Source organism: Onychostoma macrolepis, chromosome 22 (genome assembly GCF_012432095.1).
Source record: "Onychostoma macrolepis isolate SWU-2019 chromosome 22, ASM1243209v1, whole genome shotgun sequence".
Taxonomy (NCBI): Eukaryota; Metazoa; Chordata; class Actinopteri; order Cypriniformes; family Cyprinidae; genus Onychostoma; species Onychostoma macrolepis.
This window is the reverse complement of record NC_081176.1, coordinates 9,185,138-9,329,316: the sequence shown is the minus strand read 5'-3', so window position 1 is coordinate 9,329,316 and position 144,179 is coordinate 9,185,138. Positions and strand designations below refer to the sequence as shown.

The following is a 144,179-nucleotide window of genomic DNA, read 5'->3' as shown; positions in this document are numbered from 1 at the left end:
AAACGATGAGCTTCTCACATACAATCACACACATGCATGTAAACGTGTCCATACAGATGTACAGTATCTGTTGAGTCTTACCACTTTCTGTTAAAAGACTGACTGAAACATAGATTGATCGTCCAACCAGCTGGTTAATGATTGGAAAGGTCTTAGCGATCATCTGATTGGTCAGTTCTGCAGTACCCTCTCCTTTCATGATCTATTCACAAATGAGAAAGACAGCAAGATGCAGTAAAAAGCTATTTATTTAAATGGTCCTCTATGGTGAGGAGAAATTATATTGATTCCAACTTGTATGATGTTTTAATGTCTCTCACCTGAACTTTTGCAGAGATGTAGGAATACTTGTTTTCTTCTCACCATCCATCACACCAAACACCACAAACGCATTTCCATCCACCTTCTGTCCAAACACATACCTATAAAAGCACATCCAATTTCTGCTGTAAAAACTGAACGGCTGTCACTGATCCACATCCACTTCATTACATAAATGTATTCTTTTGTGTTGATAAAGTCATACAGGTTTTTAACAATACGAGGGCAGGTCATTATTTTTTTGTACTCTGATGCTGTTTGAGAAGTGTTTGTGCAGATCTACATGGGAAGCGACTGACACAACTGAAATAAAGATCATATGGACAGAAAAACAGAGAATAACCACAACTAAAAAATATGCCTTTTGAGGCTAAGATAAATATCTTTGTTCATTTGAAAATGACAAGTTGCGGTTGCTCATAATACATTTTGTAGTTTACTTACAACTCTATTTTAAACTACTGTGCTCACACATTAAAGATTGATTTTGAATACAATTCAAATATTTCATCTTACTTAGCTTCAATGTCGACTGTCAGACTCTGATCATCCACATAGAAGAATGACTTACTGGACTTTAATTTCACTTCAATTGTTGGAGGCACTAAAACCAAACCAGACACACAAACAAATAAACAAATACATTCTTTGACTTATCATATTCTTACACAACAAGAGTTTGTAGACAGAGTTCTCACCATATTCTTTGACCTCAAAGTCTGCTGTAAACTTCTTCTGAGGGGTGTTTTTGAATCGTGTGACCACCTTCCAGATCCCAGAGCTGGGCAACATTCATAATTAAGCATTTTACAAAAAACTAAATCAACCTTATCACACAGATCACATTTACAAGTATCTGCTGCGTTGTTTGTAGATCGATTCAAGAGTTATTATACTGAGGTAGACATCATAGATCACTGAAAATGAAATCCAGTCAGTTCACTCAGGATCAGTCTTCATAGTGTTTCACACACAAACACACCTGGCAATCTCAGGAATGGCGTATCCTCCAGACTTCATGCCTTTCATTGGAAACATCTTCTCTGATGAAACTGTGATGCCTTGTGGATTCTTCAGAAACACAGAAATCAGAATGAACACTGTGAGTGCTGAGATCCTCAGAGCAATGATGCTCATTATGTCATAAATGAGTGTGTGTGTGTGTGTGTATGAGAGAGAGAGAGAGAGAGCTGCAAAAACAAACTAACATGACTAACAACAGTCAGCATCAGGACACCGAAACATTTACAAAGTTCGGCCCAACCAAATGATAAAAGCACAAAAAGAAAATTATCTAACTTATTGGACTGAAACAACAGAAAAACAAAGTAAACTTGAATGATATTTGGCCCTAAATAGAGATTACAAAACTGCAGAATATCTGAGTGAAAGACTGTAAATTAAGACAAATGACGAGTTACAGACTGAGCAACCATACTCTGACTATAGAGACGGGAAGATATCGCCAGCACTGGATGCCCAACCTGCCCATCCTCAAAAGCTGCCCTAACTATGAAGAAATTAGAAATAAATTTTATCCAAATTTTGAAATATTTTGCCCTGACTTCATAATGTTAAACAATAAAACACAACTTCAGTATTTATTAGGGGAAAAAAGATATTGCATCTTACTAGCAGCAAGATACATTGATGCCTGTCACAAAAAAAGGGAGGAGTCAACAAATCAGTGATGCCCCCCACACACACACACACCACGTTGAATTTTAAATTGTTCATAGAATTCTAAAATGTTGATTTGTTCTACTTGTTAAATGTGCACATGCATGTATTATTATTTTTGAATATATATCTATTCTAGATTCTATGTAAACACTATGTCTGGCAATACATTGTAACAATTGTCATACCAATAAAGCACATATTGAATTGAATTGTGAGAGAGAGAGAGAAATTACAGTGTTTACCATGATTTCCACTGTGATCCCAGAATCACTGTGTGATTTCATGTTGGGCGTCAAAGAGAAAATCCTGTAATCAACTGCAAAAGAGGTCAAAGCAAAAACTGAAATATGAGTTCTCATGGTTTTATTTTCTGCAGATACAAACCCCGATAAAAGCATCAGTCCGTTTAATAATACACAGAATGATTTCATGCTGATGTTTTAAAGTTTAAAGTTCATTAATGCACTCTAGTCGTGTTTTTATCACTTAATCATACCTGTGCTAGCAGGTGTGTAGATGGGCTTGTCTGTTTGTACAAATATATATCCAGACTGGAATGAGAGCATGATCACTTTCTCCAGAGTGACAGATGGAAACTGAGCTTGTAGATACACATACTGCTTCTCCAGAGGATCATCAGTGAAGAACATCTGATCATCAGGGATCTAAATGACAGACAATCTGTCAGCCTGGGTTATATCTGCTAATGAAATAATGAGAATGAGACCTCGATGCACTGTAATCATAGAGATCTCACCTTGATATCTGTAAGGATCTGGAAATTGTTGTCTGCAGTCAGAGTCACTGGTTTAGACAGTATCTCCATGTCTTTCTTTGGGAATGTCTTTACAATGATCTTCCCTTCAATAGCTGCTCCAGAGTAATCCTGAGCCTCCACAAACACGTTCTCTGAGGAACCCACCCTCAGCAAATTAGGAGCTGACAGAACAAATCTGAGGAGATCAAATCAGAGCGTTTGAGAACAGATCTGTTAGTGAATCAATGAACAAACAGTGTGTTTGATACTCACAGCGGGTCACATAGTGTGAGGAGCGGTGAGGAGAGAAGAACCACAGTCAGAAACATCAGCTTCTCGGCCATCCTGTGTCTCTTTCTGTGAGCGTCTGTGAACCTGCAGCAGCTCAGATTTATACCCGCCTCCACGACCCTCAGAGTCCAAACCGCTCGCTCTCTCTCAGTCTGTTTGTTTGCATTTGTTTTATTAATAAACTGACACTTCAGTTCACCAATCTACAGTCTAACAGTATAGCTAGTAATATTTATGTTTGAAGCAACGGTTTTCTATTTTGATTTATTTTTATAAATCAAATGTAAATCAAATCTTTTGAATTAATGTAACAAAGAATCAAAGCCTCAAAGTTCAGTGTTTAATGAAGAAACAGAGCTGCTGTCGATAAAACTGAGTTCAGTTTTGTGTTTCAAACAGGACATTTATAGAGTGCAAAAGGATGTGAAGAGTTCATGGCAGTCCAATTCAGATTTCCCGTAAATGACCTGCAAAAACCTGTTCTGTAAATTCAACCTTTGGTAAATTGGCAGCTGCTCTGTTGATCTTTTAAGGGTCAAAAGAATAAACAAACAGCATATACAGGTGCATCTCAGTAAATTAGAATGTCGTGGAAAAGTTCATTTATTTCAGTAATTCAACTCAAATTGTGAAACTCGTGTATTAAATAAATTCAATGTACACAGACTGAAGTAATTTAAGTCTTTGGTTCTTTTAATTGTGGTGATTTTGGCTCACATTTAACAGAAAACCCACCAATTCACCATCTCAACAAATTAGAATATGGTGACATGCCAATCAGCTAATCAACTCCAAACACCTGCAAATGTTTCCTGAGCCTTTAAAATGGTCTCTCAGTTTGGTTCACTAGGCTACAAAATCATGGGGAAGACTGCTGATCTGACAGTTGTCCAGAAGACAATCATTGACACCCTTCACAAGGAGGGTAAGCCACAAACATTCATTGCCAAAGAAGCTGTCTGTTCACAGAGTGCTGTATCCAAGCATGTTAACAGAAAGTTGAATGGAAGGAAAAAGTGTGGAAGAAAAAGATGCACAACCAACCGAGAGGACCGCAGCCTTATGAGGATTGTCAAGCAAAATCAATTCAAGAATTTGGGTGAACTTCACAAGGACTGGACTGAGGCTGGGGTCAAGGCATCAAGAGCCACCACACACAGACATGTCGAGGAATTTGGCTACAGTTGTCCTCTCCTGAACCACAGACAACGTCAGAGGCGTCTTACCTGGGCTAAGGAGAAGAACTGGACTGTTGCCCAGTGGTCCAAAGTCCTCTTTTCAGATGAGAGCAAGTTTTGTATTTCATTTGGAAACCAAGGTCCTAGAGTCTGGAGGAAGGGTGGAGAAGCTCATAGCTTCAAGTTGCTTGAAGTCCAGTGTTAAGTTTCCACAGTCTGTGATGATTTGGGGTGCAATGTTATCTGCTGGTGTTGGTCCATTGTGTTTTTTGAAAACCGAAGTCACTGCACCCATTTACCAAGAAATTTTGGAGCACTTCATGCTTCCTTCTGCTGACCAGCTTTTTAAAGATGCTGATTTCATTTTCCAGCAGGATTTGGCACCTACCCACACTGCCAAAAGCACCAAAAGTTGGTTAAATGACCATGGTGTTGGTGTGCTTGACTGGCCAGCAAACTCACCAGACCTGAACCCCAGAGAGAATCTATGGGGTATTGTCAAGAGGAAAATGAGAAACAAGAGACCAAAAAATGCAGATAAGCTGAAGGCCACTGTCAAAGAAACCTGGCTTCCATACCACCTCAGCAGTGCCACAAACTGATCACCTCCATGCCACGCCGAATTGAGGCAGTAATTAAAGCAAAAGGAGCCCCTATAGTATTGAGTACATACAGTGGGGCAAAAAAGTATTTAGTCAGCCACCAATTGTGCAAGTTCTCCCACTTAAAAAGATGAGAGAGGCCTGTAATTTTCATCATAGGTATACCTCAACTATGAGAGACAAAATGAGGGGAAAAAATACAGAAAATCACATTGTAGGATTTTTAAAGAATTTATTTGCAAATTATGGTGGAAAATAAGTATTTGGTCAATAACAAAATTTCATCTCAATACTTTGTTATATACCCTTTGTTGGCAATGACAGAGGTCAAACGTTTCCTGTAAGTCTTCACAAGGCTTTCACACACTGTTGCTGGTATTTTGGCCCATTCCTCCATGCAGATCTCCTCTAGAGCAGTAATGTTTTGGGGCTGTCGCTGGGCAACACGAACTCCAAAGATTTTCGATGGGGTTGAGATCTGGAGACTGGCTAGGCCACACCAGGACCTTGAAATGCTGATGGAAGGAGGTTTTCATTCAATCTCACGATACATGGCCCCATTCATTCTTTCATTTACACGGATCAGTCGTCCTGGTCCCTTTGCAGAAAAACAGCCCCAAAGCATGATGTTTCCACCCCCATGCTTCACTGTAGGTATGGTGTTCTTTGGATGCAAATCCGCATTCTTTCTCCTCCAAACGCGACAAGTTGAGTTTTTACCAAATGTTATATTTTGAGTTCATCTGACCATATGACATTCTCCCAATGCTCTCTAGCAAACTTCAGACGGGCCGGACATGTACTGGCTTAAGCAGGGGGACACGTCTGGCACTGCAGGATTTGAGTCCCTGGCGGCGCAGTGTGTTACTGATGGCAGCCTTTGTTACTTTGGTCCCAGCTCTCTGCAGGTCATTCACTAGGTCCCCCCGTGTGGTTCTGGGATTTTTGCTCACAGTTCTTGTGATCATTTTGACCCCACGGGGTGAAATCTTGCGTGGAGCCCCAGATTGAGGGAGATTTATCAGTGGTCTTGTATGTCTTCCATTTTCTAATAATTGCTCCCACAGTTGATTTCTTCACACCAAGCTGCTTACCTATTGCAGATTCAGTCTTCCCAGCCTGGTGCAGGTCTACAATTTTGTTTCTGGTGTCCTTTGACAGCTCTTTGGTCTTGGCCATGGTGGAGTTTGGAGTTGGACTGTTTGAGGTTGTGGACGGGTGTCTTTTATACTGATAACGAGTTCAAACCGATGCCATTAATACAGGTAACGAGTGGAGGACAGAGGAGCCTCTTAAAGAAGTTACAGGTCTGTGAGAGCCAGAAATCTTGCTTGTTTGTAGGTGACCAAATACTTATTTTACCGAGGAATTTACCAATTAATTCTTTAAAAATCCTACAATGTGATTTTCTGAATTGTTTTTCTCATTTTGTCTCTCATAGTTGAGGTATACCTATGATGAAAATTACAGGCTTAACTTGCACAATTGGTGGCTGACTAAATACTTTTTTGCCCCACTGTATAAAGTAAATGAACATACTTTCGAGAAGGCCAACAATTTATTAAAAATGTTTTTTTTTTATTTTGTATTGGTCTTATGAAGTATTCTAATTTGTTGAGCCAAAATCATCACAATTAAAAAAAACCAAAGACTTGAACTACTTCAGTCTGTGTGCATTGGATTTATTTAACACGCGAGTTTCACAATTTGAGATAAATGAACTTTTCCACGACATTCTAATTTATTGAGATGCACCTGTAGATATGTCACAGATGTTTCAGCTCAACACATGCGGTTTTGTGTAAAGGAAGCTCCAATGAGTTCTCCATTAAAATGACAATGTAAGGACAATCAATTTAAGAAACATCTGAATAACCCAGCCAATATTTGTATCTGTGTATTTTATATTATATTGGTTTTGTATGTCAGGTTTTAATCCATAAAATGGAAGTATTTTATCTTTAATAACTTCATTAGTACTGTGTAAATAGAGACAGAACACACAGAATAGAGATTTTTGTGTGTAACTCCCTGCTGGAAAAACCAGCATAGACCAGCGTAATTCCCATGCTGGTTTGGTGCTGGTATATGCTGGTTTGGTGCTGGTTTAGCTGGTGGACCAGCAAGACCATGCTGGTCTACCAGCCTGGTCTTGCTGGTGATGCTGGTCTACCAGCCTGGTCTTGCTGGTGATGCTGGTCTACCAGCCTGGTCTTGCTGGTGATGCTGGTCAACCAGCCTGGTCTTGCTGGTGATGCTGGTCTACCAGCCTGGTCTTGCTGGTGATGCTGGTCACCAGCATCTCAGCATCGGAATCAGGCCGAATGCGGCTGAGTGTCGGCTCACTTGGCAGCGGCTTGCCAGAATTGAGCCAGGTCCGGCCTGGCACAGTAATGGTTGCCAGATTTGGCTAGGTTTTGGATCTGTGGATCTGGCCCGATTCTGGTTGAGAAAGGCACATTTAGTCACATTCAGCCCGACTGTGGGCCAGAAGTCTCAGTCCTAAAATGTCAAAAATTCAGGTTTTACTCCTTATTTGCTCCTTATCTGAATATTTGGTCCCCACAATTAAAAATAAAAAAAAATAAAACTGTACACACACAATCAATCAATTAGGCTGTATTATAAAATTACAAAAATATATATTTTTAAACAAAATACTTTAAAGTTGTAAACCTTTTGCCTGTCAAAGTTATTTATTCAATTTTATTATTATTTTAATATTTCTATTAATTTTTAGGCTGACCTCAAATGGACTTTGCTTATAATTTAAAAATGTTCCCTTAATCTAAATTGACACTTTCTGACTGTGTGTGATTGCAAAAACTGATACCTCAGTAAGAAGTGGTAAACTTTTACAAAATATGATTTCAGATGTTATAATAGTGATTTTATTATGTCCAAATAAAAGTACCACAGCAAATCTTCTGAAATCAGTGAGTGAAACTTTATTATTAATAACTGTAACTATATATATATATATATATATATAATGTGTGTGTGTGTATGCGCCTTTGTTCTGCAGTGAAGGGCTACTGCATTTTTGTGACAAATCAGGACATAGATGTGTATAATGACAAGGGTATGACAGGTATTACAAGGAGAAGGTGACTTTTCAGGACATTCCCCCATGTCCCCACTTTTCAAAACGCTTATAAATCACACAGAGTGGAGTGTATTGAAAATCTGAAATGGCAGAAAGTCTCCTGTAAGGGGTAGGTTTAGGTGTAGGGTTGGTGTAGGACAATAGCACATACAGTTTGTACAGTATAAAAACCATTACGCCTATGGGATGTCCCCACTTTTCACAAAAACAAACGTGTGTTTGTGTGTGTAATTTATTTCATTTTATTTAATTTTTTTTTTTTTTTTTTTTTAATAATCTAAGATGTAGGCTACAATCATTACCTCATGTTATATTTTTCCTGGCAAAAAAAAAAAAAAAAAAAAATCAATCAATACATATAAATGTAACTTTAACTATTTGACACCTCACGTGCAAAGCCCGCGAAAGAACCGGAGGTTATATAAGCTGCGGTCGTCACGTGACGCTCACAGCTGGACTCTGAGTGGACGTCGCCTGACGGGAGAGCTTTCACGAGGTAAAGTATTTTTTGTGCACACAAGTATAAAACCGACGGCCTGTCATTTAAATGTACCATAAGCCTACTGTTCACTGTTCAAACGAGCCGTTCCGTCTTTATTTTGTACGGCCCACTCTTCAGCTCCGTTAATTACCGTTAATGCCGTTCTGTGTGACGTCATTTGCGCAGATCTGCTAGAATTGAGAAAACCTCCTTTCGTTTCACATTCATGTCGGTCAAGGTAACGTTAGTTTAAAAAAAAATGTAGCCATTTACAATTAATATTTTCACATTTAAGCAGTGTTGTCCCACAGATTTGTCTGAGTGAGAGCGCGCGACACTGACGCACACTGAACGCTCTCTCTCTCTCTCTCTCTCTCAGCGTGTGTGGTAGAGCGAGCGAGAGACAGAAGACTCACACAAGCCAATGTAGCCTATCCTTATGAGATAATAATAGTAAAAATAATATTTCTGCTTTTTAATATCAAATAATTACTATAAAAGTAAAACATGTATGCATGTGTATACACCAGGGAAGAAATAAGTCATATTCAAGTAAAGTTATAATTATTTTCAAAAATGAAAATATTTATTCTTTTTTTCTTTCTTTTTTCAGATTGTCATCCGATTGTTGTAAGTGATCAGTCAAGCAGTCATCCTGCATCTTGGATTTGCCATGTTCAGTTTGTACAAACATTATCTGATATTGAGTGAGGCTTTTTCTTTTGCTCCCCTTTGTTTGTGTGTCAGTAGCTGCTCCACAGCACAGCACAGCTCAGCACAGGCTTTGGCTTTGTAAGTATATATATTTTTAAGCTGACTGTCAAACATTTTCTCAATTTTTTTTTATTTAGGTTCTAGGCTTGGGCGGTAATACGGTAACATGGTATACCGCGGGATCTAAAAATAGCAACGGTATCAGTTTCAATACCGTTATACCATCATAAAAAACAATGCACTTATATAGGAGACGAGGATATATATTAAATATAATTTATTTAATGCCTAAAAATGCGTATGCTTGGTTGTCATCACGTGACAGCGTGGAGGAGAAAGAGAGAGGGGAAAGATGGCGAGTCGCGCACCAAGTGACCTGGTCTCGAAAAAGAACACAACTTCTGCAGTTTGGCAGTATTTCGGGTTTCGACCGAACGAGAAGGGAGAGGCGGTAAATACGGATGAGGCAATTTGCAAATTGTGCAACAAAAGGTGACCACGAGAGATGGAAATACCTCGAACCTAAGGTCGCATATCTGAAACCACCATCCACTCACACTGCTGCGAGGATGGACCCGAGTTCACTCAGTGCAACCAACATGATCTCACAGAATTCCGTGTAATGTTCACGGACTTAATTAACCTCCGAATCTGTGGTGGCATCACGGAATCGCTGAAAATTCCGTGATGGGCTCACAGAAAAATTCCGTGATGGACTCACAGAAGTGATACCAATGTAAGTCAGTGACAGGCATCAGCCGTGCTCCACGCACGGAAACCCTTAGCATCAACATGCCGACGCGATACTGTGAAATTTATCGTCATCATTATTGTTCAGAACTGGGTAGGTTTAGAGTAGGGGTGGGTCAGGTACTCCAGTGAAAGTATAACTGCATCGGAGTTACTCTTTTTACGTGGTCCGATGCAGCGCTGGTGTTGAACTAGTGAATCCGTGCATGGACCACGGCTGGTGTCTTCTGTGAGCCCATCACGGAATTTTCGGCGATTCCGTGATGCCACCACAGATTCGGGGTTAATTAAGTCCGTGAACATTACACGGAATTCTGTGAGATCAGGTTGGTGCAACAGTTTCAACGCCTCCCGATGCAGGACCAACCACATCTAGGTCCACCGACAGCCGCTTTGCAATACTTTTTATAATATGGATGTTTATGTTAATTTAATTCTGTTTGACTGTTGTATTTGCACTTTTTTCTAAACTGCTATTTGTTGCTAATAAAAGTTGTTAATATTGTTGTGCATGTTATTGTTTCAGTATTAGTGTTTGGTATTCAGTTTCTGAACGGTTTAGGCACAAGCCAACAGTTTGGTGACACTGTCTGAGCCTTATGTCATAATTTTTTTATTATTCACGGTAATACCGTATACCGAGGTAAAATAGGGAGGAGGTTTGACGGTATCAAAATTTGGAAACCGCCCAAGCCTATTAGGTTCATTAAATATATGTCATGCAGCAGTTATTTATTTATTTATTTAACAGGCTTGCATTATCTGATCTGTTTTAAAAGTTATGTATTTTGTAGTTTGTTAGTGAATTTTAATTTAATTACACAACATATTATGTGAATATTGTAATAATGTTCCTGCTACATTTCTTCTAATTTTTTTGTGATTACTTTTTCTTCCTACCTGGTCTTTATGCTAAGTTAGGAAAACCAGCTTCATGTTTAAATAGGCAAACTTGTGCCACATATACCAGACTGACACACACACACACACACATATATACCAGGACAGCCAGGCACAAGAACAGTTTCTTCCCCAGATTTTCAAATAGTTAAATGTAAAATGATCTAAAAAAAAATACCCTTATGACTGGTTTTGTGGTCCAGGGTCACATATTAAGTCCTGTTTTCCTTGAAATTGAACAAAATGAAGTTTTTTCCCTTTGAATTAATGAGATTTTTCTGAGCCCATTGGCAGATATTTGTTCGTTTTGATCGTGAAATCACTTTATTTTGATCAGTTTCTCAGAAAACAAGACTTTGTATAAAGTGCACTGCAAAACAAGACAGAAATACTGAGTAAGAGCATCGGTTTATTGAAGTGTGATCAGAAGGTTCAGTAAATGTTATTTAGTTACACACTTTGTTAAAAGAATGAAAAAGTAATGGAGATCTGTTGAAAGTTGTATTTTCAAACTTTGAAGTGTTAATAATTTGCATTTAGAGACCATATTGACATGCTGCATTCAGTTTATCCCTTAAATCTTACATTTTTCTTTACCTTCATAAAATCTGCATAAACCCTGTACCTGCTAATATGCATCACTCAAATATGATTAAATACATATTTATTTTTCTTTCAATAGTGCCAAGTTATAATCACTCCAATCCAAGTCATTGTGAATGAATGATCGACAGGGTCATGTATGAATGTGCCAGAATGAAGGAGTTTGTCTTCACATCAAAAAACAAAACATAATAATAATAAATAAATAAAATACATTTAAAAAATACAATAAATTACTTAAAAAAAACATTAACTTCTACTAAACACTAAAACTATATAGATATATAAAAAAAATAAAATAAAATGACTAAAACGCACAACAAATTGTAACTAAACATTTAACAAAATTAAGCTCAAAATTAAGTTTGTTAAAGTGCTATAATAACAACTTAAGCTTAATGAAAAAAAAAATATATATATATATATATATATATATATATATATATAAACGCACAACAAAATTACTAAAACTTTAACTGGAATTTTAAAATAAATATTGAAATAAAATATTATTAACTGTTAAGGTCTTTGCACACAGAGTCTGAAATTTCGGACGAAGTACACAACTCCATTACTTGAGTGAAAGTACAGATACTGCTGGTCAAATATTACTCCATTACAAGTGAAAGTTGTAAAGACAGAATTTTACTTTAGTAAAAGCACAGAGGTACTTGCTTTTAAAAGTACTTAAGTACCAAAAATAAATCTACAGAACAGTTAAATGCCTTTTTATTCTCATCTTATTTTTATTGTCAGTGTGCCGTTGTTGTCTCTGTGAACTGGAAGCTTTTGACACTAAAAGAAATTGTTTGTATGTGCAAGCATACTTGGCAATAAAAGCTCTTTCTGATTCTGATGTATATTTTTTATAAATATATATTTATTTATTTTTCTGCAAATACTGCAGTGTGCTGGATGGAGAAACTGAGAAGTTTATAAACAGAAGGCATGGAAGAAGAGAGCAGGTTCTAAAACAAAGAAATTCTTCTTAAGGTATGCTCCAAATTTACCATTGAGGTCACTGAGATCTGACTAACTGTGTCTATATGTGTCCCCTCTTTATCTCTCTCTCCTTTCTCTGTCCTCTTTTAGGATAAACCTGAGGTCCTGGGAGTTCTTAGAGGTTCTAAAGTGTTTTTTATGCATTTGTTGATGTCAAATTTTCAATAATAAATTCAAATAAATTCTCATAGTTTTTACATTTATATGGTGTCATTCTATGGTGTGTGTAATATTTGTGGAAACATTGTTAAAAAAAATACTGGCTTTAATAATACATTTTTTGTAGTTTTTAGAGAACCAATTAATTACATGAACAGTTTTTTTTTTTTCCATGTAGGCTATATATATAATATTGTTTTGTTAAATTTTGTTGTTGTTGTTAATAATTAAATTAATATTGGTTTGTATTTCATATACATTTCCATTTGGTATCCAGACTAATTGTATAATCTATGCTGGTGTGATTGTGGCCTGATGCCGGCAGTGTCGGCTCAGTTTCGGCAACCGGACTCGGACCAGCGTACTCGGGCCGATTCTAGTGCGTCATTCACTCCCGTAATTCACAAGAGTCCGGCAACCGCATCCGCATCCCATGCTGGTCACCAGCGTACCACCAGCACCAAAACACAACATATGCTGGTCTTGCTGGTATGACCAGCTTGCTGGTCTATGCTGGTTTTTCCAGCAGGGCTGTGCAGTAGTTTTGTCACGTGTGCTCTGTGTCTGTCCTTGCACTTTTATTTTGAAGTGTTTCTCTGCCGTGGTGTTTCTGTCTTCACTTCCTGAGTTTAGTTCCTGTTTCCTTAATCTGCTTACCCCCAGGGCATTCAAGATGTGGGTGACTTTGTTTCTTCAGTAGTTTCTTCTTTCGTTGCAGTCTGTCAGTCATATAATGTCAGTCAATGGGACTCAAAAAACAAACACAGACAAAACCAAATTAAACCCCTGCGGCTCGTGGCGATACATTTATGTGTAAAGACACGAAATGATCGGTCTGTGCAAGAAACTGAGCAATATGTATATTTTTTGTTTTATCTCTAATTCACCACAATGTCCAACTGTCCTGAGCGCGTTCACATCAGCCGGCGCGTGACGCTTCTTGTTGCTTTATGGCGGATCGCAGACTTTTAAGTTTGTTTTTGTTTTGTTTTATCTCAAAGCTGTGAGTCCCATTGACTGACATTATGACTGACAGACTGCAACGGTTTGAGTTAAAAATCTTCGACTGAAGAAACCGTCACCTACATCCAGGGGTGTGAAGTAACGAATTACAAATACTTACGTTGTGTTTTGTCCATCATTAGATGTAAGAGATCATATGTGTTTTGAGTGTGAAAAGACTTATTACAGCTAAAGATAGTTGTGGAACTCCAGTAAGGCAGGATGTCAAGGTTATTTTATTCATTTAAACATCAGATGAAGTGATTATTTTCTCTAATACAGATGATGCCAATGTATTTTTTGATGAGTCCACTGTTAGCAATAAAAACATTACCTGCTTGATGGATGTCTACAACGGACACAACCGCTGTCGCGGTACAACAACAACAGCTTGAAGTTGTCTAATTTGGCACGGTCTCCCTGCTGCACTAATAGTAGTAAGGCTTTCCTCTGTGTATACATCCTTACAAGTACAATTTTAGCTGTATTATTTGCGTCCCCTTCAAAAAATGCTCTTGAGAAATGTTATGTTCATTGTCCCTGAAATTTACGCCTCTGGTTGATTTTCAACCCTACACCAATGCATTCTGACTTTTAATAAGATTTTCCCAAGAAAGAGGTACGAACGAACGCGGCGTCCTCCATGATTCTCGATCGTGACAAACTCATAAATATAACTTCAGAAGTAGGAAGCAGGACATTTTTAATCCATCTAATGACCCAGTAAGAAAAGTTTTTACACAAACAACTGTTGCAAGAAAAATACATTTTCAAAAAAAAAAAGTTTACAAAAGCTAAAATAAAAAGTTAAAATCTAAAAGTCCAATTAGAGGGTTGCTAATCTCATGAACTTCGTTTCAAATTAATGTAAAATAAATCAGTTCATATTATAATAACTTTACTGACTACAACAAGAAAAAAGGAAAACTGATTTATACATTGTTATGTATTCATTTACCCAATTAACAGCTCTTATGTCTTTTTTTTTTTTTTTTTAACAGCAACCATTAAATATCCTGGAATGCTTGAAGATTTATAACTTATTGTTCTTCAGTCTCATTGATGAAGGATCAAGAATAAACACCAACCTGTTTGTTCTTCAGTGTGTTTCATTCTGCAGGGTTCTGGATCTCTCATGTTCTCTCTGTCCTTCAATAAACTCTGTCTCTGCAGATTTCACTTCTTCCTGATGCTCTGATGCTCGTCTTCACTTGTAGACTGATGGGAATATTCCAGCATTTATTGCTGAACTGCAGTGGGAGGAGCTTCACTGAAGGTGTGATTGTTGTGGGAGGAGCTTCAGTGAAGGTGTGATTGTTGTGGGAGGAGCTTCAGTGAATGAGGAGCAGGGACCTGTACCATGATGGTAACTGAACAAATTCAGAGCTACAGGATTAGTTTCGAGTTGACAAAGCCAAACCACTCCAGTTCGGCTTTGCTGGTACCATGATGCTGATCATCAACTTTCTTTGTCAACTCAAGGCTTTGATCCTAAGTTTGTGGAGCGGGTGCACATGAATGTGTGACATCAGTGGTGAACAGCCAATCACATGCCTTGCAACATAAAGCAAGTTTAATTTACTTCTCTTTATTTTTAAAATAGTGTTATCTATTGATTCTACAGCTCATTTATATTACATATGATCTGTATATATTAATATTAATTTAAAATGAATGATTTATAATAACTGTTAAACTAAAATTGCTTGTGTGTAATGGAATAATAATAATATAAATCATATATTAATTATATAAATCATATTAAATAACTCTAAGTAATTATCATGAAAGCCAGACAATTTTATTTATTATTATTTTATTTATTTTTTTAGAACTAGTGACCTTTAATTTGGTCAAAAAAAAAAAAGTGACTTTTTGTGTCAGACATGTGTCACTTTGCTCACATTTGATTGGTCCAATTTCAGTTTGAGATCTCTTATGACTCATTTCCACGCTCAACGCTCATGTATCTGCCTCGAGCAGCCTTAGCTCGGCTGGTCCTCCCGACATCTGCCGCTGGCTCTGATGTGTCTGTAGTGATTAAACATGAGATACAATTCGTTTTGGGTAGGCTATATTTAACAGGCATTCGTGGTCTCATGAATCTATGATTTGTTCCTGGTCATATAATTTTGGCTGAACACAAAATTATGTTTAACTTTATATTTATTTAGAACCATTTATTTACCATAGTATAACGTTACAGTGCTGGCTTTGTAGCATATGTTTGACTGAATTGTTTGCGTTTGTCTTTATTTCCTCTTATATAAGCCTCTTATACTTTTTTTAGTGGCTGATAAACATGGTTTATCACAGATTCATGAAATAAATGCTGTTATAATTACAAATAAACTCATATAATAAATGCTGTTATACATGCAAATAAATGCTGTTATAATTGTTGTGGCAAATTAAAAATATATCACTGAATAAGGAGCCCGGGGCCTGTACCATGATGGTGGCTGAACAAACTCAGTGTTACAGGTTTAGTTTTGAGTTGACAAAACCAAACCAGTCCAATCTGGCTTTGTTGGTATGAAGCTGATCATCAACTTTCTCTGTCAACTCAGGCTTGATCCTGAAGTGCGACGTCAGTAATGAGCAGCCAATCACATGCCTTAAAACTATGATTCACTTTTTATGAGAGAATCAGTGCGAAGATGAAAAGATTGAACAATATGAAGAATTTAAACACATTTACACAGCACGATCATGAAACGATCTATCCATGAAAGAGGAAAACTTAAAGAAAACATCTTACCATATAAGTGCAAGTAAAAGTTGTAAAGTTAGTTTATAGAGTTGATAATATTTATAGGTATAAAAACTCTTAAAAATCTAAGCTCATATGTAGTCATGCTTAAAGCTATTGATTCTAAAACATATTTATATTGCATATTATCTATATGTTTACATTGATTTTAAATAAAAGCTTAATAATTACTATTAAACTAAGCTGGCTTGTGTAATGGATTAAGGGTATAATAATTATATAAATAATATAAAATAATTATAAAAAACAATCATCTCTAAAAATCAGATGATTTTATCTTTAAAAATGTTTTACTATGTAGCGTCCTTTAATTTGGAGTAAGAGAAACTGGAGGAGTGGCTTTATTGCGTCACGTTGCTTGAAGCTGATTGGTCAAATTTCGGTTTGAGATCTCTAAACCAGAGCATAACCTGCCCCGGAGCAGATTAGCTGTGGAGCGTAAGTTACTATGGCGATGAACACTGCTAAAAGCCAAAACACTTTCATGGTACCTAAAACCCAGAGTTGGCGCAAACTAAACTGAAACTTACCTGGCTAGCCAGCTAAACCGGCTTCATGGTACAGGCCCCCGGTCTCATGAAAATACGTATAAATATTACGCCAAAAAAAAAAAAAAACTTGTGGTATTGATATGCAAAAATGGACTTTGGTGTTTACATGCTACACATGTTTTTGGCGTGCATATAATACACAGTTTTCGTGAGAATATGATACGAAATTTGTTAGGGTGCAAATGATACGCAGTTTTCGCGTACATATGATATGCATCTACACCACAACCCTAATCCTACCCATCGCATAGCATAGACATGCCAAAGTCCATTTTTGTGTATCAATACCACAAGTTTTCATTTTTATTTGACGTACTAACATGTCCATCTGTCTTTAAAGATGGTTTATTTTCTTGCAAGAAAATGTCAAACAGTCTTACAGTCTCCTTACAGTCTAGATGTCTTTTATAGTCTCATCTCTCAGAATGTTATCTCTCTCGGCCAGTGATGGTCATTTCAGTGTCATGTTACCACATTCTCAGACTTGCTCATCATACTCTATCCTTGGATGAAGGCCCTCCTGTCACACAAACACCCTTTTATTCTCATAATTTGTTTACCTAAAATGTATTAAAGAATTAACAGTATTAAAGAATTACATTACATGACAGTTACATCTTGTTATGTCACAATAGCTGATCGTGTCGTTTGCTGAAGTCTGTTAACACCAATAAAATGAGCTTAATGTGGCAATTAACAGATCTGAAGTCTTCAGCATAATGAATGAGGTGAAAACAGGATCTATTGACATGAAATAAAGAGGATTTTCAGCAGCTGATAATATTGATGAACCTCAGACTATAAACACTCATTAAACAAGCCATTCAGGATCAGCAGCAGATCATCTCACTTTATTCTGAGTGTTTGCTGATAGAAACTGATTGTTTGAGTCACAATATTTACTGAAAGCCTACTAAAGTGCTCTACTGAAAAATAATTTCTCAAGTGATACAGAAAAAAAAAAAAAAACACTAATATAAAGACATGGACAACTATCTTCAGCTATCTTTATCGGATGTTGTGATTTGTCCACATGAATCTAAATGTACTTCATTTTTCTAATAACAACATTCATAACAACAAAATAGTTTCCGCTTGTTGTTTTGTATGTGAAGAGAAACAAGAAAAAAAACTTCTTTAGATAGGTATAAATGTTAGCAGGCACACAAATAGCACTGAGACCAATAAAAACTATTCAGAAATAACGCTGTAAAAATGTTGATTAAACAAAATAAGAAAGGTGTATTTTACAATTAGGCCTCCGTGAAACAGTGTGAACCGCTCACCTCAGAACTTCACACTGAAGCCAATGATGATCAAAAACACACCAAATTCTGTTTAAAACTACAAAATACCATAAAACAACATATCAAACAAAAATAATGTTAAAACAGCTACTGACGTAGACAGACAGACAGTCTGTAACTAGAATTATGAAATTATTCATTCGTGACGCAAGAAAAATCAGCAGACAACAAAAGTGGACAACAAAAGTGTAATACTTGAAGCAAATATTAAGTAAATCTTTATTGAATAACAAGATAGCAAAGCATCTCAGGTGAATAGAAGTGAAGATGGATTGTTACCCGCCTCGAGTCTGGGAAACCTGAGTGGGTAAGTTGTATGTACAACACTTGCCAGCACTGTAGAATAATAAGAAGAGATGGTGTGAGACAACGAGTCCTGGCTGCAGTCTTTGTCAATGTTTAATTGATTCTGACTCGCCCTTTGCAATACCTTGAATCAATAGCGCTAAGCGCCGTCTACAGGCGGCAAACATACTCCTTTTCCTCATAAAAAAAAAAGAATGATGAATTGATGAATGAAAATTCAGCAGATAATGATTTTAAACCTCAGAAAAATGTATGTTACACATATACCATATAACCTTTTAAGGGGTGTCTTTTGTTTAGATACACCAATGCATTTTAAACACATCAATTTATTTATTTAATTTTTTTTACCCACTACAGGATCAGATGCAAACCTACATGACAGAATATCTTACACCTGCACATTTTGTAAAATACACCCTAAGAGGAAGAATAACTAATTGTTTTAAAAAACAGCAGTGAAGATGAAATTAAAAATAGATCAGCCTCTTTTTCAGCTTAATGAACAAGAACATTTTGAACCTGTAAAAACCTTTTACAAATATGCATTAGAAGAACATTTTGAACATAAAATGAAACTCGTAATAAAGCATAATAAAATAATTTATATCATAAAGCAAAGTTGTATGCAAGAATAAAACTTTAGATATTGCTCTTAAGGGAGGAACTCTCTGTTTGAGTTGATCTGAATCTCACAGATGAAACTGCTGGTCTTGAAGATGAACTTTATTCACTGTGACTAATTTAGATGATGTTTCTTATGACAGATTGGAAGAGATGTGGTGTAACACTTGAAATCGCTGGACCTGAAGATAAACTAATACATTTACATTTTGTGACTTTGTGACTTCTCTATCTTAAAACCCATGCACATCTGTGGACAACAAGCTTACATACACATAATTTGAAAACCAGTCTTAAGTGTCAATTTTTCAAAATTGAGATTTATACAGCATCTGAAAGCTGAGTAAATAATCTGGAAAATCTGGAATCTGAGGGTGCAAAAAAATCAAAATATTGAGAAAAATCGCCTTTAAAGTTGTCCAAATGAATTCTTAGCAATGCATATTACTAATCAAAAACGACTTTTTGATATATTTACAGTAGTAAATTTACAAAATATCTTCATGGAATATGATCTTTACTTAATATAGTATTACAAAATGTATTACAAAATGCAATGGCACCACAGCGGCAGGAAAAGAGATGGCAATAGAAAGAGCGAGGAAGAGAGAGAGAGAGGGAATTAAGATAAATACAAAGAAGCTAAACCAATGGAATGAGAGTAAAATGAAGGGAGCTATTGGTGATATTGTGTTTGGCATGCATAAAGTATGGTGAATATAGGCTTTTTTTTAGGCCTAATACATATGTCCCAGATTACAAAGTGACCTGTCCCAGATTATCAAATTCAGGCATAATTTTTTTGGGGGGCACAAAACACTTAATAGGTGTGGCATGTCTCCTCTGGGCATAATATCTACATTATTTCTTCTGGTGTGGTTAGAAAACATCTTAGGGATTTCAGAAAAATCTAATGTGTTGATCTAATGTGTTAGATAGACATCTAAATAAATCGCAGAAGTCAAAATTGCAAAAAATGTCCCAGATTAACCCGAATTCACCATATTTATTTCTGGCGACCTGCCACGATATCAAAACTGACCAATTTTTCAAAAGACTTTGTTGAATAAACACGTACTGCACGTTTAAAAATCAAAACAAGGCGCTGGTGTTTTTATATCACTGTGTTTCTGAAGGAAGACTTACGCAGCAAAAATATTTTGCTTGTTATCAAAAATAATCTACTCAAGAGGGACTCAAGCTGTACCGGAAGTTAAATTAGGGCCACAAAAGCGCGCATGCGCAGTAACGTTTGTTTATGTTGTTGCCGTTGAAACCGTCTATACTAATGATTTTTTGGCATAAAAAGAAAAATCTTTAATTTTGACCTATACAGGGTGTTTTTGGCTATTGCTACAAATATACCCCGGCGACGTAAGACTGGTTTTGTGGTCCAGGGTCACATTTGTCCCTTTTGCTTTCCGTACATCCAGTTGTTTTAGTGTATGCATGCTGCAGTGTTGCCAAATCCACAGTCTTTTTCCCGCGGAATTGGGCTACTTTGGGCCAGTGTTTGATGAACAATTTGGTCGGGTTTATTACGCAGACCTGGCAACCCGCTAAGCAGACACGCTTGGTCGTGGGGGAACAGGAATTCCAGAGGGGACCGGAATCGACTGCTACACCGGCGTTTTCAAGGTCGAAAACGGAGACGTTTGGAATCGCTTCAGACCCAGTTTTAGTTCGAAAGCTCCGAGGGTGCGGTTCAGTGTAAACGGTCCAAAACGGAGACTTTTGAAAACGATGGCGTTGCTGCCTACATTCTCACTGCGTATCCTTGACGACCGTGTAAACAATAACATCATGCTCGTTATTGTTCGCATAGATATGTATGGATAGATCCCCATTCGACCGCTCCAAGCACGCAGACGCGTCCGCCATCTAAATAAATCATCCGCGGCTGTGCGGCACTTGTTTGCATATGAGATATATGAGCTAAAGTGTTTTTAGGAGTCTGACTTGCAGACGCCAGACCACTGATTCGTGAAACGTGCTTTCCTGCAGTCTGCGTTCTTCTGACTATTTTGTAGTAAGTAGCGAATATGATTCGGGGAAATGTATCGTAGTAAAAGTATTCATTTTAATTAGAAAATGTAGTGGAGTAAAAGTTGGTTGAAATGTAAAATACTTGCATTACACTAATATTAGAGCACTTTCAGGCTTTCAGCATATATTGTGACTCAAACAATCAGTTTCTATCAGCAAACACTCAGTGTGAAGTGAAATGATCAGTTTATCCTGAATGGCTTGTTTAATGAGTGTTTATTGTCTGAGGCTCATCAATATTATCAGCTGCTGAAAATCCTCTTTATTTCATGTCAATAGATCCTGTTTTCACCTCATTTATTATGCTGATGACTTCAGGTCTGTTAATTGCCACATTAAGCTCATTTTATTGGTGGAATCACGATCAGCAATTGTGACATTATAGGTAAGTATCATAAGAATATGTTTTAAATAATCTGTAATAAACCATGCTTTATGCACAAAACACAATAAATAAATACAAGTTGTTAAGTTAAACTCCGCTGGTGGGTTATTTGTTTCTTGCAATTGTGTAAATTTATTTTCCTAAGTTTGTTTATTTTCATTTTTCCCTTACATTGTTTATATTTGGTATATTTTAAATGCTGTAGTCCTTAGGTTTTACTATATTTTGTTGACTATGTAAATGAGAGGTAAGATAAATTGTAGGAATAAAATATGTGGAGGAAATATTTTAGAAATAAAGAGAATTTGTGGATTATTCTAAAACACTTTGCAAATAATTTACTTAAAAGATATTGAATTTGAATTTAATTTTGAATTTATTGCCATTTGCACAGGTACATTGGAATTTGTGTGTGTTTCGCAGAGTCAGCTTTATAGGCAAAATAATAATAATAACAATAATAATAACAACAAATATATTAAATACATATACCGTATTGTCCCGAATATAAGACGACCCCCCTTTTTCCAGATGTACCTTTTGGAAAAAGGCTTTTTGAAAACCAAATCTTGTTTGTTTTTTGTTTGTTTTTTCTCTCTGTGTAAAACATTTTTTCTTAAATTATTTTTATTGTTTTGTTAGATGTTAGTTTTTTCAGATGTATTTCCAAGAAAAAAAAAACATTGTCTTATATTCGGGTCAATACGGTAATAATAATATATAATATAAAATTTTATATTAAATTGTGTGAACTGATGCAAAAAATAAACTCAGTAACTGATTTATCTTTAATTTGGGCAGATCTGCTCCTCCTTCAGTGAAGCTCCTCCCACAACAATCACACCTTCAGTGAAGCTCCTCCCACTGCAGTTCAGCAATAAATGCTGGAATATTCCCATCAGTCTACAAGTGAAGACGAGCATCAGAGCATCAGGAAGAAGTGAAATCTGCAGAGACAGAGTTTATTGAAGGACAGAGAGAACATGAGAGATCCAGAACCCTGCAGAATGAAACACACTGAAGAACAAACAGGTTGGTGTTTATTCTTGATCCTTCATCAATGAAGCTGAAGAACATTTAAAGTTATCAGCAGTTCATCAGATTTAGTGTTTATAGTTGAAAAAAATACCTCAAGAGTTGTAAAAAATAAACAAAAAAAGTTAAAAGTTAAACCAACAAATAATATAGGCGATACTTTCTATCTCAGGGTACAAAATAGGGACTGAAACGCAAATGTTCAAATTATATCGCTTCCTGGGTGTTGAGTGAAAAATATTGGTCAGTTAATTCGTTTAAAATAGTTATTAATTATCTAATCTCCCGGTTTCACAGACAAGGTATAAGCTAGTCCCAGACTAAAATGCATGTTTGAGCTGTCTTAACTGAAAATATCTTGCTCTGACATATCTTAAAATATGTCAGTGTCATTGTTTTGTGTCAAGATGCACACCTTAATGTTTTCTTCTAAGGCATTTTTGTAAAAGTTGCTTAAATATCTTAATTTGACTAAGGCCTAGTCCTGGTTTAAGGTAAGCCCTGTTTGTGAAACCGGGCCAATAAGTTTTTAGTATAGTATATTAGTGTTATAGTTAGTATATTGTATGTATTTATAATATAATATTATATTTGTGTAGTTGATCAAACATCGAATAGTTGTCACTACAGAAGCACTGGATCTGTGACTGCATTTTTTAAATTTTATATATATATATAGATCATTGAATCATTTTGTAAAAATGTGTGAAAATGATTATAATTTCTAGCTGTCGTCAGCTTTTGCATCACATTTCTCTGACTTTTTTATTATTTATTTATATTGTAACTTTTTTAACTCTAATTTTAGATCTGAAAGAGAAGAAACATGTCAAAACTGGAGGAAAAACTCGCTCTCAGACTGAAAGTGTTTCTTTACTGAAAAGAAGAGAAAAGAATTGGTTCACCTGCACTCAGTGTGGAAAGCGTTTCACACACAAACAGAGTCTTGAGGTTCACATGAGGATCCACAATGAGGAGAAACCGTTCACATGTGATCAGTGCGGGAAGAGTTTCAGACAACAAGGACACCTTCAGAGACACATGAACATCCACACTCGAGAGAAACTGCGTCAATGTGATCAATGCGGAAAAACATTTTTGAGGAATTCAGACCTGAAGGATCATCTGAACGTTCATACCAAGGAGAAACCACATTCATGTTCTTTCTGTGGAAAGAGTTTTACACATCCGCAGGGTTTAAAAGTTCATCAGAAGATACACACTGGTGTGAGAGATTATATGTGCTTTGAGTGTGAAAAGACTTTTATTACAGCTAAAGATTTGATACGGCACCAGAGGATCCACACTGGAGAGAAACCTTACAAGTGTTCACACTGTGACAAGAGATTCAATCGGTCAGAACATCTGAAATCACATGAGAGGATCCACACTGGAGAGAAACCTTACAAGTGTTCACACTGCGACGAGAGATTCAGTCGGTCAGAAATCTTGAAAACACATGAGAGGACCCACACTGGAGAGAAACCTTACAAGTGTTCACACTGCGACAAGAGATTCGGTCGGTCAGAAATCTTGAAATCACATGAGAGGATCCACACTGGAGAGAAACCTTACAAGTGTTCTCACTGCGACAAGAGATTCAGTCGGTCAGCACATCTGAAATCACATGAGAGGATTCACACTGGAGAGAAACCGTATCACTGCACTGCATGCGGGAAGAGTTTCACTCATTCGTTTTCTCTACGAAGTCATAAAATAAACAATCACATTAAGTAGTTCATCTTCAGGTCCACTGCTTTATACTGCAACATTGGATCTCTTCCATATTAATCTGTCATAAGAAACATCATCTAAATTTATCACAGAAGTTCATCTTCAAGACCAGTAGTTTCATCTGTGAGATTCAGATCAACTCAAAAGCCCTATTCGTACAGTAATTGTTTCTCATGGGGACGTTGTCAGTCCTCTGTCGTGTGTGTCATGTGTTCCCGCCTCTTGTCTCCATATTTGGTCATGTTCCTGTCCTTGTTAGTGTGATTATTAGTTAAGTGTTGTCCAGCTGTGTTTTAGTAATTATCAGTAATTGTCTTGTGTATTTAGTTCCTGCCTGTTTAGTTAGTTTTCGTTTGGTCTACTCGTTATTCCCCGGTGTTCCTGTCTGTGTTAACCTTGCCTTGTCTTGCCCTGATGTTGTAATTAAAGACTATTCTTTTGAAGTTTATCCTCGTCTCCATGTTCCTCGTTCCTCCCTGCTGTGTGCACTGTGACAGACGTAAGGTATTTTCACCATTTACAGGGGGTAATCCGAATCCAGGATGTCGATGTTTGTCTCACCACACCTGTAAAAATCCCTGGTCGAATTTCCTACTGTTTTTTTGACCAACACCAAGGTTGTGTGATCATTTAATTGCTGTCCGAATTCACATCTCTGAGTTTACAAGAAGAAATCAATTCAAAATTCAATGTTTAATACCTTTTTGACAACAGCCGAACACCGTACAGTAACTGTTGCATTTAACTGTAATTTGCATGCATATTATTTCTGAAAGGCTGGAAAGTATTTGAAAGAGCAATACTTCATAACTGCTCCACCACAGCGAGTGAGAGCAGAAAGAGAAGAAAAGCACGTAAACATTCAAAATGGGTCTTTATTATGGCAGCAGCAGGTATACAATACAATACAATTTTGAACAGGAGCAACTGTTTATCTTAACATCAGCTCACACACTCAATCGACATTCCTTTGGGGGGCGCTGTAGCTCTCTTATTTAACCGTTTTTTAATACACTACAAATATATGTGGGATTATTCGCAGAAATCATACCATGTGTCATACTCGTGGGGACAGTATGCTTGGAAATAATATTTTGTGTCTTCCATTGCATTCGTTATTTGTGGTGCGCCAGCCACCCAATAGCAATAGCTTAAGCTTTGTGCTTTTAATATAAAACAAAGTCTCAGCTTTCAAAATCAGTTTTATAATGAAACACAAATTATGCATCTTACAATAATGTGATTTTCAAGATTTTTAATGTGGCGTGACAGATTGCTGTATTTATGTGAATCAATTCATTAAATTATTGTGAAAATTCCACCTACTCCGCAAAAACATCTGTGGCGTCCAAACTTTCATTCCTCACATAGCCTGTTTAATTAAACAGCAATAAAATGTTCTAAAGGTTGAAGTGGACTCAAATTTGTTAACATACGTTATATTGTTGTCTTTTACAATATTTAACGTGTTCCATTCATTATTTTTTGCGCGCCAGCCAACCAGTAATCGCAACGATTTTGTGCTTTGTTGCTTTTACACACAGCTCAGCTTTCAAATTCTGCCAGTTTTATAACGAAATACAAATTATAAATGTGTTTTTGCTCTTTATTTCAACATCATAAGGCGTGAAAAAAACAACAGTTTAGCCTAATTTATAATGAAAATAATGTCTCGTCGTTCGTTATTGTAATCGGAAAGATGATTGACTCACTATCTCAAAATATTATAACTATAATCTTTATTCTCTAAACATTTCGACTTTATTCTCGTAATATTTTGACTTTATTCTCGTGATTTCGACTTTATTCTCATAGTGTTTCGACTTTATTCTCGTAATATTTCGACTTTATTCTCGTAATTTCGACTTTATTCTCGAAATATTTCGACTTTGTTCTCGTAGTGTTTCGACTTTATTCTTGTAATATTTCGACTTTATTCTCGTAATTTCGACTTTATTCTTGAAATATTATGATTTCAATCTCGTAATTTTAGATTTTTAAAAAAAATTTAAACAGGAGATTTAAATAATCAAATATTAAATAGGATTATATACTATAAAATAACAGACGTCCCAATGAGAAACAATTACTGTCCGAATAGGGCTAAAGATGGAGTTTCTCCCCTAAGAACAATATCTAAAGTTTTATTCTTGTACACAATTTTGCTTCATGATATAAAATAAATTATATAATTATGCTTTATTACATGTTTAATTTTATGTTCAAAATTATCTTCTAATGCATAGTTTGTAAAAGGGTTTTACAGGTTCAAAATGTTCTTCAAAATGTTCAACAGTGTTGCCAGTAAGTTACTGTAAAAACCCTTTGAAATGTCTAACAGTGTGAATGTAGTTATTAGTAGTGATCAGTGGTGGAAAGAGTACTGAAAATTTGTACTTAAGTGCATGTACTGTTACATTGCTGAAATAATAGAGAATGTGAAGCTGACGTCATGCGGCATTGAGTTCTGGGAAACTGCTTTGTTTATCCGCCATACTGGGAGGATCGCGCTGCCTCTCCGCTATTGAGTTCAAGGCAGTATTTTGAAGGAAAGGAAGCAGGTCGCGGAGATAGAAGACGCCGGATAGTAAATCTATTAATAATGTCACTTTCTAAATCTTAAGAGAAAAAAATCGAATTATCATGCAAAGTGATTAAATAGCTTCTCTTCCCTGCAAACGATCCAATGAAGAATGTGAATTTTTAACTTAAAGGCAAAAACAAAACAAAAGATAAGTAGGTATCCATATTCATTTCAGCATATGTAGCAGAGGGTGATCCTCTCAAAATGGCGGCGGTGCCCCAGCTTGCAATGTGGCGTGACGTAGCTTCACATTCTCTATACTTCATTGTCTATTCTGTATTATTCCACTCTTGATATTACATATTCTACTTGCTATTATTCATCTATTGTTATTCATTTATTTATTATGGTATTATACATGTAATTTGTGCTATTATAAATCGAATACATCACTTATGTTATTGTACTTGTACCCAGGTAGCAAAAATTGTGCGGGCCGAGAGCGGCCCGATTAAGGCTAAAACACTCGGCCGATCCTCGGCATGAATCTAGGTCCGATTGCTCTGCGAGCGCTCGGTTTTAACGCGGCCCGATTGCGGAACTCCGAGTGAGAGGACGTAAAGCCCCCACCAATTCAGTTCCTTGTTTGGGCTTATTTAAACTTTATTTATTTCCATTTGTGTCAGGTTAATACTTAAATTGCTGAGCAGCCGTTCTTTATGCAAGATAAATGGAAAATAAACAGCACAAGACAGTTTTCATGTTTAATGCATTTTTTTATTGGAGCACACTTCACTCTCCCAATCTGGTAACTTAACTCATTTTTCAAATGCGGCTCAACAGGGCTCCTGATTTAGACAAAAAAAAAAAAAACACTTTAACACACACACCATTTTTAATAACATATTGAAATATCACAGCATATGGCAAGCCGTTTTAACTTTTATTCATTCTCAGGATATGACTTCTTGATATCAACAATTACATTTTCACTAGTTAAAATGTTAATTCTTGATATCAGGAATTAGATTTCCACTAGTAACAATGGTTATTTTTGATATCAGCAATTACATTTTCACTAGTAACAATGTTAATTCTTGATATCAACAATTAGATTTTCACTAGTTAAAATGCTAATTGTTGATATCAAGAATTAAATTGTTGATATCTGTAATTGTATTTTCACTAGTTAAATGTCACCATAGGCTGCCATTCAAAAACAATTGTTGATATCAAGAATTAATATCTTACTAGTAACAATTTAATTCTTGATATCAGAAATACAATTCTTACTAGTAAAAATGTCTATTCTTGATATCAACAATTTAATTGTTGATATCAACAATTCAATTCTTGATATCAACAATTCAATTCTTGATATCAACAATTTAATTCTTGATATCAACAATTTAATTTCTGATATCAAGAATTGAATTGTTGATATCAAGAATTGGGAGGGTAATTTTTGATATCAACAATTTAATTCTTGATATCAACAATTTAATTCTTGATATCAACAATTAAATTCTTGATATCAAGAATAGACATTTTTACTAGTAAGAATTGTATTTCTGATATCAAGAATGAAATTGTTACTAGTAAGAAATTAATTCTTGATATCAACAATTGATTTTGAATGGCAGCCTATGGTGACATTTAACTAGTGAAAATACAATTACAGATATCAACAATTTAATTCTTGATATCAACAATTTAATTCTTGATATCAACAATTAGCATTTTAACTAGTGAAAATGTAATTGTTGATATCAAGAATTAACATTGTCACTAGTGGAAATGCAATTGCTGATATCAAAAATAGCCATTGTTACTAGTGGAAATCTAATTCCTGATATCAAGAATGAACATTTTAACTAGTGAAAATTGAATTGTTGATATCAAGAAGTCATATCCTGAGAATGAATAAAAGTTAAAACGGCTTGCCATAACAGCATTAATGTAAAATCAACAAGGAGTTCAAATACTATTTTATAATATCAATATTTTTTTAACTTTGAAACATTTAATTCTGGCACACTGCATTTCTGAGTTTTGTCTATGTGGTCTGCCTGTTTGCCCTCTGGCTCCGGCCACCATCCCTATCAGAGGCTAGCTGCAGCCACCTGGTGATGAGGAGCTCTATTTCTTTTTCTGTTGAATCTTTGGTCAGGGCATTCCGGCGGACCGCATCTGAGAAAAACACAAGACAGAATACGGTAGCATAACCATGTGATGTTACTCAGCAACCACCAAAACACCAACAACCATGAGCTAACAGCCCAGCTAGTCAATGTTAGCTAGCTTCGTTCGCGCCATAATGAAGCTGGAGCCACTTTCATATTAAGTTACCCCCAACTTGCACTACTTTACTCAGACATGATAAAAAAAATGTTCTGTTGTCCTAATTCATAATTCTTAATTTAATTCTCAGTTCTGAATTCTTTCTTTTAGTTTCATCTGGAGGGAAGCAAATGTCGAAGGAACTAACTTACACGAACAAAGTTTAAACGGATCTATATCAACATTTAATCAGCAACAGTTCGAAATATGTAGAGTTAATATAGGATGTTAAGGAAACTCGATTGAAACCATGCTTGAAGTGAAATGTTGATGCTTTTTAAGGAAATGGAACACAAGACTTACCTCAAGATCACCGTAATGGCGCGGGATCGAAAAGGGATGATTCTAAGTCAGGCGTTGAGTTTTATCTCGCCCAAAGTTGTGCACACGTCACTCCAGTGATGAGCTGATCTGCGTGATGCTTGCTGCATTAACCGTTGAAATCGGCTTCATACTGGTAAAAAGGGTCTGAGCCGAGTGCCCAGAGTTTAACAGCCCTGTCAATGCTGGTAAAAATTTGCACTGTATCAGTGCATATTAGTTTACCACTGTAACTGTAATCAGGGAAGTTCTCCGTCGCCACGACGGATTTTCTGCCGGCACACCAAAAATCATCCCCTCTATGTCTGCAGCTTCTCACTGACAACATGGTAACGCCGCTCGCATCATTCACAGTCGGGTTATTAGCAGAGAACACAGAGCAGAACTTGATTTCGGCTATTTTTAATAATTCTACTCATTCCCGCAGGTTCCGACAGAATGTATCACATCTGCACGTGCTTTTGAGTCTTGAGAACTCGCTCACGCGCTCTCATTTTCTGTGCGCCCATATCGCGATAAGGAGAGTGACAGCTTTTAATGATTATTAAAAGAGTTTGCAAATGTGATATTGATTTAATACAACAGATCAATAAACAAGTACTGCATGATTTTGCTCTATATCAACGAAAATAGTTCCAAATAAAGTAACAGCTGAGCCGCTGCGCATCTCTAAAAGCAAACACAGCGGTGTTTCATTCATGAATGAAAGTGCGTTTTTGAACGAATCTAGTGAGTCGGTGATTCATGATTACTCATTCATAAAGACAGTCACTTGCTTCATCCCTGAATGAATCAGCCGTTCAAACGAATCAATTGAATAAATGATTCAGTGCTAAAATCAGTGACATACCGCCACCTGCTGGCGGTTTCAGTTTCATTTTTAGCATATAATTTCAGTTATTTAAATCATTTAATATTTCTGTATTCAAAATGTTATATTTAAAACATTAATGTCCACATTAATCTATGAATTTAATTGCACTCATGCCACCTCTGAGCCTCATATGATTGGTAATTTATTTGTCTTATTCTACTTCTTATTATATTGTTTTAAATAGAAATTTTAAAAAGCTTATAACCATACTTTTTGAATTTGACAAAGATGAAAATGATGCCATTGCAAAGGTAAAAAGAAAATACCCCTGTAAGTCACTTTAAGGAGTCAAATGTCTCGTATTAGGAATGCTAATTTTTGATCAGAATTTGATTATTGATCAGAAGGTGCTCCTAATTTTTTTGAAATTAGGAGGACAAGCCTCCTAAAAAGAAAAGTAAGCACAGAGCCATGTGTAACATAATAGATCCATGCATGAGGTCTTAAAGAGACAGCAGCCTAAATAAACCTGCTGCTGTTGTCACGGTTCATGAATTCACTGTTTCCTTCGGGTCTCGTGGCTCTGTTGTTTACATGTCTGTGAGTGTGTGTAGGGCGTGACCGAGGTATCATCACTAATTAGCGCTCAGCTGATCACACTCACTGACACCAGCTGCAGCTCATTCTCACTCCCATAAATACTCACTGTTTTGTCCTTTCCTTTGTCAGAGCGTTGTTTGGTGTTTGTTGTGAGTATCTCCGGTTCCCTGTGATGTCCCATACAAGTTTGTTCCTGTCTTCGAGTTCCTGATCGTCTTGTCTTCACTTTGTATGGATTACGTCACCTCACTGGATCTCACCGAGCACTTCACCGAGCCCTTCACGACCATCGAAGTCCCTGTGTCACCCGTGTCGTGTCATCATCTTCATCATCAGCATCATCTTCGTCTACCGGCTTTATGACTGTTTCTGACTACATATATATTAAATTCTGAGTTTCACTTGCATCTCTGCTTCATCCTTATTACCCCTGATCCTTCACGGCAGTTCGTGGTGGAGGTCGACGCGTCAGAGGTGGGGGTAGGCGCAGTGTTATCACAACGTTCTCCCACAGGCGACAGAATGCATCCGTCTTGGCGTTTTTGTCCCATCGTTTATCTCCTGCTGAGCGTAATTATGACATTGGTAACCGAGAATTGTTGGCAGTCAAATTAGCATTGGAGGAATGGCGTCATTGGTTAGAAGGGTCGGGGGTACCTTTTATAGTCTGGACCGATCATAAGAACCTTGAATACATTAGAACTGCCAAAAGATTGAACTCCAGGCAGGCTCGGTGGGCACTTTTTTTCGGTCGTTTTGACTTTTCTCTCTCGTACCGCCCGGGTTCCAAAAACATCAAACCCGACTCTTTATCGCGTATTTTGATCGCTCCGTCGTCCGTCTACTCCGAGTGCATTTTACCCGAGACCCTATTTGTCTCTACACTCACATGGGAGCTCGAATCGAAGGTCAAGACGGCCTTAGAAGGGGTAACGCCTCCGACTCGGTGTCCACCTAACCGCTTATTTGTACCGGAGGGACTACGGTCAGACGTTATTCGATGGGGACATTGCTCCAATGTGGCTTGTCATCCGGGAGTCAGTCGTACCAAGTTTTTGGTCAAGCAACGATTCTGGTGGCCACTTATGGCTCGTGGCGTTCACAGTTTTGTTTTGGCTTGTTCAGTTTGTGCCACTGGTAAGACTTCCAATCGACCTCCTGCTGGGTTACTTCAGCCACTGCCAGTTCCTTCGAGACCCTGGTCCCATATCGCTCTAGATTTTGTTACCGCCCTCCCGCCCTCCCAGGGCAACACGGTAGTTTTAACCGTGGTGGACCGGTTCTCGAAGTCAGCTCATTTCATTCCCTTGCCCAAATTACCCTCAGCCAAGGAGACAGCGCTGGCTGTCGTTAACCACGTCTTTCGGTTACATGGCCTCCCGATAGACGTGGTTTCCGACAGAGGACCCCAGTTTATATCCAGATTTTGGAAAGAGTTTTGTAAATTACTGGGGGCGACTGTCAGTCTATCTTCTGGGTTTCACCCCCAGAGCAATGGCCAAACTGAAAGAGCCAACCAAGATCTGGAAAGAACGCTGCGATGTTTAGTCTCCAAGAATCCTTCCTCTTGGAGTCAACAACTCTCTATGGTGGAGTACGCCCACAACACGTTACCAGTGTCATCCACGGGCCTATCTCCGTTTGAGTGTAGTGTAGGGTACCAGCCACCAATTTTTCCCAGTCTGGAGTCAGTCGCGGTCCCCTCCGCTCACGCATTTGTCCAGAGGTGTCACCGCACTTGGACTAGAGCCCGTGAGACTCTACTCCAGGTGGGCGGACCGCATCTGAGAAAAACACAAGACAGAATACGGTAGCATAACCATGTGATGTTACTCAGCAACCACCAAAACACCAACAACCATGAGCTAACAGCCCAGCTAGTCAATGTTAGCTAGCTTCGTTCGCGCCATAATGAAGCTGGAGCCACTTTCATATTAAGTTACCCCCAACTTGCACTACTTTACTCAGACATGATAAAAAAAATGTTCTGTTGTCCTAATTCATAATTCTTAATTTAATTCTCAGTTCTGAATTCTTTCTTTTAGTTTCATCTGGAGGGAAGCAAATGTCGAAGGAACTAACTTACACGAACAAAGTTTAAACGGATCTATATCAACATTTAATCAGCAACAGTTCGAAATATGTAGAGTTAATATAGGATGTTAAGGAAACTCGATTGAAACCATGCTTGAAGTGAAATGTTGATGCTTTTTAAGGAAATGGAACACAAGACTTACCTCAAGATCACCGTGATGGCGCGGGATCGAAAAGGGATGATTCTAAGTCAGGCGTTGAGTTTTATCTCGCCCAAAGTTGTGCACACGTCACTCCAGTGATGAGCTGATCTGCGTGATGCTTGCTGCATTAACCGTTGAAATCGGCTTCATACTGGTAAAAAGGGTCTGAGCCGAGTGCCCAGAGTTTAACAGCCCTGTCAATGCTGGTAAAATTTGCACTGTATCAGTGCATATTAGTTTACCACTGTAACTGTAATCAGGGAAGTTCTCCGTCGCCACGACGGATTTTCTGCCGGCACACCAAAAATCATCCCCTCTATGTCTGCAGCTTCTCACTGACAACATGGTAACGCCGCTCGCATCATTCACAGTCGGGTTATTAGCAGAGAACACAGAACTTGATTTCGGCTATTTTTAATAATTCTACTCATTCCCGCAGGTTCCGACAGAATGTATCACATCTGCACGTGCTTTTGAGTCTTGAGAACTCGCTCGCGCTCTCATTTTCTGTGCGCCCATATCGCGATAAGGAGAGTGACAGCTTTTAATGATTATTAAAAGAGTTTGCAAATGTGATATTGATTTAATACAACAGATCAATAAACAAGTACTGCATGATTTTGCTCTATATCAACGAAAATAGTTCCAAATAAAGTAACAGCTGAGCCGCTGCGCATCTCTAAAAGCAAACACAGCGGTGTTTCATTCATGAATGAAAGTGCGTTTTTGAACGAATCTAGTGAGTCGGTGATTCATGATTACTCATTCATAAAGACAGTCACTTGCTTCATCCCTGAATGAATCAGCCGTTCAAACGAATCAATTGAATAAATGATTCAGTGCTAAAATCAGTGACATACCGCCACCTGCTGGCGGTTTCAGTTTCATTTTTAGCATATAATTTCAGTTATTTAAATCATTTAATATTTCTGTATTCAAAATGTTATATTTAAAACATTAATGTCCACATTAATCTATGAATTTAATTGCACTCATGCCACCTCTGAGCCTCATATGATTGGTAATTTATTTGTCTTATTCTACTTCTTATTATATTGTTTTAAATAGAAATTTTAAAAAGCTTATAACCATACTTTTTGAATTTGACAAAGATGAAAATGATGCCATTGCAAAGGTAAAAAGAAAATACCCCTGTAAGTCACTTTAAGGAGTCAAATGTCTCGTATTAGGAATGCTAATTTTTGATCAGAATTTGATTATTGATCAGAAGGTGCTCCTAATTTTTGAAATTAGGAGGACAAGCCTCCTAAAAGAAAAGTAAGCACAGAGCCATGTGTAACATAATAGATCCATGCATGAGGTCTTAAAGAGACAGCAGCCTAAATAAACCTGCTGCTGTCTTTCATTATACAGTGAAGACTATCCAATGTTATTTTACAGTTGAATAGATTATAGTTAGACCTAACTGAAAAAAATTAAGTACTGATCATTTTAATTTGTATCTTGTTGTTTTTGTTTTTGCTATTGATTGTAATTCATTTATTTGTTCTTACTTTATTTACTATTTACTTGTCTTTTTTAGTTAATATAAATTTGATTCTGAGTGAAGGTGATTATTGGGTGGGGAGGGGGCGTGGTCCATGGGAAATAGTCCTGCCACCACAGCTGGAATAAATCCTAGAGGAAACACTGCATAAGTTTAATAAAATTAGAAAAATGCATTTTACAAAGGTAAAAAGAAAATGCCCCTGTAAATCACTTTGCAAGAGACTGTACAACATTCACGTTACATGCTTTGACTGATTTTTACATAGAGAGGGTGACAGCGCACCGCATTAACCTTTTCAGTGGTGAGTTTAAAATATTCCAGCGGTCCCCCCAGAGTGAGTTTTTTTTAGGCGACCGTTATTTTAGAACGTTTCCCCTTAATGTTTCCATGGCGACGCGTCATGATTTTCACGTGACATACCGCGGCCACAATAACACTGTATGACAGATGGATCGCTTTTATTTCGTTTTTCCTTTTTTATTCAAAATATTCATCAACTTGCTTACCATATAATCAACTATCTGATATTCCGATTCACAAATATGTGCAAATGAGTGTGTTTTATCGTTTAAAAACAGTTCTAAATGATCTTGATCGTGATCTGTAATTTGAGATGGGCGCCGCCATGTTTGTTCGCGCTGCAGTTCAGAGTCCTGTCAGTCAGATTTACATCACGTAAATTCATGCAAGTAAGTGGCGGGTGAGATGGGAGAAGAATAGAGTGAACTTTATAGTTACTTACACTACGTGTATTTGATATTAATAAAACACGACTGAAATTTATATTTGAATGGATTGTTGCTGCTTCCATAAATATCTGAGTGTATTTTACGAACTCTAAATGTATTGTTTTACTAGTACTTATGTGTATTTAAATGTCTAAAGCATAAAATAAACATTATGTGGTTAAAAACACTGCATAGATGCGATTATATGACAAGTGCAGCTGCATCTCAGCGTCAGTCAGCAGCAACGCAGTTTGAATTTGGCAGTTATGCAACGTCACCGAACGTTCTAAATCCCATATGTGGGACCGTACCGCTCAAAAGGTTAAAAGAAATGATCATTCATGTTTTCATAACCGCTGGCCAAACTCAAAAACAAAAATAAAATTAAAACATCTTTGAGAGCAAGGGCCCCCTGGTGTTTCGGGGGCCCTACGCAGCTTGCGTATTCTGCGTATAGGGAGGATCGGCTCTGGACAGGTATGGCTGTGGAATGGGGTTTGGCCAAGGAAAAATTTTCAGTCAAAAGATTTTTTTTTGCTTTAATCCTTGTGTAATTCTTACTCAAACCATAAAGGATTAGTTACATTTGTTATTGTTTGTTGTGGAGTTTATATCTGAATAGAGTGCTATCAATATAAAAAGCAGACTACCAGTGTGTCACTTTTTGTATTTGCTGGTTTTATTCAATTTTCTCAATGATGGTAAATTATTAGTGCTTAAAGATGTATTGGTTCAATTTTCCCCCAGTATTTCAAAGGGAACGAGCTGTGTTCTGACCTGAGGCACGAGAAAAGCTAAAATGTTGGGGTTAAAGACCAGCAATGAAACAACTTAATTTAATTTAATATACATTAAAATTACATTATATACAGGTGCTGGTCATATAATTAGAATATCATCAAAAAGTTGATTTAATTCACTAATTCCATTCAAAAAGTGAAACTTGTATATTATATTCATTCATTACACACAGACTGATATATTTCAAATGTTTATTTCTTTTAATTTTGATGATTAGAGCTTACAGCTCATGAAAGTCAAAAATCAGTATCTCAAAATATTAGAATATTACTTAAGACCAGTACAAAGAAAGGATTTTTAGAAATCTTGGCCAACTGAAAAGTATGAAAATGAAAAGTATGAGCATGTACAGCACTCAATACTTAGTTGGCGCTCCTTTTGCCTGAATTACTGCAGCAATGCGGCGTGGCATGGAGTCGATCAGTCTGTGGCACTGCTCAGGTGTTATGAGAGCCCAGGTTGCTCTGATAGTGGCCTTCAGCTCATCTGCATTGTTGGGTCTGGTGTCTCTCATCTTCCTCTTGACAATACCCCACAGATTCTCTATGGGGTTCAGGTCAGGCGAGTTTGCTAGCCAATCAAGCACAGTAACACTATGGTCATTAAACCAGCTTTTGGTACCTTTGGCAGTGTGGGCAGGTGCCAAGTCCTGCTGGAAAATGAAATCAGCATCTCCATAAAGCTTGTCAACAGAAGTAAGCATGAAGTGCTCTAAAATTTCCTGGTAGATGGCTGCGTTGACTGTGGACATCAGAAAACACAGTGGACCAACACCAGCAGATGACATGGCAACCCAAATCATCACTGACTGTGGAAACTTCACACTGGACTTCAAGCAACATGGATTATGTGCCTCTCCACTCTTCCTTCAGACTCTGGGACCTTGATTTCCAAATGAAATGTAAAATTTACTTTCATCTGAAAAGAGGACTTTGGACCACTGAGCAACAGTCCAGTTCTTTTTCTCCACAGCCCAGGTAAGATGCTTCTGACTTTTGTCTCTGGTTCAGAAGTGGCTTGGTAGCCCTTTTCCTGAAGACGTCTGAGCGTGGTGACTCTTGATGCACTGACTCCAGCTTCAGTTCTCTCCTTGTGAAGCTCTCCCAAGTGTTTGAATCAGCTTTGCTTGACTGTATTCTCAAGCTTGCGGTCATCCTTGTTGCTTGTGCACCTTTTCCTACCCAAATTCTTCCTTCCAGTCAACTTTGCATTTAATATGCTTTGATACAGCACTCTGTAAACAGCCACACCTTTCAGTAATGACCTTCTGTGACTTACCCTCTTTGTGGAGGGTGTCAATGTTCGTCTTCTGGATCATTGCCAAGTCAGCAGTCTTCCCCATTATTGTGGTTTCAAAGAACAAGAGATACCCAGCATTTATACTGTAGGGATGGTCATTTATTCAAACTCAAATGTAAATATTCTAATATTTTGAAATACTGATTTTTGACTTTCATGAGCTGTAAGCTCTAATCATCAAAATTAAAAGAAATAAACATTTGAAATATATCAGTCTGTGTGTAATGAATGAATATAATATACAAGTTTCACTTTTTGAATGGAATTAGTGAAATAAATCAACTTTTTGATGATATTTTAATTATATGACCAGCACCTGTATATATATATATATATGTCACAGTTATACTACATTAGAATTGTTAACCGAAAAAAAATCAACCAAATCAACACGAGTATAAGTGTGAGCTTTCACAATTTATTATGAAAATTAATAATTTTCCAAGCCTAACTAAATAACTGGAGAGAGAGTTATTTTTAGCTCCATGTAGATCACAAACCACTGAAATCGGCTGATAAATGTAAGCGTTATCGTGGTTTTATCCAGAAAAAAACGCAGCTTCCCCATTTACCTCAGTTTGTTTTTAAGGCAGTCTTGCCCGGACCAATATGGCGGACGCGTTGACGTATCGTAGCAACGGCTCAAAGCGGCCAATGAGGCGTCTAGGTTACGGTTGGTCTAGCCTCACGGTGGTGACGTCATCACTCGCGCGCTTCAGTGTGGCGGTTTCTGAGGTGAGTGGCTCGCTGTTGTACGCAGTTGTAAAATACACTTTACACCGTTTGTTTGAGCAACATTTTTACAGAATCATATCTGAATTATTTTCATTAGGTTCGGTGCTATGTGTGTGTCTGCTAACACTTATATTTAAAGAGTTTTATTATTTCAATTGATTGTCAGTAACAATTGACAATTGTCTGTTTCTCTGTACATAGAAAACGGTCCGATGTAGGGAAATACAGGTGCATCTCAATAAATTAGAATGTCGTGGAAAAGTTCATTTATTTCAGTAATTCAACTCAAATTGTGAAACTCGTGTATTAAATAAATTCAATGCACACAGACTGAAGTAGTTTAAGTCTTTGGTTCTTTTAATTGTGATGATTTTGGCTCACATTTAACAAAAACCCACCAATTCACTATCTCAACAAATTAGAATATGGAGACATGCCAATCAGCTAATCGACTCAAAACACCTGCAAAGGTTTCCCGAGCCTTCAAAATGGTCTCTCAGTTTGGTTCACTAGCCTACACAATCATGGGGAAGACTGCTGATCTGACAGTTGTCCAAAAGACAATCATTGACACCCTTCACAAGGAGGGTAAGCCACAAACATTCATTGCCAAAGAAGCTGGCTGTTCACAGAGTGCTGTATCCAAGCATGTTAACAGAAAGTTGAGTGGAAGGAAAAAGTATGGAAGAAAAAGATGCACAACCAACCGAGAGAACCGCAGCCTTATGAGGATTGTCAAGCAAAATTGATTCAAGAATTTGGGTGAACTTCACAAGGACAGGACTGAGGCTGGGGTCAAGACATCAAGAGCCACCACACACAGACGTGTCAAGGAATTTGGCTACAGTTGTCATATTCCTCTTGTTAAGCCACTCCTGAACCACAGACAACGTCAGAGGCGTCTTACCTGGGCTAAGGAGAAGAAGAACTGGACTGTTGCCCAGTGGCCCAAAGTCCTCTTTTCAGATGAGAGCAAGTTTTGTATTTCATTTGGAAACCAAGGTCCTAGAGTCTGGAGGAAGGGTGAAGAAGCTCATAGCCCAAGTTGCTTGAAGTCCAGTGTTAAGTTTCCACAGTCTGTGATGATTTGGGGTGCAATGTCATCTGCTGGTGTTGGTCCATTGTGTTTTTTGAAAACCAAAGTCACTGCACCCGTTTGCCTAGAAATTTTGGAGCACTTCATTCTTCCTTCTGCTGACCAGCTTTTTAAAGATGCTGATTTCATTTTCCAGCAGGATTTGGCACCTGCCCACACTGCCAAAAGCACCAAAAGTTGGTTAAATGACCATGGTGTTGGTGTGCTTGACTGGCCAGCAAACTCACCAGACCTGACCCCCATAGAGAATCTATGAGGTATTGTCAAGAGGAAAATGAGAAACAAGAGACCAAAAAATGCTGATGAGCTGAAGGCCACTGTCAAAGAAACCTGGGCTTCCATACCACCTCAGCAGTGCCACAAACTGATCACCTCCATGCCACGCCAAATTGAGGCAATAATTAAAGCAAAAGGAGCCCCTACCAAGTACTGAGTACATATACAGTAAATGAACATACTTTCCAGAAGGCCAACAATTCACTAAAAATGTTTTTTTTATTGGTCTTATGAAGTATTCTAATTTGTTGAGATAGTGAATTGGTGGGTTTTTGTTAAATGTGAGCCAAAATCATCACAATTAAAAGAACGAAAGAATTAAACTACTTCAGTCTGTGTGCATTGAATTTATTTAACACACGAGTTTCACAATTTGAGTTGAATTACTGAAATAAATTAACTTTTCCACGACATTCTAACTTATTGAGATGCACCTGTATATTGAAAAAAAGGTGATCCAAATTGTTGTACATGCTTTACATTGAAGGCACAATAAGAAATTAAGAATTTAAAAGAGTATGGGATGTTTTATCTCATAGACGGAGACGTTGCTGGATATGAAGAGAAACCCCAGGAACCCAGAACATGATATTATAAGAGATATGGTGCTTAAAGAAGATGTGCTGAAACCAAAAAAAAGGGAAACATTTGGATTAAAGAGTTCATGAATGTTATTGGGACAATGAAGGAAACTCAGAGGCCATATATACAGAGCAGCCAGGTTAGTGCTTCATTATCAGTTTCGGGCCAATGTAAGTGATATGCATAGAAAGTTATTGTGGCTGCCGGTGAAGGTTAAATTACATTTACGATTGTTGGTATATTTTTATAAGGTATTCAAGTATCATACTCCTTGTTTTTTCTTTGAAAAGCTTGTTTATGTGGGACTTAGACATGATTATAAAACATGTCAAGTGAGTAGAGATCAACATTTTTTACCGTGTCCACAAACAAATTTGATGAAAAAAACCTGTATCGAGGTTCTGTTGCTTGGACTATGGTTCCCATAAATATAAGAAAGAGTAACTGTGCATATGTATTTCGAAGAAAATGTGAAGACATGCTTACAAAAATGTAGATGTATATTTTTAAGTGCTGCTTCTGCTGAGATGTATAGTTTGTGATGTGATAAGTCAATTTGTTTTTGTTTTGTTTTGTTTTTTTGTTTGTTTATCTATTTGTACGATTGTCTGTTTTGGATTGAGTTGAGGACCCCAGGAAGACTAGCAACTACTCTGTGGAAGCTAATGGGGATCCAAATAAACAATAAACATTGAATTAATGAAGTTCAACAAAAAGACCAAAACCTTTGAAGGCTATATGCAAATGAAAATGAGACAGTGATAAAAGTGTTAGATTGAACAGGAAATAGCAAGAAGGGTGTGTTTTGGATATGAATAATAATATTGCTATTTACCCGTTTCAGTGTTATTTGCTTGTTTTAATGTTAATGTCATATACAGTGAGGAAAATAAGTATTTGAACACCCTGCTGTTTTGCAAGTTCTCCCACTTAGAAATCATGGAGGGGTCTGAAATTGTCATCGTAGGTGCATGTCCACTGTGAGAGACATAATCTAAAAAAAAATCCAGAAATCACAATGTATGATTTTTAACTATTTATTTGTATGATACAGCTGCAAATAAGTATTTGAACACCTGAGAAAATCAATGTTAATATTTGGTACAGTAGCCTTTGTTTGCAATTACAGAGGTCAAACGTTTCCTGTAGTTTTTCACCAGGTTTGCACACACTGCAGGAGGATTTTGGCCCACTCCTCCACACAGATCTTCTCTAGATCAGTCAGGTTTCTGGCCTGTCGCTGAGAAACACGGAGTTTGAGCTCCCTCCAAAGATTCTCTATTGGGTTTAGGTCTGGAGACTGGCTAGGCCACGCCAGAACCTTGATATGCTTCTTACAGAGCCACTCCTTGGTTATCCTGGCTGTGTGCTTGGTCATTGTCATGTTGGAAGACCCAGCCTCGACCCATCTTCAATGCTCTAACTGAGGGAAGGAGGTTGTTCCCAAAATCTCGCAATACATGGCCCCGGTCATCCTCTCCTTAATACAGTGCAGTCGCCCTGTCCCATGTGCAGAAAAACACCCCAAAGCATGATGCTACCACCCCCATGCTTCACAGTAGGGATGGTGTTCTTGGGATGGTACTCATCATTCTTCTTCCTCCAAACACGTTTAGTGGAATTATGACCAAAACGTTCTATTTTGGTCTCATCTGACCACATGACTTTCTCCCATGACTCCTCTGGATCATCCAAATGGTCATTGGCAAACTTAAGTCGGGCTGGACATGTGCTGGTTTAAGCAGGGGAACCTTCCGTGCCATGCATGATTTCAAACCATGACGTCTTAGTGTATTACCAACAGTAACCTTGGAAACGGTGGTCCCAGCTCTTTTCAGGTCATTGACCAGCTCCTCCCGTGTAGTTCTGGGCTGATTTCTCACCTTTCTTAGGATCATTGAGACCCCACGAGGTGAGATCTTGCATGGAGCCCCAGTCCAAGGGAGATTGACAGTCATGTTTAGCTTCTTCCATTTTCTAATGATTGCTCCAACAGTGGACCTTGTTTCACCAAGCTGTTTGGCAATTTCCCCGTAGCCCTTTCCAGCCTTGTGAAGGTGTACAATTTTGTCTCTAGTGTCTTTGGACAGCTCTTTGGTCTTGGCCATGTTAGTAGTTGGATTCTTACTGATTGTATGGGGTGGACAGGTGTCTTTATGCAGCTAACGACCTCAAACAGGTGCATCTAATTTAGGATAATAAATGGAGTGGAGGTGGACATTTTAAAGGCAGACTAACAGGTCTTTGAGGGTCAGAATTCTAGCTGATAGACAGGTGTTCAAATACTTATTTGCAGCTGTATCATACAAATAAATAGTTAAAAAATTATACATTGTGATTTCTGGATTTTTTTTTTAGATTATGTCTCTCACAGTGGACATGCACCTACGATGACAATTTCAGACCCCTCCATGATTTCTAAGTGGGAGAACTTGCAAAATAGCATGGTGTTCAAATACTTATTTTCCTCACTGTATGCTTTGATATAAAAATGTTTGCACTTGCAGTACTTGTTTGTTAGGATGAATAAGCAATAACTGTGAAAGTTAGATATCTGATTTTGACGATGGAGAAGAGAACATGTTGAAACATCAAGCGGAGGTGATCCAGACGAAGATTACGATGAATAAGAGGAAGACTACTAGACACAGACAGAACATAAGCAAGCGAGGAAGGACAACCGTCATGAGTCACAGACATTGATGTGTAATTGACATTACCCAAAAAGAAGTATAAAAGATCTGAGTAAAGCACTCTTCAGATGCTGCCTGCATTAAGAGTGAATGACACCTGACACCCTAACGAGGGCACTTAACCATCTCCAGTACTGCTGCTTAGAGTCTGATTATACAACTTGTAACTTAGCAGATTTTTTGTTTTATTTTGCATTAACTGCTTTGTATCCAATAAAATAAAATTTTATTGTTCCTATTGCCTCCCGTGAGACTTTACTTTTAACTACAAACTGAGCCTCAAACAAGAACAACCACAAGAGAGTCTTCTACATCATTCCTGAAGGACTTCAGTCTGCGAGCGGTGAGTGTTTTATGGTTTAGTCTAGATTTGACTATCCTTACCCTACCTGAATAATTACAGGGTTAAAGGTGTAAGACTAAAGGACACACCGAGTGACACCATGTCAAAGGAATTACATTTTTCTCTTAACAAATATAGACTTTCTTCATCTGCTTCATTTGGAGAGATCTGACATGCGATATGGTTCATTTCTTTTAATAATGTTTCATATTGTAATCCTTTTGATTTGGAAAGGTCTTTACTAAAGACAATTTATGACTCATATTTAAACAGATCTCAATTTAAAGTATGAAAAATATTAGTATATGTTTTAAAATAATCATTTTTTTAATACCCAAACAATAATGAGTATTTTGTTATAGAGATGCATTTAATTTCCAATAATCTGGCTTCCTTAAGGGACTTTAATATCTGAAATAACTCAATACTTGCATGGTCATACAGTGTAAATATTACAAGATTTGATTAGAATATTCTCAAGACATTTCACAGTCATGAGTTACTCCAGGCGGAGCGTATTTGAACTTGGTATTCGATTCATCTGCGTGCTAGCATTGGCAAACAGCGGGTGTTTGGTTTGTTATTGGGAAATATGTGCAAGAGTTTTAAATTAAATTACAATTAGTCGGCTGTGTCGGTTGATAAGCCAACGTGATTTTGACATTGAATCGATGTTTTATTTTTGACGTAATAACGTTCTGATGTACCGACCAAATAATGAACGTTGATTCAACATCGAAATTTGATTGATGACCGATATTGACCGTTACAACCAAAAATCGACGTTGAATCAACGTCTGCTTGCTATCTGGGTACTGTGTGGCTCAGGCAGGATTTTTGTTAGCCTAGTATGTTCGCTCTATTAGTACCCAGTCAGAAAGTAATTTGACAGCGAACTTTGTATTTTGTCGCACAATTGTAGTGTTCCCCAGTAGGTATAGCAACGCGCTGCATTTATCTTTTTTATTTTAGTTTATTGTTTTTGTGCTAAAGCTGAGTTGAGGGCGCTGCCGTTATTGTCCATCTCACTGGTTTGTCCGTGAGATTAGACAATTGACGGTATTTGAGCGCTTAAAAAGACTCGACTCTTGGTGGAGGCACGAAGACTAGGGTGAGTTATTGTAGGGGGGAGGAAAAAAAGAGTAGGGGGAACAATCACTGATTGTGTTTGAAAATTGTCAGATAACAAGTTCTGTGGCAAAATGGCTACCGAGTTAGACTTATTTTATAAGTCTCCTAGTAAAGAACTGTTTGACAACTTAACAAAAGATCAGTTGTTGGAGGTGTCATAAGTATGAGATTCCTTTAACTACTAAAGACAAACAGTTAAAAAGGACTGTTGCAGTAATTGTAAAAGCAGCTCTGGTGAATTTAGATGTCTTAAGTGTGGGAACGTCTGCTGCTGTTGACAATGATAGAGCTGATCAAACTGCTGCTAATGTTTCATCATTGTCTTTTGAGCAGCAAAGGGATCTAATGCTTATAGAGATAGAAAGGGCAAAACTAAATTGTGAAGTTGAGATTCGTAGGTTGGAGGTAGAGGCTATGCGCTTTCAGTTAATTGGTGAGGGTAAGCTGGGAGATAGTTTTGTTGGTTTAAATGTTTTGGGTAAAAAAGGGTTGTATGTGGCAAATAACGTTAAGTTGTTACCCAAATTTAGTGAAATTGATGTTGACACATCTTTTAGTTTGTTTGAGCGTTTGGCAGATGTTATGAAATGGCCAGACAATGAACAGACTTTGTTGTTACGGTGTGTGTTAACCGGTAAGGCGCAAAAAGCTTATTCTTCATTAAGTGTTCACGATAGCCAAAATTATTCTAAGGTTAAAGAGGCTGTACTGAAGGCTTATGAGCTGGTACCAGAGGCTTATCGGCAAAAGTTTAGGAACATGAGAAAACCTGCAGAACAGACATATTGTGAATTTGCGAGAGATCTAAAGATACGTTGGTGTGCTGCTTCAGGTGCAAATAGTCGTGAAGATCTTCACGAGTTGTTCTTATTAGAACAGTTTAAAAGTACTTTTCCTGAGCATGTTTCTACCTTTTTGACTGATCGAAATGTTACATCTACTGAGGATGCTGCCATTCTTACTGATGAGTATGTACTTACTCAAATGTGAAGTCAAGAAAGGTAGGTTTAAGTTCAGTGATGTTCCATCAGAGGGTGTAACTGTACCCCGTCGAGTCTTGTCTGAACATAATAATAGAGGTGAGAGGAGCTACACTCTGAGCTCAGGGCTGGAATTGTCTTTCTAAATATTCCCTCAACATTCAAATACTTCACACCACACTTCAAAGCTTCAAATCTGAATATTATCCTATTTAAATTCTTCAAAGATTGTCCTCATTTGTAAAACAAAGTAAAAATGTAGGAAAACAAACACTTGATGACAAACAAAAAAAAATCTAAAAAGACATTAAATTACCATCATAGCCAGCAGAATAGTGACCAGCAATCACCATTATAACATTTACAAATAGATTTCTGTCATTTTTGTACTTATGTAGGAAAAGTCACAAAGTCTCATGAAAAACAAACTTTTCTTCAAATTGTGAATAAAATGACACAAACAGCAAGTAAAAGGCACAGCATTTATAAACACTGAAGCTGTCAGTCAGTTCAGAACAAACTCACTGTGTGTGAAAACTCCCGTTTTAATCAATTCATGTCAAAAGTGCACAATCCATCTTTTATTTACATTGTGTTTCCGCTTTGTTTGTTGTAATGAGAGGATTTGTGATTGTTAGCATTGTTAGACACATAGCTAACTTTATATACAATTAAACAGAATAACAATGTGGATAAAATGTAAGAGAGATCATGGAAATGTTGAAAGTAACATGGAAATTTCACATTGAAGATTTGCTTTATATCTTTTGATACATTTAAGTGCTGCACTTGACAATCACATTTAAACATTTGAATCATTATAGATGAGTTTAATACAAATATTATTAAACTGAAGAGCCAGACAGACTCATCTGAGCTTCTTCCTCTGAATTCTATGAGGAACTCTTGACAATGAATCTTCATCTACACTGTAAGGTGGAACAGAAGAGAGAGAGAGAGAGAGAGAGAGAGAGAAAAAAATCAGTGTTCAGAACAAATTGCAAATCGGTTACTTTTTCAATTGCAGTTTCAATTGAGTTAAAAAGTTACATTTACATGATCTTGCATAGATATTTCTAAAACAATTTTTGTGTTTTAAATACATTTGAACATCAATTCCATTCATATGTTTGTTGGTTTGTGTTTGTGTGACTCCCATTGAGTCACTATAAAGAGAAACACATGCTAATGAATGTATGCCATATTATAATAAACGACAAGGAACAAATAAAAATGTGATTTTGCCTTAAAACAAAAACCTTTCAGTTAAATGTTCCACTAGTTAAAGCTGTTTGTCCTCTAGTTTAAACATGTTTGTATTGGTCAGTAAATAACTGAAATCATTGCACAGCTCCCTGGAATACTGGATTCTGATTGGTCAGTCGTGACAGTCTGAGGTGTGTTATTCATTAGGTGTGTTATCATTAGCGATGCAGAATAACACACAGTCATACAGTATTTGAGTCCGGCGTTTCTTTCACTTCTCTCGTATCACACCGCCACGCTCTCACTCGTTTCATTCAAACACAACTGCTATTAGCTTGTGCCTCAGCTACTGACTGTATTTACCCTCAAAACAAACCGGAGGAGATTCCTGTTAATAGTAGGCTTGCAGAGACATTGTTAAAAGTGTGTCTTGTTGTTAAAGTTGTTGCTAACTGAGGAGAAGTGTTTAGCTGAATCTAAATTCACCCCCCTATACCCTCATTCACTATTCCCTACATTAGTCCACTAATACAGTTCAGTTGAAGGAGTGAATGAAAACCAGTGAATTTGGACACTGAGTGCACTGGAAGAACTGCTGCTTTTATATAGTTTGTGCTGCTGTTTAATAATCATTTAAAACTGACAAACTAGCAGCTCCAGTATGAAATGAATTATTTTGAACTCTGTCATGGAAATTATGTATAAACCAATTAAACAATTTAATAAATCAATTTACAATAAATTTATATCTGTATTGTATTATGCTGTAAAATGAATGGCTGGCTGATTCAGCTGCGGGCGCCATCTTCTAGCGAGACGCAGAAATTAATTCGGTGTGCGACTCTCACAGTGCATTATGGGTATTCTCTAGCCATTGGGCATACATCAGTTGTAAACTCGTTACTGCTGTGCATTGTGGGATTGAATGAGTGCACTCGATAATGTCCACTAAAGTTTTGGACACCACCGAAAATGACTGTCCACTCAAAAAATGCCCTATTTAAGTGTATGGGGGTGATTTCTGACACGGTGTTTGTCATTTTAAAAGGCTTTCTTCTCAAATAACATTGCATGTCCTCATCTTTATTTATGTGGTGAAAAGATGTGTAATTAATGATACAACCCCAGATAGCACACACACATCTGCAAGATTTCTGTTAAAGATGGCTTCATCTGAAAGCATCTGCTGTGTACAAACAGTTTATATACATTCATACAGAGACTGAACATTATGTCTTAAATGTCCATCTTGTCTGAACTTCCAGGTTCACAGTTTGTTAGGAACTGTTTTTCTTTGCAGAAGCTTTGCGTTTAAAGTGCTAAAAAATATTTAAATTCAAATTTTAAGTCTAATTATTAGGGCTGTTGCAATTCGCCGATTTTAGTCGACTATTTGATTTTTAAAAATCAGCGACTTCATTTTGCTCGCGTCGACTAACCGGCCAAATACTGGAAGTGGTGCATTTCACGGACGAGAATCCATAAAACACATTATTAGACTATTTTCCAAGGCTGCATGATATATTAAACCCATTTAAAAATAATTAAGCATAATTGTGAATTCACAAACGCTATGATTTAATTAAATAATTATATGTGATGCAGTTCTAATACAGTATATGCGATTTAATTACTTACATGCGTGTATGTTAAGTACGTGCGTCACACAGCGGCTCCGTTCACAGTAGTTCCACAGAAACTGTTATCATTTACATGTGTGGAGCGTCTCAAACTCCATCTCTGCATGTTGTTGTGAGTTTGGGTTTATTATAACGTTCATCTGGGAATGCAACGTGCGCCATTTCATCAGATTTGTATGGTAAATCATTTATAAATCTACGCAAACACAGGAGAATGCATCGCGGTTTCAAAATAAAAGCTCAAACCCTCACTCTGAGTTTACACATTTTGATGTCCACATATTCATTTAATTACAGCGGCTATAGCATTTCTGTCCTAAAGAAATGGCCAAATATTAAAGATTAAGTGGACATTTGAATTAAATGGTGCTTGGTCAATATTAAACAAGGATTAGATCGCTCAGTAATGTGTAAAAACAACCGTCAGGCCGTTGGCGCCCCCTGCAGGCCTTTATTGTAATGCATAATCTACATTTGCTCTATTGTTTATAATGCATTATATATTTGAACAGTTTTGTTCAATAAAACCATATGATTTCTTGCTTTTGATACTTTATTTGAACTAATTATTGCATCATTGCTATTATACATGTATTTTAAGTAATTTTAAAAGCTATTGTTCACTTGCATCTATTTTTATTACCACAAAAAAAATGTATAATTATAGGGTCCTATGGCCCGTTTTATTTCCAAATTCATTTTTTTCCATTTTCATTTTCCTATACTCGGTTTTAAATGGTTAAAATAAACTGTATTCATCAAAAATTTTCTTCTTTACCAAATTCTGTTTTCCATTATTTTCTGGATTCCATTTTAATGGTTCCATTAAATTTTAATTGAATCAAAAGCATCTTCAATTAATATATTATACGTGGATATGTTGTCATTCTTACACTATAATACTGAACTTTGATTTCAGTGATTTGGACTGAGATGGACACTTGCTTCTTGCACTCTATGTTGCACTTTACTTTTGCTTTAAAAAAAGGTTTTCATAGAAATTTGGATTTCATTTGGTTTGATAAAATATAGTTTAATAAAATATACTTAAGTAATTTTGATTTTTTTTGTGGGAAATTAATTATTTAGATTAATCGAAATAAAAATAAAAATAGTCGTTAGTGGCAGCCCTACTAATTATTTACTTGTGGCAAGAAAGCATATAATAAGTGTGATAATGCACATCCAGCTGGATGTTATCACAGAATAAGCCCCTTCAGGAGATACAAGTCCTGATCACCCTGTCGGGTTTATTCTGTGATAACAAGCGGCTGGATGTACATTATCTCTTACATAAAGTAAGTGTAAAGTAATGTGACGTGTTGCTTGTCAAAGTAAAAACACACAAGAGACAGAGACATTGATCATGTGATGCTGGACGACTGTGAGCTGAAGCTGGAATCTGCTCTGATTTTGAGCGTTTTCCTACAATCTGACCAAATCTATTTCAAACTGTAATGATTCACTATTACTGATGTAATTAATAAAGCAGCTGTTGCTGTATAAAGCGCTGACAGTGTGCTTTTGTTTTCTTTCCTCCTTTGTGTTAAACATTCTTATCAACTTTACATTTCATTCTGACAAACCTTTTGGTGCAATTAAGCTTGATTTGTATTTATTTATTTGTTTGTTTGTTTACATATCAGAGGTAAATGAGTCTCTTTAATATCACAAAGTGATGTTTACTTTACTCACCTCAGGTAACAGTTTGAGTCTTGTAGCACATCAATGAGCTGCTGCTTTGAGTCTCTAATCATATTGTGTCTCAGATCAAGCTCTTTTAGAAACTGCAGTACTTTTGTGTTTGTCAAAGACTGAGTTAAAGAAGAAACATCTGTAATGCCACAGTCATAAAGACTAGAAAGAGACAAACAGAGGAAGAGAGATCATCTTACAGACAAATCATTAAGGTGAAGAATTTTACACAAATATATTGTGAACTCAGACTCATCGTGCATTGAGTATAAAGTGTTTTGGTTTAAACAAAGTGATTTTAATCATTGTGATTCTTGTATGTGAATGTTACTGACCTCAATCTCTCCAGTTTACAGTGTGAATCCTTCAGTACGTCACATAAGTGATTCACTCCTGTGTTTTTTATTTGATTCCTGCTCAGGTTCAGTTCTCTCAGGTGTGATGGGTTTGATTTCAGAGCTGAAGTCAGGATGAGACACTGTTCCTCTGTAATACTGCATACACGCAGACTGAAGACAGAAAGAAAAAAGACAATGAATCAGACAAGTGTCAAGTTCATGTGTGAGTAATTAATCATGTGTTAACACCATGCAGTGCAATGGTTAAGGGTGCTTTCACACCTGCCTCATTTAGTTTGGTTGAATCGCACTAGAGTTCTTTGTCCCTCTTGGTGCGGTTTCATTTGGGCAGGTGTGAATGCAGCAATCACACTCGTATGCACACCAAAAGCAGACCAAACAAGCGTACCGAGACCTCCTTAAAGAGATATATATATATATATATAAAAATAAATAAAGCAAACGGATTATATATTAAATATAATTATATATAGATAGATATATTAGAGCGGGAGTGTCAGTCAGATATATGTAATGCATGCACTCTTATTTCAATGTTGTTGTTAATATTGAGGTTACTCAGCGGTTACTGAGAGCGAGAGTAACCGCTACATTCGTAGCTATAAAGCCACAATAACCCTGCAGCGCGAACTTGTCAATCCATCTTGAGGAATGACGCAGAGGAACGTAAACAGGTGAACTCTGACCAATAAGAGGACAGCTTTACTCACATGTGATCTGCATAAACACAGTTTGGTACACTTTGCAATGTTGCCTTGTGAACACGAACCAAACCAAGAAAGAAATGCAACATTGTAATAAATTAAGTCCCTGTTTCAGAACAAAGCAAACGATCTACAGGTCTGAAAACACCCTAAAAAAATTGCCAGAAAAACGTTTTATATGACCATAAACAAAAACATAAGAAAGAAAAAGATTAACAAAGTAGATTAAGATGTAGGATCATCTATAGAACTACTTAAAAATAACATTAAAAATGTAAATATTGAGTTTAAATTCAATTTACCTAAACACATTTTAAGAATATTTTATCAAACATTTTTTTGCAATTGTCATTCTTTTTTGTACAGCATGTCTGATTGAATGCGGAAAAAAAGGGCAAGATTTAATTTGGTCCATTAACAATTATTTGGATTGCTGTCATTTGTTATTACTGTGATCTCCAGTGATTGGCAGATTTCCCTGCTCCATCATCAGACGAGAAAAGAGATGATGTTGTGAGGGAAAAGGAAAGTCATTTACAACCCGAATTCCAGAAATGTTGGAACGTTTTTTTAAATTTGAATAAAATGAAAACTAAAAGATTTTCAAAATCACGAGCCCATATTTTATTCACAATAGAACAGAGAACATAACCAGTGTTTAAACTGACAAATTTTACACTTTCATCCACTAAATGAGCCCATTTCAAATTTGATGCCTGCTACACATCTCAAAAAAGTTGGCATGGGGGCAACAAAGGGCTGAAAAAGCAAGTCATTTTGAAAAGATTCAGCTGGGAGAACATCTAGCAAGTAATTATGTTAATTGACATCAGGTCTGTACCATGATTAGCTATAAAAAGGAGGCAATCTGTAAAAGAGTGCGTAAAAAGATTGTGGAATACTTTGCAATTTGATGTTGAGGAACGTTGTTTTTAAAGGCTTTGCAAATCTCAGCATCTACAGTGCATAAAATCATCAAAAGATTCAGAGTAACTGGAGAAATCTCTGTGCATAAGGGACTAGGTCGAAGACCTTTGTTGGATGCCCATGGTCTTTGGGCCCTCAGACGAAACTGCATCACTCATCTGCATGATTCTGTCATTGACATTACTAAATGGGCCCAGGAATACTTCCAGAAAGCACTGTCGGTAAACACAATCTGATGTGCCATCTGCAGATGCCAACTAAAGCTCTATCATGCAAAAAGGAAGCCATGTGTGAACATGGTCCAGAAGCGCCGTCGTGTCCTGTGGGCCAAGGCTTATTTAAAATGGAAAAGTGTTCTATGGTCAGACGAGTCCAAATTTGACATTTTTGCTGGAAATCACGGATGCCGTGTCCTCCGGGCTAAAGAGGAGGGAGACCTTCCAGCGTGTTATCAGCGTTCAGTTCAAAAGCCAGCATCTCTGATGGTATGGGGGTGCATAAGTGCATACGGTATGAGCAGCTTGCATGGTTTGGAAGGCACTATGAATGCTGAAAGGTATATAGAGGTTTTAGAGCAACATATGCTCCCCTCCAGACGACGTCTATTTCAGGAAAGGCCTTGTGTATTTCAGTAGGACAATGCAAAACCACATACTGCAGCTATTACAACTCCATGGCTTCGTAGGAGAAGAGTCCGGGTGCTGAATTGGCCTGCCTGCAGTCCAGATCTTTCACCTATAGAGAACATTTGGCACATTATTAAACAAAAAATATGTCAAAGATGACCACAAACCCTTCAGCAGCTGCAAACATATATCAGGCAAGAATGGGACCAAATTCCAACACCAAAACTCCAGAAACTCATAACCTCGATGCCCAGACATCTTCAAACTGTTTTGAAAAGAAGAGGAGATGCTACACCATGGTAAACTGTTTTGAAAAGAAGAGGAGATGCTACACCATGGTAAACATGACCCCGTCCCAACTATTTTGAGACCTGTAGTAGGCGTCAAATTTGAAATGAGCTCATTTTGTGCATAAAATTGTAAAGTTTATACATTTGTTATGCTACCTATGTTCTATTGTGAATACAATATTGGCTCATGTGATTTGACATTTTTTAGTTTTCATTTTATTCCAAAAAAAAAAAAAAAAAAGGCTCAATTTCCGCAATTCAGGTTGTAGATGAAAGATCAGGAGGGCACGTAAATTAGAAATACATTATGTGCACAGACAAATAATTTAAACTACAATATTCATGAAAAAATAATAACTGTCAACTTTAATTTCATGGTGATTTAATGACATGACGTGTCATGACATGTGGCCAAGTATGGTTACCCATACTCGGAATTTGTGCTCTGCATTTAACCCATCCTAAGTGCACACACACAGCAGCGAACCTCAGTCTGTACATTCACTCCCCCCACCTACAATTCCTGCCAGACCTGAGACTCGAACTCGCAACCTTTGGGTTACGAGTCTGACTCTCTAACCATTAGGCCACGACTTCCCCACATGACAGTAAACTGTATACTTTAAATCACACTGTAACTGCTGTAGAGTATAATGATACTAACTCTAGTTTCTCCAGCTTGCATTGTGTGTTCATCAGTAGATCACTAAGGTTTTTCACTCCAGAGTCTCCTAATTTATTCCAGCTCAGGTTCAGTTCTCTCAGGTGTGATGGGTTTGATTTCAGAGCTGAAGTCACAGCAGAACAACCTTCATCTGTCATTTCACAGTAACCTAACCTGCATTGAGAGAAATGAGAAAAGTCACACTTCATTCCGTTTCCTTTAAACAAAACGCTTTTTTATTCTTATATGTGAATGTTACTGACCTCAATCTCTCCAGTTTACAGTGTGAATCCTTCAGTACGTCACATAAGTGATTCACTCCTGTGTTTTTTATTTGATTCCCATTCAGGTTCAGCTCTCTCAGGTGTGATGGGTTTGATTTCAGAGCTGAAGTCAGGATGAGACACTGTTTCTCTGTAATACTGCATACACGCAGACTGAAGACAGAAAGAGAAAATACAATGAATCAGATAAGTTATGTTCAAGTGTGAGTTAAATGAATCACGAGTAAACACCATACAGTGCAATAAATAAAATGTTCCTAAAACCTGAAAACAAAATGAGTAAATAAATAATCATACAACCATGCAGACTAAAACCAAAACAAAACTAGGATTTGAGGATACTAGTTACATTTCAAGTCTGGAGAATCTTTAGTCAGACTCCAAAAAAAAAAAAAAAAGGTTTGTGACTTGTAATGTAATTAAGATACAGCATCAACTATTGAACCACTTTAAAATAACATAAAAAATTGTACAATTTTAAAAGGAGTTTAAAATGTAACAAATCAAGAAAATTGTTCATGAATCAAAATTTACATTTTAAGATACATGTATGAATGTATGTATGCATATTTATATCTTCAGTAGATTTCAGAAGATGCATTTGCTAAACTAACACAATAAAACAAGACAAAGCTGTTAGCTAACAAGGCATTAAAACTAGGGGTGGCTCGATACCACTTTTTCAGAACCCATCCGATAACAAAAATTGAGTATCTGCCGACACTGACATCGATCCGATACCAGCGCAGTTTTTTTTTTGTTTTAAATCAGTGTAGAATTTCTATACCTCAATGTGTGTTGACCTGATCATCACTCTTTTGTGTTTTACACACAATCTACTAAATATAGACAACTTTATTGTAAAGAAAAACAGATGAATGAATATGTAATTATAATCTATGAAAAAAATACTATTATAAACTATGTTAGTGGATAATTCAGTAGCAATTACTCTAGAAAAATCATGAGTTCACAATAATTGTATAAAAACTAAAATTAGTAAAAAAAAAAAAACCATTTAGTGGGGAAGTTTAGGACTAAATCTGGTAAATTTATACATTGCTCTTTGTATTGTTGTAAAATATGTTTCTATGTTTATATATGATATGTTTATATATCAAAAAACAAGTAATATATTTATATATATATATACACTGTACAATTAAAAGACATTTCTTTTAAACGTATAGCACAGTAATGAGGCAGCACCATATGACAGATGAGATGAACAAGAGAAGCTATTTATAATCTTCCATTGCACAAAAATAATATAATACGAAAGGCTCCAATACAGAGCGGCACAAATCGCTTATGTGCATCCCGTGCGCAGAATGATGCGCTTGAAGCAACAGTCACAGCACATAGGCACAGCGCTCCGCATAGAAAAGTTCAAAGCACACAGGAAAGAGATATTAATGCGTAGTGTATTAAATCTGTGCGACAGTTTATTGAGCCTTTTCTTTTAACAGTTTTAAATTTCAGTTACTGTGCTTGTGAAGAACAATTCATAGTGCTCTCTACAAAAGTGTTGTGATCTTACAGTCACCTGGTAGAAAGTAACACGATTTAGAAACAGCATGAAACTCTTGCAAGATAAAATCCTTTTATGCAAAACCACTGAACTTTATTTAAAGAACAAGTATAACAGGAACAGTGGAGAGAGTTTCGTCGTCTTGACTGTCATAACTGAACGCAGTTTGAATGTTGAATGGAGGATGACAGACAGCCGCAGAGGCGTGTTTATGTGAACTTCACTTAAATATTCATCTTTACCTCACATTAAAATATGGAACGGCTTCGGGACACTTGAAATATAGTGCACAAAAATTTTATTGTGCTTTATAATGTTTTTGTGCCGTTCGTGGGGCTTACCAATAACACAGAATAGTATACGCAGAACATCGAATTTGGATCAGGCTCATCTGACTGATACCCCGATCCGGCAGAAAATGCCAGTATCAGAGCAATGATACTGAATAGCGGATCGGTGCACCCCTAATTAAAACAATACTTTAGTTTAAAAACCTGGCTGTAATATTGATTATTACATATTAAAACCACAAGCCAACACATTCTTATCTGTGAAAGCAGACTGTCTTTCATTCAATGGCTGGATGTCTAAGTGGTGCCCACAGAATAAAATTGGTTTTATAGTGGTCTTAGAGTATCGGTCTTAAGAGTTCGTATTTGACTAACTGGAGCCCAGGTCAGGAAGCAGACAGACTGGCTAAACCGATCGTCTGCTAGCCGCCTCACATCACAGAAGTCAGTTAATTCTCAGCACATAGAGACTCTTTCACCTAGATATCACACTATAGAGACTGTGTCTGTTCCCCGAACTAGAAAATACAGAAAATGTCCAAACCAAAGTAAGAGTAACAATTTAATTGATAATCAACATAAAAAAAACTATATAATACAGATAAACAAATGATAAAGCTTGGCTTATTAAATATTAGATGCCTTTCTACAAAATCACTTTTTGTAAATGATATGATCACTGACCATAAACTAGATGTGCTTTGTTTGACAGAAACCTGGCTAAAGCCAAATGATTACATAACTTTAAATGAGTCTACACCCCAAGATTACTGTTACAAACATGAATCGCATCCAAAAGGTAAAGGTGGAGGTGTTGCTACAATTTATAGCAATATTTTAGTATTTCTTTTTTAGTAAAGTATTTCCCAGAGGTCAGGTTTCAAGTATAATTTGTTCGAAGTAATGGTGCTTCATATAACGTTATCCAAAGAAACAAGTGTTAATGATAAATCCCCTATTATGTTTGTACTGGATACTGTATACAGGCCACCATACAGACTTTATAAAATAATTTCTATCGGAGTTAGTACTGACTGCAGATAAAGTCCTAATTGTTGGTGATTTTAATATCCATTTTGATAATGAAAAAGATTTGTGGGATCAGCATTTATAGACATTCTAAACTCTATTGGTGTTAAATGACACGTGTCAGGACCTACTCATTGTCGAAATCATATTCTAGTTTTAATACGGTCACATGGAATTGATGTCAGTGGCGTTGAAATTTTGCAGCAGAGCGGTGATATCTCAGATCATTATCTAGTTTTGTGTATATTCCATATAGCTAAAGCTGTAAAGCCAACTCCTTGTTACAAATATGGTAGAACCATCACTTCTACCACAAAAGACTGCTTTATAAATAATCTTCCTGACTTATCTCAGTTCCTCAGCATATCCAATAGCTCAGAACAACCTGATGTAACAGAAACTATGGACTCTCACTTGTCTAGCACTAGATACGGTTGCTCCTTTACACTTAAGGAAGATTAAGGACAAGAGTCCAAAACTGTGGTATAATGAGCACACTCGGGCCCTAGAGAGAGCAGCTCGGAAAATGGAGCGCAGCTGGAGAAAAACAAAATTAGAGGTATTTCATATTGCTTGCCGGGAAAATACTCTCTCCTACAGAAAAGCCTTAAAAACTGCTAGATCTGCTTACTTTGCCTCTTTTAGAAGAAAACAAACACAACCCCAAGTATTTATTCAATACAGTGGCTAAATTAACCAAATATATATCATCAGCAGGTGCAGACATTACCCAGCAGCACAGTAGTAATGACTTTATGAACTACTTTACTTCCAAGATCGAAACTATTAGAGATAAAATTGTAACCATGCAGCTGTCGGCCACAGTATTGCATCAGATAGTACGCTATAGATCCCCTGAGGAAAAATTCCACTCATTTTCTTCTATTGGAAATTAAGAATTGTATAAACTTGTTAAATCATCTAAACCAACAACCTGTATGTTAGACCCTGTTCCACCCAAGCTCCTAAAAGAGGTGCTTCCAGAAGTAATGGATCCTCTTTTGACTATTATTAACTTGTCAATTATCATTGTCATTAGGATATGCCCCAAAAACCTTCAAACTGGCTGTTATTAAGCCTCTCATTAAAAAAAAACACAACTTGACCCCAAAGAATTATTTAAATTACAGACCGATCTCAAATCTCCCTTTTCTGTCAACGATATTAGAAAAGGTAGTATCATCACAACTATGTTCCTTCTTAGAGAAAAATGCTATATGTGAGAATTTCCAGTCAGGTTTTAGACTATATCATAATACAGAGACTGCTCTCATTAGAGTTACAAACGACCTGCTCTTATCATCTGATCGTGGTTGTATCTTGATGTCCAAGATGGCGCCGCACACGGCAGCCATGGTGCTTCGCTATCCAGTTGTTTTAGGTGTTTTTGTTAGTTTTTCCTGTTTTTTGTTTCTCAAATACGATCAGTTTTACCAGAGAAGAACTGCTGTGGCGCTGATCAAACGCAGGACGCGCAGAATTGCGTGGCGGCGGGACATGCTTTTACATCAACGAGAGGTGGTGTACAGATATAACTGTGAACTATTTAAAGAAGATGTGCTGTTCAGATCTAGAAGCGCTCTTCATTGACTGCAAGCCTTTCTACTCACCGCGGGAGTTTTGCTCGTTCATTCTCGTGAGTGTTTACATTCCTCCACAAGTGCACGTGAGCTCAGCTTTACAGAAACTCGCTGATAAGATCACAGAGACAGAACAACAACACCCAGACTCTGTTTTAATCATTCTTGGGGACTTTAAATCAAGCAAATCTCTCCCGTGAACTGCCAAAATACAGACAGCATGTTACATGCCCCACCAGAGAAAATAATATACTGGACCATTGTTACACCACAATAAAGAATGCATACCACTCTGTTCCACGGGCAGCTTTGGGGCTCTCTGATCACTGCCTGGTTCATCTTATACCAACCTACAGGCAAGAACTTAAATCTGCTAGCCTGTAGTAAAGACTGTAAAGAGATGGACCAACGAGACAGAGCGGGTTTTACAAGCCTGTCTCGACCTTACTGATTGGAGTGTTTTTGAAGCTGCTGCCACCAATCTGAACGAGCTCACAGAGACTGTAACTTCATATATCAGTTACTGTGAGTATTTATGCATTCCCACCAGGACTTATGTAACATTCAACAATGATAAGCCATGGTTTACAGCAAAACTCAGACACCTTCGTCAGGCCAAAGAGGACGCCTACAGAAATGGGGACAGAGTAGGGATGGGCGATATCTTATCGTTTGCGATATACCGTTGAAAATTCTCCTCACGATAAAAATGTGTCTCCTCGCGATAATAACGATAAGTCTAGTTGATGACGTAGTTTTGCGAGCGACCGATTCACTGTTCACGTGCGGAGTGAAAACAAGCATGGCGGAAGGCTGACATGAGGCTGAGGAGGAGCTTGTTGTTAAGCAAGGTGCTACCTCCACAATTTGGAACTGGTTTAGAAAATCAGATGCGGAGTAGAGGCTGACATTTTTTCGGGAATCCCGCGGGATGGGAAACAAAATCGCTACGAATCACGTGATTGGGACGGGACAGGAAAAAATGTCATCGGGAGTGGGCAGGACCGGGAATAGTAATGATACCCAACTTTATACACAAATATACCTTTTATATAAATAAACTATAAACTGTATATTTTAAATCGGAACTAGTTGCCCTGTCTCGCTCTCCTCCTGTTTGCTTGGGTGTGGCTGGTTAAGTGAACGACGCAGTCCGTGACGGACAGATCGTTAACGGCTGGTCTGTGTGATAATACACACTATCATTCATCGACCTCAAATATGGCTTTTCATCTGAAAGATGTATGTAGTAGCAACTTTACATGGCCACTCAATATGATGTTAATATAGAGAAATGTGCGCTACTGAAGTGTTTGTGTGAAGAGTGGAAGCTGAATAGCGCGCTAGCTGCAGGACAGGCGCCGGTGCGCTCACTTGCTCTTAAAATATCCGTAATTTTTGGTCATACAGATAAAAGTAGCCTAATATACATCTTTCGAATCTGTAAAGACTCTACGTTTATTTGTGTACACTCAGAATAACAACGAAACGTTGCGCTTTAAAGCAAACAGGGTGCGCTTTAGGTCTCTGAGCGAGAAACTTCCGTCTTTGAAAAATATATCTATAGAGAGTGAAATGTGTACTTTCAAATGAAAGAACAAAATTCAAATAGAAAACGTGTGTGTTAGCATGGATGATTTACATAAAATTTAATGTGTGCAACGTAGCCTACACTTTGCATAAACTGGCTTTCAGTTCAATATAATAACAAAAAACTACATTTTGGGTTTTTATTCAACTAAGGTGGGCACGCTGTGACTGTAACTGACAGATTTCGGCCAAAAATAAATTAATTTTAAAAAAAAATAATAATAAAAAAAAAAAAAAGGAGTTGGAGGGAATGGGAGTAATTCTTCCGGGAGTGGAACGGGACCGGATTTTCCCCCAGTTAGTGTATATATATATATATATATATATATATATATATATATATATATATTATCGTCATTGGTATCGTTATCGCAATAAATACCTGAATTTATCGTGATACATTTTTTAGGCCATATCGCCCATCCCTAGGACAGAGTCTTGTACAATCAGGCCAGGAACACACTGAATAAGGAGATTAGAGTGGCTAAAAGGACCTACGCTAAAAAGCTGGAAGATCAGTTCACTTCTAATTACTCCGCTTCAGTGTGGAAAGGCCTGAAAGCCATCACCAAGTACAGGACACCATCCCCCAGCACTGAGGTGAATCAACAACTTGCTGAAGACCTGAATGAGTTTTATTGTAGATTTGAAACCCCCCACACCCGTCCTGACCATCTCTCTACATAACTGTTAACACCTCCAGCAACCCCCCTCTCCCCCACTCCTGTACTTCAGATCAGTGTAGATGATGTGCGCCAGGTCTTCAGGAAGAACAAGAGAAGGAAGGCACCAGGCTCAGACGGTGTGACACCAGCCTGTCTGAAAACCTGTGCTGACCAGCTGGCCCCCATCTTCACACAGATCTTCAATAGTTCTCTGGAGTTGTGTGCAGTCCCTGCCTGCTTCAAACACTCCACCATCATCCCTGTTCCAAAGAAACCCAAGATAACAGGACTTAATGACTACAGACACGTGGCTCTAACATCTGTCTTCATGAAGTCATTTGAAAAACTGGTTCCGGCTTATCTGAAGGACATCACTTGACACTTACTAGACCCCCTGCAGTTTGCTTCAGAGCAAACAGGTCCGTGGATGATGCAGTCAACATGGGACCGCATTACATCCTGCAACACCTGGACAAATCAGGGACTTATGTGAGGATCCTGTTTGTGGACTTTAGTTTGGCCTTCAACACCATCATCCCTACACTCCTCCAGACCAAACTAACCCAGCTCTCTGTCCCTAGCTTTATCTGTCAGTGGATCACCAGCTTTCTGACAGATAGGTAGCAGCTAGTGAAACTGGGGAAATTCATGTTAAACAGCCACTCCACCAACACTGGTGCCTACAGACAGGAGGTTATAGAGCTGGCTGTCTGGTGCAGTCTAAACAACATGGAGCTCAACACGCTCAAAACAGTGGAGATGATCGTGGACTTCAGGAGAAACCCCCTGCACTCTCGCCTCTCACCATCATAGACAGCACTGTGACTGTAGTGGAGACTAGAGGTCGACCGATAGTGGATTTTACCGATACCGATAGCTAGGTTGGATCACACTGGCCGATACAGATTAATCAACCGATAGTTTTCAAAATGGATACTGAAAGAAAGCTAGTGCTTTACGATTAAAAAAAAAACCCAGCAGTAACAGTACTGAACCATACATTGTAAATGAATACAAATATTAATATTATTTACTATATTGATCATTAAAGTTATTTCATAGTTTACTAATGTTCAAGAAGAAACTTAAAAATTTTAGCCTATTAGTTGCTAATAGTGAATGTTGAAATGAACACACTCTAACAAGGAACAATACTTCTACAGTTTTCATTAATGCTACGAATGGACTCTTATTGTTAAGTATTACCATTTAATTTCAACAATCATGCTTAAAGATGGCCATCTTTAAATATCTACACAAGGCCATAGCATTAAAATTACATACATATGGATATCGTATGTGCACTCACACACTTTATATGAATCTATTTTTTAACACTTGATAATTATCTAATAAATAAAATAAAAAATGTTAGTCACAAAAGCAAAAGCGCAGCGCTGCGTCTAGGAGAACTCTAAGAGGTATCTCTCACACACACACACACACACACACCATTGCGTTCAATTCAAGTGGCTTTCTAAAACAATTTATTTAATCCCCAAACGGACATAAGAATGAACGCTTTGCAACCTGGATTACTTTGAGGACTATATCGACACGCATTACAACAGACTCTACAGCACCATGAACAAGGACAAACCAGACAACAAAAAAAGTAAAGGCAATCTCACTGCAAACTCCAAAAGACCCCGTCCAGATTCACTAAACAGCACAGGTACAACACCATCCACATCACCTAAACCGCCGTGCTGCACAGAGGTAAGCGACATTCTACTCTCCATTGAAAATAAACTTTCCGGACCTGAGGCAAGGATTGCGCTAATAGAAGTAATACACAAGGACTTTCAAGAACTGCGGCACAGCTTACACCGTGTCCTAACTACACGCGACGCCGCGACACGCGATAAAAGATATCTTTTCCATGTTAATCAGAGTTTTTGTCCTAACTAGCCGCGACGGCGACATGCAAAATTTCTCATTTAGAAACGGTTTCTATTTCTGCGACGTCGCGGCTGGAACAACAACATACAAACTATATGACAGTAGATAATCTCAGGTGATTATATGCTTTATTCAAAGTTAAATGTGTCTAATATGAGTTTAAATATCATATTGCGTGACCCTATAGCCATACTGAAAGCAACAACAGATAGTTTACCTCAGATCTTGAAAAATAAATTAAATCAAAGATGACCTTTAAAACTGTGAACTCACTACGAACCAACGAGTGTATTCCATAACAAAGATGTTATCAGTCACTCAGTATGTATATTTAATGATGTTAAAAAGCTTTAAAATTTATGAATTAGATTATAAACGTATCCATTTCGTTGCAAGAGCAGTGCGCTTCCAGAGAGAGCCTGCCCACACACGCTTCTGATTGGCTGTGATATTTGATTAATTCTGTCATGTCGCGGTGTCGCGTCATGTCTGGTGTGGACACCCAAATTGCTTGTCGCTGGAATCTTGTCACGTCGCGTGTAGTTAGGACATGGTGTTAGAATTCAGCCAAGAACAGACAGACACTCTCACCAAAAGAAAATAATTTTTTAAATGGACTCCGTTCACTCTCTTACCGCTCAACTCGCCTCCGTTGTCACACAAAACAAAACCATGAAAGAGAACATTATGGACTTACAATCGCGAAGCATGAGGGACAATTAAGTTAAGTATTCACAGGCATTCCGGAACAAACCCCAGACGACCCCGAAAAATACCCCGATAAAACAAATTACCAGATGAAAATGTACAGGATATCACTTTTCACCGCATGCATCGGATCAGATCCCAAAACAACAACAACAACAATCCAATCCAATCCTCGCAAAATTCGAACATTATAAACAAAAGAACTGGTTCAGAGGCAAGGCAGACAACTCAAAGGCACAAACTTCGGACTCAATGATCAATATACAAAGGACATTCTCGAGCGTCGAAAACATCTCTTCCCAATCCGAAAACAAATGATGAATGAAGGAAAAAAGGCAGCCATCACTGTAGACAAACTTTACATAAATGCACAGTTATACCGTGATAAAGACATTACCCCCTGGCTCTTCTGAACTCTTCACTCTCATTTCCTAATAAGTAACTGTTGTTCATGAATTTAAAAATAGAGAGGATCTGGGGAGCGAGGTAAGGGTGATCTCTCTCTCCCTTTACCATATTTTAAGTCATGAAATTAGCTCTCATGTTGCACCTTGCCGCTGCCAAATCGATAATAGCCCAGTTACAACTGGTAATCTATACGGCCCAAACACAGAGGAAAAGAAGTTTTGAAAAAAAAGATGGGTCATCTATTTCAAATCTTTCTAATTGTCCAGTCATAATAGCAGGTGATTTTAATACAGTTGTCAACCCAGCAATAGATAGATCTAGTTTAAGTAATAAACACATTTGGCAATCTGCAGAAACCATAAAACAGTTCATGAGTGATTTTGGTCTTGGCGATAGCTGGCGATTACAACACCCAAATGCTAAAGAATACTTGTTTTTCTCACCGGTCCATCACTCATATTCCCGCATTGATTTCTTTCTCACCAGTAATTCTATCATATCAAACATTTCCGAATCAAAGATTCATCAAATTGTCATTAGTGACCATGCTCCAGTAACATTAAAATGGAACAGAAGTGAACCTCATAAACCTATTGTCAGATGGCGTTTTAATATCTCTCTCCTGAAAGACCCAGATTTTGACATTATTTTAAAAGAGAGTGGGCATTCTTTCTACAAACGAATAACACCCCTGGATTGTCTCCCTCTCTTCTGTGGGAAACAGGAAAAGCAGTACTACGAGGAAAAATAATCTCATATTCAGTTTACAAAAAAAAAAAAAAAAAAAAAAAAAAGAAAGAAGGAAAAAGAACAAGAAACAGAATTGGAACAGAAAATTAAACAACTTCAAGACATCAATATAAATAACCCAACAGAAGAAACATAAAATAAATTAAGAGAATATAAATTAAAATTAAATGCAATAATCAGTAAACATACTCAATTCCTGATTCATAGGCTCAGACAAGAAGAATTTCATCATAGTAATAAATCTGGTAAATATTTGGCAAATCAAACGAAACAAGGAAAAAGCAACAATTTCAGTTATTACAGACCCAACAGGAAAATCCACCAACTCACCGGAAGAAATTAACAAAATTTTTCAATTTTTACAGCAAATTATACTCATCAGAAAAAGACCCAAATCAAAATGACATCAACTCATTTCTCAACAGTATCAATCTGCCACAACTGAATGAACACCAAAGAAACGGCCTAGAATCACCCATCACACAACCTGAACTTCTTACAGCACTACAACACATGCCTAATAATAAACCATTAGATGGATGGTCCAGATGGATTCCCCGCTGAGTTTACAAACACTTTTGGTCCACTTTATCACCACTCTTCATCAGAATGTTAAGTGAGTCACAATTTCACTTCTTCTCAAACCCAATAAAGATCCAAAATTACCATCAAGCTACCATCCCATTTCTCTGATCAATGCTGACATTAAAATCATCGCCAAAGTACTGTCCCATAGAATAAAAAAGGTCACACCATGTATAATACACCCAGATCAAACCGGTTTCATTAAAGGTAGACTAGCATCCACCAATACACGCAGACTATTCAACTTAATGCATTATTCTTCAATTCAAAAAGCAAAAGCCATCATAGTCACTCTGGACGCAGAAAAATCCTTTGACAGGGTCAACTGGAAATTCCTGTTTTCCACATTAGAGAGGTTTGGTTTTGGGGAGTCATTCAAATTCTATATACATCACCTTCAGCCACTGTCATCACTAATGGACTAACATCACGTAGTTTTACACTGCACTGGGGGACTAGACAAGGATGCCCACTCTCTCCCTCATTATTCACCATTTTTAAATCGAACCATTAGCAGTAGCCATCCGCCAAAACAGCTACATTAAAGGAGTTCAAACATTAAACATACAGCACAAATTCATTCTTTATGCAGATGACATATTACTATATTTACAAGATCCCTCATCTTTATTACAAGAAACAATTAAACTTATTGATTCATTTTCTCACATTTCTGAACATTCAGTCAACTGGAGTAAATCTTCTATTCTTTCATTAAATCACAATAGCTTGGATGTGACATCCCAGACATCACCTATCCCTCTATGTACCAATCACAACACATATTTAGGCATTAATATTTCCCCCAGACTGTCAGAGCTGGTTAGTCTTAATTTCACCCCATTACTCAAAACATTAAATGATGATCTTCAACGCTGGATGAATTTACCACTATCCATTATGGGCAGAATATCAGTAATTATGATGACTATACTCCCTAAACTTAACTAAACTAATTATTCTCAATGATCCCAACACAACCCACCCTCGCCTGGTTTAAATCTTTAGACTATTATCAAATTTTACTGGAAAAATAAGACCCTAAAAATTAAACTATCTACTCTTCCGAAACCAAAAACGCAAGGAGGATTGGAAGCACCACATTTCTACCACTACTCTCTGGCTAATCAGCTTCAACAGATATACAAATGGATTCACCCAAACCCATCAGAAAACCTATGGCTAGATATCGAGCAAACAATTTGTAAGGATATTCGAATTTCAGATTTACCATTCTATAGTCAGACAATCAAAAAAACACTCCTGTTTTAAAGGGGTCATATGATGCAATTTCAAGTTTTCCTTTCTCTTTGGAGTGTTACAAGTTGATTGTGCATAGATAAGATCCCTGAAGTTGCAAAGACTAAAGTCTCAAAACCAATGAGCTATTCTTTATCAAAGTTAAGACTCTGCCACGCCCCCCCTAAAACGGGTCATTCAAACACGCTCCCACGTCTACATCAAGATGTGGAAATATTTACATAATGCAGTCCAAATGTTCACGCAAAGAAAGGCGCCGTGGTTTCAGTAACCACAGTAGTGTTGATGCAGCCATGTCAGGGAGACGCTGTGTGTTTCTAGGCGAAAGCAAAAGCACTATATTTGGCCTTCCGAAAGTAGATGCATTTAGGAATCATTAAGATTACTTACAACAGAACAGCAAGGCATTTTATGGACGACCATTTTGTGAACCTAAGAGAGGAGGCAATTCTGACTTTGCTCTGACAATCTGGTGCTTCTGAATCAGCGACTGTATGTTTTGTTATTAGTTTAAGTCAGTACCGTTTCTAGGCATAGGCAGGCTAGGCGGTCGCCTAGAGCGCCACCAGCTGGAGGGGACGCCAATGGGCGCACGTACTGGTTGAAAGAGCCATTTAAGTATTTGTTTATTTATATAGATGCAAAATAAGTTATTGCTTGGATTAAGTAACTGTTAAATAATTGCATTTAAATAATTTAATATGTTTCATATAAAGATTGAAAATGATGCTGATGTCATTTCCGGCAAGGACCGTTAGAATTTGTTCATGCAAGAATGGAGCGCTACAGTTTTTTGACCGTGTAACATTTCCAGTTAATTTTTGTTATTAAACTTGCAGAAAAGGAAATTACTGGACTTTTTGGATGTTATTCGAGTTCAATACACGCTCACAGACGTAGGAGAAGCAACAGAAGTCACAAATTGGATGGATTGCTATCGCACTGGTACTACATTTTAACAGGGTTGTGATCAAGAGTGGCACGGACATCCTGAAATATGATTGCCGCCCCCACTGGATCCCCCAACATCACTGAGCTAGAGTATTGTCATTCTGACGATGCCTGTATGCCATTGGATCAGAGCGCTGTCAATTGCTGCCTCTGATCGTGGCATGCAAAGTTTGCGTTTGGATTTGGAGCACTCAACAATGCCATTAGATCAATGGGTTCTGTCCGTGTTTTGGCAAGGTGAGGCTTTCTTTGCCATGCAAGTTCAAAGGCCAATTTAAAATATTGGTACATAAAGTGCACAAAATCAGTATTTTGTTTAGGCAGTATTTGTGGCAGTCGAGAAATCATGTTTCATGTGAAACTGGTCTAAAAGGTGTGCGTTTTTGCGCCAATGCATCCTTAAATGTTCAGTGTGTCATGTAATATTCCCATATAAAACTTTTACAGCCAATTAAAATCAATACAATTAAGATCAATACATATTTAAACCACTTTGTTAAATTTAATGCATCCTTACGGAAGTGTCGAAATGCTGAATCAATTAATTCGCTTCCAAAAAAAAAAAAAAAAAAAGTATCCGCTTCCAACAGCACTTAAAGAGAGTAGCGACGTACATATAGAGGGCAGAGTGTCACGTTATTTAAAAAGGGGAAGTTCACGCGTCAATGAGTAATAAAAGAACAAGCTCTAATCATCAAAATTAAAACCAAAAAAACTTTTGAAATGTTTTACTTTACATGTAATGAATCTAAAATATATGAAAGTTTCACTTTTTGAAATGTTACAAGAAAAAAAATTCACGACATTCTAATTTATTGAGATGCACCTGCATGTGTATATATATATATATATATATATATATATATATATATGTGTGTGTGTGTGTGTGTGTGTGTGCGTTTTTGTGAAAAGTCAGGTATTACAAGGTGAAAGTGACATCTCAGGACATTGACCCATGTCCTCACTTTTCAAAACGCTTATAAATCACACAGAGTGAGGTTTTTTTGGGGAAAGTTGACATGCACAGTCTCATGTAAGGGGTAGGTTTAGGTGTAGGGCAATATCACATACAGTAAGTATGGTATAAAAACCATTACGCCTATGGGATGTCCCCACTTTTCACAAAAACGAACTTGTGTGTGTGTATATAACGTGTTAATGCATGCGTTTAATCAAAAAATTTACGTGTTAATATTTCTTTAACGCAAATTAATTGCTTGATAAGGTTTGACACCAACTTCTTCCCGTCATCGCAGCGCAGAAGTTTAGCTATCATTGTGTGATGAGGGTACAGCGAACCGGTGTTGCCAGGGTAACGACACAAGTGGGCTATTTTGAAAATACAGTCGCGGGAAAAATTGCAGAGCCGTGGTTTGCGGTTTTTTGGGCTACTTTTATAATGTACGGCGGCCGCCCAAAGTGTATATAGACAAATAATAATTAAAATCGATCCTTTTACTAATATGTATTATACTTGGAATGTATCCCTGGCAACTTAAGAACGGAGAGGCGGTTGTAACGTCACAAACAACGTGAGTTATATATGTGTGTGTGTGTGTGTGTGCGCATTTTTTTCCCCTCTCTCTCTCTTTCTTTCTCCTCTTCTTCTTCTTCTTCATCTTTTTTGTTTGGCCTCCGGTCCCCAGTAAGCTGTGACATCCAGGTCTGTATCTGGTGTGGAGGAGTTGTAATACAGGTGGTTGGATATAGGGTGGGGCTTGTGTCTCCCTGAGCTATCGCTTCCAATGCCACCTGCCCTGGCTGGTTCTGACTTGCATGCCTCACTTTTTTTAATGCATCACATTAGGGCTGTCACGATTATTAAATAACCGTATGATCGCAATTATTTGACATAACCGCGGTCGTTGTACCCAACCGCAATTATTGCGCACTTTTATTAGCCACAAGGGGGAACTGTAGTACCTGCAGCACCCTACTTCCAACATGCTTGCTCTGCACGCATTACGCTAAGCAAATACACGTGTTAAGTTCAAATGACACTGTTCTGCGGAGTTTTGCATCACTGAGCCATATCAGTGCAATTATACAGCAAAGATGGATTCAATATTGAAGCTGAAAACGACGGCGCCTGTCTGGACTCATTTTGGTTTTAAACCTGATGAAAAAGGACGCCCGAAAGACACTGACACAGCAGTGTGTCGAATATGTAAAAGAGAAATACCAGCGAAAGGCCCCAACACCACAAATCTTAGAAACCATCTAAAGACACAGCATCCCACTGAATTTGCCGAAATTTGCAAGGCATCCACAACCGCACATACATCCCGTCAGCTGCCAATAGCGGAGGCTTTCGAACAGGTAATGAAATATAAACGTGACAGCATCAAATGGCGCACACTGACAGACAGTGTTACCAGGTACATTGCGAAGGAGATGCAGCCGTTTAATATGGTGGAAAAACCAGCATTTAAAGAAATGCTACAGAACTTCGACAACAAGTATGAATTGCCAGGAAAAACATACATTTCCAAAACGGCAATATCGAATTTGTACAATCAAGTGAAGGTACAACCAAGATATTGGTCAAAGATCTGAAACAAATTCCTTTTTATTCCACTACTACAGACATGTGGTCCAGCTCAAACATGACTCCGTACATGAGCTTTACAGTTAATTACATCACAGCTGACTGGACTCTAGAGTCAAAATGTCTAGAGACAAGGTACACCCCAGAAAACCACACAGCTGATAATCTAGCAGAAACTTTTAAGTGTATTTTATCGAACTGGGAATTAGATGGGGGAAAAAAAATGTCCTGCATTACCACAGATAACGGAGCTATTATTGTGGCTGCAGTGGGCAAACTTGGTTGGCCATGGCTAAATTGCTTTGGCCATAATCTCCATTTGGCTGTCACAAATGCTGTAGCAAGTGAGAAAGAGCGCACAGCTCGTGCCCTAGGACTGTGTAGAAATCTGGTAACCACCTTCAGTATGAGCTGGATAAAGAAAAGAGACTGAAAAAGGCACAGATGGAGATCAACATCCCCCAACATAGTTTAATTCTGGTGAGCGAATTATTTTATTACTATCTATCTATCTAATAAAAATGACTTTACAGTTTCAGATACAAATATGAGAATTTAAGAGAAATAAGGATTAAATGTTTATATCATTTTACACTACATTAATTATTATTATTCATATATACATATATATATATATATACATACAGTGAGGAAAATAAGTATTTGAACACCCTGCTATTTTGCAAGTTCTCCCACTTAGAAATCATGGAGGGTCTGAAATTGTCATCGTAGGTGCATGTCCACTGTGAGAGACATAATCTAAAAAAAAAAAATCCAGAAATCACAACGTATGATTTTTTAACTATTTATTTGTATGATACAGCTGCAAATAAGTATTTGAACAGCTGAGAAAATCAATGTTAATATTTTGTACAGTAGCCTTTGTTTGCAATTACAGAGGTCAAACGTTTCCTGTAGTTTTTCACCAGGTTTGCACACACTGCAGGAGGGATTTTGGCCCACCTCCACACAGATCTTCTCTAGATCAGTCAGGTTTCTGGCCTGTCGCTGAGAAACACGGAGTTTGAGCTCCTCCAAAGATTCTCTATTGGGTTTAGGTCTGGAGACTGGCTAGGCCACGCCAGAACCTTGATATGCTTCTTACAGAGCCACTCCTTGGTTATCCTGGCTGTGTGCTTGGTCATCGTCATGTTGGAAGACCCAGCCTCGACCCATCTTCAATGCTCTAACTGAGGGAAGGAGGTTGTTCCCCAAAATCTCGCAATACATGGCCCCGGTCATCCTCTCCTTAATACAGTGCAGTCGCCCTGTCCCATGTGCAGAAAAACACCCCAAAGCATGATGCTACCACCCCATGCTTCACAGTAGGGATGGTGTTCTTGGGATGGAACTCATCATTCTTCTTCCTCCAAACACGTTTAGTGGAATTATGACCAAAACGTTCTATTTTGGTCTCATCTGACCACATGACTTTCTCCCATGACTCCTCTGGATCATCCAAATGGTCATTGGCAAACTTAAGTCGGGCTGGACATGTGCTGGTTTAAGCAGGGGAACCTTCCGTGCCATGCATGATTTCAAACCATGACGTCTTAGTGTATTACCAACAGTAACCTTGGAAGCGGTGGTCCCAGCTCTTTTCAGGTCATTGACCAGCTCCTCCTGTGTAGTTCTGGGCTGATTTCTCACCTTTCTTAGGATCATTGAGACCCCACGAGGTGAGATCTTGCATGGAGCCCCAGTCCGAGGGAGATTGACAGTCATGTTTAGCTTCTTCCATTTTCTAATGATTGCTCCAACAGTGGACCTTTTTAACCAAGCTGTTTGGCAATTTCCCGTAGCCCTTTCCAGCCTTGTGGAGGTGTACAATTTTGTCTCTAGTGTCTTTGGACAGCTCTTTGGTCTTGGCCATGTTAGTAGTTGGATTCTTACTGATTGTATGGGGTGGACAGGTGTCTTTATGCAGCCAACGACCTCAAACAGGTGCATCTAATTTAGGATAATAAATGGAGTGGAGGTGGACATTTTAAAGGCAGACTAACAGGTCTTTGAGGGTCAGAATTCTAGCTGATAGACAGGTGTTCAAATACTTATTTGCAGCTGTATCATACAAATAAATAGTTAAAAAATCATACATTGTGATTTCTGGATTTTTTTTTTTTTAGATTATGTCTCTCACAGTGGACATGCACAATTATATATACACATATATATAATTGTATGCATGTATGTATGTCTAAAAATTAAGGTAAGGTAATACAAATATGAATCCTTATTTCAAATTGAAATGATCACAAATTTGTATCTGAAACTATTTTTGTAATGTAAATGTAGTTATTAACAAAATTATAAAACTATACCAAATGTGGCATTTTTTCTCCAGGATGTCTCTACCCGATGGGGTATGAAGCAAAAAATGATTGACAGAGTTCTGGAACAGCTACCTGCAATCAGACGTGTCCTGATTGATGACAGAAAACATGGGCACCTGAACCCGACTTGGCAGGATGTATCTGTCCTTGAGTCCATTAACGCAGAACTGAAACCTCTGGCTGATTTCACTGATGTTTTTTCAGGAGAAAAGTATGTGACAGTGTCTTCAGTGAAGCCTGTCCTGGACCTTTTAAAAGGGGAACTCTTATCCCATGACCCCAAGGACACAATTCTAACAGAAAATATTAAGACAAAAATGTGTGCTGTTCTTGATCAGAAATATAGCCCAGCTAAACTTCAAGAGCTCCTGAGAAAGGCCACCCTTCTTGACCCAAGGTACAGGGGTTACTTTGGAGAAGAAGCAATCATAAGTGACACTAAAGATGAGCTTTTAAAAGAGATGATGGAGATGAGAGAAGAAGGACAGGAGGAAGGTGGGAAATGCACTATAAAAATATTTGAATGTTATGTGAATATATATTTTAAGATATATACTTTAAGATAACCGCTGCCCTTCACTCTTTACAGTGTCTAACAAAGCAGTGGCAGAAGATGATGTGGATACAACACCTCCTGCACCAAAAAAGATGAGGCTGTGTGATCTACTGCAGCACAGAAGAGCTCAACAGTCTACCCGTGTGTTGCCAAAAAGAGTGCAAGCTGATGCTGAACTGACACGGTACCTACAGGAAGAGGTACTAGATACCTCAGCAGATCCTCTGTTGTGGTGGCGAGATAATGAATCCAGGTTTCCTTTAATGTCCAAATTGGCAAAAAAGTACATGTGCATTTGTGCAACAAGTACTGCTTCAGAGAGAATGTTCAGTACAGCTGGCAATATTGTGACCCCAGTGAGATGTTGTCTGAAGCCATAGAAAAGTTTCTTTTCCGTAATCTACCAATCCATTAAGGAGCAGGGTCAGCCTTGTTCGGAAATGTGACGTTTATGGCCTGTTCTGTTATGGTCAGTTTATTGTGATTATTTTTTTTTTTTTTTTTTTTTTTTATGTATAAAATTTTCAAATATGTGAATAAGGTTTTATTTGGAATCTACAGTCTTTTCTTATGGTCACTGTATTGTGATGGTTTCTGTTATTTACAGAATTTCCATATTTCTGAAAGATACAGTATATATTATTCACTGACTAAATAACTTTATTAAATTTATTTAAATGTGCAAAGTGTGTTAATTGTATACTGCAAACAATTAATCGTCAAAGCCCTAAAACAGGCAATTAATCGCAATTATTTATTTGACAATTAATCGTCGCCCAAATTTCATAATCGTGACAGCCCTACATCACATATTAGCTGAAATACATGCACACCTGTTATGAACCTGTGTATGTAAACGTATATATATACTCTTTGGACCCTGTTGCCCAACAGCATCTTTCCCTGGCACCCCCGTGGAACACACACTCACAGACATATGAATGCAAATACAGGATCTAATCAGAACGGACTTGTAATATTGGCTATCAGTATGTATGTATGTATGTATGTATATATATATATATATATATATATATATACATATACATGTGTGTGTGTGTGTGTGTTCTCCCGTCCTTTGGGGGGAGCTGTGCGTTGTTTCTCATTAGGGGAGTGAGCCCTCCTTTTCACCCACAGTTCTATTTCCTTTGTGAAAGGTAAGGAGGGTTATCATGTTGCTCCACTATATCCATTAAATTTATCCAATTATACAACCAAACAACTTGCTGAGAGCGGAAACTACGGTAATGCAGGACTGTCAGTCATCAGCCGTGGGCGGGGCCTAAACAATGTGACATCACACTGCTCAGAGAATCAAAACAGCAGATCTAAGTGACGACAGACGACAGATTTTGGTTTAATGGAGATTAAAAAATAAGGAGTAGGTGGATTTTTATTATTGTAGGGTGATTGTGCTCACACACTGGCAAAACATTTATGTCAAAAACACCATGTAAAAGTGGATTTTGCATAATTTTGCATAACATTTTACATTTTATGAAATACTAACATTAAATTAAAAGCAGTTGTGAACAGTTCTGCTGTCACAAACAAAAAAAAAAATAGTTACATACCATTAATTAGATTAGATTCAACTTTGCCATTGAGCAGAGTAATCACAGAGCCAATGAAATTCAGTTAGCATCGAACCAGAAGTGCAAATGGCACTACATGTGAAAATAAATATAAATATGCATATGTGTATATATTTTTTTATGGAATGCGAAGTTGTAGTGTTTTGGTACTGGTACAATGGTGGCTGTTTTGAAGTAGGTGGGGACAATGGCCTGGAGCGAGTAGAGCTTGAAAGTGTGTGTGAAGACATCAGCCAGCTGTTTTGTGCAGACCCTGAGCACTCGGTCAGGAAGACCATCAGGGCCAGACACTTTATGTGCGTTCACCCTGCTCAGGTAGAAGCACACCTCACTGGTTAAACAAGTGAGTGTCAGGTCGTCAGGTGGGGGCTCAGTTTTGATGGGTGCTTCTGTGTTTTCATGATCAAAGCAAGCATTAAAGGGTTTCAGTTCATCTGTGAGGGCATACGTTGGTGGTCAATGTTTTTAAATTTGTCTTCAATCCTCAGTTTGTAGTCAGTAAACATGATCACATTCAGCAGTCACAGCAGAAGTTAGAGACAAAATTTAACTGAAGTCTGTTTAAAAGTTGTATGAATCTATTCTAAGAAGGTTGAAAGCTGTATTAAAGGCAAACGATGGTAAATACATTAATAAAATACTGGCTATTTCTAGTGTGTTCACATTATTTTCTCCAACCCCAGTGCACTTAAAGGGATAGTTCACCCAAAAATGAAAATTACCCCATGATTTACCCACTGTTACGTGTATCTGTGTGACTTATATTCTAAGCCCATATGTGGCATTGTGGCGGATTCCTATTCCGTGAGAGTCGCGTGACGTCATCAAGGATTCCGGATAAAAAGGCTGCGAGGCAACAATGGCGGTCTCTCTCTCGATTGCTCCGCTTCCCATTGTTCTCGCAAGCGTCTCTCTCGCCTCTTTTGAGGCTATATTTGTGTTTTCTTTACACTTCGGTTTAACTTGTAAATTTGTGTTTTGATATGTGATATTTTTTTTTTTTTTTACTTAGTAGCGGGTAGTGTATTTATTTATTAGTTCACATTTTGTTTATTAACTAAGAACTGAGCGAGGGAAGCAGGTGTCCGGAAGACTCACCCGTTCTTATTTTTATCTCGGGAGTCAGGTAAGAACTTTGTTCCGAGAGCAGGTGTAGTTAGGAGTCTATTTTCTTAGCTTTCCTACTCGTGAGCTGATCATTCTTTTTTCTATCTATTAGATTATGTTCATAAATATTCTTTGTGAATTGTTGCGTATTATTTTCTGAATGTTTGAATTTAACTGTCAATGAATTAAATGGAGGTGTCCTGAAATTCACATCAGGTGTTGTGATTCTTTTAATATGTTCGGCCTGTGTCCTTTATTTAATTGTTTGAATTAACAAGCCTTAAAATGGTTATGGGCTGTAACACCCACCCTCAAGTCATATAGATGTGTGTGAATTTCTTCTTTCAGACAAATATAATCAGTGTTATATTAAAAAATGTCCTGGCTCTTCCAAGCTTTATAACATGGGGTCGGACTTAAAAGAGAATTAAAAGACACTACTGCAACATTACTAGTCATGTAACGTGAAATGATGCAAGATACTCACATCAGTGTGTTGAGTTGACAGTGTTTATCCTGCAGTAGAGCAGTCATCTGATTCACTCGTGTGTCTCCTAGATCATGTAAACTCAGATTCAGCTCTCTCAGAAGTAACGGGTTTTTACCCACAATTCCAGTCACATACTGACAGGCTTCATCTGCAGCAGGACCCAAAAACCTGCAGAAGAGAAGATGAAGCAGGGTTCAATTCAATGTGCATTGCATCACAAAACATTTAAAGATTATCAAACACTGTTTGTAACCAAAAGCTCTAGTTCAAGTTAACAGTTGAACATTTAAATATAAAAAATTTAAAAAATTAAGACAAAAGTAACTTAAAAGAAACTCAGGAGCAAAAGCTCACTAGATCATGATTCTCAAAAATCTCAAGATCTTTCTGGCCTTTAAGCAGGAGAAGAGGAAAGTTAGCAAAGAGATAACTAGCTTGTGACAACTAAGCATTCACAGCGATATATTTTGTTGATCTTTTGATGCTGGCTCTTCCTATTATTACGTAGCAGAATTCACCAAACACTTGATTGCTGATCCACTAACAGGGAACATGATCTGGGTTTAGACCATCTCTGGATAGTTTTATTTAACTGATGTCTGTGTTGATGCAACAGTAATTCTGCTCATTATGAGAGAAACTGCAGGTTCAGACGTGTGTGTGTGTGCTGAATTATCACCAATCCTCTCCTGACACACATCACATGTTTGTAGCCTGTTATAGGTCTGCTGTAGTAGATCTACAGTGTTGTGAATCTGAGCTTGATGGAATTTATGCATTCAGTAACATTTAAACAATCAGGATAATAAATCACTGAATATTTTTCATCAGAAATGTCAACAATAACACAATCATAAAACCAGTCTTAAGTCGCTGGGGTATATTTGTAGCAATAGCCAAAAATACATTGTATGGTTCAAAATTATCCATTTTTCTTTTATGCCAAAAATAATTAGGATATTAAGTAAAGAAGATGAAGATATTTTCTAAATTTCCTACCATAAATATCAAAATTTAATTTTTTATTAGTAATATGCATTACTAAGGACTTCATTTGGACAATTTTAAAAGGCAAATTTCTCAGTATTTTGACTTTTTTGCACCCTTAGATTCCAGATTTTCAAAAAGTTGTATCTCAGCCAAATATTGTCCTATGCTAACAAATTCAGCATTCAGATGATGTATATATCTATATTTCGAAAAATTGACCCTTATGACTGGTTTTGTGATCCAGGGTCACACGTTAATTTAGGCACCACACTACTGAATACCAGCACATCTAATGACCCAAAATGTAAGATAAACCTGTAACTTTTAACACAACTAAACTGCATTGACGTTTATCATCAAAACAACAGCAGCTGCAGCATCATCATTTTGAATATTTTTGATGCAACAAATTGTGTACATTACTGAATTAGTGAAATAATATATAATATAATAATATTTATATATAATAATTCACATGCGTATAACTTATTTGGCATTATTTCATCACGTCTCACCTCAGTGTCTTCAGTTGACAGTTTGGATCCTGCAGTAAATCATTGAGCTGCTTCACTCCTGATTGTCCAGGATCATTTCCCGTGAGATCCAGCTCTATCAGGTGTGAAGGGTTTGATCTCAGAGCTGAAGACAGAGCTTTATAACCTTCTTCAGTGATACTACAGTCTGAAAGTCTACAAAAAAAAAAAAAAAAAGGTTATCATTATATTCAAAGTTCTATAATTAATATTACTACAAAAAGGTTTAATATCTTTCTTCTTCTGATTGGAGAAGAAAAAAAAAAAAACATTTCCCCATCTGACAGGAGCAAGTCTTTCCTTTTTTAGATTACTACAGTAATATTTTCATTTTGATCCAAAGAGAATGTTATTATTAAAACCAAACAATGGTTCATTACATTCACCTGAGTTTCTCCAATGTGCATTTTGTATTTTCTAATCCGTTCTGGAGTTTCTTCACTCCTGAATCCTGCAGATTATTGTTCCTCATGTCAAGCTCTTTCAGACTGGAGTTTGATCTCAGGACTGTAGCGAGAGCTGAACAGCTTTCCTCTGTTAGACCACAATCACGCAGCCTGAAATGAAGAACATGATAGAGAGAATTTACAAATACAAAGTATGGTAACACTTAACAATATGGTTCAATTAGTTAATGTTAGTTAATGTATTAACAAGGAGCAATAAACAATATATTTATTACAGTGTTTATTAATCTTTGACAATGTTAGTTAATGAAAATAGAGCTGTCCACTGTTAAGTAATGTTAACAATCACAACATTTGATTTTAATGCATTAGTAAAAGGGTGAAATTAACTAAGATGAATAAATGCTGTAGAAGTATTGTTCATTCTTAATTCATTTTAACTAAAGTAGTTAATTAATGTTAACTAATGAACCTTATTGTAAAGTGTTTGCTGTGTTAACCCCGCATTGCAGTGCTAAGTTTGTTCAGTGTGAAACGGAGCGGTGTTTGCTTGTTGCTGCTGGACACTTGGCAACAGACAGCCAATAAGAAATTGAGCAGTGAGGCTCATGTCACGTCAGTAACAAGAAATGCACGTCGTGTAAACAGCAGCCGGTGAGAGAAAAGTAAGAAATGTCTTTTGACTTTACTCAGTGGGTTTCTGGTCCAACACATATCCATGGTCACACCCTTGATTTGATTTTAACCCATGGTTTTTCTATTTCAAACACTGAAATCAGTAGTGCATCTTTTTTTGATCACAGGCCGGTTCTTTGTACGGTCCCTCTTACAGCCAAATCCTCAGAAATCCATTGTTGGCACGTTTGACTTGCTCTCTTACTCAACATTCTAGGAATTTTTGAACGTTTTTTTTTGTTGAGAAGATTACAACATTAAGATCCCAGCTTTGTAATTCAGTATACATTTTGCATGATGTTACATTATGTTCTTCTACCTGGTCTGAGTTTGAACCTATTGATTTGACCTCATGTAATGATATTGTTGGTCACCTAAAACTGTCCTCAGGATATTATTCCATCACTTTTCATTAGACAAATCATGGACACTGTTGGTTCTGGTCTGTTATTGGTTATTAACAAATGTTTGTCTACTGGTTCCTTCCCTAACAGACTTAAAGTTGCAATAGGTGATTGTCTTCAGAAATTTTTTTTGTTTTGCTGGTTGAAAGTCTCTTCACATCCCAATAGCAATCATTAAGTTAAGTGGTCTAAATGTATTTATCTGTATTAATATATTCTGTGGAAGGGGTAGGACCAAGAAATGTTCGTCCAATCAAAACACTCAGTCCGAACATTTTAATTGGCTTTCCTACCTGCCTGTCAACGTATGTATTTGCATATCTCTGCGCACCCTGTTCGCGCAGACATGATGCGTCATCAGTGTTCACTAGGGTTGGGTACCGAAACTCGGTACCAATATGGCACCGGTACGTATGTAACCGGTATGTACTAGAACCAAATCAGAATGCAGATTTCGGTGCCATGCCTGTAGCCTGACTACGATAGACTTCGTAGACTTCACAATTATGCCCTTCCAGACTCTGTCTACGAAGCAAAGCGAAGTAGCAGAGTTTGGTATTACCAGGCTACCATGCCTGAGCGATCGACTGAAATATTTGTCCTTTGTTTCTCCAAAACGAACTTAAGAAGTATCATCACCGGCACCTCATGTGAAAAATAATTTCCAGACTGAGAAAATGCACGTGAACTCAAGTCGGAAAGCTCTAATAATACAAGTCCAACAAATCTTTGTAGTAACGCGAGCGTGCTGTTTTCACATTCCGACTTAAAAGCACAACTCGGGAAATGAGAGCATCCGAGGAACACGTGAATGCAGAAATTACACTTGCTCTGACGGCAGCAGGTAGCCCTCCACTAACTAGCTAAGCTAAACATTCTTAAATTAAAATGCCTAAAGCTAAAATTATCTTGTATTCACGCTTTTAAACCTGTTGTCCAACAAAAGAGAACATTATAACCTTTTTAGTCCACAACACCAGTTAAATGCTTCCTTTTGTGATCTGATGTAGTTTCTTGTCACAGAATGAGGCAGAAAATATGTTCCATAGGCTACTAATACATCGATTGGCAATGGATTATAAATATGCTTAATTATTATGAAAATACCAGAGATGGCTTGAATAACACAGATAAACTATATATTTTCGTAGTCGAGTGTTTATTGTATTTGTTTTATCATTCAAAACGTTTATATCTTGTTTACTCAGTTACAGCGATAGCAATGCCATTGTCCATATTGGGTATTTCCTGGAGCTTCATGAGTTCGCTACTTCTGTGACTGGATGTGTGTATTTTTTGTGTGAGGGCGCCCTCTGGCATCCAGTATGACGTAAAGACATCATGAGTTTAGTGCTAGTGGCCAATCCAATTATTTATTGGTAATTTTTTATTTATTTTTTATTATTTTTAAGTACTGGTTCAGGCACCGGTACCATTTTAAAAGTATCGATTTGGCACCGGTATCGGAAAAAAACCAAACGATACCCAACCCTAGTGTTCACGCGCACTGTGCAGACAGAGCGAGAATGGCAAACTAACATCAACAACCCGATCTTCCTTCATGGTATTGTAGTACTTTTACTAACTGTACTATAAAGTTTTCTCACCGGTGAATGACACATGATGTAGCCCAGCGGTTCCCAATTCCAATTATTTTGCATGTCTCGCTTAGTTAACACCTGATTCAGATAACCAGCTCTTTAGAAGAGAGCTATGTGCATGAACTGTGTTCCGATTGACATGCTCCCTACACAGTGTTCATTGCTCCCTACTCCCTGAGCAGGGAAAATCTGTTGAAGTTTACTTCACTTCAGAACATTCATTCACAGATTTGCGCTGCGCAGCGTCTTCACACACAGACGAAACTTACTAGAGACGTGTGAAGTGTGACATAATATACCTCTGTAAATAAATACTATTTAAATTCATGTCTCGCACACTTTAATGCCCTTTGTATGGAACATATATGCTCGCTTTAAACTGGAATCATGGCAGAATATCTGGTGATGTCCACTTCGCAGGGCACTTATGACTTACGGTTGAATGGAACAAACGTCAGATGTGATAAGATATACATATGAAATGTGCAGAACAGGGAGGGCGCGAGGACTGTAATTGGGAACCGTTGATGTAGCCTATTGTAGTAATTTAATGTTGTCTCTGGTATTCTGCTGTTTGAGCGTGTGCGCGTTCAGGGGGCATGGCTTTGGACGGCGATTGCAGGGAGGGTGGGACGTTCGCTTTCAGTGCTATCAGGCTAAAGTTAGCATTTTCCGAGATCTCCTACTGCACCTTTAAATGTGCTGTGGTGACGCCATATTTTAAAAAACAGACCTGGATCCTTCTTCTCTTTCCAATTTTCGTCCCATTTCTAATCTACCCTTTGTCTCAAAGATCCTTGAGAAAGTTGTACTGACTCGATTACAATCTTATTTGGCCGTTAGTTATGTTCATGGGATGTTTTAATCTGGCTTCAAATCGTTACACAGTACTGAATCTGCCCTTTTAAGAGTCTCAAGTGATGTTTTTGTGGCACAGTCTTACAGTGGTTGTTCACCCTGTACGTTACCTTTGGCTTTCATTTTTTACAAATATAAAGTATCTTTTCATCTATATGTTGATGATACTCAGATTGATTTTCTTTTAAAGAATAATGATGAAAATGGCTTACAGTTATTGTTGGCTTGTTTAGAAGAACTTAAGCATTGGCTCTCAAGTATTTTTTTTTTTTAATTCAAACTAAAATAAAACCAAAATAATTATTTTTGGCAAAAAGGAAAATTGTGTGTTAGATATTGACTGTGGCTACAAAAGAAAAGAAAAAATTGGTTATTTGTTAATAAAGCCATCAATAATTTGGCCCCTCAGTACCTGACTGACCTGCTCCATCTGTACACCTCTTCTAGAACATTGAGATCCAGTGATCTCGGTCTACTCATCGTGACTAGATCTAGACTTAAAAAAAACGAGGTAATCGAGCTTTTGCAACTGCAGGTAAGAAACTCTGGAACAGTCTACCTCTTCATATTAGATTAGCCCCCTCTATTTCTGCTCTAAAGACAACTCTATTCTCTCTAGCTTTCAATAATCCTTGATAATTGGTTTAATTGTTGTTTTGTTATTGTTGTGTTTTAAATTCGATAGTCTTGTTTTATTCATCTTACTGTACTTCTGAATTTTTATTCTATTCTGTAAAGCACTTTGGTCAATTTCGGGTGTTTTTAAATATGCTTTACAAATAAATATTGTATTGTATTGTATTGTATTGTATTAATATGCAAAACTGTTAGCCAATCATAGCAGTGGGTGTTCACTTCAGCATTTTGAACATACAAGAAACAACCTCAAAATGGTTGAAAAACAAGAAAAAAAAGTTTGTTTTTTCTTTTTTTTTTTTAAATGGCCTAACATAAGTCCACTCTTAAACTGCATTGAAATGCTGTGGTAGGACTTGGAATGTAGACTTCATGCTGGAATTAAAGCCTATAAATTTCACTGAGCTGAAGCAGTTCTGTCCTCAATTCTGTGGCAAATTATCTAGGTCCATGTTAACAGATGGATCTGAATTCTAACCAAACACTATGGATTGTCACAAAATTTACCTCAGTATCTCTAATTTGCAATTTATATTTGTCAGTCCAGTGCAGAGCAGCTTCACTCCGGAATCCTGCAGATTATTATTGTTCATGTTCAGCTCTTTCAGACTGGTATCTGATCCGAGAACTGTAGCCAAAGCTGAACAGCTTTTGTTTGTTAAGTCACAATCATTTAGCCTACAAAAGAAATAATTCAAATCACAGAGTTAGACACATGTAATATATTACAAAAACTTAATTTATACCAATTATTTTTACATGAACAGTAACTATACTGCATATATATTAGAATTTTATTGATTCAAATTTCCTAGATAAAACAAACTAGCATACTTGAATAAAACTTACTAAAATATGTAAATTAATAATAGGCTTATATCATTAATGTCAATGAGTTATACATTTGAAAGTGCTGCTGTATTCTCTTGATGAGTGTCTTGAGGTGGAGAATCTGGAGGTTAATAATTTATGCATTGAGGTTATGCAAGAGTATATCTCCTTTATAGCAAACATTTAAGAAGTTGAACTGCATATTGGAGTAGAAATAACTATGGAACAATGTGTTATATAACATGATGTGCTTCTTCCGCAGCCAACTAAACAGCTTGTTTTGCTGAAAAGAGAAATTTCTACATAAAACCATGTAAATCTAATAAAACAGCATTGCACTTTCATTCCAAAAGGACTCAAATTTTAAAGAAAAAAAAAAAAAAAAAAAAAGGAAAAAGTTCAACAAAATCCGTTATGATTTAAACCAAAAAAATGGTATATGGCATATGGTTAATAATCACAAAAGATCTTTTGTCAGGCAGTACTCCATTTCATTGTCCGCGATGGACTCATAATAAAGTAAACACTCTGGGAGATATCTATGATGATAGTGGTTTAATAGGCAGTCATGGCCTGGTTAGAGAGTCGGACTTGTAACCCGAAGATTGTGGGTTCGAGTCTCAGGTCCGGCAGGGATTGAAGGTGGAGGAAGTGAATGTCCAGCACTCTCTCCACCCTTATTACCACGACTGAGGTGAGACCCTTGAGCAAGGCACCGAACCCCCAACTGCTCCCCAGGCGCCGCAGCATTGGCTGCCCACTGCTCCGGGTGTGTATTCACGGTGTGTGTGTGTTCACTACTGTGTGTGTGCACTTGGATGGGTTAAATGCGGAGCACATATTCCAAGTATGGGACACCATACTTGGCCACACGTCACGCCCTTTCCTTTCCTTTAAAATCCTTCCAGAATCTCAAAACTCAATATAATCTGCCAGGCACCTCCTTTTTTATGTATTTGCACATTAGATCGGACCTACGGGCATATGGGGTGCCTTGGAACTCTCAACTGCCTGGTCATACTTTGCGCAAACTAATCCCTTTCTTCTGAGGAATCTTCCTCCTCTGCTTCAGTCATCTATCTCTTTCTTCTTGAGCATTCATACAAACCTTTATCTATTACAACTGTTTGGGCTAAGGATCTTAATGAGGATGTGGATCTTTAGGCACATTTTTGCATTTTTTGGGGAAAGCCCTTCTCTCTCACCTTTTTGGACTCAGCTCTCACAGGACCTTTCATATTTGTTGGGTACTGAGATATGTTTGACTCCATGCCATTTTTTTCATGAATGACTTTTGGGACTTCACCTTGTCCATCCAACAAAGATGTTTACTGTTAGCTGCTCTCACAGCAGCAAAAAAAAATTGCTAGTCAACCTCTTCACATAATGGACAGACAAACCTGAACTGTGTATTTGTTGGACATTATCTCGATGGAACTCTCAACTTCTCGTATACATGGATCTAATGTAAAAACTGTAAATTTATGGCATTCAGCTTTTAATGTTGTGTTATCTTTGTAAAAATTATTAATGTATCTATTAATATTAATGAATGAATTAATTTATTAATTTATTTATTTTTTTATTTTTTTAAGTCTACCAGGGGGTGGGATGGGTTCTAAATTTGCACAGCTGCTTTTTGTTTTATACTACTGTTCCCAGAAGAATATTCAATAAACAGTTGTTAACCAAAAAAAAATAAAAAATCAGATCAGGGGTCTCCAAATAAATGCAATTTTGAGATAAGAACAAAACATGACAACATATATTAAATAACTTACAGAGCTATTTTAGAGGTTTTGATGACTGCTGATAATCTAATGAGACACTCGTCTGATTTCTTGAATTTCTGAAGCTCAAACTCCTCCAGCTCCTCCTCTGATGTTAACAACACAAAGGCCAAAGCAGACCACTGGGCAGGTGAAAGATCAGCAGATGAGAGACTTCCTTTGCTAAGGTGGGTCTGAATCTCTTTCACCAGAGTTTGGTCGTTCAATTCATTCAGACAGTAGAACAGATTGATGGATCTCTCTGGAGACAGATCAGCTTCAATTTTCTGCTTGATATAATGAACTATTTCCTTGTTGCTCTGGTCATTTCCATTTTGCTGAGTCAACAGACCCTGTAAGAGTCTCTGATTGGACTGGAGGGACAAACCAAGGAGGAATCGAAGAAAAAGATCCAGGTGTCCATTATGACTCTCTAGTGCCTTGTCCACTGCAGTCTTGAGCAAATCAAACATGGTTTCACTTTTGTTTTCCTGTTCTGTAGAGTCTTGATCAAACACATATTTCTTGTTGATGTCTAGAAACATATGTGCATAAAGGGCTGCAATAAATTCTTGAATGCTCAAGTGAACGAAGCAGTACATGGTACCAAGAACAATCCCCGTTTCCTCCTTAAAGATCTGGGTACACATGCCTGAGTACACTGATGCCTTATAGACGTCAATACCACAGGCTTCCAGATCTGTGTCATAGAAGATCACATTGTTTCTTTCCAGCTGATCAAATGCCAGTTTCCCCAGTGAAAAGATGGCATCTTTATCCCAGGAAACATCTGGTGTATATTCTCCATCATACTTTCGTCTGCTCTGCTGGATCTGAAATCTGAGAAAGTGTGTGTACATTTGTGTCAGAGTCTTAGGAGTGTCTTCAGTTTTCAACTCCTGCAGTGTTTTGGAGGCATCTTCAGCCTGATTATTTTTCACATCTTTATGTATTTTCTCCTCTAAAATGTTCTGGAGAACAGTGGCTGAAATCCAGCAGAAGACTGGGATGTGGCACATGATAAAAAGACTCTTTGATTGTTTAACATGATAAATGATTTCTTTGGCCTGATTCTCATCCGTGAATCTTTTTCTAAAGTACTCCTCCTTTTGTGCATCATTGAATCCTCGTATCTCTGTCAGCCGGTCGATACAGTCAGGAGGAATCTTACTGGCAGCTGCTGGTCTGGTGGTGATCCAGATGAGAACAGAAGGAAGCAGATTTCTCTTGATGAGGTTCGTTAGGAGAACATCCAGAGAGGCTGGTGATGATACATCAGACCACGTCTCATTATCCTTAAAGTTTACAGGAAGTCGACATTCATCCAATCCATCAAGAATGAACAAGACATTGAACTGATTTCTTCTTGTAAGCTTCAGTCCTTTTGTCTCTGGGAAAAACTGAGTAATAAGGTCCATCAAACTTAGTTTTTCTTTCTCCTTTAAGTTCATCTCTCTGAATGGAAGAGGAAATATGAAGCTGATATCTTGATTTTCTTTTCCATCGGCCCAATCCAGAACAAACTTCTGCACAGAGACTGATTTTCCGATGCCAGCAACTCCTTTTGTCAGTACAGTTCTGATCTGCTTGTCTTGTTCAGGTGCTTCAAACAAATTCTTGCATTCAACCTGTATCTCCTGTGATTCATGATGTCTGGAAGCAACTTCAATCTGTCTTACCTCATGTTCAGTATTGACCTGTTCACTACAACCCTGAGTGATATAGAGATCTGTATAGATGTTATTCAGAAGTGTGGAGTCACCTTGCTTTGCAGTTCCTTCAAACACACATTGATACTTCTTCTTTAGGCTACATTTTAGCTGATGAATGAAGATCAGCTCATCTAAACAGAAACAAAAATACAGATATTTTTTAATCTTATTTTCTCTCCTACATTTATAAGTGACAGTCTGACAGATGATCATGAGTCTCTTACCTTCTAGAGTATCAGCAGCTTCACCTTGCTTCATCTCTCTCAGGAAGTAGAGCGTGAGATCAAGAGCTGCTTCTTTGTTACTGCATCTATTATCATTAAAATCCTTCACAAAGTATTGCATGTCCTCTTTTTGTAATATTTTCTTAAACTTTTCCAGTTCTTTCTTTAGAAATGTTATTATTTTGCTCTCAAGGTCCTATAAAGGAAGAAAAAAAATGATTGAAAAAAAAAAAATCTTCATCCATATTTGGTCAAAACTATTTATTCAATAATTATAAATATTTGTAAAAATAAATCAATTGGAGACTAACTGTAATTAGCTTTCAGTATTATTAATAATACATTTTCATATTTTATGGGTTCTTAAAAATAAAAAATGGTCAAGACGACTTAGAAATCAAATTTCTCTCACACTCTTATTCAATAACATTTGTTTGTCATAATTATTCATTATTTATGAAAATGTGTTTTATTACCTGGAAGATCTGCAGGAAACAGTCTGTAAAGTCCTTGTGGTTCCTGTTAGTCTGGAAATCTGGATCTAAGGTTTCATTCTGAAGCCTGCTACTGAATAAGATAAATACAAATGCGGCATTTTTATGGAAAATATGACTGAAATCTCTTGAAAACATTTTAGCAAAGAGAAAAACAATACTTTGATAAATTTATGAACTATAAAGTTTTAAGATAATTATTCACTGATACACTTTTCTGACACAGTCTATGTGTAAACAAAAATAAGAAACGCATCAAATACCGTTTGGTTTGTGATGTTGTTTCTTCACTGAAGTCTGGTACTCCACCCATTGACCGGTCACTCTTCACAGACACAGAGCTGGACACATGCGAGTCTGAACATTTTCTCTTTTGACTAAAACAAAAGAAATGTCAGTGCTACACAGTTCTGTTAGTAATAGGCCTGTCCCCGACTAAGGATTGTCATAGTCGAATCGGAATTTTCAAATCTTGCCGATAGTCGACTGATAGTCGAATCATATGTTTGGGGGCGGGGGGCAAAATACATTACCAAGAGTCAAGTCAGACATTCGACAGTAATTACTGATGTTAACACATGGAAAATGTGTAACGAATGCCTCGCAGATACAAACGGAGTAAATAATATTTTATGTTTTGATTAAAAGATAGTTAACATTAAACATCAGCGAAACCCTAAGAATTCACAAAAGTTTTACACTAGTTATTATGTATATGACAGTAGTTATTAATGTTCTGCATTTCTGTTTTGAGCTGCGCTGGCTGAAGATGACCAGTAGAATGAAGCATATGATAGCAGGTTTTTAAATCAATGGGATTTAACTCATTTATCTCATATAGAATACACTTAGTTATTAATTCAACATAACGTTAATATTACGATTTATAGGCAGGGCCGGATTAACAATAGGGCTTGGTGGGGCTGAAGCCCCGGGGCCCGAGCAAGGAGGGGGCCCGTGATTGGCTGTGGAGTAGATTGACTGGATCGCCGATCACCAAAGCCAGATTATTAACTTGATGGATGTATTTTGCTTTTTGGTGTTTAAACATATTCGCTTAAGGGTTGGGAGATAACCCGGTAGAAATATCAATCGTTTTGCGCGTCATGGTGTAAGCTTATTAGTTAAACACGTTTTAAGCATTGCGGTTTAAAAACAAATAGTTTTAAACTGTTCATGGACATTAAGCAGCGGGGCAGAATTAATTCTGGTAAATGTTTCACTATGTAAATGTTCACCGTTTCAGCCCGATATGCGCGGTGAGCACCTGCTGGTACAGTATAGCTCGCCTGACTAAACTGGAGTCCTTTTTCGTGCCCGTTCAAATACACATAGTTATGTGTTAAAATGCCCGTCTTTGCGGGTATCCTCGTAAACACAGTTATTTGTGTCTTACTTGAATGTTAATAGTTAAAGACAAAGCATGTGTAGGGTATGTGAGATACTGGCATTGATGAGAACTTAAAGGGATAATTCACCCAAAAATGAAAATACTGTCATCATTTACTCACCTTCAAGTTGTTCTAAACCTGTATGAATTTCTTTGTTCTCCTCACCATAACAGAAGATATTTTGAATAATGTTCATAGCCAGAATTTTTCTGGTCCCCATTGACTCCAATAGTGTTTTTTTTTTTGTTTTTTTTGGTTACCAGTATTGTTCCAAACATATTATTTTGCGTTCGACAGCAGAAGGAAACCCATACAGGTTTAGAACAACAGAATTTTCATTTTTGGGTGAACTATTCCTCTAAAGCAGCCTAATATAGTTTGTGTCAATAATGTAAATCAAACATCAGAAGGAAAATCACTCATTGTCTTTACTGAATCACTGAGATCATCATTATTGTGATGGGGGCAGTGTTGGGTAAGTTACTTTCAAAAAGTAATTAATTACAGTTACTAATTACATCATCAATATTGTATTTAAATTACTTTACCAATTACTCTGTCTGAAAAGTAACTTAGTTACTCAGTAAGTAACTTAATTATTCAAATCGCTAATTTTAAAATCCCTATAAAAAAAGTTTATTCTTTCAATTTGAGTCAAACATAGAATAGTTTAGCCTTTTAGCTTTAACACAACTGTAATACTTAAACATTTTTACAAAATATAAATTACTGAAAAACAAAAAAGCTTAAAAGTTAAACAATACATTTCAGTTTGGCAAGATGTTCAGGAAAAGCCCAACTAGTAAAATCCATACAGGTTTATGTAAAAATAACACGTTAACTAATGAAGGTAAGAATAAATTACAGAAATGATCTTCTCTGCTGAATAAAGCCATGTCAGATCGCGTTGTTCTTATGAGGTAAATTCCTCAATATGGGCTGCTTTTGGTTCTTGACACCTTTTTATTGGTCATTTTGTGTATCAAGAATAAGGTTAAGAATTATGCTATTAGTTGCTTAAATATAAAATGTTTTTCTCTATTTAACAACATTACAATAGTGAAAGACATCTTACTGACCACATCTCTTGCGCGGCGGAATGTTGGACTCATGAAAAATAATCACGTTGTTTGTATTCAGCAAAACCGATTTACTGAAGTCAAAACACGGACGGAATTGGCGTGAGTGCTCTGCACGGGCCTCAGATTTAGGCCCTAGCCCGGCCCGTGTCCAACAGCTTATCAGAATTACCGGCCCGAGTCTGACCCGAGCCTGTCTTTTTTCCCCCCTTCTCCCAAAACAGCTTATACTACCGTTTCGGCTATTAAAATAGTTCAGTTTTGTATGTAATGGCAAAATGATTATATTTAATTTAGTTTTTTTTTGTTTTTTTTATTAAGTTAATTTAGAAAAACGTTTGGAGTATTTTTGTTCGTTAAATATAAGTTTTTGTTTTTTAAAGTAACGACCAAGCGGCCAGCTTCTCAAATCTAGCCTTCTCAAATCATCACAACTTGCCTAAAATAAAATCTATAGATATACTAAAACAGTTCAATAACAATGTTTAAACGTTAAACCTGCGTTATAATAATAATAATAATAATAATGTGCGCTAGCCTATATCCAAGTTTGTGCGTACAGTGGAAGCTAACGCGCGCTCTGCATGGAGGCACCAGCTCAAACACTTGCATTTTTTTTTTCAATGGAAACAACTTAGGCTAAAATAGCCTACAGAATTACGCCGTAATTATTATTATTACGCCATAATTATTATTTTTTTTTTCCCCTGATAAAAGTAAGAGTTCATCATTCGGAATTGTATAGGGTCTACTTTTATTTGTGTGCACTCACAATATCAACAAAACGTTGTGCTTTTATAAAACAAAGAAAACAAACATGATGCGCTTTCTGCCGTCTCGTCTTGAACAGGAACGCTTCGCAAAAACGAACCGAAGCTGAGCGAATACATGCCTCACATACATGATAAATATATCTATAGAAAGCTGATCACTTACCGAAATAATAAAAAAAAAAAACTTTTATTATAATCTTAATCATAATCAATAAAGATGCATTTCTCTCTAAAGGTGCGTCTAATGAGGAGACGGTGAGTCAGGATCAGCAACTTCATCCTTGCGACACGGACTCAGAAAACATTAGTTTATTAGTAAATAATTCAAATATCTCCTTACTATTTCCCGCAGACACATTCATGGTCAGGGCCGTTTCTAGCCATTTTGACGCCCTAGGCGAAATCCCCATTAGTGCCCCAATACATACATACATACATATATATATATATATATATATATATAGTTTGTGCGTAGAGTGGAAGCTAAAGCGCGCTCTGCATGGAGGCACCAGCTCAAACACATGCATTTTTATTCAATGGAAACAACTTAACTATTTTAATGTTGTTACTATGACAACCAATTTAAATGTGACAAGAAAATGATGTTGTCATAGTAACGACACTAATTTGTGGAAATTTAGCATATTGTGAGTTCCACATATCTGAATGCATTAGACCTATTTGTAAATTGACTGTTAAGATAAAACATTTTGCACAATTTATTATCTGTGATACCATTATAGCCAATGGATGCCTGTAGCTCTATGTAAAAATCCCTAGTTGCTAAGAAATTGTCATCGCACATAAATTAATTTGATTACATTTGGATTTGGATACATGTTTAGATATTATCAATGGCTACTTTTTGACTTTATCTGTTTTTTTGTTAAATTGTTTTGTTGTTGTTGTTGTGTCAGTTATTGCAATATTTCAGTCAAACCTATAAAACCCTTTGTTACCCCAAACTACATAGGCCTATAAAAGCCTGATCAGTGACATAAAAGCAATCAGAATGTACTAGTTCTTTTATTACTCATTGACGTGTTAACTTCCCCTTTAAATAACGTGACGCTCTGCCCACTATATGTATGACGCTACTCCCTTTAAGCGCTGTTGGAAGCGAATTAATTGATTCAGCATTTCGACACTTCCGGATGTATTAAATTTGACAAAACTGTTTAAGTATGTATTGATTTTAATTGTATTGATTTTAATTGGCTGTAAAAGTTTTATATGGGAATATTACACAACAGACTGAACCTTTAACTATGCATTGGAGCAAAAACGTTTTAGACCAGTTTCACATGAAACATGATTTCTCGACTGTCACAAACACTGCCTAAACAAAATACTGGTTTTGTGCACTTTTTTTTTTATGTACCAATATTTTAAATTGGCCTTTGAACTTGCATGGCAAAAAAAAAAAAAAGCCTCACCTTGCCAAAACACGGACAGAACCCATTGATCTAATGGCATTGTTGAGCGCTCCAAATCCAAACGCAAACATTGCATGCAACAATCAGAGGCAGCAATTGACAGCGCTCTGATCCAATGGCATACAGGCATCGTCAACCTGTTCATGGTTATGTTTGTGTCACGGTTCATGGGTTCGGTATCTCATTCTTGCTTGTGGTGTGTGTGTGTGTTTAAGTGGTGGGTGTGTCAGAGATACGAGTTGATTGGAGTCAGGTGCGGCTCGTATCTCTCTGGCTATTTATGGCACGCTAACCTGTCTTGTCTTCGTCAGTTCCTCTGTGTTAGTTCCTGGGTTCGGCTGGCGCGTGTTCCTGGATCCTCTCGCTGTTCGACCAGTTTCACCTCTCGTTCTCCGGCTGATGGTCTTCGTCCGGCTAGGCTGCCCATTGTGGTCCCTGCGCTACCCAGCCAGCGAACCTCTTGTGACCAATTACTTCTTGTCTTCAGTCAATAAACTGTATTTCACCGCACTTGAATCCTTTTGTCTCATTCCCCGTGACAATAGGAACTGACCATGCAGATTGGCAGAGCTCGGCTTTCTCGGGAGGAGAGAGATCGCCGCAGAAGACAGGGTTTATGCCTTTACTGCGGGGTCACAGGACATTTTCTGATGGAGTGTCCAGTAAAAGATCGAGCCCGACAGCAGAACTGAGGTTACTGTCGGGTGGAGCATCGTTGGACAAACACTCAGCAAGTACTCTCCTCCCGGTGAGATTGCAATGGGCAGCCAAGGACTACGAGTGCAGCGCCCTCATCGACTCTGGTTCTGAAGGTAATTTTATGGACACGGCTCTAGCCGAACACCTTCACATCCCCAGAATTCCTCTGGGTCGGCAGATTTCTGTCAGGGCACTTTGTGGATTAGCGCTGCCCACCATCACTTTCTCCACGCCCACACTGACTCTAGTCACCTCGGGCAATCACTCCGAACGTATCAAGTTTTATATTACCGACTCTCCTCTGGCCCCTATAGTGTTGGGTCATCCTTGGCTCACCCAACATGGCCCTACGATCAATTGGAGGCAGAACTGTGTGACGGCGTGGAGTGAAGGATGTTATGCCTCGTGTCTTGTGTCTGCGTGTTCCCCTGTCTCTTGTGTCTCGTTGCAGGATGAGGTGGCGAACCTGTCTAACGTGCCCAGGGAGTACCACGACCTGAAGGAGGTGTTTAGTAAGTCCAGGGCTGCTTCTCTTGCTCCACACCGTCCCTACGACTGTGCCATAGAGTTAGTCCCAGGTACTTCTCCGTCTAAGGGTAGGTTATATTCGCTTTCTGCTCCGGAAAGGGAGGCCATGGAGAAATATATTTCTGATTCTCTAGCAGCGGGGATCATTCGCCCCTCTTCTTCTCCAGCGGGGGCAGGGTTTTTTTTTGTCGCTAAAAAGGATGGTTCCTTGCGACCATGCATTGATTATCGGGGGTTGAACAGCATCACGGTTAAGAATACCTATCCTTTGCCGTTGATGTCTTCAGCCTTCGAACGGTTGCAGGGAGCCTCCGTTTTTACCAAATTGGATTTACGCAATGCTTACCATTTGGTCCGCATCAGAGGGGGGGATGAGTGGAAGACCGCATTTAATACCCCCAGGGGGCACTTTGAATACCTGGTTATGCCGTTTGGGCTATCCAACTCCCCCGTGGTCTTCCAAGCACTCGTCAATGACGTGTGGAGAGATATGGTCGATCAGTTTATATATGTCTACCTGGACGACATATTGATTTTTCTTCTTCTCCAGGAGCATGTTCAACACGTCAGACGAGTACTTCAGAGACTGCTAGAGAATGGGCTTTTGTCAAGGCGGAGAAGTGCGCTGCTTCACGCACAGACGGTTCCTTTTCTGGGGTTCATCGTGTCGCCGGAGGGGTTCGCATGGATCCTGACAAGGTTAAGGCTGTGGTAGATTGGCCAACCCCTGATTCCCGCAAGGCCCTGCAGAGGTTTCTTGGGTTTGCTAATTTTTACCGGCGTTTCATTCGCAATTTCAGCCAACTAGCCGCTCCTCTGACTGCCTTGACCTCCACCAAGACGACGTTCAGGTGGTCGAGTGCAGCCGAGGCTGCATTCACTAAACTGAAAGGCCGCTTCGTTTCGGCTCCCATTCTCCAAGCCCCTGATCCCACACGTCAGTTCGTGGTGGAGGTCGACGCGTCAGAGGTGGGGGTAGGCGCAGTGTTATCCCAGCGTTCCGTCTCGGACGACAAGATGCACCCCTGCGCGTTTCTTTCTCATCGTCTATCCGCTGCCGAACAGAATTACGACATTGGTAACAGAGTTGCTGGCCGTCAAAGTTGCGTTGGAGGAATGGCGTCACTGGTTAGAGGGTTCAGGGGTTTCTTTTATTGTCTGGACCGACCATAAGAACCTTGAATATATTCAGTCCGCTAAACGTCTTAACTCCAGGCAGGCTCGTTGGGCACTATTTTTCGGACGTTTTGATTTTTCCATTTCCTATCGGCCGGGTTCTAAGAACATAAAACCCGACGCGCTGTCACACATTTTTGATCGATCAGACCGCCCGGTGTCTCCCGAGTGCATCGTACCTGAGAGATTGATTGTCTCTGCAGTCACTTGGGAGATCGAATCGAAGGTCCGCATGGCCTTAGAAGGGGTAACGCCTCCGCCTGAATGCCCAGCGAGTAGATTGTTTGTGCCGGAGAGGTTACGGTCAGACGTTATTCGGTGGGGTCATTGCTCCAATGTGGCTTGTCATCCAGGAATTGGTCGCACCATCTTTTTGGTCAAACAACGATTCTGGTGGCGCACCATGGCTCGCGATATCCGAGAGTTTGTTTTGGCCTGTTCAGTCTGTGCTCGAGGTAAGACTTCCAATCGACTGCCAGAGGGGTTACTTCAGCCGCTGTCGGTCCCTTTGAGACCCTGGTCCCACATAGCGCTAGATTTCGTTACTGCCTCCCGCCCTCCCTGGGCAATACGGTTGTTTTAACCGTAGTGGACCGGTTCTTGAAGGCGGCCCATTTCATTCCCTTGCCCAAATTACCCTCAGCCAAGGAGACAGCGGCTACTGTCGTGAATCACGTCTTTCGCATTCATGGCCTCCCGATGGACGTGGTTTCCGACAGGGGTCCCCAGTTTGTATCCAAATTTTGGAGAGAGTTTTGTCGTTTACTGGGGGCGACTGTGAGTTTGTCTTCGGGGTTTCACCCTCAGACCAATGGTCAAACTGAGCGGGCAAACCAGGATCTCGAGAGGGTGTTGCGATGTTTGGTCGTTCAGAATCCCACTTCCTGGTGTCAGCAGCTCTCGTGGGTTGAGTACGCACATAACTCGTTGCCAGTGTCGTCTACGGGCCTCTCGCCGTTTGAATGTAGTTTAGGTTACCAGCCACCTCTTTTTCCCAGTATGGAATCTGAAGTCACGGTCCCCTCTGCCCACGCCTTCGTCCAGAGGTGTCACCTTACCTGGACGAGAGCCCGAGAGACTCTCCTCCGGGTGGGGGCGCGCACCAAGGCTAAGGCTGATCGCCACTGGTCAAAGCCTCCCGTATACGTCGTGGGTCAAAAGGTGTGGCTTTCTACTAAGAACATTCCTCTCCGATCCGTTTGTAATAAGTTAGCTCCCAAATTCATTGGCCCGTTTCCTGTCACTAAAAACATTAGCCCAGTGACAGTCCGCCTCCAACTCCCTCCTGCGTACAGGAGAATTCATCCCGTGTTCCATGTATCCAAAATCAAACCCGTTTTTCATTCTCGCCTTAATCCGCCTACCCCGGTTCCTCCACTGCCGCGTCTCGTAGACGGGGAACCTACTTATTCGGTAAACCGTATCCTGGACTCGAGACGGAGGGGACGCGGATTCCAGTACTTGGTGGACTGGGAAGGTTACGGCCCAGAGGAGAGAAGTTGGGTACCTGCCAGGGACATATTGGATCACTCCCTTATTGATGATTACAATCAACAGGGCAGGTTGGCTGAGAGCGCCAAGAGGCGCTCCTAGGAGGAGGGGTACGGTCACGGTTCATGGGTTCGGTATCTCATTCTTGCTTGTGGTGTGTGTGTGCGTTTAAGTGGTGGGTGTGTCAGAGATACGAGTTGATTGGAGTCAGGTGCGGCTCGTATCTCTCTGGCTATTTATGGCACGCTAACCTGTCTTGTCTTCGTCAGTTCCTCTGTGTTAGTTCCTGGGTTCGGCTGGCGCGTGTTCCTGGATCCTCTCGCTGTTCGACCAGTTTCACCTCTCGTTCTCCGGCTGATGGTCTTAGTCCGGCTAGGCTGCCCATTGTGGTCCCTGCGCTACCCAGCCAGCGAACCTCTTGTGACCAATTACTTCTTGTCTTCAGTCAATAAACTGTATTTCAACGCACTTGAATCCTTTTGTCTCATTCCCCGTTACAGTTTGCTGGGGCTTTGCAGCAAGCTTTAGCCTATTGCATGCATTTGAACGCAGAACTCTTCAGCTGTGCTGAAGTCACTTGCGCTCGCTGCTGCTGCGGGACAAACACCGTCGAGCCGCTCTCACGGCTTACTTAACGTATACTGCATGAGGAAGGCTGTGATTGGATGATGACAGGTATCGGTGATCATTCTCAAGTGATCAGCACTGCTGTTGTATCAGTCAGTGGTTAGATCAGCGTAGCAGTCAAGAAAACGGGACAAGAGAAGTCACGTACGGGACAAATCAATTAGGCCCAAAATACGGTTGGCAACCCTACTTATATCTGAGTATTTAAGGTTTCTCTGTGAATCAGGAAAATCTGAAAGTGAACGAACTGCCGTGCGGAGGGTTAACGCTGCTGCATTCAATTTTATCTTTAGACGGTACATTTAGATTTCAAATTCAATATTGATTTTAGAACGGTTGAAATTATTTACTGTATGTAACGCAAGTACTTTATAAGTAACTGTAATTAAATTACCTAAAAATGAACAGTAATCCTTTACTTTACTTTTTCAGTGGATAAGTAATTTAATTACAGTAATGCGTTACTTAGGAACACGTTACACTCAACACTGGATGGGGGGCCCTGCAGTAAGTCATAGCCCCAGGGCCCAGTGAGGTCTTAATGCGGCCCTGTATGTAATACGTAGGTATATGGCGTATACCCACTAGCAAAGGTCAAGGATTTCTGTATACCCACTTAAAAAAAAAAAAAAAGCGTGAGGATACGTAACAACATCTTTGTGACAAAACTTTCACACGTTCATTCATAAATTCACCCCGTCTGTGTTGCGATCAAAGCACTGACTCTTTCATTTCAACTGACCGGCTGAGGCCATCCTAAAAACATGCCACTGCTGCGCGTCGCCACGAAACCTTATCATTTGCACGCATTTTTCAAACACGGGATGCGGAAAAACTCAAATGAGTACTCAAGACCAGGGGCGGACTGGGACAAAATTTCAGGCCGGGAAATCTCACTCATCCAGGCCATCCCATAAACCCATAACAAAATTTGAAACCACGGACAACAATATTTTTTGTATGACCATCATCATCAAGTTTAAATCCCTAGGCTGAGGCCGTGCAAAATAATTCAAGGTTATCACTTGAACTTCCATTTTCCTTTTTAGTCTCTCTCTCTTATGTGTATGTTTACTTTTTTCATCAACATCTCCTTGTTCATTATAATATGTTTGCACATAGTATACTTTTATTTTAGAAAAAAATAAGTATTACATTAGGACCATATGTTATTGTTTTATCTTACCTAAATGTCAAAATTGGTACAATAATAGCTACATTCTGAATATATCTTTATAGAAAAAAAATCTTAACACTGAACATGTTTTTGCATTATCATGGTCATGTTTTGTGCTATAAGGAAAATTAACCATGGTATTATTAGGCCTATGGTAAAAGTAACGATGTTTTTTTTTTTTTTTGGCAGACTGATTACCAATTGTATAACCAGAGTTTTACTACAAATACCATAGTGAACTATATAGTGTAAAACCATCGTTAATTTGTGGTTACCATGGTTTAACTATAGTAACCATGTTAATTTTCGTTGTGTTGTTGTCTACCTTAGCTCCCTCTAAACCTGTTATAAAACGATGTGAATATTTGTCTGCTAAATTCCTACTCTTTACAATAGTAATTATGTCCTGTTGGTAATTTTGCAGTAATTAATCGACTGCTATTGCTAACAGTCTAATGTTTAAATAGGTAAACAAATACAAAACAACAAAAGTACACTAGTCTATTTACAGATGTAAATAAAAAGTGTCAGCACTTGAAGTCCTGAACAGGACAGTTTTGCCTCTCTACTCCACCTGATCGCTTCCACTCCATTCTCGAGTCTCGCATGAGTCGCATCCTTCTGGCGAACGCGTAGATGCGCGAGGCGAAGCACGATGCCAGTCAAAACTAACCGATTCATGATTTATTATTTTAATTCGCTTTTTCTTTTTTTATTAATATTATTGAATGCCGAATTCGGAAATAATCACTTTAGTACATTTGGCAGGCAACAAAAACAACAACAACAAAAATATGTAGGGCAGTGGGCCAAATTGGGTGCCAGGTCACCGGGAATTCTCCCGGTGCTCCCGATGGCCAGTCCTCCCCTGCTCGAGACCTTTCTAAACACTTATAGGCAGTTTCTCAAACGGAAGGCTGCATCCTCCGGAGGTCGCATTTGTAGGCTGCAAATGTCATAAAGAAGATCTTATTTTAGAATATTAACAGTTTGACCATTATTCTTAGTTAAGTGTAAATTGTTGTAATATGCTTTTGACTCGCAAATGTAATGCTCAGTTAACTGAAATAAACCAGGCTTGATGACGTATGCAGCCTACAAATGCAACCTCCGGAGGATGCAGCCTTCCGTTCGAGAAACAGCCATAGTTGGACTCACACTGCAGTTTTCTGTAAATTATATTGATAATAAGCAGTATAAATAATCATTATTTTGTTTAAAGTTTTTATTTAATTATAAATATAACAATAATTTAACCTGTTTTTAACCAATCTAAAACATTTACAGGAAGTTCTCGTTTGTTTTGCTAAGCATTTGAGATGACAATAGTGAGAGAAAACACTACTTGTTTTTTTCTGTGAAAGCAGACTCAGTCTTACCTCTGTTTCTGTGAGAGACTCATCTTTCCTCTCTTCTCTGACATACTGCAGATGAACAGCTCCACACTGAGATCTTTGTGTCTCTGAAGACCATCAGATGCTCATCAGGACCTGGACATGACTATGTGTCTCTGTCTGAGATCAAGATCATGAGAGTTCAGAGGAATAAATGATGAAGAAGAAGAACTAGTGCTGAATGATTGAGTTATCAAACAAATCAATATAAAAATAACATATGCTACAAATATACTGCCATGTAATTGGTGTCACAATCTCTTCAGATCGCTCACAACACATGTCTTTATTTACATGAACATTACTGCAGCAACTTTCAGAGCATTAAGAAGTTTAAAAGAAGATTAATTTTGCTTGGGTTTATCGTCTCTCTATCCGGAAGAACAGATTTGATTTGACCACAGAATACTTTCAGCCTCGCGTCTTAAAATGGAAAAAGGGGAAATAAAATAACACTTTTATAATTATTCTTAATGCTACATTTTTAAAAACTTGTAAAAACTTTTTAACGTGCATCGTCTTTAAACGGTTTGTTTTAATATCTTTCTGCTTCTTGGTGTTACTTCGGCGACAGGTATAAGTTATAACTTAACAAATCACGCTTCATATAGCTCTGAAACCCGTTCATCATTCTCCTAAATAACTGTAATCGTGAAAGTATTCAGACTTACTTGCAGTAGTTCAGACGATCTTGTGTAGGAACAGAATCCAGAAGTCTTTAAAACACTTTCGGTTTGTGATCGCTGTTAAACACCTGTGCGATCTTCACGGTTGATGTTTGTCACCTGATACGACTCCATCTCGGAGAAAAACAAAGTCCAGTTCACAACAGATCTGTGCTTCAGCGCCACCAACTGGACAGGACTGTGAATCACACAATAGCGTGTCTGGTTTTATACAAAGAAGAAATTATATTCTGTGTTGTGTGAATAATGTAAGACAGCTAATAAATTTTCAATTTAAAATGAGTTAATTAGTCAATTAAATATCCATCTGAGAAACTGTTGCAGAACTGAGAACCTATTGTAGGCTATAGTTTATTAATGGTATCATTATGTTACACTGTAAAAACAAACTCTGTAAAAAACAATAAAATAATGAACTGGCAGAAAATTACCAGGACATTTTCTGTTAAATTTACGGGCATTTCCTTTAACTTTAAAACGGAAAATTCTGTAGATTTACATTATCTTCTGTACCATAAACGTACAATATGTTATGCAGAAATTTCTAAAAAATTATAGCATAAGCCTATCTTTAGTGGAAAATAAATCCAGCACAATATATACAAATTGAACATGGTATTTTTGCCTCATGTAAACATTCTTAAAAGTGCATTCAGTGGCTTTTGTTTGCCTCAAACAGGTGAAGACAAAAATATTATAACATCAATTAATTTAACAATGTGTAAAGCAATATTAAAAATGCTTGTATTGTGGAACACTTTTTAGTTTTAAACAGCAATAATAATATATATTTATTTATTTGTTTAATAGCCTATAAGTGAGTTTCTTTTTTCTTTTTCTTTTTTTCATTAAAGTAATAATGGACCACAACGTTTGTTTTAATGGGGAAAAAGTTTGTTTTAACGCGGATGTAATCAGTAGTCGTTTTTTTTAATAAAGGTTTAGCTAGTTTTAATGAACCAAAAAAGCATTTATTTTTCAGTAAGGGGAAAATCCATAGGTCTTCTATTTATTTGTGTTACAACTCGGGTAGCCTACAGGCCATGTCTTATTCGTTTTGTTAATAATATTTTGGTTAAAAGATTGGGGGAAGATGTAAAGATCAAACATTAACACATGCTGAACGTCATCGACATCTTTTCTTGTTAAGTGTGCGAGAGTGTATTTGAAACCAAAATGTAAATGCCTCTACTGGGTCGGCGCCACGAGCACACAAAGTGTGGGGGCATGCACAATTTATTTATTTTTTTGGGGGGTTACTTTGAAAAGAAAATAACCTGTTTCTAAATATTAATTATGGCTTTAGTCACATGAATGACTGTAAACAATTACTTAACGAAATGTACTGTATCGTAACTGCGTGAGCTTAATCAGACTTATTATTTTTTACCAAAAATATCTGGGGGACCCCCCTACTTCTATTTATTTTTTTAATCTGTGCTTCTCATCCGTTCTGCACTGTCTATGGGTAGCAGCGTCACCATACAGATTTAACAACTATTCCCAGATAGCACACGTACGTCTGCAAGATGTCTGTTAAAGATCTCTTAATCTGGAAAGCATCTGCTGTCTACAAACGTCTGACAGACGTCTTTCAGATGTCAGTTTTACATACATTCTGAATCATAAACATCTTAAAGACATCTAACAGACGTCTATTTGACATCTAAAAGGAGACGTCCAATAGACGTATTGCCGACGAGCAAACACTCTAAAAAATACGTCTTGCAGATGTAAATGCAGACGTCAAATAGACGTCCCCTAGATGTATGTGTGCTATCAGGGTTATTTTGCTGAACGAACTGAGGATGAAGTCTCGGGCTCAGATTTGGTTGACCCATGACGCCCACAAGGGGAAAACGAATTTTGAAGTCGTTTATCCGTTTTCTACCCGTGAACCAAAAAAAACGAAAGTCGAGCCAAAATCTATTTTTTTCGTTTTATTGAACAAATGAAAAAAAACGAAAAAACGACCGTTTTCTCGTTCCTGCTTATTTAATTTCAAATTGAAAAACAAACTATCACGGACCGTTTACACACTGCCTCCGAAACTTTGAGACTTCTGTTCAGGGTACAAAATAATTCCTGAAACTCAACTGACCATATGCACGGAGCGCTATTTAGAACTTCCGGATAAAGATAAACCAGCTCATAATCTTCCAGTGTAGCTCATTTTATATGTGCTATATATAGGTAGAGACTCTCACAAAAACATCTCCTGCCTCATTCTTATCAGAAACTGAGAAACAAAATAAATGCAACACCGTAAATGATTGCGGAATTAACATTGCAGAGTCTGGTAATCCCAGGAAAGTACCCACTGTAAGTAAGTATAACTGTACAGTTAAATGCTGACAAATAAACACTATCATAACTGTTTAGGCAGTTAGGCTAATGTCTTAAACAACGTCTTAATGTATTCTCGATAATCAATATCATACCGTCAAAGACATGAACACATTTTTAAAATCTTATAAAATTGTAAGACATTTATTATTTCTCAACTCTGTGTGGTAAAATTCCCATTATTAAAGGTTAAGTTTTCATTCACGAAGACGACATGAAGAAATATGCTAAAAACGTGTCTCGGCGAAAAATAGACTTTTTAAGATGAAAATGAAATTACCATTATAATCAAGAGACGGCAGTATAGGATCACTCATTGGCTGCAGCTGCCATTTCAACTTAGTTTTTCGTGTCTTTTGATTTATTATAAAATAAATATTATAACAAATTTAGTACTTTGTCGCACTGAAGTATAAAGTATAGCAACTGCAGGAAGTCACAAAGTCACAGCCTATAATGCAGAATTATTTAAATTATTAATAATAGTTATTTAAAGGGGAAGTTCACGTGTTAATGAGTAGCAAAGGATTAAATAGCTGCATTGATTACTTTTATGCCACTGATCAGGCTTTTAAAAGGGTTTTATAGGTTTGACTGAAATAATAATGCTATAACTGACACTTTAAATCAATGTTTCAAGCAACAACAACAAAACAATTGAACAAAAAACAGATAAAGACAAAAAGTAGCCATTGATAGTATATAAACATGTATCCAAATCCAAATGTAATAAAATTAATTTATGTGTGATTTATGTGTAAATTATGTGCAATGTTTTAGCTACTAGTGATTGTTACATAGGGCTATACAGGCATCTAGTGGCAACACAATGATATTACAGATAATAAATTGTGCAAAATGTTTATCTTAGGTCAATTTACAAATAATGCATTCAGATTTGTGAAAAATAAACACACCAACACACTTTTATTATCATAAGTTGTTTACCTAGAATGTATTAAAGAATTAACAGTATTAAAGAACCATTACAAGATAGTTACATAATGCCACAATACAGGGCCGTTTCTAGCCAATTTGACACCCATATGAAATCCCTATTGGCGCCGCCAATATATATATATATATATATATATATATATATATATATATATATATATATATATATTATTATTTTTTTTTTTTCACAAATCTGAATGCATTATTTGTAAATTGACTTAAGATAAACATTTTGCACAATTTATTATCTGTAATATCATTGTGTTGCCACTAGATGCCTGTATAGCCCTATGTAACAATCACTAGTAGCTAAGACATTGCACATAATTTACACATAAATCACACATAAATTAATTTTATTACATTTGGATTTGGATACATGTTTATATACTATCAATGGCTACTTTTTGTCTTTATCTGTTTTTTGTTCAATTGTTTTGTTGTTGTTGCTTGAAACATTTATTTAAAGTGTCAGTTATTGCATTATTATTTCAGTCAAACCTATAAAACCCTTTGTTGCCCCAAACTACATATAAAAGCCTGATCAGTGGCATAAAAGTAATCAATGCAGCTACTTAATCCTTTGCTACTCATTAACACGTGAACTTCCCCTTTAAATAACTTGACGCTCTGCCCTCTGTGTATGATGCTTCTTTTCCCATTAAGTGCTGTGTTAGAAGTGAATGAATTGATCAGCATTTCGACACCTCCATAAGGATGTATTAAACTCCACAAAGCATTTTAATAAAGGATGTATTGATCTTGTGAACTGGCGAATTTATTATACCAATATTTTTTAATTGGCTGTTAAAGTTTATATGGGAATATTACATGACACGCTGATCCTTTAACAATGCACTGGCGCAAAAACGCACACCTTTTGGACAAATCTTGCAACACGATTCATCAACTGCCACAAATACTGCCTAAACAAAATACAGATTTTTTGCACTTTATTTACTGTACCAATATTTTAAATTGGCCTTTGAATTTAGCTTTATTGCATGGCAAAAAAAAAAAAAAAAGCTTTACCTTGCCAAAGCATTGACAGAGCCCATTGATTTAATGGCGTTGATGAGCGCTTCAAATGCAAGCATGCAACGATCAGGCACCAATTGACAGCGCTCTGATCCAATGGCATACAGGCATCGTCAGATTGACAGTACTCTAGCCCAATGATGTTGGGGGATCCAGTGGGGGTGGCAGTCATATTTCAGGGTGACCGTGCCACTCTTTATCACAACCCTGCTAAAATATAGTGCCAGTACATGCGCTTATTGGCGCCCCTTCAGCTGGTGGCGCCCTAGGCGACCGCCTAGCTGGCCTATGCCTAGAATCGGTACTGCCACAATAACTGATCGTATCAGTTGCTTAAGTCTGTTAACACTAATAAAATGAGCTTAAAGTGGCAATTTACGGATCTGAGGTCATCAGCATAATTACAGTAATTATTGTAAATTTGGTTATGCTAGCATGAGTGGAAATATTTAAACCACGTGCTACAACTAACCCCACATTACTATGTGCCCCGCGCTCCCCTACTTTGTTTTTCTAATAACAACATTCATGACAACATAGTAGTTTCCCCTTGTCGACAAATCCTTCTTTATAACTGTTATAAAGAAGGCACACAAATAGCACAGAGACCGATAAAAACTATTCAGAAATGACCCCGTAAAAATGTTGATTAAACAAAATTAGTAACATGTATTTTATGTGAAATAGCGTGAACTGCTCACCTCAGAAACTCTAAGCGCGTGAATGATGACGTCATCACTGCATGGTGAAACCAACGGTAGATGATCAAAAACGCGCCAAATTCTGTTTAAAACTACAAAATACCATAAAACAACGTATCAAACAAAACTAATGTTAAAACAGTTACTTACATAAACAGACAGACAGTCAGGTGTGAGGTGAAATTTAGTTTTATTAGAAGAACAGTTTGAACATAAAATTAAACTCGTAATGAAGCATAATAACATAATTTATATCATAAAGCAAAGTTGTATACAAGAATAAAACTTTAGATATTGTTCTTTGGGGAGGAACTCCATCTTTGAGTTGATCTGAATCTCACAGATATCTGCTGGTCTTGAAGATGAACTTTATTCATTGTGACTAATTTAGATGTTTCGGTAACACTTTCTATGAAGCCCGTATTTATAATACATGATAAGGGTATTCTTAAGGTATTATCATGAATGCATAATGCATTATAAAAAAAAAAAAACGTATAATGTGTTATAAAATCTCATGAATAATCATAACAACAATTATAAAACATTATAGTACTTACTTATTTGTGGTTATAACTTTTAAGAGTATGATTATGTATAACACATAATGAACACCATATTAAATCTACTTCATTTATAATGGGCTATATAGCTTGACATTGTTTATTTAAGATCTGCACAGTACCTTACTACATCTTGAGTGCAATGTTTATATATGTAAAACTAATTGTATTAGTAGACTTAGGTAGGGTAGGCAGAATGTTCACATTAGAGGTTTTGCCGATTAATCGGCACCGATAGTTGATTGCCGCAAATATCGGTTATCGGCAAAAATCCATGCCGATAGTTTTCCGGTTTGCAACCATTGCTGGAGTGACTGAGAAGGGTCCGCTGCATTATATAGTACGAGAGCGGCCTCTAGAGACGGAAATCACTGACAGCACGTGTTGTTTATTTTGACACGTGATACTGCGCACTGCACAGAACGGGAAACTCCAGACGCGCATTTAAATACAGCCGACAGAAAATTCTGCTGCGGACCAGAGCGCCATTCACATAGTTTTCCATTAAATAACATTATATTTGTCCCAAATCATTGTTAATTTACATAATGACTTCACCCTAGGCTATAAATTATGCATTGTGCATTTGTCAGCAAAACGTTTGTCTTTCTGTGGCTCTAATAAAGTCTGTATGCTTCATATAAAGCTGTAATAGATCGTGATTTCTCTTTCCACGTGCTCTGTTTTTTTAAACACCGAACTTCAAACTCATTTATGCCACATTGTTCATTCTTATGTCCGTTTGGGGATTAAATAAATTGTTTTAGAAAGCCACTTGAATTGAACGCAATGGTGTGTGTGTGTGTGTGTGTGAGATACCTCTGAGTTCTCCTAGACGCAGCGCTGCGCTTTTGCCCGGTGTGTGACTAACATTTTTTTATTTATTTATTAGATAATTATCAAGTGTTAAAAAATAGATGCATATAAAGTGTGTGAGTGCACATACGATATCCATATGTATGTAATTTTAATGCTATGGCCTTGTGTAGATATTTAAAGATGGCCATCTTTAAGCATGATTGTTGAAATTAAATGGTAATACTTAACAATAAGAGTCCATTCGTAGCATTAATGAAAACTGTAGAAGTATTGTTCCTTGTTAGAGTGTGTTCATTTCAACATTCACTATTAGCAACTAATAGGCTACATTCTTTTAACATTAGTAAACTATGAAATAACTTTAATGATCAATATAGTAAATAATATTAATATTTTTATTCATTTACAATGTATGGTTCAGTACTGTTACTGCTGGGGTTTTTTGTTTTTTTTAATCGTAAAGCACTAGCTTTCTTTCAGTATTCATTTTGAAAACTATCGGTTGATTAATCGGTATCGGCCAGTGTGGTCCAACCTAGCTATCGGTATCGGTAAAATCCACTATCGGTCGACCTCTAGTTCACATACTTGCAAAGTATCCTATACTCAGTTTTTCTGTTGAGGAACCATCAAAATAAAGTGTTAGCATTTATATTTATTATACATTTATAAAATTTATATTGATATTATATTTATATATAAAAAAAATGTTAAAAGAAAATGTGTCATATTACACACTCATCTGATCTGATATCTGATTTTATGGCTGTTTGAGAAAAAAAAAGTTATTATTATTACTTTTAAGTGGTCTTTGTCTGCTTTAAGTAAAGTAACATAAGTAACATGGCAAGATATGAGACTTATAATACATTATAACCATGATAAATATAATCCATTGTAACTTAAGCGGATGGATCGTGTTCATTGTGTTATAAATCATCATACTCTTAAAAGATATAACCACAAATAAGTAACTATTATAATACATTAAAACTGTTCTTATGAATATTCATGAGATGATGCAACATATTATAAAGTTATTTATAATACATTATGCATTCATTATAATATCTTAAGAATACCCTTATAATGTATTATAAATACGGGCTTCATAAAAAGTGTTACTGATGTTTCTTATGACAGATTAATATGGAAGAGATGCGGTGTAGCACTTGAAAGCGTTGGACCTGAAGATAAACTACTTAATGTGATAGTTTATTTTATGCCTGCGTAGAGAAGAAGAATGACTGAAACTCTTCCCGCATGCAGTTCAGTGATACGGTTTCTCTCCAGTGTGGATCCTCTCATGTTTTTTTAGGCTTCCTGAATGATTGAATCTCTTGTCGCAGTGTGAACACTTGTAAGGTTTCTCTCCAGTGTGAATCCTCTGGTGCCGTTTCAATTCTTCAGCTGTAATAAAAGTCTTCGCACACTCAAAGCACATATGATCTCTCACACCAGTGTGTATCTTCTGATGAACTTTTAAACTCTACAGATGTGAAAAACTCTTTCCACATAAAGAACTTGAATGTGGTTTCTCCTTTGAATGAACTTTCAGGTGATCCTTCAGGCTTGAAGCCCACAAAAATGTTTTTCCACATTGATTACATTCATGCAGTTTCTCTCCAGTGTGGATCTTCATGTGGTCCTTAAGGTTTCCTTTTTGTGTGAAACTCTTTCCACACTGAGTGCAGGTGAAGCTTTTGTCTCTTCTTTTCAGTAAAGAAATACTTTCAGTCTGTGAGCAAGTTTTTTTCTCCAGTTTTGACATGATGTTGTTTCTCCTCCATTAGATCTGAAATTAAAGTTAAAAAAGGTAACAATATAAATAAATCATGTGAAGTGAAAGCAGACAACAGCTACACCAAATTATGATCATTTTGACACATTTTTACAAAATAAGGTACAATTATCTATATTAAAAAATACACACAAATCCAGTGTTTCTGTAGTAAGAACTATCTGATGCTTGATCCACAACTATAATATTATATTATATACATAATATTAATATACTAATATACTGTGCTAAAGAAATATTATGTAATTAATAATTATTTTAAACTAAAACTGGCCAATATTTTTCACTCAACACAATTTCCATTCCATTTCTTCATTTTTAAAGCATTTTCTTTTTAATGGCAACATTCAGGAAGTGACATAATTTGAACTTTTGAGTTTCAGTCCCTATTTTGTACCCTGGAGATAGAAAGTCTCCCCTATATTATTACACAAGTTCACCTGCCCATTCAGCCCTGCCAGATAATGGTAAAACAAACTTGGCTTGCTGCCTGCGAAGGAGGCTCGAACCCGAGGCTCGGCTCAAGCTCTGAGTAAGAACCCCCCCCCAGGAAAAGGGGCGGTGGAACAGACCAATGACTGCTGCTTATATACGGTCGTAGGGGTGACATTTTTTTTTACAACTCTTAAGGTATTTTTATAAACACTAAATCTGATGAACCGCTGATAACTTTAAATGTTCTTCAGTCTCACTGATGAAGGATCAAGAATAAACACCAACCTGTTTGTTCTTCAGTGTGTTTCATTCTGCAGGGTTCTGGATCTCTCATGTTCTCTCTGTCCTTCAATGAACTCTGTCTCTGCAGATTTCACTTCTTCCTGATGCTCTGATGCTCGTCTTCACTTGTAGACTGATGGGAATATTCCAGCATTTATTGCTGAACTGCAGTGGGAGGAGCTTCACTGATGATGTGATTGTTGTGGGAGGAGCTTCACTGAAGGAGGAGCAGATCTGCCAAAGTTTGAGAGTTAGTTTTTCTACTAATTCACATATTAAGCATTTATGTTTACCTTCTATTTATAGTAAAATATCTGAATACAAATTCACACAAGCATTTATATTTGTCCGTAAGATTTTTACATTTAATATTTACAAATATTACAATTTTAAGAATAAAATCAAAAAAATAAACAGAAGTACAGTTATGTAAGCAACAAAAATCAGTGTTTCCATAATTCCTTCTATTTGAGTTTAAAGTTTTTGTTCATTAGTTTTTACTTTTGTTTTGGTTTACTTTAAACAGTTTAACACAGACTAATGAAATAAATGCTGTAGGACATCTGTATCTTGTAGATATCATTATAGTGACTGCATAGTTTAAGTCTCTGATCAGAATTAAATGAACTTTAACTGGCAATTTACAGGAGATCTGCATAATGAATGAGGTGAAAACAGGAGCTATTAACATGAAACAGAGGATTTTCAGCAGCTGATAATATTGATGAGCCTCTGGCTATAAACACTTAAATAAGCCATTCAGGATCAGCAGCAGATCAGCTCACTTTATTCTAAGTATATTATTCAGAGTGCTTTCCATTAGAAATACAGCTCTATTGAAAAAAACATACTTCTCACACTGACATGACTGACACACTCATCTTTACAGTTTCTGTTTGCAGTCCTATTCAAATATAAAAACGTAAATTAACTAATTTTTTACAATTTTTTTTTTTTTTTTTTTTTACAATTTTACAAAAAAAGAAAAAAAACTAACATTAAAATCACATCAGCAAATCTTGATATTGATTTCTATTAATTTCCCTCAGATTCATATTTTAGCTTTTGACTCCAAACACTAAAACAATCATATACACGAATGTACAGAAAACAAACACTGGAAGAAAATGAAAAAATCGCCCATGAATTTAAATTAAAAAAAATAAATAAAAATATATATATATATATATATATATATATATATATATATATATATATATATATATATATATAGGCGTTTGATGAAAAAATAGGTTTCCAAAGCACTGTGCAATCATTGCTATAATTGTCGTCACACATGCAAAACATCTAACACACAGTATATTTTTCTCTTAATATAGGCTACTCATTACCAAACAGTTACAATCATAGAAATTATATTAATTACTTTAATTACATTTTAATAACCAATATACAGAAAGGAGCAAAAAGACACGCTTACCCTTAATAGTTTCCCTCGTTTTCTGATGAACTACGGCGGGCGCTCAGGGACAAAATACCAAACCTCTGAAATATTTTAACCACCAGGAGGCACTCAAACACCATTTCATTAGTTTAAAGCCTAATTTCATGGAATTCAACACAATGAATTATTATATCTTATACTACGGGGCCGTTGAATGCTTGAATCTGATTGGCTGACGAACGTTCTGAGGTGTGCAATTATTTTCATGAAAACGCACGGCGAACGTAGTTCCAGGCAGCTCTTGACCGCATTACATGACCATATCACTTCGCCAAATGATTTCTGTTATTTCAAAGGTCTTACAACAGCAAAATAACCAAAACCCACAACGACACTGGCCAAACAAAATAAATATAGTAAACAATATGATAAAAACGACAGATCATGTCCATGTTTTTGCCACAAAATTAGGCTTTATTATGTACGGAAAGCATATACTCTATCTCTCCCGCTCTCTCTCCCTCACAGACCGCACATACATAACAGTTACAGTTTGCACACACTAGCATACATCGCGCTAATGTTGTTAGCGCTACTCTGACGATTTTATCAGTAAACAACTTAAAAACTACATGATTTCTCACAAGCGAGTTAACAACAACGGCGCTGTTCGTGAACAAAAGGAACTAAGTTTCACTATAACTAGAGACATTGCTGCCAAACACTATTGAGACTGACGCACAGAGGTAATCTCTCTCTCTCTCTCTCTCTCTCTCTCATAACTTAGTTATTAACTGTATTAACTTCATTAATCTGCTATCAATGGCTCAAGCCTCCATTACTAGTTTTAAAATGACGTTTTGGCATTAGCAACAGAGGCGCTGGATGAAATGCGGAAGAAATAATCCTACTCACAATAGCGATTTAAGTAGAAATACTGGACGAATGCCTTGAAATATATAATCTGATCGATGTCTTGAGGTGTGGCAACCGTAGTATAAGCGGAATAATTGACTTCGGTCCGTTGAATTATTAGAAAAATAATGCACACCCGAGGTGGTGATGCGGTCACGACGCGAAGCGGAGTGCATTATGTGCGTTTCTAATAATCCAACGGCCCGTCGTCAATTATTCCTTACATAATCTATGTTCTATTTTTGATTCCGTTACATCAACAGACTTCAGCAAACGACACGATCAGCTATTGTGACATTTGCAACCATCACCACAGCATTTCAGTCCTTCTTGAGACATGGGGCAAAACATGTCCAGCAATTGTAACTGCTATCAGGTTTAAAAAATAAAAATATTTTCAATTGTAAATGTTATGGAGATTAATAATAGAATGTATTTAACACAATTATCCCCTTCAATTTAATTTTATCATTATTATGTGAAATCTATGACACTTATATTGTCTTCTCACTACATCTAAAACAGTGTGTCCACAGAGAAGGGTTCAATTATTCATATGCTACAAAATGGATAAAACTGTTTGTTTGTTTTTTAGCTTGTTTTATCAAAAGCAACACTTAATAATATTTCATATCAAAGCAAGGTTGTTTTTCAGTGACACATGCATGTTTCATAAGGTTGTGTCCCCACTTTTTATCAACACCGTCAGACATTCATTAAGATGTAATAAAATCAGGGAATATCAGGGGCAGCTGTCACTCTAAAGGACCGCCTCGCCACAGTCCTCCTCTGCAGAGTACATCAGTGTCAGACAGACTCTGGTCAGTTTTATAGTTTTGGAATATTTTAAATCCTAATGTTAATATTTCCTGGTCACAACCATGATATGTCAACACCATCTTCCAATTAGCATCAACAGAAAAACAAAATGGCTACTACATGAACTCTATTTATTTTGTGAAAGAAATGCCAAATTTGTCAACACCGTCAGATGTCACCACCATCAGATTTTGTGTTCCAATGATATATCAAAATACTTAAATGTGACTCTTGAATAAAAGCTTTATAAACAATAACATACTCACTGTGTGTTGTGTTTGTTTTAATACAGTAATTGACTGATTCAGCGTATTTGATAGTTAACATGACTACAAATTCAGGTTTTCGTCACCACCGTCAGATGTGTCAACTCCATCAGTTCTGTCACCTCAGTCAGTTGAATATTTTGATAATATTTCATTATTATATTTTATATTTGTTGTGGAATTGTTGGTCACATGTGAAAGTGTAATCTGTCTGCTAACATGAGAATGTGTTTTGAAATGTTAAAAACATCTTGAATGCTGTTAAAGATAAGTTTAAATTATATTACACAGTACAAGGTAAAAAAAACAAAAACAAAGTGAGAGATTCGCTTCGTTTGAACCAAATACTAAAGCAGTCACGTGGTTTTCAGGTGAATGAAGCTTTGGACGTCAAAGATCACGTGTTTTTCTCAAAACGAATCAAACTCCATACAGTGCTTCAGTGTGAAATGTTTTTTTTTTTTTTTTTGATACAAGCTTTGGAGCTACACACCAGCGCGTTTTTTGAAGCAGATGCATTAGTGAAGTCCCATCTCTTCAGCTGCACAAACGCACCGAGGCCCAGAAGATACCGTCCTATTTCTTCTTAGGAAACCTGTGGACTCGATGTCCTGACAGGCTGGTTTGTGTGCAACCTCCACAAACACAATAATTTACCATGACAAAATTGAAATAAAAATACAAAAACACACTGACTCACACCCGCTCACAGCAGAGCCAGGCACACGACTCCCTCTTGTGACGTCATATGACGCAATGTTAGAAAAAGAGTGTTTTTTGAGAACTGTCTGTCACGCCCCTGGACTGTTTTATTGTGGTTTTTGCTCCCCATGTGTTCCCTGTGACCCAGTTTCTCCCCAGTCTGATTGTTAATTTGATTCCAGGTGTGTCTCCTTAGTTTCCTCGTTATCCTGTTTTTATAAGCCCCAGTCCATTCAGTTCATGTTTGTCAGTCTTTGAATGTCTTCCCTGCCTGTGCTCTGTGTTTCCCTTGGATGATTAAAGACTCTCATTTCGTGTATTCCTCGTCTCCTCGTTCCCGTGCTTCCCGTGAAGTGTGACGGAAGGACCGACCCAAAACAGCAACCTCCGTGTTTTCCCCTCCGTTTTGTTTCCTCGTTTTTACCCAGTGTTTTTTCTTTCCGTTGTGTCCACATGGATCCCATCCTTCGCCCCACATTCCTCCTCCTCCTGCTGGAGCAGAGGGAGCGTTCGCTCGAGGACCATACAAGACTGTTCCTGATGCTAGCAAACACCACCAGCTACCCGGACGACGCGCTGGAGCCTGGAGCCTGAACACCGTGAGCAGAGCGCTGTCGTCCGAAGATGGTCCTCGAGAGGATTTCGCCGCCTTCGTGGAGTGGACGGATCGCCACTCACCATCTGCCCCGAGGATGATCTCGCCAGATCCCCTCCAGACCCAGAGCCCAGCCCACCAACTCCCCGTAGTGCGGAGCTTCAGCCCGAGCCCACCGATGACGGAGAGCCATTTCCCGCTTCGATTAACGAGCCAGTGCAAAGCCGAGGGACTGAGCGGAAAATCGTCCCGGAAGTTGAGCCCAACACGTCAGATCAGGTGCGAGAGCCGGCGACAGTGCCAACCAAGAGGGAGTCCACTGTGGACGGTGTGAGCGTGGAGTGGAGCTCCGCCCCCTGCACCGTGGCTGAGGGTGAGCTGATTATACATCTGGGACTGCTGGACATGGAGGGCGATTTGATTGACTGGAACACTGAACTGGAGATCGAACTGCTCCCTCTCCTCTCTCTGTCCCCCCAGCTGGTCCCGTCCAGCCCTCCTTTGTCCTTGGTTCCCTGGCCCAGCCCTGAGGGGGCTTCAGATTCTCCAGTGCCCGCTCCTCGAAAATGCCCTCCAGTTCCCACTCCTCGAAAATGCCCGCCCTTCCACCCGCTCCTGACTCCTCCACCGCTGTTGTCTGACAACCCCTCTGCTTGCCCTCAGTCCACCATCTATGCGGCGCGAGCCCCACGGGACTGCCATCCTCCAGCGTCGCCGGGGCTGGAGTATCCCTCACCTCCGCCTCCAGCCTCCGAAGCCTGGACTCCGCCTCGGCCCGTTGACCCAGTGGCTCCACCTCGGCTCCTAGCTCCTAGTCACCCGTCAATCCTCCAGCTCCCTCGTCCCTCAGGCTCCGCCTTGGTCGGGCGTCGACCAGCCATCGCCTCAGGACTACGCTCCGCTGCACCTCGTCGCTCCGTCCCACCGGCTCCGTTGGGCTCCTTTCTCCCGCCAGCTCCACCTTGGTCCTCCGTCGCTCCGGCAGCACTCCGGATCTCCGGAGCTCCGCCTCTGCCTCGGTTGCCAGAGCCCTCTGCTCCACCCTGGTCCCCCGGATCCTCGACATCCCCCTGGCTCGTTGGCTCTCCGTCTCCACATGTGTTCCCTGTGACCCAGTTTCTCCCTAGTCTGATTGTTAATTTGATTCCAGGTGTGTCTCCTTAGTTCCCTCGTTATCCTGTTTTTATAAGCCCCAGCCCATTCAGTTCATGTTTGTCAGTCTTTAAATGTTTTCCCTGCCTGTACTCTAATCATCCAAAGGGAAACACAAAGATGCTCATTTCATGTATTCCTCGTGTCCTCGTTCCTGGTTTCTGTGCTTCCCGTGAAGTGTGACATTGTCAAGGAAACCTCACTTTTTCTTCTAAATGTGTGCCCTCACGTCTTGTAAAACGTTTTCAAATTCTGCATTAACGGTTCATATGGTATTTTCATACAAGGTTATATAATCATTTGAAAAAAAAAAGAATTAACCTGCAATGTGCACTTTAAAGAATTTATAGTATGATATTGATCTGGAAGAAATGGGGCCATAAAGAACCTATTCATCAGGGGTTCTTTGAAGAACCTTTCAAAACGGTTCTTTGTAGTACCAGAAAAGGTGCTTTATGGCACCAAGGAAAACAAGTTATTTAAAGAACCTTTCACAAAATGGTTCTTCAGGTAACCAAAAATGGTTCCTCTATGGCATCGCCGCGAAACCCCCTTTTTGGTTCCTCCTGGCACATTTTTTTTTATTTTTAAGAGTGTATATCTAATTATCTTTGCTACTTCAAATGTGTTTTTCAAAAACACTGCAGTGTCATCTGCAAACTGGCTAAGTTTAAATTGTACACCTAAAGCTGTGATACCAGTAAATTGATTTATTTTTGTGTGTGATGCTAAAACCTGAGTGACTAACAAAAAAAAAGGAGAGAGAGAGAATCCTTGCCTAACGCCACGATGAATATCAAATCTTTGTGAGGTACCATGAGCAAGTTTGACACAACTATTACACCCACTATACAATGTTTTAACTGCTTTCAGAAAATATACAATTTAATAACATTGAAAATAAAATCATGAATCCCCGTATCAAATGCTTTATAGAAATCAATAAATAAAATAAAACTATTATCCTCAATAAGGTGATTATAATCAATCATATCTAAGACTAGTCTAATATTATTTCTGATGACGGACTTGCATAAACCCAAAATGTTCTATATTAATTTTGTCTAAACCTTGCTTCAGTTTTCTAGCAAAAATTCCCAGACATCACAGGACTGAGCTGGAGGGAAGGGATCCTCCAGTGTCTGGAGAGAGTCCAGCCCTGATCCAGAACCAGCCCGGCGTCCAGTCCATCAGCCCAACCCCAGTCAAACCTGTCAGCCGCCGCTGACTCAAGACGGCTGCTGTCTGCGGCTCTCCCAAGCCTGCCGTCCGCGGGGAAATCAACACCGCTGTCCGCAGCCTTAGTCAGATACTCGTTTTTTTTTTGTTAGTTCCAGATTAAATCTCTGGCTGTACGGGAAACAAATCTATTAGCTATTAGCAATCTATCAATAGTAGCTAGCAAATTTATGGTATTTATATGTCCATTTGTGAGAAATCACCACAAGGCGAAATCAATGGTAGATGATCAAAAATGCACCAAATTCTGTTTAAAACTACAAAATACTATAAGACAACGAATCAAACAAAAATAATGTTAAAACAGCTACTGGCATAGACAGACAGTCAGGTGTGAGGTGAAAATTACTTTATTAGGCTTTTTAAAGCTTTCTTGAGAAATGTAGGCCTAATTATGGAAAGCCCCAAAAGCAGTCATAATATTTCATGGCTTTTAGATGTAACTAAATGTTACAACCGGCTCCAAATTGCAACATGAACGAGAGCCAACACAGACCAGCAAATAGCAAAGGAAAAGAGTTTATTTAACAAAAACAAAGTATTCAAACAATCAGTAGTCAGTGTTAATGTAAGTCAGTGCTGAAGAGTGCATGACAGTGGACTGTAAAATCAAGGTCTGAACTGGATGCGAACAAAATAAACAAAACAAAAGATCAATCGGCAAGCCCAGCTAGCGTGGTCACATCGTCCCTCCCGTCCTCATCCTCATCCTCATCCTCATCAGCGCTGCAGTCTTTATAGCTCTGCATAATGAGCCTCAGGTGGAAAGACACACCCACAATCACCAGAACACCTGTAAACCAAAACAAAACAAGAAAAACACAGGCCCAGCACTCACTGGGACATAACAGTAAAATTTATTCAAAAAAGAAATTATTCATGACGCAACAAAAATCAGCAAACAACAAAAATGGGCAATAAAAGTTTAATAGACTACTTGAAGCAAATATAAAGTAAAAGACAGATCTCTCTTTATTGACTAACAAGACATAAAGCATCTCAAGTAAACAGAAGTGAAGATGCAAACCTACATGACAGAATATCTTACACCTGCATTTTGTAAAACACACCCTAAGCGGAAGAATAACTAATTGTTTTAAAAACAACAGTGAAGATGAAATTAAAAATAAATCCGCCTCTTTTTCAGCTTTTCATTTTGAACCTGTAAAAACCTTTTACAAATATGCATTAGAAGAACAAAATTAAACTCGTAATAAAGCATAATAATATAATTTATATCATAAAGCAAAGTTGTATACAATAATAAAACTTTAGATATTGTTCTTTGGGGAGAAATTCCATCTTTGAGTTGATCTGAATCTCACAGATATCTGCTGGTCTTGAAGATGAACTTTATTCAGTGATTAATTTAGATGATGTTTCTTATGACAGATTAATATGGAAGAGATGCGGTGTAGCATTGAAAGCAGTGGACCTGAAGATAAACTACTTAATGTGGTTGTTTATTTTATGTCTCTGTAGATTAGACGAATGCAGTGCAGTGATACGGTTTCTCTCCAGTGTGAATCCTCTCATGTGATTTCAGGGTTCCTGAATGACTGAATCTCTTGTCGCAGTGTGAACACATGTAAGGTTTCTCTCCAGTGTGGATCCTCTCATGTGATTTCAGGGTTCCTGAATGACTGAATCTCTTGTCGCAGTGTGAACACTTGTAAGGTTTCTCTCCAGTGTGGATCCTCTGGTGCTGTTTCAATTCTTTAGCTGTAATAAAAGTCTTCTCACACTCAAAGCACATATAATCTCTCACACCGGTGTGTATCTTCTGATGTAGTTTTAAACTGTGCAGGTGTGAAAAACTCTTTCCACAAACAGAACATGAATGTGGTTTCTCCTTTGAATGAACTTTCAGGTAAGTCTTCAGGCTTGAAGCCCGTGACAATGTTTTTCCACATTGATTACATTCATGCAGTTTCTCTCCAGTGTGGATCTTCATGTGTACCTTAAGGTTCCCTGTTTGTGTGAAACTCTTCCCGCACTGATCACATGTGAACGGTTTCTCTCCAGTGTGGATCCTCATGTGTCTATTGAGACTATCTTTGCATGTCAGACTCTTCCCACACTGAGTGCAGGTGAACCTTTTCTTGTCTCTTCTTTTCAGTAAAGAAATACTTTTAGTCTGTGAGAGAGTTTTTTCTCCAGTTTTGACATGCTGTTGTTTCTCCTCCATTAGGCCTGAAGTTAAAGTTAAAAAATGTACCATTATAAATAAATCATGTGAAGTGAAAGCAGACAACGGCTACAACAAATTATGATCATTTTGACACATTTTTACAAAATAAGTTGCAATTATCTATATTAAAGAAATACAGACACAAATCCAATGTTTCTGTAGTGAGAACTATTCGATGCTTGATCAACTCCACAATTATAATATTATAAACATAATATTAACATTAATACACTATACTAAAAAATATATATATATATGTAATTAATAACTATTTAAAATTAATTAACCGGCCAATATTTTTCACTCAACACAATTTCCTTTTTAAAGCATTTTTTTTTTTTTTTTTTTTTTTTTTTTTAAATGGCAACACCCAGGAAGTGACATCATTAGAACATTTGAGTTTCAGTCCCTATTTTACCCTGGAGATATATTATTATATATTATTTATTAGTTTAATGTTTCCCCTTCATTTTTTATTCACAACTCTTAAGGTATTTTTATAAACACTAAATCTGATGAACTGCTGATAACTTTAAATGTTCTTCAGTCTCATTGATGAAGGATCAAGAATAAACACCAACCTGTTTGTTCTTCAGTGTGTTTCATTCTGCAGGGTTCTGGATCGCTCATGTTCTCTCTGTCCTTCAATGAACTCTGTCTCTGCAGATTTCACTTCTTCCTGATGCTCTGATGCTCGTCTTCACTTGTAGACTGATGGGAATATTCCAGCATTTATTGCTGAACTGCAGTGGGAGGAGCTTCACTGATGATGTGATTGTTGTGGGAGGAGCTTCACTGAAGGAGTGATTGTTGTGGGAGGAGCTTCACTGAAGGTGTGACTGTTGTGGGAGGAGCTTCACTGAAGGAGGAGCAGATCTGACAAAGTTTGTGAGTTTGTTTTTCTACTAATTCACATTTTAAGCATTTATGTTTATCTGGTATTTATAGTAAAATATCTGAATACAAATTCACACAGGTATTTCTGTTTGTCCATAAAATCAGTGTTTTCATAATTCCTTCCATTTGAGTTTAAAGTTTTGTTCATTAGTTTTTAACCTTTGTTTTGGTTTACATTAAACAGTTTAACAAAGACTAATGAAATAAATGCTGTCAGGACATCTGTATCTTGTAGATATCATAATAGTGACTGCATAGTTTAAGTCTCTGATCAGAATTAAATGAACTTTAACTGGCAACTTACAGGAGATCTGCATAATGAATGAGGTGAAAACAGGAGCTATTAACATGAAACAGAGGATTTTCAGCAGCTGATAATATTGATGAGCCTCAGACTATAAACACTCATTAAACAAGCCATTCAGGATCAGATCATCTCACTTTATTCTAAGTATATTATTCTCAATGCTTTCCATTAGAAATACAGCTCTAGTGAAAAAAAAAACTTTTCAAACATGACTGACACACTCATCTTTACAGTTTCTGTTTGCAGTCCTTTTCAAATATAAAACGTAAAATAACTAAAATTATTATTATTATTATTATTTACAAACATAAATGTCAAAAAAAAAGAAAGCTAAATAACATTAAAATCGCATCAGCAAATCTGGATATTGATTTCTATTAAGTTCCTTCAGATTCATACTTCAGCTTTTGACTCAAAACACTGAAACAATCATACACGACTGTACAGAAAACAAACACTGGAAGAAAATGGAAAAATCGCACATGAATTTAAATAAAATAAAAATGTTATTTTGGCGATTTAGCGGATGATGAAAAAACATGCATCTCACAAACCGTTTTCATTTGCAAAGCACTACTGCAATCATTGCTATAATTGTCGTCAAACATCTAACACAGCGTATATTTTTCTCTTAATATACTCATTACACAAGTTACAGTCATAGAAATGATATTAATTACTTTCATTACATTTTAATAACCAACATACAGAAAGGAGCAAAAAGACACGCTTACCCTTTGTATTTTCCCTCGTTTTCTGATGAACTACGGCGGGCGCGCAGGGACAAAATACCAAACCTCTGCAATATTTTAACCACCAGGGAGCACTCAAACACTACTTCATTTATTTTAAAGCCTAATTTCATGGAATTCAATGAATTATTATAATCTATATTCTCTTTTTGATTCGATTACATCAACAGACTTCAGCAAACGACACGATCAGCTATTGTGACATTTGCAACCATCACAACAGCATTTATTCGTTAATCTGTGATGAACCATGTTTCATATAAAACACAGAACTAGAACATATAAAACAAATTAAGTTAACCTCAATTGGTTCTTTCAGCAGGTGAGCAAATTCGCGGCAATTCGCAGAAAACAGCAGCTCGGCGCGCATTAATGCACGGGCTTCAAGGGGTTGATAGGGGCCTACACTGGAAAGGGGGGTGGAAATTATATTTTTCTAATAATTATTTATATGGGAATTTGCAGCAGTGACAATAGCACAAACTCACACACTCATTTTCAGCGACGCCCTGGTTGTAGTTGCCTAGTGAATGGTTCAGTTTACGTTCCCCCCACACAGTATAGTTGGTATGTTCCACCGATATACTGTAAACTGAATGCACAATTAATGCATTTGCTTATTTCGCTAGTAAAGTAACATTAGCCCAGCACACAAGTGTCTTCATGTTAACGTGCAGATTTAACAAGAGAAACAACACCGCTGTGTGAAAGGAACCGGACCGGACAACTTTCTGTAACGCCATACAGCGCGAGTTCATTAATTTGCGTGGATGTAATCTGTGTGTCAGCGAAGGTTTCAGTACTGCTTCAAAGTCTCAATTTTAAATCCGGGGATGGAAAAATAGGAATCGTCCTATAGCTTAAATGTGATTATTAAAGTTTATATGGCTGTGATTAATTAATTAAACGCGAGCAACGCCTGTTTTAAAATAAAAACGCAGTTAGCAATCACCAAACAGTCCACATTTATGCCAACATGTCGTGTTGATTCGTTCTACTGATGATGAAAAATGAATATGTTGTGTGATTTGTGGTGTTTAAATCATACCTGTAAACTCAGGGGAAGTTTTGATGGCATTTTCTTTTTATATTACCTGCGTATAAAGCCTGTAATAGTAGTGTTTGTACAGTGTTGTGAATGTTAACTGGCATATTAACAAGAAAAAAGCTTTAAAAAAAAAGAAGAAAAAAAAGGTTTTCTGGGGTAGGGGGGCCTGCCGTAATGCTGTAGCCCAGGGGCCCCTGCTCTGTTTGTCTGAAGGCGCCCCTGTCGGCGCGTGACGTCAGCGCTGATCCCGGGGCTGGTCGGGACTCGCGCGCTGAGCTCGTGTTTCAGTGCGGGAGCGGACCTCCTCCGGTAATACAGCAGCAGCATGGGCAACGCGCCCGGTTCGACTGTGGCGGAGCTGAGCGCGTGTGAATCTCATCAGTGGTACCGCAAGTTCATGACCGAGTGTCCGTCCGGTCAGCTCACCTTCTACGAGTTCAAGAAGTTCTTCGGCCTGAAGAATCTCTCAGAAACATCCAACGAGTACGTTAAGACCATGTTCAAGACCTTCGACATGAACGATGTAAGACGCGCGTTTATTACTTACTTTTCTATTAGGCTATGTTGTTATAATTATGCATATTAGCCATATTATGCATATTTATATGGCTCTCATATACATACTATTATAACCCTGCTGAAAAAAACCCAATAGAACCCTGCTCAAAACACAATAGAAAATGCAATGGTTTTAATGGGAATTGTATTGGTTTTAATGGAAACTATAATGGTGTCTACTGGTATGTGATGGATTCTATTGGTGGGATGTTAAATCCTGTTGGAAAAATGCCCAAAACACACTAAAAAGGAATTTTGTAATGGTTTTACTGGAAAAAGCTAATAATGGTTCATAATGGTATTTTAATGGAAACCGTTGGAATTTCTGTGATGGTTTCTTTTGGGATTCTATTGTTTTTTGTTTTGTTTTGTTTTTTTAGCAGGGAAATGTACTTTATTTTAATAATATTTATATAATATTTATTCACTAATGTCATCACTCTTTTATATTCATCCTCAATGTTAATCATTATTATTATTGGTCATTCAGAGATTTAAAAACGTATTGTTGTGTCACTGTAAGATGAATTATTTTATGTTTATTGAAAACGTTTCAGTTGATTGTTAGTGTAAATTTGGATTTTGTCTTCACATTTGAAGTGTGGTGACGTTTTGTTTATAATCAATTTCTCATGAAGTTTGGACATTTTATTAAGTACCATCCTGACTCCTCAATGCGCAAAGGCCCCAAAGGTTATTACGTTATAGTAGCTACTAAAGTGTATAAAGGTTATTATAGTAGCTAACTAAATTTAAAACCATAAAAACATACATTTCTGTTACTTGAAATACAATGAACTTTAACTGAAAAAAAAAAAAAAAATTAATTAAACTTATTTGATTTCAGCTGGTTTCCAAGGCAACTTTTTTCATTTTCATGTAGTTTAACTTGATGTAAAACTGAAACTGACATATTTAAATAATAATAATAATAATAATAATTATACTGACAAAAATGCACAGCAAAGCTAATAAAACTTTAACTAAAATTAAAACGGGGTATTCAAAACATTACTAAAACTATCTAAAATAACCCTAAGGGCCTCCATCACACAAATGTATATATATATATATACAGGTGAAGGTAAAATTAGTTCATGGGTCAGAGATGAGTTCAGCATCACCTCACGTCCCTTCTGCTTCATTTCAGCTGAGGATTGTTGGTAATGAGATCTGCATTAATACGGTAAACTTAGCTCAACTGTAGCACTGCACAGGTCAGAGATCCTACCTAAAACCCATCAGAGCCGTTAATATGATTAACAGACAGGTTTCCCTGTCCTCACAGACCGGCTGCTGTATTTCTGAACACAGCTTTCATTCATGTCAACACACTTTACGTGAAAAAATACAAGAATATTTATATATTTTAAATATATATATAAAATGTAGTAATTAATAAGATTACATTTTATAATGCTCATAACCAGATTACAGTTACTTTTTTTTATGGGTCACATGTTAAAATTCTACTGTGTGTCATATCGTTTAGCTTTGAATATTCACAGTATAGAACGGCCATGTAAATGCCATCTAAATTCATTTGTGATCCATGCTTCTGAATTTGGGGACAAAATCGCCTGTCAGTTTATTATAACATGCTAATATTTCAGTAACTGAACAACACATTTGCATGTTCATGTTTCAGTTAATGGTCACTGACATTCAGGTCAACAAATAAAATATTTAAAATGTAGAAATTGAATTGATTTTCATTTGAAATTTTTATGATTTTTATTTTTTATTTTTATCAACTCACAAACTCTCTGCAGTTCTTATATTTAGCCTAGTTTGATAAAGCCTGGTGTAATGAAATGTTTAAATGCATTTCATGATGTTGATATCAAAGAATGAAGTATATTTTGTTTCTCTTCACTTTTAATAACAATAACCCCACTTAATTCTATAAACAAATCAGTTCAAAAGTAATCTAAAAGTAATCCAAAAGTAGTCAGAATACATTACCAAAAATGATCTAGACTACCGTTTTCACCGTGTAGTTTGTGATCTGTAACAGACTATAATTTGTTAACGTGTGTGTGTCGTCAGGACGGCTGCATTGATTTCATGGAGTACGTAGCCGCTCTGAGTTTGGTTCTGAAGGGTGGAGTTCAACAGAAACTGCGCTGGTACTTCAAGCTCTACGACGTGGACGGCAGCGGCTGCATCGACCGCGAGGAGCTGCTGCTCATCTTCAAGGTATATCTGATGAATTCAGTCACTGACGGTCATGTGATGTTGTGTTTGTCTTCAGCTCCACCTGCTGGAGTCACAGCCTCCGTCTGTGTGTGAACGTACTGCTGAAATCATCTGACGCTCTGAGTCTGTGTAAGAGGATCACAGAAACACACGTTCACATGACGAACTTTCATCTGCTGTTGTTTTTCTGCTGCAGGCCATTCAAGCCATTAGTGGAGCAGAGCAGGAGATCTCAGCAGAAGAGTTTACTGACATGGTGTTTGACAAGATCGACCTCAATGGAGACGGTAATCTGTCTATCTATCTATCTATCTGTAAATGAATTACTCTAATGAATTCTGTAAATGTGTGTGTGTTTAGGTGAACTCTCTCAGGAGGAGTTTATGGAGGGCATTCAGGCCGACGAGGTTCTGTTGAAGATGTTGACTCAGACTTTGGATCTGACTCATATCATCAAAAAAATCTACAGCGAGATCAACTCTGAGCAGCAGCTGCACTGATCCCAGACCAGCCGATGGTGATGAAGATGAAGATGGCTGGTCTTTTCTCTGCTCGTTTCTCCTGCTGTATTTCTCATCTTAAAAGCTGAACTTTACCACCGAGCGAGAACGTTTAAACCCTCAACACATCAGAAATATCCAGGATTTGTGGTGTTTTACTCTGTTAATCTCAGTTGGACTGGAACTCGTAATGTAATCTCACAGAATAACATTAGCGACTGTTTATTCAAGTGCACTTGAAACTAAAACCTTGAAACACAACATTCTTCAGTCCTGTGGTGTGTGTGTGTGTGTGTGTGTGTGTGTGTATATATAAGGGACATAATTTATTTATGTAAAAAATGCAGTATTATATTCTCTAGAGGACGGTTATAATGCTATTGTAATTTTACACTTGGATTCTCTTTTGAAAATAAAACATTTGTTTGCAGAGTAATAAACAACCTCAAAATATGTGACATCCGAGTGACAATCATTATTCAGTTTTGTGTTTATTTCCCAAATATTTGTAACGTAATATGAACTAATAATCAACAACACTTCAAATCAGTATTATATCAGCATTTCTGATATACAGTATTATTTATTAATATTTTCAATTAGCTTTTCATTATCTTATATTTTCTTTTATTTCAGATTTATTTCCATTACAAATTCATTAATTTGTCGTTTAATTGTAGCTTTGTTTTGAGCTTTTGGGCTACTTTTTAAAATGATTTAAATTTATTAGTAATTCAACTTAAACATTTATTTCAGTAACATTCAGTTATGTTTTTTTTTTTTTTTAAGTTTTAAGATTTAATATTTATATTATTTTACTTTCATTTATTTCAATTTCAGATTACGATTTGCATTATTTTTTAGTTTAATTTTACTTTTAATCACCATTTTGGTCTTAGCACCTTCTTGCACTAAATAGATGTTGACAATAAAAATAAATCGACATTTGGAAGAATTTCTTATTTGTGAAAAATAGCTAAATATCACTTTTTGTAACGTTTTATTTTAGCGGAAGGATTTGATCCAGTCTGTGCTCAGTATAACTCATATAAAGCAAATCTTAAGGTAAACTATAAAAACAATCATCTTTTATCGGGAATAAGTGTGTGTGCTGTAGGTGAGCGCGCGCGCGTGCGTGCGTCGGTGAAAGGCGCGTGACGTCACGGCTGTACCTGAGTTTCGGCTGAAGGTGAAACTTTGGGGAAGAGATTGAAACACAACAGAAACGCGCTTCACTCGCTTTTCTCACGGCGAGACTCACTTAAATCTGATTAACGAGCGGTTTATGCGCTCTTAAATCAGGTTCATTCACAAAGCAGCGCGTTTTGGCGGTAAAGGCCTCAGGATTGCTGGGGTTTTCCTGCTTTGACGCTTCCTGAAACCCTCAGGTGAGACTCGTTAATATTTAAAACACATTTATATTCAACTTCTACACACTTTCACCCTCATTCCAGCAATATAGTACACTAGAATATGCTTTACTGTCGGAATTACATTGTTTTTATCGACGACGGGGAAGATTTACGTGATAGTATCGACTATCAAAGTCACCGGCTGTTTATTTACTCGATTTGTTGACTTATGACTATTGTTTCTGATCATACGTTGAATTAATGATCATATTAAGTCTAATTATTAATATGAGCTTCATCTGGTCTGGGTTTTCAATCAAGTTATGAAACTTAATTTTGGGTATTTAAAGTGCAGTTTATGCTTCTAATAATAATAAAAAAAATATTCAGTTTTATATTTGTTAATATACAATTGTTATTAATATTATACAATGTATTAGATATAACATCTAAAAATATTAATTTATTTGTTTTATTAAATATTAGTTTTGTAGTGTTTTCCTCCTTCAGAATGTGATGTTACTGTATTAATAGGAATGATTATATTACTATATTTATTATTAATATAATATTGCTAATAATATTAAAACATGTATTAAAAATAGAAACAGAGAATAAAATGTTATTCTTGTTACAAATATTAGTGTTTGTAGCCTGTTTGATTATTTTTAGCCTCATTTATGTGTTTTTCCTCTACAGAAAAAAAATAAATAAAAATAATTAAAAAATAAAAATAAATAAATGTGTGTGTGTGTGTGTGTATATATATATATATATATATATATATATATATATATATATATATATATATATATATATATATATATATATATATATATACTATTAATATATTTTTTGTAATTTTTCTAATTATAATAATTATAATGTATAAAATATATATGTAATATTTATTAATATAATTAAAATCTACTAAAATAAAACATTTTTTAAATATTTTTATGAAATATTTTTAGTGTTTGTAGGCTGAGTTTGATGATTTTTTTTGCCTCATTTGTGTTTTTCCTTCTGTACAAAAGGTCATCATGTTAATATGATATTGTAATGAATTATTATAATATTTGTTAATTAATATAACATAATTAATATCAAGTGTATTAAAATGAGAAAATACTTTTATTACAATTTTTAAAATTAAAATATTATTAGTGTTTTAGGCTCAGTTGTATTATTTTTAACCTCATCTATGTGTTTTTCCTCCTCCTGATTTTATTAATTATAAAACTATTATAAAAATATTGTTAATTTTTTAAATTAAAATATTAGTGTTTTAGGCTCAGTTTAATTTATTTTTAGCCTCATTTATGTATATTTAATTAATTATTATATATAATATTTAATTAATAGAACATTGTAATGAAAATAAAGTATATTAAAATACGAACTGATTAATTAAAAAAAATTTCATTAAATATCATTAGTGTTTTTAAGCTCAGTTTGATTATTTTTAGTCTCATTTATGCGTTTTTTCCTCATCTACAGATTTTGTTAATTTATTATAATATTATTTAAAAATTTGTTAAAGTAGTAAAATATGCATTAATTAATATAATAACATTATAAAATGTATTAAAAGTAAGAACATAGTGAATTGTTTTATTAATGTTGTAGGCTGAGTTTGATTATTCTCAGCCTCACTGATGCGCTCTTCCTCGTCTACAGAAGGCCGTGATGTCCTCTCATCCGCGGCGCGTGCGGCTGAAGCCCTGGCTGGTGTCTCAGGTGGATAACGGGACGTTTCCCGGTCTGGTGTGGCTGGACCGCGAGGCCAAACGCTTCCAGATCCCCTGGAAACACGCCACGCGCCACACGCCGCAGCAGGAGGAGGAGAACACCATCTTTAAGGTGAGAGAAGGAGATCCCGAGGCCCGGGGTAAGGCGGGTTCGGGACGGGACTGATCCGACCCATGTGTGTGTGTGTGTCAGGCCTGGGCCGTGGAGACGGGGAAGTATCAGGAAGGCGTGGACGAGCCGGATCCGGCCAAATGGAAAGCACAGCTGAGGTGCGCCCTCAACAAGAGCCGCGAGTTCAACCTCATCTACGACGGGACCAAAGAGGTTCCCATGAACCCGCTGAAGATCTACGACGTGTGTGATATCCCTCAGACCTCCAGCAACCCGGGTAACACACACACACGCACGTGCACACGTACAATTCACATTTCATCTCAACTCTGGAGGTTCTGGAATTATTCTTGCTCACATTTTACAGTTTCATAGTCATGCATTTTCTATACATTTTAAAATAATTTAAATAAAGTATACATTTTAGAATTGTTTGTTTAAATTAATAGTTAAAAAAATGTAAGAGTTAACAGGGAATGAGTCATTTTTTATTCATAAATTATATATTCCTCATATTCTGTACTTCATACTCTGCTAATGTCAGATATGCAATATGACAAAATATGAGCTGATGTTGGTTTAAATTTAAGAAATTAATCAACATTTAATAATTTAATTCTATGAATTGATTAAGTTGTGCTTTAACAAAATTAACAAAAGTGTTTGTTTTAGCCTGAAACAGTCAATTTTCAATTGTTAGAAAAATATGTCCTAATAATTACTTACTGTCTTAATAATTATTACAAATAAAATGTTATTAAAGTTATAAGGACTTAATCTAGTTTAGATGTAATTACTTATTAAAATACCCATTATTATTATTATTATTATTATTATTAAAACAAAATTATTTATATGCTGATTTACATTTGTTTAAAATTTAATACATTTTCATGTATTGACTTTATTCACATGCTAACAAAGTTATTAAAACTTGTGATACTGTTTTTGAAACATTATTACTTCATACCAGTAAAAGACTTGCGGTTATTAAAAGATAAATTGTATTTGCATAATTTCATTCTTAAAATTATTATTTTTATTTATTATTATTTTTAATTATTTATTTTCATCAGTTTTTATTATGTGGCATTTTACACAATTTTACAAATCGTATTAATACAAAAATAATAATTTTATTTCCAAAGATGATTGCTGAATTAAATATAAATTAGGGGTGTCAACATTAACGCGTTAATGCATGCGATTAATCAAAAAAATTTAACGCGTTAATATTTTTTTTAACGCAGATTAATCATTTGATGCGGTTTGGCCCCAACTAACCTGCCGCAGCGCGGAAGGTTATCTATCATTGTGTGATGAGGGTACAGCGAGCCAGTGTTGCCAGGGCAGTGGCACAAGTGGACTATTTTGGAAATACAGTTGCGGGAAAAATTACAGAGCCGTGGGTTGCGTTTTTTTGGGTTACTTTTTTAATGTACCGCGGCCGCCCAAGGTGTATATAGACAAATAAAAATAAAAATAGATCCTTTTACTAATGTGTATTATGTATCCCTGGCAACTTAAGAACGGAGAGGCGGTAACATCACAAACAATGTGAGTTTCAGCAGAGCAGCAGAAATAAACATGACAACAGCCACAATAGATTATATAAGATAATAAACACACGATTACGATAGATATGGTCTGTATGTGATTTGGAATGTGTACATCTGAAATGCTAATTTGTGCAGCGATGTAAAAGGTTATAAACAGGGGTGCACATAAGTGGTACGCAGGTCCGCATGCGTGACCAAAATGTAAAATGCGCTGTGAAAATAAGTTCTGACAGCGCATTTGCGTACCGACATGGTTGACAGCTGTTAATGCACAATTACCATTTTAGATCGACAAACTGTACTGTATAAGATTTCTATGCAAACTGAAAGCATAATCTAGGCTACCTGCTGCCGTTTTCAAAGCAAAACTGTCTGTGACATTTCATTCACTAACGCAATTCCATCAGCAGCACTAAACCTGGAAGCGCATAATACTTACTTGCCGGCAACCCGCCAAAATAAAAGCTCGCTGATTTTACGTTTGAAAATGATGAAAATAATGATAATAATATATTAACATTTTATTTTTAAGTTTACTATAAAATAATTGCATTTGTATGCTGTTTTTATTTTAAAATAAAATAGTATTATAACACTTGATTATTTAGTTTATTATTTTTTGTTATTTTTTTTATTTATATATATATATATGAAGTGCAATAATATTATTATCACTATTATTAATACATTTTTCCATGGCCTGTGTGAGGACCAAACCAAAACTGAGTTTTGAGTAAAAGTGTACTATTAATCTCATAAATTGTCTTATGTAGCATGATGCTAATGTTAGCTCTAATGCAGCTGCAGAACAGGTCCAATTCTTCTTCATAATGCATTTTGTCATAATACTTCACGTAAGGTCGCAAGAATTGTTTTGTTGTATTTATTTAGAAATACTTTTGATAATAGTTGGGTAAATGTATACTGGGATTGAAGCGATGTGGCTTGGTAAACGTTTTATTGCCAGTTTAAAGGCTGATAATGGCTGAATAAAAACAATGTCTCATATCTGGCGGAAGTGTGAAAGGTTCTGTTTTCTTAAACTAGTTTGTCATGCATTTCTTTTTCAACACATTTACAGGTAAATCCTAGTATTTTAAATTTGCGATTAATCATGATTAATCACAGTCCATGACTGTGATTAACACGATAACATTTTTTAATTGATTGACAGCACTAATATAAATGAAACATAATGGTGTGTGGCATTGTTTGAAACTTGATGTTGTTGTGTACTATTTAGGGATGCACCGATACCACTTTTTCCAGTACTCTCCCAATACCGATACCCGAATACCGATACCGATATTTTCATTGCATTTGTAAATTTTTTTAAATATTGGGTACAGAAACCAAAAGAGTATGTATAATGTTAGTTGGTTAACTTAATTTATCAAATAGATACAGTCAAACCAAAATTTATTCAGGCACCTTCAACATTTCTCACATTATCACAGTTTATTCGCTATAGTTTATGGTAGTAAAATATGACAAGAACTCAGAGTTAAACTGTGTCAGAACAAATTCAGCTCGACAATATCAGATAACTTTGATAGAAAGGTATGTGATGCATTACAATCAACCAAAATTATTCAGACAGCTGTTAGTATATTTACACAACTATCAATACTTTGTCAGGCCACCCTTAGCCTTAATGACAGCCTGTAGTCTCCTGGGCATGCTGTCAACCAGGTTCATGCAAACCTGAACTTCAATTTTCAAAATTTTAATAGCATATCGTGATTTTTTTTTTTTTAAATTTTGTCATTTCGCAGACGCTTTTATCCAAAGCGACTTACAGATGATGACAATAGAAGCAAACAAAAGAGCAACAACATGCAAGTGATTGTCTGCAAAAAAGAATTTAAATATTAGTATGAAAAAGATGAATTAATGAACGTCTAAATACTAATAATAACTCACTGAGGCGTTTCACGTGTAGAAGTTGATTTTATCATTTTATTCTTAAATTAATGGAAATAATTCATTTTTTTATTTCTAACATTTATACACAATTTTAGTAACAATACAAATTTTATTTCCCAAGATTCATTATTTCACACACTATTGTAAATACATAAGTATTCAGTATGTGAGTCTTTGATTGTGAACGCAGGTTCGGTTCCCACGTATGAGACGGACGGTGATGAAGATGATGTTCCTGACACTCCCGAGCCTCCTCCTCCGTACCCGCCTCACGGTACTGCGTCCCAGGATCCTCTCAGATTAAACCCTGCATGTGTTTGCTGTTGACTGAGTGTTGCTCTGGTGTGCAGGCATGAGCTCATCTCCGCTGGGTCCGGTCTGGACTCCTCCGGGCTCCGTGTCTCCCATGCAGCCGCCCAGCTGTCCTCCTCCCGCCGCTCCTCCCTCTGTGGAGGTGTGGCCCAAGAAAGAGCCGCTGGACGTGGAGATGCAGCCACCGCCCATGGAGATTCAGACACCCACGCCGCTGGAGGCCATGTTCGCCACGCCGGAGACCTGGATCAGCTCCCTGCCCAGTACACACCTCTCACACTCACACTCATACTCACACACACACTCACTCACTCACTCAACATACTAAACACACTCATACATACACACACTCACGCACACACATACAAAGAAAACTAGTAGATAGAATAGAAAAACAATATAGACAAGAAAACAATACACAGAAAGCTGGTGTTTTTTTTTAATAATGTGTAATGTGAAAATATATAAAATAACATGAAATTAGACCAGTTTAATTCAAAATTTCATCTTAAATATGAATTTCGGAAGATTGGAAGTAAATATGCAAATAATATTAATAATGACCAATTTTGAACATGTTTAATTAACAGTTTGATCTTAAATTATAATTGTTGTAAGATGAATTTGTCAACTGAACATGTCAAATTCATAATATATTTTCACGTTCAATATAGCAGTAAATCTTAATGGATCATTTATTAATTTAAAATGTAAAATTAATGTTAAAATTAATTAATTAAAATTAATGTAAAATTACAATAAATATGCTGAATTTGACAAGTTTATTTGATAAATACAAATTTTGGAAAATTGGAAAAAAGTGTGTAATTACCTTAATATGAATTAATTGGTCATTAAAAAGGAATTAGGTGAATGTGTTAAATATTAATTTAAAGGTTTTGAACATTTTAATTGACAATTTGATCTTTGACCTTTATTTTTGTTGTCAAATTAACAAGTTTTTATTTATATTTGATTTATATTTAGTAAAGTTTTTATTTATATTTTTTTGTTTACATAATATGTGTGTGCTGTGTATATTTATTATGCATATATAAATACACACACATACATGTATATATTTAAGAAAATTGTTACATTGATATATTAAATATACACAGTACACACACATATTATGTAAACAAAAACTTTATTTTGGATGCGATTAATCGTTTGATGGCACTAATGAAAAATATCAAATTTATTAATTCATGTGTTTATACAATTCAACAGGTTTAATTGATGAATAGACATCACATGTATGTTATTGTCTCTGTAACATAAGACCCTGCCGTATCTCACCCACAATGCCCTGTGTGTGTGTTTAGTGACGGATCTGGAGGTGCAGTTCTATTACCGCGGTAAGGAGGTGTGTCCACCGGTGATCGTCAGTAACCCGCAGGGCTGCCGTCTGTTCTACGGCGATCTGGGGCCCATCGTCAATCAGGAGGAGCTGTTCGGCCCCGTCAGTCTGGAGCAGGTGCGCTTCCCCTCCACCGAACACATCCCTAACGACAAGCAGCGAGTGTTCACGAGCCGCCTGCTGGACGTCATGGACCGCGGACTCATCCTGGAGGTGAGCGGGCACGACATCTACGCCGTGCGCCTCTGCCAGTGTAAGGTGTACTGGTCCGGCCCCTGCGCGCCCAACCCCAACACACCCAACCTGATCGAGCGCCAGCACAAGGTCAAGCTCTTCTGCCTCGAGTCCTTCCTCAGTGGTGAGTGATCGCAGTCACATGACACCGGAGGAGGAACTCATTTTCTCCCAAATTCTGTTTTTTTCCATTTTAATTTTTCTCAACTTTTTTTTTTTTTTTAATGGTTAAATAAAACTTTATTAATCAAAAGCGTGTCTAATTAATTAAAATAATGAAAATTATACAATTCAGCTTTTACAATTTAATTACAAGGTGTCTTTTAGGTCATATTAGATTTCCACATGGATATTTATTAAAAGGTGAAGAACCACCATCATGCCTTACTTGCCAAACTGAAATGACTGTGAAGCATATTTTATTGGATTGTACTGTTTTTAATGTAAATAGACAACGGTTTTATTCAGAGGTGTGTTTAGCTGATTTATTTAAAAATGTATCACCTGAATGCATTTTTTGAAATTTGTCTAGTATACATCTTAAATGTCTTAATAACCTTTTGTTAATTGTATACCTTGTATAATTTATTCAGAGATCGCCGTGAAAATAGCCTTGATGCTGGCACGGTGTTAAAAAGTGAATAAATAAATAAATTAACAAAAATTAAGCTAAAAATTAAGAGATAAGTTTAACAACTACAAGTTTAACAAAAATTAAATGTTCAAAACCCTATGAAATGTTCAATTTCATTTCTCACCTTATGTTTTATTGTTACCATATTCTGGGTTTTAGCTTGGCTAATTATTTGAATGCATAAAAACAACTTATATTTATTCTTACTAGTAGCCTTATGATTTTTTTTTCTTCAGAAATACTGTTTAATCTAATGAAGGCATACTACATTAATTTATTTTAATTAATGACAATTAAATTGAAATGAAAATAGTATATATTATATTATTCATTTAGAATCATAATTACTTGTTTGACAATCAATTATCTGCACAAAATGTATACTTGTGACAGGCGATATATTATATTACGTTATAAATAAGTAATTCTATAAATATTATACATTTTCCCAGCATAAAAGTAGATCATATGGGCCTGTTATTATTTGTAGTATATTAGTTAAAATAAAGACAAAACAACAAAACACTTATATGACAGTTAATTGTTAAAATAAAGTTTATATACAGTATATAAAGTGTAAATAAAAAGTGACGTGAACAAAACAAATTAAATTGGTAATTATTTGTGACAATGAATCATCAGCATGAAATGCATTATGACAAGCTTATATTATAAATTCTATCAAGTTTATTAACTTTGACCGCATTGAAGTAAATCATATGTGACTGTTTTATTTTTATTGCATATGATTCCAGGTAACAGAAATAGATCATTATTTCTGCGACAATCATCAGCACAAAACTCATGCTTGTGACAGGCTGTTGTATTATACTATAAATTATATAAATATTTTCACATTAAATCATACTTGTGAAAAAAAAAAAAAAAAAACGTTTGTGTGATTAATAGTGTTGTGTGTGTGTGTGCAGGTGTGATCGCTCATCAGCGTGGTATGCTGTCGTCTGAGTCTCCGCTCTTCGACATTCATCTGTGTTTCGGTGAGGAGTGGCCCGACGGCAGACCCCGCGAACGCAAACTCATCATGGTGCAGGTCAGACGCTTCGCCAAATACAGGAAATATAAACAAATAGACATATGCATGCATGGACGACTTTCTGTTAAAGATGTTAGGGAATGAATTATGAACTTGCAAATAAATAAAATAACATGCAAATATGGAGGATGATGTTTAGGGAATGAATTATGAACTCAAAAATAAAGAAATAAAAATATCAATTTATAACTAAAAAACACATATGGAGGACTTTGTATTAAATGTATTTGGGAATTAATTGTGAACTTTAAAATATAAATAAATCATTAATATTAAATACGAATAAATATAAATGAGTGAATAAAATAAGTTACGAGGAGGACTTTGTATTAAATAGATTAGGGATTAAATTATGAACTTAAAAGTATAAGTAAACGTAAAAAAATAAATAAATACATGTGAATAAATTAATTAATAAAAATTTTGTATTAAATATTTTAGGAAATTAAGAACTTATAAAGAAATGAAAAAAAATAGCATAATGTAAATTAAATACTTAAATAACAATAAAAATATAAATCAAATGTCACAAAAGAGTTTTTCTTTAAACCCCACGTTGTACAGCTATCCATAATAATTTGAGGTTTTTAGCCGATAATAACTAGAAATTATACAGCTATAATATACTTCATTTTCATATTTTATCACTTTTTAAAATGTATTATATATTATTACTCTTTATTTTGATACTTAAAATTAAAAAGAAATGTAAAATTGTTAAAATGGTTTCAAATTAAAATTTGATGAACCTATAACTATCTTTGTATTACCAATCAAGTAAAATATGATTGATCATGTCGAATTAACATCAACTAAAATGCAAATGATGTTTTTATAATAAATAGAAAAGAATGAATTGATATCGGTTGTTTTTACCAAATGAAATAGTCCCACTTTGATGCTGCCACCCACCAAATAAATACATAAATGGTAACACTTTACAATAAGGTTCATTAGTTAACAACATTAGTTAACATGAACGAAGAATGAACAATACTTCTACAGCATTTATTAATCCTAATTAATGTTAATTTCAGCATTTACTAATGCATTACTAAAATCTCAATATGTGTTTGTTAATGCACTGTGAACTAACAATGAACAACTGTATTTGAAGCATGTACAAAGATGTTGTTCATATAAAATAAACTGATATTGGTTGTTTTTACCAAATTAAAAATAGCTCATCTTTGCTGTGCTGCATAAGTTATGCAGATGTTAACTGATGGATCAATCAGAAGCGTCTGTGGGCGGGGCTTGTTCACTCAGAGTGTGTGTGTGTGTGCGCAGGTGGTGCCGGTGGTGGCGCGGATGATCAGCGAGATGTTCTCGGGCGACTGCACGCGCTCCTTCGACAGCGGCAGCGTGCGGCTGCAGATCTCCATCCCAGACATCAAGGACAACATCGTGACGCACCTGAAGCAGCTGTACCGGCTCCTGCAGACGCACCAGGGGCAGGAGAACTGGCCGCTGCCGCCCAGCATGCAGCTCCCGCACACTCAGCACTGACGCAGGTGACTGCTTTTATCAGCCGCTGCTTCTGACGTCTGAGGTTTTAGCTGCACTTTTACTGCAGACGTATGTTACGCGTGTGATCGGCTTTCTCACACCTTTCTCGGATCTCATATCTCGTATGTTTTTAACTGCATCATGTGTTTGACAGCTCCTAAAATGTAGATTTGTTTATTAATGTTGTATGGATTTATCAAATAAAAAGAGAAAAACAGAAACTGACTGAGAGTTTTTGTTCTTTCTTTGTTATTCAGTGTACTTTAGTTCTTCTTTGTTTTTGTTTGTGAGTTTAGTATATGTATTGATATGTATCAAAATGTGTATCGAAAAAGTTAAAGTTGTCCAACGCGTTTTGGTTTCAGGACAACTTTGAAAGGTTTAGATCCATTTCAAATGTTGACTAATATGTGTGTATGTACAGTGTGTATATATATGTATGTATATGTTCATTGTTGTGAAGATATTTTAAACAAGTTATATCAAAATAAATAATGTATGTTAAATTACAATATTTATGCATAAGTGATTTTAGATTAGATTCAACTTTGTAATTGTGCAGAGTACAAGTACAGAGCCAATGAAATGCAGTTAGCATCTAACCAGAAGTGCAAATAACAAAGTATAGAAATAAATATAAAATATGTGTATATAGATTAAGCTTTATGACATATAGTGCAAGTTATGAGGTAGAGGGGGAGAGACTAGCTCAGTGCAAATTACTGTACATACAACTTGGGTTGCAAGGACTTATAAACAGAAGCTGCATTATACAGTGGGGCAAAAGAGTATTTAGTCAGCCACCAATTGTGCAAGTTCTCCCACTTAAAAAGATGAGAGAGGCCTGTAATTTTCATCATAGGTATACCTCAACTATGAGAGACAAAATGAGAAAAAACAATTCAGAAAATCACATTGTAGGATTTTTAAAGAATTAATTGGTCAATTCCTCGGTAAAATAAGTATTTGGTCACCTACAAACAAGCAAGATTTCTGGCTCTCACAGACCTGTAACTTCTTTAAGAGGCTCCTCTGTCCTCCACTCGTTACCTGTATTAATGGCATCTGTTTGAACTCGTTATCAGTGTTAAAAGATAACTGTCCACAACCTCAAACAGTCCAACTCCAAACTCCACCATGGCCAAGACCAAAGAGCTGTCAAAGGACACCAGAAACAAAATTGTAGACCTGCACCAGGCTGGGAAGACTGAATCTGCAATAGGTAAGCAGCTTGGTGTGAAGAAATCAACTGTGGGAGCAATTATTAGAAAATGGAAGACATACAAGACCACTGATAATCTCCCTCGATCTGGGGCTCCACGCAAGATCTCACCCTGATCTCACCACTGAGCAAAAATCCCAGAACCACACGGTGGGACCTAGTGAATGACCTGCAGAGAGCTGGGACCAAAGGAACAAAGACTACCATCAGTCACACACTGCACCGCCAGGGACTCAAATCCTGCAGTGCCAGACGTGTCCCCCTGCTTAAGCCAGTACATGTCCGGCCTGTCTGAAGTTTGCTAGAGAGCATTTGGATGATCCAGAAGAGGATTGGGAGAATGTCATATGGTCAGATGAAACCAAAATATAACTTTTTGGTAAAAACTCAACTTGTCATGTTTGGAGGAGAAAGAATGCTGAGTTGCATCCAAAGAACACCATACCTACTGTGAAGCATGGGGTGGAAACATCATGCTTTGGGGCTGTTTTTCTGCAAAGGGACCAGGACGACTGATCCGTGTAAACGAAAGAATGAATGGGGCCATGTATCGTGAGATTTTGAGTGAAAACCTCCTTCCATCAGCAAGGGCATTGAAGATGAAACATGGCTGGGTCTTTCAGCATGACAATGATCCCAAACACACCGCCCGGGCAACGAAGGAGTGGCTTCGTAAGAAGACTTTCAAGGTCCTGGTGTGGCCTAGCCAGTCTCCAGATCAAAATCTTGAAAGTCTGTGTTGCCCAGCGACAGCCCCAAAACATTACTGCTCTAGAGGAGATCTGCATGGAGGAATGGGCCAAAATACCAGCAACAGTGTGTGCAAAGGGTATATAACAAAGTATTGAGATGAAATTTTGTTATTGACCAAATATTTATTTTCCACCATAATTTGCAAATAAATTCTTTAAAAATCCTACAATGTGATTTTCTGGATTTTTTTTTTCTCATTTTGTCTCTCATAGTTGAGGTATACCTATGATGAAAATTACAGGCCTCTCTCATCTTTTTAAGTGGGAGAACTTGCACAATTGGTGGCTGACTAAATACTTTTTTGCCCCACTGTATACAGTGGGTACGGAAAGTATTCAGACCCCCTTACATTTTTCACTCTTTGCTAAACTCATTTAAGTTCTTTTTTTTTCTCATTAATGTACACACAGCACCCCATATTGACAGAAAAACACAGAATTGTTGACATTTTTGCAGATTTATTAAAAAAGAAAAACTGAAATATCACATGGTCCTAAGTATTCAGACCCTTTGCTGTGACACTCATATATTTAACTCAGGTGCTGTCCATTTCTTCTGATCATCCTTGAGATGGTTCTACACCTTCATTTGAGTCCAGCTGTGTTTGATTATACTGATTGGACTTGATTAGGAAAGCCACACACCTGCCTATATAAGACCTTACAGCTCACAGTGCATGTCAGAGCAAATGAGAATCATGAGGTCAAAGGAACTGCCTGAAGAGCTCAGAGACAGAATTGTGGCAAGGCACAGATCTGGCCAAGGTTGTAAAAAAATTTCTGCTGCACTTAAGGTTCCTAAGAGCACAGTGACCTCCATAATACTTAAATGGAAGACGTTTGGGACGACCAGAACCCTTCCTAGAGCTGGCCGTCCGGCCAAACTGAGCTATCGGGGGAGAAGAGCCTTGGTGAGAGAGGTAAAGAAAAACCCAAAGATCACTGTGGCTGAGCTCCAGAGATGCAGTCGGGAGATGGGAGAAAGTTGTAGAAAGTCAACCATCACTGCAGCCCTCCATCAGTCGGGGCTTTATGGCAGAGTGGCCCGACGGAAGCCTCTCCTCAGTGCAACACCTGAATAAGATTCTCTGGTCTGATGAGACCAAGATAGAACCTTTTGGCCTTAATTCTAAGCGGTATGTGTGGAGAAAACCAGGCACTGCTCATCACCTGTCCAATACAGTCCCAACAGTGAAGCATGGTGGTGGCAGCATCATGCTGTGGGGGTGTTTTTCAGCTGCAGGGACAGGACGACTGGTTGCAATCAAAGGAAAGATGAATGCGGCCAAGTACAGGGATATCCTGGACGAACACCTTCTCCAGAGTGCTCAGGACCTCAGACTGGGCCGAAGGTTTACAACAAGACAATGACCCTAAGCACACAGCTAAAATAACAAAGGAGTGGCTTCACAACAACTCCGTGACTGTTCTTGAATGGCCCAGTTGAGCATCTCTGGAGAGACCTAAAAATGGCTGTCCACCAACGTTTACCATCCAACCTGACAGAACTGGAGAGGATCTGCAAGGAGGAATGGCAGAGGATCCCCAAATCCAGGTGTGAAAAACTTGTTGCATCTTTCCCAAAAAGACTCATGGCTGTATTAGATCAAAAGGGTGCTTCTACTAAATACTGAGCAAAGGGTCTGAATACATAGGACCATGTGATATTTACATTTTTCTTTTTTAATAAATCTGCAAAAATGTCAACAATTCTGTGTTTTTCTGTCAATATGGGGTGCTGTGTGTACATTAATGAGGAAAAAATTAACTTAAATGATTTTAGCAAATGGCTGCAATATAACAAAGAGTGAAATTTAAGGGGTCTGAATACTTTCCGTACCCAATGTATATGCATACTATATATATATATATATATATATATATATATATGTATGTGTGTATGAATATTCAAAATATACAATACATATTTATGTATACTTTAATGTAATCTAAATATTACACTTCATCTATATTAAACGAGTTATATGTATTACATTTTGATATTTAAATATGACTTATCTAAATATGCAATATAATATTACATGTTGTTTTAAAATGTATATCAAATAAATTACATTTGCTATATAATATCTAAAAGGTACAATTCATGTTTTAAACACCTACTGAATAACTGCATATATATATATATATATATATATATATATATACATACAGTCCTGGCCAAAAATATTGGCACCCTTGCAATTCTGTCAGAAAATGCAACCCTTCTCTCAGAAAATTGTTGCAGTTGCAAATGTTTTGGTACTCCCGTTTATTTTTTTTGTCTGCATTGGAACAACATGCGCACACAAAAAAAACAGAAGAAAAGTCAAATCTAATACAATTCCACACGGAACCCAAAACAATGCACTGGACAAAATTATTGGCACTCTTAACGTAATATTTGGTAGCACCCTCTTTGGAAAAAATAACTGAAATCAGTCGCTTCCTGTAACCATGAATGAGTTTCTTACACCTCTCTGCTGGAATTTTGGACCACTCTTCTTTACAAACTGCTCCAGGTCATTCAGATTTGAAGGATGCCTTCTCCAGCTGCTGTTTTGAGATCTCTCCACAGGTGTTCTCTGGGATTCAGATCTGGACTCATTGCTGGCCATTTCAGAACTCTCCAGCGCTTTGTTTGTAACCATTTCTGAGTGCTTTTTGAAGTGTGTTTGGTCATTGTCCTGCTGGAAGACCCATGACCTCTGGTGGAGAGGCAGCTTTCTGACACTGGCCACTACGCTGCGCCCCAACATTCTTTGGTAATCATCAGATTTCATGAGACCGTTCACACAGTCAAGGCATCCAGTGCCAGAAGCAGCAAAGCAACCCCAAAACACCTTTGAACCTCCACCATGTTTGACTGTAGGGACTGTGTTCTTTTCTTTGAAGGCCTCATTTCTTTTTCTGTAAACAGTGCCATGATGTCCTTTACCAAAAAGCTCTACTTTTGTCTCATCTGTCCACAGTATGTCCTCCCAGAAGGATTGTGGTTTTGTCTCATGTTTTGGCAAACTCCAGTCTTGCTTTTTTATGCCGTGGTGTCCTCCTGGGTCTCTTACCATAACGTCCCTTTTCATTCAGATGGCGACAGATAGTGCGAGCTAATGCCGTTGTACCCTGTATCTGCAGATCAGCTTAAAAATTTGTTTGGAAGTTAATCAGGATTTTTTATCCACCATTCGAACAATCCTTGGTTGTAATTTTTCATTAATTTTGCTCTTCCGTCCACGTGCATGGAGGTTAGCTACAGTGCCATGGGCTGTAAACCTCTTGATGATATTGCGCACAGTGGATACAGGAACATTAAGATCTCTGGAGATGGACTTGTAGCATTGAGACTGTCCATGTTTTTCCACAATTTTTTCTCTCAAATCCACAGACAACTCTTTACACTTCTTTCTTTTCTCTATGATCAATGTGACACACAACACAAAGGTTGAGTCAACTTTTCTTCACTTTAACTGGTTGCAAGTGTGATTACTATATTGCCCACACCTGTTACTTGCCACATGTGTGTCTAAATACAAATTACAGGAGCATCACATGCTTGAAAAGCAATTATTTCTTACAATTTTGACAAGGTGCCAATAATTTTGTCCAGTCCATTTTTGAGTTCTGTGTGAAATTATCAATTTTGACTTCTCTTCTCTTTTTTTTTTTTGTTGCAGTTGTAACACCTCATTTCTTTAAAGCTGTTACTCTGAGGGGTTCAACTGATTTTTGACATGCACTGATTTGAAATACTCTTCACAACACAAATAATCTTATAATTCTAATTTATTCTTCCCACAAATGTATATATATATATACACCCACACAGGTGCAAAACCCAACAAATAAACCATGCATCAATTTATGTGTACTTTGTCTTCTAACTGAGTCAATGAAGTGAAAGCTTATCATTCCTGTACAGATGATGTACGAAAAGTGATGATAGATGAGGCAATGTTTAAAGCCACAAAGATACTTTGAGTGCGATGCAATGTTATGGATCCTATAAAACCTCCGTGTCGTTGGCGTTCTGCGTGTCGCGTTGGATGACCACTGCGTGGGCCTTCGTCGTAGCCACTACCTCTCGTATGCAGCGGTGATTAAAGATGCAGCCGATCAATGACACATGAAGAAAGAAATAGTGCGAAGAATAGACAGGTGTAGACATAGGCATTTAAAGTCCTTTAGCTGAGCAGAAACTCCAAGAGTTCTCAACTAAGGACTTTAGGTAGTAGTTTTGGGTTACTTGCAACTGTTTGCATAACTGATCCATGAGATTTGAGGTGAATTGAGTGCCTCTATCGGAAACTATGAAAGCTGGTGTTCCCCACCTGGTAAATATCTCTTCGATGAGAATACGAACGATGGAGGTAGATTTGGCAGATCTCATGGGGAAAACCTCTACCTACTTGGAGAAATAGTCTACCACAACTAGAAGATATCGATTTTGGCGGGTACTCCATGGGAACGGTCCCATAATGTCCATGCCGAGCATGTATCCAGGCTCAAAGATGGGCACGCTTTGAAGACCTCCTGCTGGCTTCAGGTTTGTGGGCTTATGCTGCTGACATTTTCAACAGCCTAGCAAGCAGGTAGCATGAGCTCAACCAAATGGTTTCCCTCTACCAAAAAAAACTGACTTTACTGCTTTCGAGCTTATATGTCCGGTTACCTCCAGGCTGCTCCTAGTGGTACTACATGTGTATTAAATACAAACCCTGTGGAATCAATGAGAATAAAGAAACTAAAGTAAAACCAAGTAACGTTTTGTTCGTTACACAGTGCAAACAAAAACAATAAGCACACGAATACCAAAATATTTGCAATTGGAACAATTTTCTGAGAGAAGTGATGCATTTTCTGACAGAATTGCAAGGGTGCCGATATTTTTGGCCATGACTATAATATATATATATGTGTGTATAATATATTAAAACGAATAAAAAACAATATCTTGTATATGTACACAATATCACTAAATAAGTTATTAAATCAATGACAAAATATAATTTATAATATAATTTATTTAATATGTAATATCTAAATAGTTCCTCTGTTAAACAAGTTATAAGTATTGACACGTATTTAGATATTAATTGTTTAATACAATATCTAGATTTAATAACATTTTATTACGTTATGTCAAAATATGTATATTAAACAAGGTATACCAAACATATATTACAATATTTACCTGTATGCTATATGTGAATATATTTTTTATGTAATATTTGGACAAATTATATTAAGTTGTCAAAATAAAATGGACTATTTCGATTAATTTCTAAATATTACCTTAAACAAGTTATTTTAGGTTAATATAATAAACTAAGTCATCAGATATTTGGACTTCTATGAGCTGATCTAACATCATGTAGATTTGTGAATAATTTATCAAACAATAAGAAAAGCCCAAGTTTTTGTTGTTTCAGGCTGGTTTTCTCATCTGATATGATTCGCTTCTGGTTAATGTGAAACCGAGATATCGATTGAGCTCAGACAGTATCAAACTGAATTGCTCATTTATTAAATGTGAGACATTAAAACTCTTGTTATCTAGAGCTGATGGTCATTCTGGAGGTAATTGCTGCTCGAGGCGTGTTTATCTGTAGGTGTTATGTGTTATTTCTCCACCCATCTGAGCTTCTCCTTTAAGATGCAATAGACTTTGACCTCAGGAGTGGCTGCTGTTCCTCCGTCCATCACACCATGATCTAATGCAGAGAAACCTCAGAGGATCCCAAGACACGGCTGAGAAACGTCTCCAAGAGCTCGTCTGATCTCTTCGGTAAGTGTTTTCAGTCGTTAGATGAACTTCAGACGTCTTCTTCAGTGGTTTGGATCTTCTCAAAGACCTCAAACGGACGTTAATATCACATCTAATCCAGTTCTGTTTGGTTTCTGCTTTGATTATGACTGGCTTGATCTTCATTGAATGGTTTATTTAGGACTCTTGATGTATTTGTGATTGAATCTTTGAGGTTTTCTCGTGTGGTTCTCTAGCTGTTATGTAATTTTCCTGTGGTGACGAAGATCAGATTACAGCGATTGGGGGTTTATGAGCTCATAAATATGGGCAGATCGTCAGCTATAGTAATTAACATAATCCATTATTGACTTTACATGAGAACATGAAACACACATGAGTCCTTGATTCCATACTTGCCAAGTATTACAGTGAAAATACCATGGTATTCTTCAAGTATTGTACCATGGTATAAGTGCTACTGTATTAGTATATTGATGATTTTTAATGGTAGTACTATAAAAATGAAGTTCCTGTACCATTTGTGTAGTATTTCAGACAATGCCATTGTACTTTTTTAAAGATATGGTAATAGTGTGGTTTTGTTCTACCTTTCACAACCAAATGTACCATGTTATTACCATAAAACGTTACCTAAGGTCCTCGGAAATACCAGAATATTTTTGAACTACCTTACAATGTTATGCAAGCACCTTCGTGAACTAAAGTACCATGTTTTTACTGTGAAGATTATGAAGAAACATTATATTGTTTACCAAGCATGACCATGAGAAATACCATGGTATATGAACAAAATATGGAACCTAAAGGACAATACCATGATACTTGTTTTGTAAGTGATGAGAATATGCTTGTGTATATGTGTGTATATAACTTAGTAGATATGATATTTAAATAAAGTATTTTAATGTATGTAAAGTAGTATTTAGCCCTAAGTGTGTATGTGTGTGTGTGTGTGTATATA

At 37.2% G+C, this 144,179-nt stretch overlaps 7 protein-coding genes and 2 long non-coding RNA genes across 20 annotated transcripts in view; 4 read left to right on the top strand and 5 right to left on the bottom strand.

Moving 5' to 3' along the window:
• Positions 1-3,811, bottom strand: part of LOC131530188 (complement C3-like) — a 49,872-nt gene extending 46,061 nt beyond the window's left edge. The window contains exons 1-9 of the mRNA XM_058760353.1: positions 3,035-3,811; positions 2,762-2,957; positions 2,501-2,669; positions 2,247-2,320; positions 1,304-1,392; positions 1,020-1,102; positions 838-925; positions 322-422; positions 82-204 (exon numbers count right to left, since the gene is read on the bottom strand). Of these exons, the coding sequence (XP_058616336.1) occupies positions 82-204; positions 322-422; positions 838-925; positions 1,020-1,102; positions 1,304-1,392; positions 2,247-2,320; positions 2,501-2,669; positions 2,762-2,957; positions 3,035-3,105 (994 nt within the window). The 5' untranslated portion in view covers positions 3,106-3,811. The remainder of the gene's footprint in view (positions 1-81; positions 205-321; positions 423-837; positions 926-1,019; positions 1,103-1,303; positions 1,393-2,246; positions 2,321-2,500; positions 2,670-2,761; positions 2,958-3,034) is intronic.
• The window catches only part of LOC131530181 (gastrula zinc finger protein XlCGF49.1-like), an 89,002-nt gene extending 70,393 nt beyond the window's left edge, over positions 1-18,609 (bottom strand). The window contains exons 1-2 of one of the 2 annotated variants that reach the window (XM_058760347.1): positions 18,460-18,609; positions 14,638-14,716 (exon numbers count right to left, since the gene is read on the bottom strand). In XM_058760347.1, the coding sequence (XP_058616330.1) occupies positions 14,638-14,686 (49 nt within the window). In that variant the 5' untranslated portion in view covers positions 14,687-14,716; positions 18,460-18,609. The remainder of the gene's footprint in view (positions 1-14,637; positions 14,717-18,459) is intronic. The other variant, XM_058760348.1, reaches the window with a different exon arrangement.
• Positions 8,394-12,620, top strand: LOC131530196 (uncharacterized). The gene is made up of 4 exons (XR_009268334.1): positions 8,394-8,434; positions 9,033-9,211; positions 12,294-12,379; positions 12,479-12,620. It is a non-coding gene; the product is annotated as an uncharacterized LOC131530196 (long non-coding RNA).
• Positions 18,610-20,384: 1,775 nt separating the features above from the next.
• Positions 20,385-26,056, top strand: LOC131530169 (zinc finger protein 501). 2 transcript variants are annotated; one of them, XM_058760330.1, is made up of 4 exons: positions 20,385-20,748; positions 21,436-21,541; positions 22,343-22,573; positions 23,385-26,056. In XM_058760330.1, exons 3-4 carry the CDS (start codon positions 22,525-22,527, stop codon positions 24,311-24,313), a joined length of 978 nt encoding a protein of 325 aa, XP_058616313.1. In that variant the 5' UTR covers positions 20,385-20,748; positions 21,436-21,541; positions 22,343-22,524; the 3' UTR covers positions 24,314-26,056. The 2 variants fall into 2 exon arrangements, with proteins under 2 accessions (XP_058616313.1, XP_058616312.1); XM_058760329.1 differs by having other exon boundaries at positions 20,385-21,139.
• A 19,732-nt stretch (positions 26,057-45,788) lies between these two features.
• LOC131530153 (NACHT, LRR and PYD domains-containing protein 3-like) lies at positions 45,789-99,319 on the bottom strand. Of its 7 annotated transcripts, XR_009268330.1 has the most exons (16): positions 99,170-99,319; positions 98,484-98,618; positions 86,991-87,104; positions 86,710-86,800; positions 86,234-86,429; positions 84,310-86,140; positions 82,205-82,375; positions 77,503-77,673; positions 77,099-77,272; positions 75,591-75,761; positions 53,695-53,868; positions 53,432-53,605; positions 50,197-50,370; positions 49,862-50,023; positions 48,165-48,306; positions 45,789-46,249 (listed from the first exon to the last, which is right to left on the bottom strand). XR_009268330.1 is itself a non-coding variant. In XM_058760281.1 (15 exons), the coding sequence occupies exons 2-15, from the start codon at positions 98,525-98,527 to the stop codon at positions 46,189-46,191; spliced, it is 3,708 nt and encodes a 1,235-aa protein (XP_058616264.1). In that variant the 5' UTR covers positions 98,528-98,618; positions 99,170-99,319; the 3' UTR covers positions 45,789-46,188. The 7 variants fall into 7 exon arrangements, 5 of the variants coding, with proteins under 5 accessions (XP_058616264.1, XP_058616265.1, XP_058616266.1 ...); XM_058760281.1 differs by lacking the exon at positions 48,165-48,306; XM_058760282.1 differs by lacking the exon at positions 48,165-48,306 and having other exon boundaries at positions 86,710-86,797.
• Positions 99,320-106,727: 7,408 nt separating this feature from the next.
• LOC131530198 (uncharacterized) lies at positions 106,728-109,666 on the bottom strand. The gene is made up of 3 exons (XR_009268336.1): positions 109,568-109,666; positions 108,130-108,360; positions 106,728-107,403 (listed from the first exon to the last, which is right to left on the bottom strand). It is a non-coding gene; the product is annotated as an uncharacterized LOC131530198 (long non-coding RNA).
• A 6,108-nt stretch (positions 109,667-115,774) lies between these two features.
• LOC131530177 (gastrula zinc finger protein XlCGF49.1-like) lies at positions 115,775-119,564 on the bottom strand. 4 transcript variants are annotated; one of them, XM_058760340.1, is made up of 4 exons: positions 119,349-119,453; positions 118,612-118,647; positions 117,992-118,286; positions 115,775-117,412 (listed from the first exon to the last, which is right to left on the bottom strand). In XM_058760340.1, the coding sequence occupies exons 3-4, from the start codon at positions 118,038-118,040 to the stop codon at positions 116,703-116,705; spliced, it is 759 nt and encodes a 252-aa protein (XP_058616323.1). In that variant the 5' UTR covers positions 118,041-118,286; positions 118,612-118,647; positions 119,349-119,453; the 3' UTR covers positions 115,775-116,702. The 4 variants fall into 4 exon arrangements, with proteins under 4 accessions (XP_058616323.1, XP_058616325.1, XP_058616324.1 ...); XM_058760342.1 differs by having other exon boundaries at positions 117,992-118,269; positions 119,349-119,434; XM_058760341.1 differs by lacking the exon at positions 118,612-118,647 and having other exon boundaries at positions 119,349-119,564.
• A 472-nt stretch (positions 119,565-120,036) lies between these two features.
• Positions 120,037-124,109, top strand: LOC131530186 (guanylyl cyclase-activating protein 1-like). Its single transcript, XM_058760351.1, has 4 exons — positions 120,037-120,937; positions 123,022-123,171; positions 123,368-123,458; positions 123,532-124,109. Exons 1-4 carry the CDS (start codon positions 120,740-120,742, stop codon positions 123,669-123,671), a joined length of 579 nt encoding a protein of 192 aa, XP_058616334.1. The 5' UTR covers positions 120,037-120,739; the 3' UTR covers positions 123,672-124,109.
• A 679-nt stretch (positions 124,110-124,788) lies between these two features.
• irf6 (interferon regulatory factor 6) lies at positions 124,789-135,702 on the top strand. Its single transcript, XM_058760315.1, has 8 exons — positions 124,789-125,059; positions 126,704-126,886; positions 126,968-127,163; positions 130,562-130,645; positions 130,722-130,946; positions 132,012-132,404; positions 133,844-133,965; positions 135,259-135,702. The coding sequence occupies exons 2-8, from the start codon at positions 126,713-126,715 to the stop codon at positions 135,475-135,477; spliced, it is 1,413 nt and encodes a 470-aa protein (XP_058616298.1). The 5' UTR covers positions 124,789-125,059; positions 126,704-126,712; the 3' UTR covers positions 135,478-135,702.
• The last annotated feature ends 8,477 nt before the right edge of the window (positions 135,703-144,179 follow it).

What these genes read in the sequence shown, in the direction of transcription:
- irf6 (XM_058760315.1), top strand. Translation starts at nt 126,713, where the DNA reads ATGTCCTCTCATCCGCGGCGCGTGCGGCTGAAGCCCTGGCTGGTGTCT. An exon ending in AGGAGAACACCATCTTTAAG is followed by an intron (nt 126,887 to 126,967) that starts GTGAGAGAAGGA and finishes TGTGTGTGTCAG; the next exon opens with GCCTGGGCCGTGGAGACGGG. An exon ending in CTGGATCAGCTCCCTGCCCA is followed by an intron (nt 130,947 to 132,011) that starts GTACACACCTCT and finishes GTGTGTGTTTAG; the next exon opens with TGACGGATCTGGAGGTGCAG.
- LOC131530177 (XM_058760341.1), bottom strand. Translation starts at nt 118,040, where the DNA reads ATGAGCGATCCAGAACCCTGCAGAATGAAACACACTGAAGAACAAACA. An exon ending in ACACACTGAAGAACAAACAG is followed by an intron (nt 117,413 to 117,991) that starts GTTGGTGTTTAT and finishes CTTTAACTTCAG; the next exon opens with GCCTAATGGAGGAGAAACAA.
- LOC131530186 (XM_058760351.1), top strand. Translation starts at nt 120,740, where the DNA reads ATGGGCAACGCGCCCGGTTCGACTGTGGCGGAGCTGAGCGCGTGTGAA. An exon ending in AGACCTTCGACATGAACGAT is followed by an intron (nt 120,938 to 123,021) that starts GTAAGACGCGCG and finishes GTGTGTCGTCAG; the next exon opens with GACGGCTGCATTGATTTCAT. An exon ending in GATCGACCTCAATGGAGACG is followed by an intron (nt 123,459 to 123,531) that starts GTAATCTGTCTA and finishes GTGTGTGTTTAG; the next exon opens with GTGAACTCTCTCAGGAGGAG.
- LOC131530169 (XM_058760330.1), top strand. Translation starts at nt 22,525, where the DNA reads ATGAGAGATCCAGAACCCTGCAGAATGAAACACACTGAAGAACAAACA. An exon ending in ACACACTGAAGAACAAACAG is followed by an intron (nt 22,574 to 23,384) that starts GTTGGTGTTTAT and finishes CTCTAATTTTAG; the next exon opens with ATCTGAAAGAGAAGAAACAT.
- LOC131530153 (XM_058760281.1), bottom strand. Translation starts at nt 98,527, where the DNA reads ATGTCAGAGAAGAGAGGAAAGATGAGTCTCTCACAGAAACAGAG. An exon ending in TGCAAATTAGAGATACTGAG is followed by an intron (nt 77,674 to 82,204) that starts GTAAATTTTGTG and finishes TCTTCATTTCAG; the next exon opens with GCTGCGTGATTGTGGTCTAA. An exon ending in TGTCAACTGAAGACACTGAG is followed by an intron (nt 75,762 to 77,098) that starts GTGAGACGTGAT and finishes TCTCTTCTGCAG; the next exon opens with GTTTTTGGGTCCTGCTGCAG.